Source organism: Schistocerca cancellata, chromosome 7 (genome assembly GCF_023864275.1).
Source record: "Schistocerca cancellata isolate TAMUIC-IGC-003103 chromosome 7, iqSchCanc2.1, whole genome shotgun sequence".
Taxonomy (NCBI): Eukaryota; Metazoa; Arthropoda; class Insecta; order Orthoptera; family Acrididae; genus Schistocerca; species Schistocerca cancellata.
In genome coordinates, this window is record NC_064632.1 from 287,829,364 (window position 1) to 287,973,542 (window position 144,179).

General features: G+C 42.5%; 1 protein-coding gene across 1 annotated transcript; it reads right to left on the reverse strand.

Moving 5' to 3' along the window:
* Window positions 1-2,304: 2,304 nt before the first annotated feature.
* On the reverse strand, window positions 2,305-97,698 carry LOC126092737 (uncharacterized). The gene is made up of 8 exons (XM_049908462.1): window positions 97,552-97,698; window positions 85,041-85,248; window positions 73,744-74,029; window positions 49,612-49,780; window positions 38,673-38,951; window positions 24,286-24,483; window positions 11,413-11,578; window positions 2,305-2,606 (listed from the first exon to the last, which is right to left on the reverse strand). The coding sequence occupies exons 1-8, from the start codon at window positions 97,696-97,698 to the stop codon at window positions 2,467-2,469; spliced, it is 1,593 nt and encodes a 530-aa protein (XP_049764419.1). The 3' UTR covers window positions 2,305-2,466.
* Window positions 97,699-144,179: the final 46,481 nt, after the last annotated feature.

The window sequence follows — 144,179 nt, forward strand, 5'->3', positions numbered from 1 at the left end:
ACACCAGAAAAATCCTCTGTTCTAAGGAATAAACCATGTTGTCTACAGCACACTTGCACGTTGTGAACAGCACACGCTTACAGCAGAAAGACGACGTGCAGAATGGCGCACCCACAGACTGCGTTGTCTTCTATATCTTTCACATCACTTGCAGCGCCATCTGTTGTTGAAAATTGTAACTACTGTAATTTCGAAAGTTTGTCCGCCTGAAAATGTACTGTTGTCCCAAGCATATTGCAACAAACGGTGTATTTCTATCGCTGCTCGTTTAGTTTTTATTGTCGTTTCAAATATACCGGTCATTTTTGAAAAACCCTGTATATGGCCTGGCACTTGAATGTTTTGAACATTTTGGTAACGCTTTCACGCCAGTTAAACGATACCATGAAGGGATGTGCTCCTCTTCGTCACGTATTTTTAGCATTTTGTATTAATACAACACAGACACCCTATACCCAAGAAAAGTTTGAAATTTGTAAGCTTTTTCCTTAATATTCTCCTTAAGAATCTCAATCGGTCGTCTGCTTTCCGCGTAGTTTCTTTTAAGCCGTCATTCTACTTCGGGTCACTCCGGACGGTTACTTCTACCTATTCTAAGGTACCGTTCCAGCGATTTGTCACAAAACAGTAACATACTTATTAAAAGATGGATCCAGTGTTTTTTGTGGTGAGCTAACTCATAAGGAGTAACTTCTGGTGCTCCGTTTACCACCGACTATTCTCTCCACAGTAATAGTAAAAAATACAAGTTTTACCGACTGCTGTGGATGAAGTACTGATTTTCCATTTATTTTGTTTCCATCTATCGTCTGCTAATAGTACGTTTAAGAGCAAAGCCAATTGATGACTGCTACCGAGATTCTCAATATCATCTTGTGAACATCATCCATCATATGGTCACATAATATAAGATTTAAGCCTTATGTGGCAAAATTCCAAGCGATTTCGTTGGACTATACAGGTTTTATCCTGCAAAGTCTTACGCAGGAAATCTCATGGTGCTCAGATCTGGTGATGAACGCCTACTCTGTCGTGACGTGTGTCGTTTTGATCACATTTCACCATGCTGTTCTGGCTTCCTGCAAACAATCGTAGACAGTTCCGTACACTCCTTCGCCGTCTTGTCAACATATTCAGACTCATATACCTCTCCTTGAACTCGACGCTCTAACACTGTAGTCCGAACAGCAGATCAGAAACACTCGTGCCCAAAAGAACAAAACCCTTTCTGCTCCTATCTATCGTGCACCTACCGTCCTTAAATCCTTTTCGATGACAGGAACCCAACATTGAAATGATCTCCTCTATCATATTACAGAGCTGAATCGCAATAATTCCAACTTAAAAAGGCAGCTTAAGATTGTCTCTTAAAGCAAAGTGTATGCTCTTATCTTTGAAATGTTGTGTTACAGAACAATCATGTAGACTAAAGTATACAACCGACATTCACTGAGTAAGTACAGCATCGAGTTTCTCAGAAAAAAAAGAGTTTTACATCACAATCTGACTAAAAGAAGCCTCACTAGACTGGATACATCAGAAAGCGCCTAAGGATATCTAACTGGGTAATGGAATGGGTATTGGACAGTTAATCTGTCACTTGTAGCTGACACCATTTACGTTAAGACGCTTATAGCGCAATCTTTTTGTAAAATTCTTGTAAATTTTTTTTGTTCTGTTACGTTATCCCCGAGACAATAATATGCTGTTCAATTTCGATGCACTCGTTCTCCTTCTACAGCGTTTTGAAACTGGAACTTGACGTCCTGTAGGTGCACAACAAGTACAATTTCGTTATTTGAATTCTTCCTGGTGCAATTGTAGTGGCCATCAGTGTATTGGTGACACACAGAAACACAGCATACATCCAATCTGTCATCCAAGGTGGGCTATACCTTTATACTCACATGCTCTCTCACCAATCCAAACAGTGTGTTGTGTTTGGACTGTTGACCACTTGTCACAAACCGTGTACGATAGCGTGAGATTCATCTTCTAACTGATGACAATAACTTAGCCACCTGCTCAGATTAAAATAGTGTGGTTAGAAGATGGATCTTAACTGAAGAGAAATGAAAAAAGATAAATCACAAGTAAGCTGCGACCAGTCTTGTGATAGTATACTGCCAGAATCCACATTGTCTAAAACACAACTTCTGCTTGGAATGTTCCTTGGCTGATACCCTAATTGCTATGAACAAAATGCATTACTAATCAATTAATATGCAATTTCTCTTTATGTCCAACGTCTTCAACTCGAATCTGTTCGAACGTGTTTTCTTATACAGTTTTGATACATTTCCGTTAACAAAGCCATTTTGAATTTATTTATGATGTAGCCTTATACCACCATACAAAGAAAGCTGTAAATTAAACAGGTAAACAGGTATGTAGCATAGTAATGTACTTTACTGTGTGGTGTGCAGTAAACACTAGCAGATGGCAGCTGATAAGCTGGACGAGTGGCTAGACCTCCTTTGTGATTCTCTTCTGAAGACTGCTTCTCAGCTGACCTCTGCTCACTTTGCCCGTAGGCACGCGAGGGATGGAATCCACTACGAACACGCCCCCACGTAGCAGCTTCTCCTCGCTGCCACACGCTTTCTCTGAAATTAAAAACACACCTGAGTCTCTACTTCACTGCGATGGATAATGCGGTTTAGCTTACTCCAGATAGATCCCAGTGCTCTCGTACAAAAAGCGTCCCTTCTTGCGTCAGTGATGAAGACCTGTAATATGTTGAGCTAAATATGCATAAGAGTAGATAGCAGTAGTGAAGTCAGTACAACTAAAATTCAAATTAGTAACCCACCCTGAGTGTTTTTTCTTCATTGGTCTGCTGATTGGTCTGATGCATGCCGTCATGAGTCACTCCCTTGTCCAAACCACATTACGTCAGAGCAACACTGACACCCAAATTCTTCAGTTACTTGTAGGATATTCTTCAATCTGTTTTCCTCTACTGTGTTACCATATTTTTCCGCTTCAGGTACTATGGAAGAAATTCTTTGACATCTTAACATATTTCTTATTACGAGGGTTATCCAGAAAGTAAGTTCCGATTGTTCGTAAAATGGAAACCACTGTGAAAATCCGGTAAAGCTTTCCACAGGTGTGTTGAGCAGTGTCTCTAGTATGCCCACCGATCGTGTCGCGTCGCTCTTTTCATCTTTGAGTGAACAGTGAGCACATAAAGATGCGTAGATAATAGCGTCTCCCGCCAAGTATGAGGGCATGCTTAGAGACTTCATCTGTGTCACGCAGCCCACATAACACAACTGTCGAGCAGTTGCTTCTTCATGTCAATTCTCGTCCGCACACTGCAGGGGCAATGAAGACGCTCCTGCAGCGCTTCCGATGAGAAGTGTTTCATCACCCACAATGCATTCCGTAATTGGCTCCCCCTGAGTCTCACCTCTACTCACAAGAACCGCTGGCTATGATGACAAAATTTTTCCACAGACAACGAGCTGCAGACCAGTGCAGATAACTGGCCGGAAGCTCTGACGGCTGCTTTCCATGACGAGGATACTGGAAAGTTATACAACAGTACGATAAAACTCGAAGTTGGAGCGGCGACTACGTAGACAAGTAAGTGTAGACAAGAAGGTGTACCTAACTGTTGCAAATAAAACGTTTCTGGTTTTCACTGTGGTTTCCCTTTTGCGACAGATCGGAACTTACTTTCTGGAGTGGCCGAGCGGTTCTAGGCGCTTTAGTCTGGAACCGGCAGGTTCGAATCCTGCCTCGGGCATGGATGTGTCTGATGGTCTTAGGATAGTTAGGTTTAAGTAGTTCTAAGTTCTAGGGGACTGATGACCTCAAAAGTCAAGTCCCATAGTGCTCAGAGCCATTTGAACCATTTTTTACTTTCTGGACAACCCTGGTATGTTGTTCCTCCTTCTTGTTAATGCTTTCCACATGTTGCCTTTCTCAGTGATTCTACGGATAATCCCACATTTCTTATTAACCCACTTAATTTTTAACATTAATACCACCATACTGCAAATGATTCGATTCTCTTCTTTCCCGGTTTTCTCACAGTTTGTGACCCACGTTCATAAAATACTGTGATCCAAAGGTACATTCTCAGAAATTCCTTCTTCAGATAATGGCTGACGTTTCATCAGTTTTAGTAGAGTCGTTTGGATCAGGAATACCATCTTTGCATGTGTACCATCCATCGTATGTTATTTTGCTTCTCAGTTAGATGATAGCTTTCAGTTTGTCTATTTCGTAGTCTCCAAGTTTGATGTTAATTTTCCCACTAATCTGTTCCTGCTGCTTCTCATTAGTGTCATCTTCCTGCCTTTTGCTTGCAATGTATTATGTATGTTCGTTAGACTATTCGTACTATTCAACAGATCCTGCAATTACTCCTTATTTTCCTGAGGACAGCAATGTCATCAGAAAAACATATAGTTCATATCATTTCACCATGAGTTTAACTCCCACTCAAGGATCTTTCTTTTATTTCCTTCCCTACTTCTTCGATCTATACACTGATAGACAGGAACATCCCTGTCTCACACCCTTTTCAATCCGAGCACGTCTTGCATCTATTTTCCTGAGAACTTCAGCATTTCGCCCCACACTACGTTGTCGAACGTTGGACCTTTTTTATAGTTCGACAACTGCTATGAAAGAATTTTAATTTTTCTAAAGTCTTTCTTCCAACATCAAGTGCCCGATGAGGACTGCCCCTCTGGTGCCTTTATCGTTTCTAAAGTCAAACTCATCGTCTAAGAAATCCTCTATTATCTTTCCCTTCTTCTGCTTATTATTTTTGTTAGCCACCTGGATACAATAACTGTTACCTGATTATGCAGTAGTTTCGGCTCTTATTTGCCGCTGTTACCTCACTACTGTGTGGTGATATTTTTCCGAAAGCCCTATTCTGTACCTTCAGACCTACTGACATTAAAACTAAGTTTAATATTCGTTTGTTTGTCACACCGCCCAATGATTTCACATATATGATTTCATATATATATAATTTAACACTATACATTCTATCAGCTAATCACAATGGCAACGTATGGTTCGTATTTTGGTTTCTATTTGCTAGAAATCAGAGCCTGAATCCTTCTGTAATGAGCTAGGTGTTGAACCAAGAAAGATTATAATATGTTAGTGCCATACATTGCGATTCTTTGGGAGTCAGATTTATCAAAATAATAATAATAATAATAATAATAAATGGAAATAAAATTAAACAAAATTTTGGGACTATTACGTGAAATGACTGAAGCCTTATTACCGTTATTAATAATATTTATTTATGTTACATTTTTACCAAACTCATTCTCTGTGTTAATTAGGTAATCCTTCATTTTGCAGAATGTACTGCTTAACAGTAACATTTTAACTGCGTTTTTAAATACTTTTCCTTCACTAATCTCTTTAAACTCTCTGGATAATTTATTTCAGTTTAGTTGTTGGGGTACAAAATGCTGTTCTGAATTTTATGTTTGTTCTTTCGTCGTAAATGTAAGTGCAGTCTAGATTTTTTTCCGTGGCTTTGGAGAACTGTTTGTGCAATAATTGTCAATGGTTTTTTCTTGAATTCGTCCTTGGCCTTGTTTTTACTGAAGATTGTTCTGATTTTTCTATATAATTAATCAGTCCTTCCCACTGCCATTTCTGTTTCTGTGTCCTTACATTTGTCCGACAGCCATTTCAACTTGGCTTTCATATATTTCTATTTGCATGGTGCAATACGAGGGCTATTCAGAGAGTAAGGTCCAATAGGTTGCCATATTGAAACGACAGTGAAAACCTGATAAAGCTTAGCACAGATGTGTCGGGCAGGACCCCAGTATTTCTATCCAGCCCGTCACGTTCCTCTTTTCAATCCTGAGCACACTGTGAGAACGTATAGGGGAGTAGGGCAATCCCGTCTCCCACCAAGTATGAATGCAAGCTGCAACGTTTCGGCTGATTTCATGTATGACATGCATTTCCTTCTTCTTTACAGTTCTCTGCCACACAGTGCAGAGGTAGTGAGGACGCCACTGCAGCGTTTTCGATGGGAAGTGTTCGATCATACAACATACAGCCCAGGGTTCGCTCCCTCTGATGTTTGTTTCTGCTCACGTGAGCCGCTGACTATGAAGCCAGATTTTGGCACAGACAACGAACTGCAGACCAGCGTAGAGAAGTGACTGAAGGTTATTACAACCCCACGACAAATGTCCAAGTCGGTGCGGTGACTATATAGTGAAGTAGGTGGAAGGTGTAGCAAACTTTTGGAAATGAAACGTTTTCGATTGTCATTGAGATTTCCATTTCGCGATAGATCGGATGTTACTTTACGAATAGTCCTTTTTTTGTTAAGTCCAACGTAAGATGAAGTGCGTAAGAGACAACGAGTGCGCAGACAAACATGTTGATATATACCGTATATTTCTATAAACTTCTTCTGGATTATACATCATGTTATGCTATAAATGGATCAACCAAGGGATTCAAACAGAGTTTAGTGCTACTACAAAAATGAACAAACCGTTTGTTCAACATTTTTCAGCATCATATGTTCTACAAAGCAAAAGAATTCTATGGAAGGGTACTCCAGTCACAAGAACCTACAAACATGCAGGTGTCACTTAGTTTCAGAAACAGTCGGCCATAAAATATTTCCCGTTACGAGCAGTCAGGCGTACTGACTGTGAAGGCTCGAGTCATAGTGCGATGGAGAAGTGCACAGAATTCATATTTTGGTATAAACGTCCAGGAGTGGTTCATAAAATCATGAAATTCTGCCTAAAACAATCAATATTAACTAACAACAGCCGTCGAGCATGGCAGACAGTGGCGCTGACACAAAATTTGCGAGATGCAATGTGAAAGGAACTGGAGATTTTACAAGGCAGCGCCAACATCAGCGTTTGCAACGATTTGAGTAGATGGAAGTCCTGTTTCCTGCTTGAGTTAGGCATATTAACTGCCGAATATTTCGCTGACGTGTATCAAAGACCGTTAACACACATGAAATAAGGCCACTGGCTGCTAATTTGATCTCGTGTAGGCCGGGTAGTTACTATGATTAAAGGCATTGCAGTGTGCATTACATTTATTCATTCAAATACATATTACATCAATACTTTGATCAGTTCCTAATAGACTGTTTGTTAATTTTCTCCACCAATTTTTCTAACGTTGCCTAAAGTTTATAGTTTCTAAAGGAGTTTGTTTTGAGAAAAGATGTTGCGTTCATTCATTACTTTTATGTATTTTGCCATACCACGTCCGATCTTGTGCGTACTTAATGTACGGAGACTGATCATCAAAGAAAGAGGATGACTCTTACTCGCAGCATCCGTGATAGTCTCCTATCTGTATTATAAATATTTGATAAAAAAGCTGGTTTTTATGCAAAAAGTCAATAAGCGGTAGCACTCTCCTGTCAATAGGTTGGTAGTAATGCTCCATTTTGTAGACGCTCTTCGCATTTTGCATACCAAATAGTAAGAATGACGTGACAGGTGTTGCGTCTCTTTGCTGATGGAGAGGATGCGTTTCTACTATCAGTAATGAGTCATGGCTACATCATTATGGTCCTGAAGGTAAACGAGCCAGTGCAGTGAGGAAATATCCAGATTCTCCAATACCAAACATGACGAAAGTTGTTCCGCATGCAAGGAAAGGGATGATGGTCACATTTTTTTACTATCATAGAATGTTACGCATTGTCTTGTGTACAGGATAACGGCCGCCAAAAATAGAGTAATAACCGCTTGGCTGGTGTTGTACATAATTTATTTGACGACTGGTTTTATAGCCTTTACTGTTAGACAAGGCACGTTCGGTCCCGGCAATTTTTAATTTGAATGTCATGCTGCACCATATGAAACAGGATGATGTAGCTTCTAGGTTACTAAAAAGATCATTAAATAGATTACTTTCAAGAACAGCCAAGCGGCTATTATTGAAGACGCCATAGAATGACTTACAAGCATACAGTTCTTCCTCACATTACTATTACAGTAGCATGCCACACTTCATTATTGGGTAAACTGTGGAAGCATATTGCAAGGGAATGACCAGAACTTTCTCGGACTGTGTGGCGGCTTCCTCATGAAAATGCGCGGCCTCGTGTCGCAAATGATTTTATACAATTATTGGCTCAGCATCCAGCGTTACCTGACCACCGCAATCGCCTTGTCGCCAGATATGGCAGCCTATAATTCTTTTCTTTGCATCACAAGAAGCAAAGTTCCCGGGTGCTCTATTTGGGAGGTCTGCAGCATTGCACAAGAAAAGTGGGATGATTCTCAAGGACCTGACAGGGAACGACCTGCACCTTGTGTTCGAGGGCTGGCAAAGACGCTTATAAAAAGCGCATTCAAGTAGGAGGGGAGAATCTGAAAAGATCGGGCAAACACTGAAATTGAGTCATAAACATCTGTTAAGAAAAAAGAACGATCAGAGCCTACGTTGGTCAACATTAATATTATTGAAAAATTGGATTAGTTCAAAATGGTTCACCGGCCGCGGTGGCCACGCGGTTCTAGGCGCTTCAGTCCGGAACCGCGCGACTCCTACGGTCGCAGGTTCGAATTCCGCCTCGGGCATGGATCTGTGTGATGTCCTTAGGTTAATTAGGTTTAGGTAGCTCTAAGTTCTAGGGGACTGATGACCTCAGCAGTTAGGTCCCATAGTGCTCACAAGGGAACCTCCCCATCGCACCCCCTCAGATTTAGTTATAAGTTGGCACAGTGGATAGGCCTTGAAAAACTGAACACAGATCAATCGAGAAAACAGGAAGTAGTTGTGTGGAACTCCTCGTTGGAGGGAAGACTTGAACCAAACAAGTCTCGTTCCGCAGCTGCTCACGCTAACCACTGGACCACGGCGCTCCTCAGTTAACAGTATCCTTGATGTTGCCTATCTTGCGCATAGACTACTCAGTTTGTATATTTTGCTTATTTTTTTCATAGTTCCACACAACTCCTTCCTGTTTTCTCGATTGATCTGTGTTCAGTTTTTCAAGGCCTATCCACTGTGCCAACTTATAACTAAGTCTTGGGGGGGGGGGGGGGGGGGGGTCCGATGGGGAGGTTCCCTTGTCAGAGCCATTTGAACCATTTTTTTCAACGTAATGCTGATAAAGACGTTGGTTACAAATAGTATCCGATGCAGCATTTTTGCGTGCGCTGCGTGTCGTTGAGTGGAATGCTACTACTTCTCCAGTTCCGTACATGGGAATATTAATTTACTTTCATCTGTTGTGTTACCCTGATACGTACACTTATTCAGTAAGATTGCCCACGCTAGACATAACGTTACTAGAATTGAGTACGCTTGTAGCTTTCCGTGTAGGATACGACGATTCACGACACGCGGCACTTCTCCACGTTGACATCAACGACGGACCCAATGTTACCCATATCACACTCAGCCCTTGAAACTACTATGGGAAACTACTTCAACAATAACATTATGTAGGCTTACAAGCTGTTAATTTCTTCAGTTAAAATTACCAGTTTCAGATTTCCGGGTCGATACATGAAACTATTCCATAAGCTTTCATTAACGCCTGCCAGTAATATTTTCGGAGATAAAACGACAACTGCATCTAAACTTTAGGGGTCCGGAATTTATAGAAGTGTATGGAAGACACGTGATGCCGATTAAGTGATTACTTCTGGATGGCATCATCGTTCTCAGTTAAAATTAACTCAATACCCGGTTCGCGCGGCTCCCCAAGACGGAGGTTCGAATCCTCCCTCGGGCATGGGTGTGTGTGTTGTCCTTAGCCTAAGTTAGTTTAAGTTAGATTAAGCAGAGTGTAAGCTTAGGGACCGATGACCTCAGCAGTTTGGTCTCATAAGACCTTACCGCAAATTTCCTAAATTTCTTTCATTAACACCATTCAACTGGCGCAAACTCTATAACCGTAAATTATCTAACACCGTCTTATTTTCGGTTAAAATTGTTTTGGTGTTTGCAAATTCCTGTGGCCTTTGTGTACATACACGCGTGGTAATGTGTTGACTTTGCAGAAATGCTCGTCTCACTGAATTCTGGTTCGTTATTCCCATCTCGGAAAACGTTCTGCGACGGCCGATTTTGTCAGTGTGTTGCAGGAAACAGTTCCTTTCGTGTTCGTCTTATTCCAACGATTCAATGTCTCTAAGCACTATGGGACTTAACATCTGAGGTCATCAGTCCCCTAGACTTAGGACTACTTGAACATAACTAACCTAAGGACATCACACACATCCATGCCCGAGGGAGGATTCGAACCTGCGACCGTAGCAGCCACGCGATTCCGGACTGAAGCGCCTAGAATCGCTCGGCCACAGCGTTCTTCTTGTAAGCGGTACCTTCGAAGATGTCTCCCTCAGTCGCTGGCTGTGTAGATTTAATTATCGACCACAACCATTCGGCTGAACGAAAGTGAAGAAACACTTCTGCCTTCCATACAGTGCGTATCCCATTCCCGTTCTGAGATGTCACTAAGTACTTCTTTCTCATTGTTGATGGTATTTCTTTTACCTGAAGACTCTGATAGAACGCTATCTATGCCACCACAGTCCGACAGTCTCTTTTACTTATTTGACATGAATAAATAAGTGTGGGGCAAAGTATAAAATGAAACTGATGTTATCTCCGCTTTAAATCACCTATAGGGTGTGTCAGAATTGATGTGACAAACATCTAGCGGTTGTAGAGCGTGTCTTGAGGAACAGGCTGAGGATAAGAAACCGTGACCAGAAACGTCATCCAAGAACGCTACACAGCGTCGAAGTTATACACGCTGGGGCCTGCCACTAGGCCATCCTTTCAGCAGCAAATGTGACTTTGTATAGTGACGAACGTCTCGCAATGTTATTCGTTATTCAGCGATCTGGACTGATTGCCATGATCACCAGTGGAGCTAGTTGCTGTGTATGAAGGCCTTGTCTCCTACAGGAGATGTGCTGTTGCTTCGTTGGATGACAGTTAAAACAATTGTGACTTCAGAGCATTCCAGAAGAAAAATTAACTGCAGATGGAAACCATGTCTGAAACAAACATCCACCAAGGTAACAGGGCCTGGTATACGTAGGAGACAAGGCTCTCTACGCAGGAGCTAGTTCCATCTTCTAAACTGACGAACGTGGCAATCTGTGGCGGTCACTATTAACAAACATCACAGCGAGATGTTCCATGTACAGCCCGTGAGCGTACGATGTCACGTTTACGGTCGAAGGGTGGCCTACTGGCAGCTGCCGGCGCCTGAACCATCGTCGGATGGCGTTACTGGACACGGCTTCCTATCCTTGGTTTGTTCCTCAGGACACCCCCTGCGACTCCTCGAAGTCTGTCACAACATTTCTGCGACATCCTGTGTAGTACTGTTTCTATGAAGTATTATTCTGCAGTATCGAGCGCGTATTTGTGCGTGATCCAGAGGTATGGCCTCACCTTGGACCAGTTGCTTCAGTTCGTCGGGTGTGACGGTGGCGCCCTGGGCCAGTACGACGAAAGCCGCTGGGTGCTCCTGGTCTTCGTCATGTGGCAGGCCCAGCACCACCGCCTCCGTCACCTGCGGGTGTCCCAGCAGCCACGCCTCCAGCTCTGACGGCGACACCTGACGGAGTAGTCACTCTTCTGTATATTACCGAAAACAGCGTACTCTATCTGAACTAAAGTATACGGGCACTCCTACCTTATGCAGACTTTAGTGATAAATCTCAATAGAGGCGAAGTCACCAGTATAAAGGGAGATGCAGAGTACAGTGTTGTTAGTACACTACTGGCCATTAAAACTGCTACACCACGAAGATGACGTCCTACAGACGCGAAATTTAAGCGACAGGGAGAAGATGCTGTGATATGCAAATGATTAGCTTTTCAGAGCAGTCACAAGGTTGACGCACATACAACGTGCTGACAAGAGGAAAGTTTCCAACCTATTTCGCATACACAAACAGCAGTTGACCGGCGTTGCCTGGTGAAACGTTATTGTGATGCCTCGTGTTAGGAGGAGAAATGCGTACCATTACGTTTCCGACTTTGATAAAGGAAGGATTGTAGCCTATAGCGATTGCGGTTTATCGTATCGCAACATTGCTGCTCGCGTTGGTCGAGATCCAATGACTGTTAGCAGAATATGGAGTCGGTGGGTTCAGGAGGGTAATACGGAACACCGTGCTGGATCCCAACGGCCTCGTATCACTAGGAGTGGAGATGACAGGCATCTTAGCCGCATGGCTGTAACGGATCGTGCAGCCACGTCTCGATCCCTGAGTCAACAGATGGGGACGTTTGCAAGACAACAACCATCTGCACGAACAGTTCGACGACGTTTGGAGCAGCATGGACTATCAGCTCGGAGACCATGGCTGCGATTACCCTTGACGCTGCATCACAGACCGGAGCGCCTGCGATGGTGTACTCAACGACGAACCTGGGTGCGAGAATGGCAAAACGTCATTTTTTCGGATGAATCCAGGTTCTGTTTACAGCATCATGATGGTCGCATCCGTGATTGGCGACATCGCGGTGAACGCACATTGGAAGCGTGTATTCGTCTTCGCCATACTGGCGTATTAACCGGAGTGGTGGTACGGGGTGTCATTGGTTACACGTTTCGGACACCTCTTGTTCGCACTGACGGCACTTTGAACAATGGACGTTACATTTCAGATGTGTTACGACCCGTGGCTCTACCCTTTATTCGATCCATGCGAAACCCTACATTTCAGCAGGATAATGCACGACCGCATGTTTCAGGTCCTGTACGGACCTTTCTGGATACAGAAAATGTTCGACTGCTGCCCTGGACAGCACATTCTCCAGATCTCTCACAAATCGAAAACGTCTCGTCAATGGTGGCCAAACAACTGGCTTGTCACAACACACCAGTCACTACTCTTGATAAACTGTGGTATCGTGTTGAAGCTGCATGGGCAGCAGTACCTGTGTACGCCATCCAATCTCTGTTTGACTCAATGCCCAGGCGTATCAAGGCCGTCATTACGGCCAGAGGTGGTTGTTCTGGGTACTGATTCCTTAGGATCTGTGTACCCGAGCTGCGTGAAAATGTAATCACATGTAAGTTCTTGTGAAACATATTTGTCCAATGAATCCCCTTTTATCATCTGCAGTTCTTCTTGGTGCAGCAATTTTAAGTAAAAGCAGCAGCAGTACTACAGCTACTGCCAGAATTAACCCTATTTGTTCACAGCCAGTATCATTTACACCTGTTACCGTTATAGACACCTATGCTATTTGTCATACGAAAATAGGTATTTCTTAAGTAACTCTGATGTAAAGAAAAGTAGTGTATGCGTGAAACGATGGTCCGCTTATGAGATTATGTGAAATAAATAAATAACAGCAGAACGCGATGGTCAGGAGAGCCCCGTGGTATCGAACATGGGGTAGTCGTTGTATGTCAGCTGATTGATAAAGTCATTAGAGATATTTCAAATGTTCTAAAGCTGCTCAAGCTGACTGTCGGTGATGTGACTGAGAACTAGAATCGCGAATTAACAGCCATTGCATTACCAAGGCCAGGCACAGTTGGGTAACTGGTTGAAAGACACCGCTGAGCTTTGCGGAAGGTGACTGTAAATAATCGCATATTATCAGCGGAGGAAAAGTGCTACCGGAGTTCAGACAGCACGATGGCTATGCGTAAGGAGATTAATAGAATAGGGTAAAATGGTCGACCAGCTTCTCGTAACCGCATATTTCTGTAGTATAACAGCGATGCCACTGGCCGGTAGATGACTGGAAACGAGCGAAATGGCGTAATGAATGACCTTATCTATATCTTGTTGTAATCCGATGGAAAGGATTGCGTTCGTCGAAGGCCTGGAGTCCGTAATGTCAGTGAAAAAGTAAAGATAAAATGTTGTTATAGGTGTCTTGTGTGGTTAGTGTGAGAGCCCCTTGTTGTGCTTAAAGCAACGCTAAAGGCGGAAGGATATGAACATGTTTAAGAGCATTTCTGAAGTGCGTTAAGTGGAGGGAAATTTCTGGTACGATTACTATTAGTATCAGTATGACAGCGCATCATGTGATAAAGCGGCATCCGTGAGGGAACTCTTTATGGACGGTAACATTCTTGAAATGGATTGGCGTGAACAGATTTACAACTTAAACGCAACAAAACACCTTTGGCATGAGTTGGAATATTAACTTCGCTTCACATCCCAGCGATCAAGAGTACTACCTTCACGTTGACGAAGACTTCTAGCAGTCTGAGTACCTTTGATTCGACACTGTAATCTAAACAATCGCTGTGGCACACAAGTCTTATCAGATGCAATCAGACTAGGACAGTTTCACTATCGGAATAACATATAAAGTGGCTCTAGAGATTCAAATATTCTTGCGCAATGCAAGAGACGACGACATGGAAACGTTAGCCACATGAAGATGGGCGTGATAGGTCGAAACCATTTCTGGCATAGACATAAATACTTTTAAAATAGTATTTACGGTGGTTGCGTTCTTGGTCACAAAGTTGTGAAAACTTTTTAGTATAGGGTATTAGAAATGTTTTGGGCGAAAGTATGGTGAATTTATTTTTATTAAAATGAAATGACCGGTTTATGAATGACAATATCGTGTATCAGTATTAGGGTAATAAAAGAGGGCCTCAAACTAGACCGAAATCAAGGTGGCAGACAAGAATGTAGAATTATAATTAAATCAATAGCATTAGCTGCTGACGGGCGTTGATGTACATCAACGGGGACAGTTGAAAATTGGTGCTCCGACCGGGACTCGAACCCGGGATCTCCTGCTTACATGGAAGATGCTCGATCCAACTTTTTTATCTCATTTTGTTGTATAATGTTCGTTGAATTTGTTCGGGGCGGACGTCCGATGACACCCATTTAGGTTCTCCGTTGATCTGTTCACTCAGTTTTTTGTTGTAGGGGTTAGTTAACCCTCTGACCGAACAGACTGAGCTACCGGGCCACCGATCCCCGTGAGACGCACATTCTCAACCTATAGTCCACACACTACATTCGTAGTGCCCCTGCCGTTATACCCACTACTCGCGGCAGACAATCCACCGAGTCCCGTAAGCGTTCAGGCAATTCGTGTGCATCCGCACTGAAGAAGGTCATCGGCCGGTTGGCCTTAACGATATGAAGATGGCGTCTCTTCTTTCATATAGAATTTGGAATTGTTTTTACTCGTAGCGATAGGTATCTTGGGCGTTGTTTCAGGATGTCGATCTTGTTGTGATGAATTTAGCTGCTCGCCACGCTCTGAAGTTAAATGTTGATTACATTCATTAGTTACAATGTAATCGCAGCTTGAAATTATATGAATTAGGTAAGGGGATTATGTGAACCAGCAGCTTGAATGTAAATAAAGTACATTGCAGTAGTTTTACATTCACAAAAAATCTGTTTCTGGCGCCAGTTATTCAGTTACAGTTTCTCTTTATAAGCGACACTTTCACCGAGGTGCAAAACGTATGGACGAAGGTAATTTTCGAATGATGTGCCCCTGGCAAGTAACGTAGCTCGGTTGAACGTAAATCACACAAATAAAGAACTGCTACAATACAGCCAGAAGGTGGCTGAAAGAAATAGACAATGACATAAACAGAAATTACTCCTTTATTCAATGACAATAATCACACTGAAGTCACCCCGATTTATGATGATCCCCTGGACGCTACAAAAGACGGTACCTGGTCCTTAAAAGGGTTTGCGATCACCACAGACGGCAGTACATGCTCTGCAATACGGTACAACGCCGGTCATACGGTTGGTAAGGATTTCTGATGGTAGGGTGATCCATTCCTCTACCAGCTCCGTTGACAAGTGTAGCACGGCCGTTGTTGCATATGGACGCGCTACAGTACGTCTCCCCAAAGCAACACACCTGCTCCATGGCAATTACGTTTACAGAACCGTCAGGCCACTCCATTCGCCGAAATCCTCTCATTCCTGGAGCTCCTGCATCAGCGCAGTTATACGCGGTCTCGCATTGTCATCAATAAAAAAAGACATACTCTGCGTTCAAGGATTTGAAGGTGAGTATGCCCATGCATCATTATACCTCCCCACAACATATTATATGGACTAGCAAGACTATCATGTTCTGCAACTCTCTGTGCGTTACCTCATATAGCGAGAGGTAGGAACGCATAATGCAGATAGGAACATTCTCGAACGTGATCGCTCCGGGATAGGTCTTATCATGTCAGGAGCCATAATGACCCAGTAGCGTACTGACTCCCACTTCTTCGACGAGAGTACGCTCACTCGGAAACGTTATTGTGGCACTGTACTCCTTGCCTCACGTATGCCTTTCCCTGATTGCGATCGATGTTGACTTCATGTTTATGGATAAGAGAGCACTATTCCATCAAGCTGCGCAGGTGGCGGAGCTCTTTGAATTGGAGTATTTCGGCGACTGCCCATTCCGCCGACTTAAATACCATCATCTGCGTTGGGCAGATACATTACAACACGTCCACATGCAGCAATGATCATCCAGCAGCTGTCAGTCACGCCGTGGGAGGAATTACTGGCAGCAGTGGAATCGTTCGGTAGTCAGCGTCAAATGACGGAGCTCTAAATTTGTCAACAGTGTTCCTCGGAAAGAATGTCACCTTCCCTCCAGGTATTCCCATTTGATTCCCGAAGCATCTCTGTAAGACTTACGTGGTGTTCGAGCCCACCAGTAATAGCTCTAGCAGCTAGCCTTTAACCTACTTCGACGTCTTCCTTTAATCCGACCTTGAACGGATCCCGAACACTCCTGCAGTGCTGCAGAATGGGTCGCACCAGCGTCTTACATGTGACCTCCTTTGCAGGTAAACCACACCTTCCTAAAACTCTGCCAATTAACCGAAGTAGACCATTCGCCTTCCCTACCTCAGTTCTCACATGATCGTTCCATTTCATATCGCTTTGCAACGTTACGTCCGTGTATTTAAAAAACTTGAGTGTGTCAAGCAGAACACTATTAAAACTGTACCCGAACATCATAGGTTTGTTCTTCCTACGCATCTGAATTAACTTACACTTTTCCATACCTAGAGCTACATGCCAATTATCATACCAATTAGAAATTTTATGTAAGTCGTCTTCTATTCTCCTACAGTTACTAAACTTTGACACCTTAGTGCAGCCCAGAGCATTATCAGCAAAGAAACCGCAAATTGCTGCCCACTCTTTTCACCAAATCCTTTATGTATATACAGAACAACAGCGGTCCTGTCACACCTCTCTGGGGCTCTCCTGACGATACCCTTGTCGCCGCTGAATATTCGCCGTCGAGGACAACGTACTGGGTTCTACTACTTAAAAAGTCTTCGAGCCACTCACATATCTGTGAACTTAATCCATATGCTCCTACCTTTGTTAACAGCCTGCAATGGGGTACCGTATAAAATGCTTTCCAGACATCTAGAAATATGGATTCAGCATGTTTTCCTTCATCCATAGCATTCAGTATATCACGTGAGAAGAGGGCAAACTGAGTTTCGCATAAACTGTGATTTCTAAAACCTTACTGTTCTATGGACATAAGGTTCTCAGCTCAAGCATGTTTGTTATATTCGAACTGAGGATATGTTCAAGGGTTCTGCAGCAAACCGAGTTAGGAATGTTGGTTTGTAATTTTGCAGGTCCGTTCTTTTACCCTTCTTTACCCTCTTTTCCTGTCGTTAGGAACTTTGTGCTGGGCGAGAGATTAACGATAAATGCATGCTAGGTATGCTGCCAATGCCGTCCCATATTCCTTGTAAAACCTTATGTGATTTTATCCGGACCTGATAATTTATTTCCCGTCAAATCTTTCAGTTGTTTCTCTACGCCAGGGATGCTTATTGCCATGTTGTCCATACGAGAGTCTGTCCCATGGTCAAATGACCGTATGTTTGTACGATTCTCCCGCGTGAATGATTTGCTGTACGTGAAATTTAAAACTTGGGCTTTCATTTTTCTGTCTTGAACTGCCACACAAGGGTAGTCAACAAGGGACTGAATGGAAACCTTAGAGCCTCTTAGTGATTTTACATACGACCATAATTTTCTCGGGGTCTCTGCCAGATCTTTTCCTAACGCATAGATCATTTCACAGACGCACGAAGATCTATTAACCTTTGCTTGTCGTTATTTGTACGTTCTCTTTTGAACCGTTAGCGTAATGGCCTCTGCATTCTCAGCATCTTCGAATTTCGTTATTAAACCACGATGGGTCTTTTCCATTCAAGACAGTTTTAGAAAATGTGTTCAGCAGTATACCGCACGACTATCTCTCTGCACTCACCGCAATGAATCGATAGACAGCCCAGTATATACTCTGTAGGTTCAAGTTGCCTCCAAATATTATTGCATGATCTGGTTATTTAAGTAATACTGCCCGTAGATCATCTTTAAATGATTCTAGAACTGTCACTACGGAATCTTTTGGCTGGTAAAAAATCCAACAATGAACATAGTTTCACCTACACCAGCTGTAACTGACCAGATAACTTCACTGTGACACTCACCTTCGACATCAATAGAGACAATATCATTGTCAACTGCAATGAACACCCCCATTCAACGGCCTCTAATATGTCTTTCCGATATACATTCCACGACTCGCTAAATGTCTCAGAGCTTTCTACTTCGGGGATCAGCCAGCTCTCGGTCCCAAGAATAATTTAAGCACGAGAACTTTCTTGGAAGGCAGTAAATTCAGAAATTATATTACTAATACTACGACAGTTTACTGATAAAATTTTGACAGTCGAACTATATTTACTCTCAACGTGATCTGACTTCCCTTGCTATGTATCGACTGGCGAGTGTTCTCAGTGCACCTCAACTACCCATGGCCTTAAAAACCCTGAATACCTGCTTCCTTCGTGTAGTGCATCCCTGACCTCTCAAGGGGCGTCCTACAAATTCCCATTCGAAATCCGCAACCAAGACTGTAACAGAGTCAACGAAACCGTTGATCATGACCTGCACTCGACTCAAAACCAAAGGACTCCAATCAACTCTGAGAACAATGCTGCAAACTGCGAGTTCTGTTTGCACCCCGCGCGCGAGGCCAGCAGTGTTCACCATCTTCGCCAACCGCCTATATGAACTGACAATGGCCTCAGAAACCATGCGACAGGCGTCATTGATGCTGACATGAGTCATATCTTCCAGACAACTGCACCCTGCGCGTTCGGTGGCCGCAGGTAAGGCCGTCTCCACATCTCGGACTATGCCCACTGGCTGAAGTGCAGAACACACATTGGTTTTCTTTCCATCCCTGAACACTGTCTGCCTAAGAGGCTCCATAACGCCCTAACGTTGGAGATCCGGATAACAAGTAAACACATCCCTCCAGTGTGCCTCCTCGAATCCAGCTAAAGTAGCGGCTATTTATCAATGCACAGGGTGAATGGGCTAGGCCAAGTGGCCAGTCACACTGGCCCTCCACTACGAGCGAGGCGATTGCGTGACCACCTCCCACTCACCCTGCTCTGAGGCCGGATTCACCGTGTCGGGTACACTAGGAGGTGCGTCGGAAGCCATGGGAACAACAAACGACACCTGAGGTATCCCATGCGACGTTCCAGATTCTCCGACACCGCCATACCCCGAGGCTGCAGCCTGAAGGTGACTGACTGGAGTCAAAAGCACGTCCAGATGTTCGCGAATTACAGCCGGCTCCTCCTGCATCCGTACACATCTTAACCTTCCTAGTGAGACTAACAGAAGAAGTAAACTATAAAGGCAGAAAGAATCCTAGTAATCCAACTTGTTCCTGCCTGATGTGTACCGATGGAGGCTGATACGGTAATGAGCTATGGAACTTGCTCTTCAGTGAGGAACTATTGCGCTACAGACTGAGTGAATTTATCCTTACAAAAACGCGAGATAGAAACTCTTAAACAGAAAAACATGCACGAAATTTAATAAATGTACTACGAGGAAAGCACAGAAGAAGATCAACACTTAACTTGCTGCTCTGTAGATATGAATCAGCTGAGAGTTGCTTCTGCAAAGAAAAACCAAACTAGCTACAAGTTTACGTTCTCACAATTAATTCTGAATGCACAACAAATATTTATGAGAAAAATAGCCTTTTATTATAAATTGAAACTGAGATACTTTGAATTATTTAACCTTGCATAGTACTGGTTGTTGTTATGAAAGCGATGTTTGTGTTTGTGTCACCAAAGGGGACGTTCATGTACTTAAACGTCCACCGGTAATATCCCATTAAATTACTAACCTTAAGCATGCAGCGTCTTCTGGGACACAGGAGTTGACGGTGAGATTTCGCAGCGTTTTTACTTAAATATACCATATGTGGAAACCTAGTCTCTATGCTCGATGGCGTGACCACCGAGGAAAAAAAAACGTAAGGCGTTTACCAAAAGCAAATGAACATTACAGTCAGGTACTGATGAAAGAAAATCCTAGCAGTTACTCAGGCTCCAAAAAAACGATCTACAAGGTACCCACCATGTGATTTGATCAGGTGCCAAAATTAAAGTCTTATTCACAATGGAAACTATTCACAAATAAGATCCCAAAGACCAATGGTATGTCATTGTGCTTATTGTAATGCACGCCATCATTTTATAATGACTCTGATGTGATAACTAAGGATCACTTGCATGGCTGAAGCCGATTTGAAATTACAAGATTGTACACGGAAGTGACATTTCATTGTGCTTATTATAACACAAGCAATTTTATGACCGTTCTACAGTGGTATGGGGGAGCAAAGGGCCCACGTACTTGGCTGAGGGACACAATAGTAAAGATGTGGTTCAGATGGAAAACTAGTTAAAATTACGAAGTTGTATATCATCATACTTATTATAATGCACAAAAATACGCTGAAGAGCCAAAGAAATTGGTACACATGCCTAATATTGTGTAACGGTCCCGCCAGAACACAGAAGTGCCACAACACGAGGTGGCATGGACTCGACTAACGTCTGAAGTAGAGCTGGAGAGAACAGACACCATGAATGCTGCTAGGCTGTCCATAAATCCGTAACACTACGAGAGGGTGGAGATGTCTTCCAAACAGCATTTTGCAAGGCATCCTCGATATTCTCAATAATGTTCATGTCTGGGGAGGTTTGTGGCCAACGGAAGACTTTAAACTCGGAAGAGTGTTCATGGAGACACTCTATAGCAACGCATTGTCCTGTTGGAATGTTCGAAGTCCGTCGAAAAGCAAAATGGACATGTATGTGTCACTTGTCAGAGTCGTATCTAGACTTATCGGGGGTCCCATATCACTCCGACTGCACACGCCCCACACCATTACAGAGCCTCCAGAATCTCGAAAAGTCCCCTGCAGACATGGAAGATCCATGGATTCATGAGGCTGTCTCCATACCCATACACATCCATCCGCTCGATTCGTTATGAAACGACACTCGTCTGACCAGGAATTATGTTTCCAGTCATCAGCAGCCTAGTGTCGGTGTTGACGTGCCCAGGTGAGGCATAAAGCTTTGTGTCGTGTAGACATAAAGGGTCACGAGTAGACCCTCGGCTCCCAAAGACCATATCGATGTTGTTTCGTTGATTGATTCGCACGCTGACAGTTGTTGATGGCCCAGCATTGAAGTCTGCAGCAATCTGCGGAGGGGTTGCACTTCAGTCACGTTTAACTATTGACTTCAGTCGTCGCTGTTCCCGTTCTTATAGGATCTTTTTCTGGCCGCAGCTATGTCTGAGGTTTGATGTTATAGCAGATCCCTGAAATTCATGGTACACTCGTGAAATAGTCGTATGAGAAAATCGCCACTGAGACGCTGTGTCCTATCGCTCGTGCACCGACTATAACATCACATTCAGACTCACTTAAATCTTGATATCCTGCCATTGTAGCAGCACTAACCGATCTAACAACTGCGCGAGACCCTTGTTATCTTACAAAGATGTTGCCGACCGCAGTGCTGTTTCTTGACTTTTTACATATCTTTATTTGAATGCGCGTGCCTGTACCAGTTTCTTTGGCGATTCACTGTACAGTAGGCCTGTTCTTTGCAGCGCCGTTACCAGTCTAGCTATAGAATTGTGTGGACTTGCAGCATAGAGAACGAACAGAGATTTCGATACAAAGATAGGCTACACATGGTAACAATTCGTGGTAGAAGACAGAGTTCTGGGTGGTCCTCTGGAGGGAGCACATCTCACTTCACTACCCTTCTTGATGGAGGCAAGACTACGCTTCGGTTCTCAAGACAGATCACTTGTCCATTAAATTTCGGGCATGCAGCCGCGGAAATAATATTTCCTCCACTGATATTTCGGCCGCATATCGTCCGGCTACCCTCAAAGTGAGTCCCAAGACTGACGACAAGATGCCAACCACGGCTTATATGCTCCACCACGGAGATACTGCGTATGCGGGTTACAGATGCTGGTCGGCGGCAAAGAAATACGCTTACATATGCGCCGCTTGTGGCGAAGGCATACTGACATTCGATTCGCTTATTGATGTATGATCGGCGGCGGTGACACCATGACGACTTCTCTGTAGTTTAATTACCCCAAGAGCCGGATTCCATGATGTGTCCCAATAAAACCACTACTTCTATTTATTAAATTATTAGCTAATGTAATGTCTATAGCTTCCTTGACGACAGATTCTCAAAAGGAAGAGGTGGATGTCGAAATCTTCACATCACTGTAATTCATGGAATGCCCTGTATCTATACAATGTTCGGCCACAGGTGACTTGTCTGGCTGTAATAAGCGTATGTACTCGTACATTCGATGCTCCACACATCTCTCATGGACGGTGCGTGTTGCTTGGCGTATGTACAACTTCTCACAATTTCCTCAAGGAATCAGATGCACACCCGTTTTACGAAACTGTAAATTGTCCTGCACAGAGTCGAGTAAAGCTGCAATCTACGTGGGGGGCCGGAAGTTCACCTTAACACAGTGTTTCCCAAGAATACAATCAGTCACTTGTCTTAGAGATGTCAGCTTCTTTATCGCAGCCTGTGGCACTTACGTCACCCACCGTGCTTCACAAGCGAGAGACCTGAGTATGGTGAGAGACTACATTGTTGGCGAGCAGGTGTAAGTATGCAAGTGCATTTCTCAGCTAGCTATTAGGGCTAGGGACATTTCAGAATCTTATACTTTGGCAAACATTTGCAGATGCATCAACCGGGAATGTTAGTTGCATTTGCATTTTTTTCTTTTTCATGGTGGACACTGCCTAACACGGAGTAATCAGCGTGGATTTAACTATTGATAAATCACTTGTAGAATCCAGCCTTATCCCATCCACTTGAATTATCCAGTCTTTGCCAAGGTATTCACGTGTAAGTTTATAGTGACTCATGTTAACTGTTGGTTTTCTGATTCTTTGCATTACATTTAATCGAACTGATCCAATAACAAATTTTTATTCGTATATATCAACAGAGGATATTGCAATAAATAGGGATAAATGTAGACAACTGTTTCACTTTGTAATTAGATGGAAACACTGTTTGTTATCTTGTGTGATTTACAGCATCCAGGTCTCCCGTTTGCTAGGGCCACCACTGTCTCATTAATTATCTGTTGCACGCCACTTTTCTCATTACATGATCGTGAGTCCGTAAGGAGCAATAGGACTATTGCCGAGATCAACTAATGGGTATCATTCTGACACCCACCGAGGCATGTCGAATGCAAAGCTGTAACTTCGTCTGTGTCAGGATGGGGAGCCGAATGTCCAGATGGATATTTTGGAGCACTGTAGAAATGAATCTGATAACACCATTAGCGGTGGACGGAAGGTGTAACCAATAACTGCCTTTGATGTTCCCTTCTGCCTTTACAGTATAATTAAATAGCGAGTGCAGACACGTCCATCATTTTCAATACATCAGTTGTCATATGTTTTGCTGCCAGTGTACTCTAGAGTTTTTTATTGCCACTACGTGTCATCGAAAAGTGATTCTGAGCACTGTCATGAACACTTGAACGAAAAGTATTTAGTTAGTTGTTATTCTGCCTGTACGTAACCGGAACGAAGGAATGCGTGTGCGTGCTAACGAATGCTGTAAAATACTGTGTTCGGCGTCAGAGAAGATGTGGTGCAATTGGTTTTATACATACGAAAAACGAAAAATGGTATCATGTTCAAACAATTTAGAGCTGAGAGAGAGAATACAATGGAACGTAACAAGGACCTCACGTAACTCGGAAGCCCACCGTTCTCTAATCACGAACACGCCCCTTAATCGGAGTATTGTAGCAGCAACGTTGTCACTCATTCTATGTTTAGCGTACTCACCAAAGAACTGAGAACAGTTTTATTTTCGAGGATACTGATGTAACCTCTAAAACTCACATGTACGCCGCGGTATTTGACGAGTTCCTTTATTCTGTCGACGACGTAAAAGTTGCCATCAGCGTCGTAGTGGCCCACGTCTCCAGTGTGGATCCAGCCCTCCTCGTCTGCGAAGTCTTTGACGACGGCCCACCCTTTGAAGCACAGCTCGCCATCGACTCCTGGACCGAGACATTTCCCGGTCCCTACGTCCACCACCTGCGAACAGAGCAGTCATATACAAACGTAAACGAAAATGGTTCAAATGGCTCTGAGCACTATGGGACTTAACTTCAGTGGTCATCAGTCCCCTAGAACTTAGAACTACTTAAACCTAACTAACCTAAGGACATCACACACATTCATGCCCGAGGCAGGATTCGAACCTGCGACCGTAGCAGTCGCGCGGTTCCAGACTGCAGCGCCTAGAACCGCTCGGCTACTTCGGCCGGCAAACGTAATCGACAAACGGAGATTCTCATACGTGCTGTGTAAGCGACAAGGCACTGCATTGGAACAACTACACTTAAAACAGTGGCATGTCCCGAGAAAAATGGCATGCCCTAACACCACTCGTATAATCTAACCGTTAGGGCCAAAAGATATGAAGGAGAAAAATGTAATTAATGCACTTGAAATATGTAGAAATAAAAATCACTCCCATGTACTCTGCTAAACGGAAAGACAGATAATGAGGACAAAAGAAAGGAAGCTTAGAGTTTAACGTCCCTTTGAGAGAGAGGTCATTAGAGTCGGAGGACAAACTCGAATTACGGAAAGACGAGAAAAGAAAACGGCCGTGCCTTCTCTAAAGAACGATCCCGGATGTCACCTTAAGGATTTGGAGAAATCGTGAATGGCCGAAAGCGGATCTGAAACCCCTTCCTTCCGAATGGGCATCCTGTGTGATAACCGCAGCAGATTTTAGGCCTAAAATGACAATATCGTTACATTTATACCTTTTTGTGTTTCGTTTTTATAGCACTACTGTCATTATATCATGTGGTTTTGTAAGCACAGATTCGCTATTTTACTCTCTAACTAGCAGTTTTTAAGTTACTGTACTACTTTTCCAAACAATTTGTTGAAGTGTTTGCTGATTGTGATTAGACTTTGCTAATTGGTGAGTGGGGAAGTGGGACGTCGGACAATTTATGTAAATGTATGTACTGACTTTTCGTAGACCCTGCGTTTTCGTGTTCTTACAGTGTGTTTGAGTGGAGCATCTTAATACACACTGTTTCATTGTTTGTGTGATATTTACTTGTTCCACCATGTTGTTCTAGGTGTTCTGGTTGGGAGATTTGAATATTGTGGTGGCGTTGGATTTGGGAGTGTGTAGTTTTGTTAGCTTGTTTCCCTCCCTCCTGCCCCCCTCTGTCACCTATTCTCTCTTGCTCTCTGCCCCTCTCTCCCCCTCTCCCCCCTCTGCCCCTCTCTCTCCCTCTCTCCCTCTCTCCCTCTCTCTCTCTCTCTCTCTCTCTCTCTCTCTCTCTCTGTGTGTGTGTGTGTGTGTGTGTGTGTGTGTGTGCGATTATTCTGTTAAACATTATGTGTCAGATTACGTTTTCTGTTTCATTGTGAACACTGAAGTATTGTTGCAAATGCGCAGCTGGAAAGTTCAAGGCTTTACTGTTCACTGTTCATGGGAGTAATTCACTTCTTGCAATAACACACGACTTACAACATGCTGTCTAAATTAACCACCATCATAGCTTCATCAATACTATCAATATGGAGAGACTATACATGGTAGTTGCATTAAGGCTAGTCTTGACATGATCGCCGCAACTGTGTATAGGGACGATGCACGCTGCCTACAATATGCTTACCATTTTCACCTCAGCAGGTTGCAAAGACTAATCAGTCCACCTATATTGAAAACGGGGCCTGGAGTATCAACCCTATGAGTGTACAGGGACAGTACATACCATCTACAGTAATAGCTACGATTCTCATATTCACCCCATCTGTACGTAACACCTTACATACCATCTGCATCAAAGGCTGAAGACCCTGGTGTGCTGCCACGCCACTGTCATCAATTACTGCCTTCCTTTTACCTTCATTCCACATCCTTCCTCAGGACCACTGAGATTCACCGTTCCTACCAGCGATTAGCTACAGCAGCTATTCTGCTTCGAATGGCGGCTCGGTCCCATCAGTTTTTAGTCTTCTGAGGATCTACTCGTGTCCTAACCCCGCACACCACCAACCAGAACTTTCTTCGATACATATCGCCAGCCTCTTTTATTACACACCCTCTTCAATGACTTACACATCTTAACCCTCACTTACAGTTGCCGACAGCCCATACCAGCACTATAGTCAAAGAACAGAGGCATCCACTCTCCTATCATTTATTTCACATATTTCTGTCGTTGGCTCATCATATTTTTACATTTGTTTCGTTTGAAACTCAAAGGTGGAAGAATGAAAACTTGGCCATTGTCGGGCCACTCTCAATTAGGGGAATGCAGAAGCTTAACCAGAATTTCGTCTTGAAAAGTTTCAAGATTGGCGGCCGATGAATGAATGTGTGACGCTGCAGCCCAGTTTCAAGGCACTGGTGGCAAGTGTGGTAAACAGGGGTCATGTCGACACCATGGCATAAGGTCTTTGTGAATTTAATTCCGTGTACTTAGCTGAACAATAACTTTCCCTCGCAGACAGGCGAGTGAACAATGTACACATATGTCACGATTTGAGAAACGGCGTGTAGTTTGGCTCAAAGGAGCCAGTCCGAATAATCGGGTGATCGCTCGACATTTGAATAGGAGCGATGCCACTAATCGACGAGTTTTGGCTGGACAGTGACCACGAGAATCTTTGAGAGGGTCGCAAGTCATCCTGGGCTTACATTTCTGCAAGAGCATGCCCTCCCACACACAGGGAGTGCTTCTACTACTTGCCCAACCCTACCTAGGACAGCAAGATCACCGTATCTCTCACCAGCAGCCAACATTTGGAGCACTATGGGCGTCTCGGGATTTGGACGGTTTAACGTGCCAGTTGGACAGAATTTTGCACGATATCCCTCAGGTAGAATTCGACAACCCTATCCATCAATGCCAAGCCGAATAACTGCTTGGATAAGGGTCATCGCTGGACTAAGGAGTTGCTCTATTAGTCAAGCTCGTTCTCTTGAATAAGTCATCCGAGTTTTCTGAAATTGTAGTCAGTTGTTTATCTGTGCATGTATATCACATCCATCGATTTCCGTCCCATTCGGATGATTCATTCGTGGTGCGTCGTTTAATCCATTTATGCCTAATAGTGTGAATTTAATAGCTGTCCACGCAAAAAAAAAATCATTTCCTGAGCATACAGTGCTCTAAGTCTGCAGTGCCATGCTGTGCATTACAGAGACAGAGTGTGTGGGTCGTCAAAAAATAGGTAACTGGAGCGGTCACCGCTCGACCCCTATATTACAAACCTCTACATCTACATCTACATCTACATGACTACTCTGTAATTCACATTTAAGTGCTTGGCAGAGGGTTCGTCGAACCACAATCATAATATCTCCCTACCATTCCACTCCCGAACAGCGCGCGGCAAAAACGAACACATAAACCTTTCTGTTCGAGCTCTGATTTCTCTTATTTTATTTTGATGATCATTCCTACCTATGTAGGTTGGGCTCAACAAAATATTTTCGCATTCGGAAGAGAAAGTTGGTGACTGAAATTTCGTAAATAGATCTCGCCGCGACGAAAAACGTCTTTGCTGTAATGACTTCCATCCCAATTCGCGTATCATATCTGCCACACTCTCTCCCCTACTACATGATAATACAAAACGAGCTGCCCTTTTTTGCACCCTTTCGATGTACTCCGTCACTCCCACCTGGTGAGGATCCCACACCGCGCAGCAATATTCTAACAGAGGACGAACGAGTGTAGTGTAAGCTGTCTCTTTAGTGGACTTTTTGCATCTTCTAAGTGTCCTGCCAATGAAACGCAAACTTTGTCTCGCCTTCCCCACAATATTATCTATGTGGTCTTTCCAACTGAAGTTGTTCGTAATTTTTACACCCAGGTACTTAGTTGAATTGACAGCCTTGATAATTGTACTATTTATCTAGTAATCGAATTCCAACGGATTTCTTTTGGAAGTCATGTGGATCACCTCACACTTTTCGTTATTTAGCGTCAACTGCCACCTACCACACCATACAGCAATCTTTTCTAAATCGCTTTGGAGCTGATACTGATCTTCGGATGACCTTACTAGACGGTAAATTACAGCATCATCTGCGAACAGCCTAAGAGAACTGCTCAGATTGTCACCCATGTCATTTATATAGATCAGGAACAGCAGAGGTCCCAGGACGCTTCCCTGGGGAACGCCTGATATCACTTCAGTTTTACTCGATGATTTGCCGTCTATTACTACGAACTGCGATCTTCCTGACAGGAAATCACGAATCCAGTCGCACAACTGAGACGATACGCCATAGGCCCGCAGCTTGATTAGAAGTCGCTTATGAGGAACGGTGTCAAAAGCTTTCCGAAAATCTAGAAATACGGAATCAGTTTGAGATCCCCTGTCGATAGCGGCCATTACTTCGTGCGAATAAAGAGCTAGCTGCGTTGCAGAAGAACGATGTTTTCTGAAACCATGCTGATTACGTATCAATAGATCGTTCCCTTCGAGGTGATTCATAATGTTTGAATACAATATACGCTCCAAAAACCTACTGCAAACCGACGCCAGTGATATAGGTCTGTAGTTAGATGGATTACTCCTACTACCCTTCTTAAGCACTGGTGCGACCTGCGCAATTTTCCAATCTGTAGGTACAGATCTATCGGTGAGCGAGCGGTTGTATATGAGTGCTAAGTAGGGAGCTATTGTATCAGCGTAATCTGAAAGAAACCTAATCGGTATACAATCTGGACATGAAGACTTGCCCGTATCAACCGATTTGAGTTGCTTCGCAACCCCTAAGGTATCTACTTGTAAGAAACTCATGCTAGCAGCTGTTCGTGTTTCAAATTCTGGAATATTCCATTCATCTTCCCTGGTGAAGGAATTTCGGAAAACTGCGTTCAATAACTCCGCTTTAGCGGCACAGTCGTCGGTAACAGTACCATCGGCACTGCGCAGCGAAGGTATTGACTGCGTCTTGCTGCTTGTGTACTTTACATACGACCAGAATTTCTTCGGATTTTCTACCAAATTTCGAGACAATGTTTCGTTGTGGAAGCTATTAAAGGCATCTCGCATTGAAGTCCGTGCCAAATTTCGCGCGTCTGTAAATTTTAGCCAATCTTCGGGATATCGTGTTCTTCTGAACTTTGCATGCCTTTTCCGTTGCCTCTGCAACAGAGTTCGGACCTGTTCTGTGTACCACGGGGGATCAGTTCCATCTCTTACCAATTTATGAGGTATGAATCTCTCAATTGCTGTTGCTACTATATCTTTGAATTTGAGCCACATCTCGTCTACATTTGCAAAGTCAGTTCGGAAGGAATGGAGATTGTCTCTTAGGAAGGCTTCTAGTGACACTTTATCCGCTTTTTTAAATAAAATTATTTAGCGCTTGTTTCTGGTGGATTTGGAAGAAACGGTATTGAGCCTAGCTACAACGACCTTGTGATCACTAATCCCTGTATCAGTCATGATGCCCTCTATCAGCTCTGGTTTGTTTGTGTCTAAGAGGTCAAGTGTGTTTTCGCAACCATTTACAATTCGCGTGGGTCATTCGAGTATAATGACTTTTCTGGAGACTAGAAATCTACTCTTTAGGAATCAGCATGGGTTTCGAAAAAGACGGTCATGTGAAACGCAGCTCGCGCTATTCGTCCACGAGACTCAGAGGGCCATAGACACGGGTTCACAGGTAGATGCCGTGTTTCTTGACTTCCGCAAGGCGTTCGATACAGTTCCCCACAGTCGTTTAATGAACAAAGTAAGAGCATATGGACTATCAGACCAATTGTGTGATTGGATTGAGGAGTTCCTAGATAACAGGGCGCAGCATGTCATTCTCAATGGAGAGAAGTCTTCCGAAGTAAGAGTGATTTCAGGTGTGCCGCAGGGGAGTGTCATAGGACCATTGCTATTCACAAAATACATAAATGACCTGGTGGATGACATCGGAAGTTCACTGAGGCTTTTTTCAGATGATGCTGTGGTGTATAGAGAGGTTGTAACAATGGAAAATTGTACTGAAATGTAGGAGGATCTGCAGCGAATTGACGCATGGTGCAGGGAATGGCAATTGAATCTCAATGTAGAAAAGTGCAATGTGCTGCGAATACGCAGAAAGATAGATCCCTTATCATTTAGCTACAAAATGGCAGGTCAGCAACTGGAAGCAGTTAATACCATAAATTATCTGGGAGTACGCATTAGGAGTGATTTAAAATGGAATGATCATATAATGTTGATCGTCGGTAAAGCAGATGCCAGACTGAGATTCATTGGAAGAATCCTAAGGAAATGCAATCCGAAAACAAAGGAAGTAGGTTACAGTACGCTTGTTCGCCCACTGCTTGAATACTGCTCAGCAGTGTGGGATCCGTACCAGATAGGGTTGATAGAAGATATAGAGAAGAGCCAACGGAGAGCAGCGCTTCGTTACAGGATCATTTAGTAATCGCAAAAGCGTTACGGAGATGATAGTTAAACTCCAGTGGAAGACACTGCAGGAGAGACGCTCAGTAGCTCGGTACGGGCTTTTGTCAAAGTTTCGAGAACATACCTTCACCGAAGAGTCAAGCAGTATATTGGTCCCTCCTACGTATTTCTCGCGAAGAGACCATGAGGATAAAATCAGAGAGATTAGAGCCCATACAGAGGCATACCGACAATCCTTCTTTCCACGAACAATACGAGACTGGAATAGAAGGGAGAACCGATAGACGTACTCAAGGTACCCTCCGCCACACACCGTCAGGTGGCTTGCGGAGTATGGATGTAGATGTAGATGTAGATGTAGAACTGCTGTAGTCACCCCGCTCTCAGGACAAAATGCATCTCTGCGAAGAGATTGTTTCCAATAGACACAAAGCGTGCATGACCGACTTTAATATGTTGTCGAGATATTTTCAGCGTGCTACAGATGGACGAAAAATGATGTGTCTTGCGATTCAGGACATTTGTACTTCCCACCGCTGGTGACTATATTTCTGGAGGTTTGTAGAAGCGCTCATCGTGAGAGGGCAGTTGATGTACTTGGGCATCGATGCAAACGACCCTCAGGCCGATCTCGGTCATAGAGGTGGAGTGAGCGACAGTTTGTTCACTGCCAGCAGGCGAGCAAGAGAAATACTGCAACGGTGAGCGTCGCGGAACCGGACAGCATAAATGCAGAGCCGCATCGGTCTACGCTGACGTGAAGCTGGCGCTATCTTTTGCTGGTGCCCAGAGGAAGAAAGCAGACCAAAGCCAGAGACGACAAACGGAGGAGCGTCACCTACTACAGAACAGTGCAGAGCACCAAGTATTATGCTTTTGTGGCACACATCTATTAGTGGGCAGCTGATATGAGGGCGTTCTGAAAAGTAATGCTTCCGATTTTTTTATTCTGTTTTCATTACGGGTTGTTACATGTCAACCTCCCAGCTTCGTTGATGCAAACTGCAAGCCTCTGCTACCAGAGGGCTCCAAATTGTCGTGGGTAACATAACTTAGCGTAATGTAACTATGTCTGTGCACGAAGAAACTGAAAGCACGAATTCCAAGAATTCGTCTACACAACAAGCATCCTCTCCATCAGCATGAAAATTACAGACCATACACGAGCGTTTCGACATTCACAACAATCCGATGCCTTGGGTTCACCGTCGGCAATCACCCTTCATACAGACCCGACTTGGCCCCGTACGTTTTGCATCTGTTTCCAGAACTTGAAGTACACATTCGAAGACTTCGTTTTAATAATGATGAAGCGGTGCAATCAGAGGTAAGGTTATGGCTCCGTCAGTAACGTCAAACATTCTGAAGTCATGGTTTCTACAAAGTTGTATCTCTTTGGGAAGTAGGTGTTTTTCGACTGAATAACGATATAGCGAAATAAATATATAGATATGAAGAATAAATACGCAGATTCATAATAAGATTTGTTTTGTTTAATAGTCATTAAGAGCTTTAACGTAAAATATTCGAAGGCATCACTATTTAGCACGTCCTCGTAGGTTTTGCCAGAGTAAATAACTGCATACCATGTACTAAACGTGGTGAAGTCTGTACGTGCATGTTATGTTGTTTTCCAACATGCTGAAACCGACTCGATTATTTGAACTGAAATTCCGTATTGCGTTATGGGACCATTCTATATATTTCATTGCATTCCATAATTGTACTCAAGCAGAGATTGTGATTTGATCATTTGATCATTATATACAGATCTAAGTTTTATTTGTATTGTGATGATTTTCCTAGTATTTGTATTGTCCTTTAGTAAACGCCCTTCGGCTATGCACTCTCACAAACACACACACACACACACACACACACACACACACACACACACACACGCGCGCGCGCGCGCGCGCGCGCACACACACACACACACACACACACACATACACACACACATCGTCGGTTAGCACCAGTTGAATAGTCCGTGTATGTTATTTCTTATATAGTGTACATATTTCTGTGACAACTGCTATTCTTAAACAGCATCGTTCTGTGTGCCTAATTTTAAAGTAACTGCAGGATGATTTTGTGATATTTGTTTCTCGATTCATGCCCACTTTTAATGTCGTTTGGTTAGAATAAGACTATTGTTTAGTAACATTTAGATCTCTTTATATTAAGTTCTTTTTTTATTAATTTTTCTTTACTCGTTTTATGTAAGAATTATTAACAGAGAGATCACTGTTTGTATCTGATCTTAACTGATGTAGGTATCTGCGTTATTGTTTGAGCTTCCATGTTGTAATGTATGAGGGTACGTCAAAAAGTAGTGCCTCCTACTCCTTTCTCCTTAAATAATCTTTGTTAATTGAAAAATCTGATTTTGGCGGTATTCCGCAAAACGTCTTCTCCAATACACTGCAGCGGTACACTGCAACAACAGATGCCAGTATTGCAGTCGCTAGCAAAATAGTCGACATCGCTGTTCGTATTAGACAGCTTTCTGTGATACAATTCTTGAATGGAAAAGGCGAAACGATTGTTCGCATTCATGGAACAATGAAATATGTAGACAGTGGTGCGGCAGTGGATATCAACACTGTTTGACGATAGCTTCGTCAGTGCAACGAAACTAAAGGGCAAACAACATTTTTTTTAAATTCATTATTCAAAAGAACAATGTGATATATAAGCATCCCACTACCTTACTCACTCTACATATACATATACATTACGCTTACTGCAGCTACATTATTTTACTACAGGTTGTGTATTTTGCTATGTTATTACTCCACTATCCCATGCTATTACTTATGCTGTCATTATTCATTCCACGTGTTACCCTCACTACTGAACTATCACCAGGATTAATAGGCTAGTGTCTGTTTTGTAAATTTATACTACATTGCACAAATGATTAAAGGTAGCTTGCACCACCTGCTGTGTTCCACGTATGCCAGAGTGATATATTAACCTATGGTGTCGGCCGTGCCCACCGAGCTAATCCCAGTGGGCATGCCCCTGGCACCGGGCTGCAGTTTTATACCAACAGTTTACCCTATCTTAAACTACATCTAATCCAAAATTTGTATTACTACGGTCGTACTTAATGCTTTGTTGTAATCGGTGATATATGCACCCGTCCCCTAAATCCGAGTCGTGGCAGATCCCAGCCGTGAGGCGGCTAGCCAAGTTCACGCCCTGGCGGAACAGCTCAGGTGCGTAGAGTCTTGATTTGTGTGTTATTCTAATTATGATTGAAGCTCTGAAACTACCTTAAGATGTTGTTTCATATTTCATTTGCAAGTTCATTAAGAGTTTGGAATGTGTCCTGTTGCCTGAACAGATGGTACCTAAGTTGTGATGCAACGTCTTCAAAACGGGGGCACTCGTACCACCTGCTGTGCAGTGCCCTATATGGTGACAGTAACACGATCGTGTCTGGTAAGAAAGTGCAGCTGACCTCTGGTTGGTTTGAAGTACCTCAGCTGCAGGCGCTCCCTGTCTCTCTTTCTTCTTTCTTTCCCCAGTACCATGCTGCCTGCTCTCAGATCTTGATATCAAGCGAACCAAGTCCCATTAACACTAACAGTCCCCCCTCCTTCACCACCACCACGCCAGACCTTAGCCACTGGGGGGATTGTGCCAGACGCCGATCATCCCGACCGAAAGCCGAACAACTACTACTCATCCTGTGCAACACACTGTGTGCTGTCAGTCTGTCTGCTAGCGGCTTCTCAAAAAGTTTCCCCAGCAAGTCCAGCAAACGGATGGGCCTCTACGATTTTACCTCCCTTGGATGTCTGAACCTTCCTTCATTATCACCACATTTGCCTTTTTCATGTAGAGGGGAATTACTTGAACCTAGTGAGAGGCGCCACCAACTGGAAGGGGGGGGGGGGGGGCACTACGTCCACTAAAAAACCATCTGAACTGGAACCTTGCCACTCTTTATGGTTTTGATTTGGGCAGAAACATCCTCTTCTGAGAAGCGATACACCACGCTGTTGTTCTCATACTATTGTCTGTCCTCCATCCTGATTCAGCGTTGGTCATTTCAATCATTCTCCTCGTTGTCATCAGGCAACAGGACTTGGAGGAGGACCTCGGCGGTCTCCCACCGAGATTCCGTCATCTAGTCCCAGTCCCTGCCGATGGACAACACCATTGGCGACCTTGTTTTCTCGTGTACCAACTTGTGCGGGACGCCCTGTGGGTTTGTAGCGAATGGATTCCTCTACCAGCTCCTCAGCCTCACTGCCCTTAACTCCTGCTTCCCAATATAGATGCAACCAACATTGTTTTTCCTCCCAGATGACACTTCGCTGGTAGTGCCTCCTTGGCCTCCTTACAGACTCACGCGTCTGCCATAGTTCAGCTGACCATGGTGATGGAGAGGCAGCTATAGCGCTCCTCCTGGTTGGAATGGCTGCCTTCACCACCCTGGTAACTGATCTCATCAGTTCCTCAGCATAGTCCTCTACATTTTCTTAGTAAAGGCAGTGTGATGACGATTATTCAGCAACGTATGTTCAAAGATTTGTCCAAATTGCGTAGCAAAATGTCAGCTGACCAGAATATGTAGACAAGAAAAACAATTGCCTCCGAACAGTTGCAGCGCTTTTGTTTGGAGGGACAGGAAGTTAAGGAAAATACTGCGACTGAAGACGAAATGTGTTTTCATTTTCTTGAGGCTGAACAATGAGACAATCAGTTGAAAGGCTTCACAAAAACTCACCAAATAAGGAGTAGTTCAAAACAATGCAATCGGCAGGGAAAATTAAGACTATGGTATTCTTATACGCAGAGGATGGGATAACGCTTGAATTTTTGGGGCAAGGATGCACAGTAAATTCTGTATAGCATGTCAGAACTCATGAACAGCTTAAAGTTCGTCTTCAGAGATGCAGCTGCTTTTTGCATGAAAGCGTACGAGGTGCATTCAACTTCTAAGGCCTCCGATTTTTTTTATAATTAACTACTCACCCGAAATCGATGAAACTGGCGTTACTTCTCGACGTAATCACCCTACAGACGTACACATTTTTCACAACGCTGACGCCATGATTCCATGGCAGCGGCGAAGGCTTCTTTAGGAGTCTGTTTTGACCACTGGAAAATCTCTGAGGCAATAGCAGCACGGCTGGTGAATGTGCGGCCATGGAGAGTGTCTTTCATTGTTGGAAAAAGCCAAAAGTCACTAGGAGCCAGGTCAGGTGAGCAGGGAGCATGAGGAATCACTTCAAAGTTGTTATGACGTAGAAAATGTTGCGTAACGTTAGCTCGATGTGCGGGTGCGTTGTCTTGGTGAAACGGCGCACGTGCAGCCCTACCCGGACGTTTTTGTTGCAGTGGAAAAGGAATTTGTTCTTCAAAACATTTTCGTAGGATGCACCTGTTACCGCAGTGCCCTTTGGAACGCAATGGGTAAGGATTACGCCCTCGCCGTCCCAGAACATGGACACCATCATTTTTTCAGCACTGGCGGTTACCCGAATTTTTTTTGGTGGCGGTGAATCTGTGTGCTTCCATTAAGCTGACTGGCGCTTTGTTTCTGGATTGAAAAATGGCATCCACGTCTCTTCCATTGTCACAACCGACGAAAAGAAAGTCCCATTCATGCTGTCGTTGCGCGTCAACATTGCTTGGCAACATGCCACACGGGCAGCCATGTGGTCGTCCGTCAGCATTCGTGGCACCCACCTGGATGACACTTTTCGAATTTTCAGGTCGTTATGCAGGACTGTGTGCACAGAACCCATAGAAATGCCAACTCTGGAGGCGATCTGTTCAACAGTCATTCGGCGATCCCCCAAAACAATTCTCTCCACTTTCTCGATCATGTCGTCAGACCGGCTTGTGCGAGCCCGAGGTTATTTCGGTTTGTTGTCACGCGACGTTCTGCCTTCATTAAACTGTCGCACCCACGAACGCACTTTCGACACATCCATAACTCCATCACCACATGTCTCCTTCAACTGTCGATGAATTTCAATTGGTTTCACACCACGCAAATTCAGAAAACGAATGATTGCACGTTGTTCAAGTACGGAAAACGTCGCCATTTTAAGTTTTTAAAACAGTTCTCATTCTCGCCGCTGTCGGTAAAATTCCGTCTTTCGTACGGTGCTGCCATCTCTGGGACGTATTGACAATGAACGCGGCCTCGTTTTAAAACAATGCGCATGTTTCTATCTGTTTCCAGTCCGGAGAAAAAAAATCGGAGGCCTTAGAACTTGAATGCACCTCGTAAGATCACACACCTGTCGTCAAGCCGCTAAAGAGTTTATGAAAACCGAATTGGAAGTCTTGCCTCATCCTCCATCCTGGCACCATCAGACTTCAATCAGTTCGGTCCACTGAAGGAAGCTCATCATGGAATTCACTTCGAAAATGAGCAGGCCATGAAAACTCTGTGTGTCAATGGCTTCGGAAACAGGACCGTGCCTTTTACCACACTGGATTACATGTCTTCGTTAAAAGACGGAGTGGAACTGCAGAAATGGACAGAGATTGTACTGAATAGTCAAAAATTCATTATCAGTGTTCTGGTCTCGCACTTTCATAGTTGCATTTGAAATTGGTGACACATAAAGAAAGGAGACAATACCTTTTGTACGACCTCCTATGGTGACAAATAAAAATTGCTAGCGGAGGAACCTGGCACAGCCCAGTCACTATTTATGGCTGTGCGTCAGCACCAATACTGTGCAGTGTCTGGGTGTGTGCTTAACGAATCTGAAATACATCCGTGATGTACAATGAAATAAATTTGTAGGTACATTCAGCAGCATGCGACATTTATTTAAACGTCGTGCATGTGACAGTAATTTTTCACACATCTTATTATTTATGATCACGTATATACTGAACGGTGGGCAGAATAATGATATAATTTTGCATTTACATTCAATGGTATAAGCAAATAATGCCAGTAAATTGGGTCCTGACTGCCATTCTTAGTAAAAAATGGTTCTAGTGGCTCTGAGCACTTTGGGACAACATCTTAGGTCATAAGTCCCCTAGAACTGAGAACTACTTAAACCTAACTAACCTAAGGACATCACACACACCCATGCCCGAGGCAGGATTCGAACCTGCGACCGTAGCAGTCCCGCGGTTCCGGACTGCAGCGCCAGAACCGCTCGGCCACCGCGGCCGGCGCCATTCTTTGTAGAAACGCAATAAATTATAACGTCATGCCAAGCGAGGTACTTTGACTGCTTCAACAGTAGAAAAGTGAACATTTCTCCTTTCATGATTTCATTTGAATTGTCAGCGACGAAGAACTTTGTACAGGTCTGAAATAATGTGTAAAGATCGTTGCAAGTCGGTAAGTGCTCTCAGTCTCAAACATTGGACATTCACACCTCACGCACTACAATCCTTTTTCACCCCACTCCCCATTTACTAGTTAGGTGGTTCTTCCCCCCCCCCCCACCCCCACCCCAACGATCACCTAAAAATTGTGTCTAGTTGTACCACGTTTGGTTGCAGTCGGTTCAGTGGTTTAGGAGGAGATGTGCAAGACAGGAACACCCGTTTTAGTAATACATATAAATGTAACAGTAAGAAGCATCGCTCGCACGGCACCAGCCCAAACCCCACTCCACCCAAATCCTCTGCTACAAATAAATTTAGTTATCCTGTAAGAAGCCACTGGACTCCTGAGGTCGCTTATACCGAATCGCTCAGAAAATAACCCGAACGAAGTCTGAGATTTTGTCGGTTGAGTTCGTGTCCACACTGTGTGTAAGAAGTAAGCGAAAGAAAGCAGACAGACGCAGCTAGTCACTGAGCATGGTGTGCCGTACCTTGGCCTGTACCCCTGGATCGAGGCGACCCACAGAGCCGGGTGGCGGAGGCGAGTGGCCGAGGAGGACGTTGCAGGCGGGGAAGGCCTCCGTCTGGCCGTACCACTGCTTCAGCGGCCGGCCCGTACGTCCCTCAATCCAACGTTGGGCCTTAGCGTTGAGAGCTGCGCCTCCCGTGATGCACACACGCACCTGAGATAGAGCCGACCGCAGCCGACCTTCTGGAGAATGGCGAACCAGCAGCACCCAGTGGTTGGGCGGCATAGCTACGCACGTGGGCTGCGAAAAGACACAATTACATACACACACATACACATCCGAGGTCACAGAATCGAACGAAAGCTACCAACACTGTACTCATAATCAAAAATAATGAAGGCTAGGTGCTCTGCAGCTTTCTGATACTTATTAAAGGACATCTCCTGTACACCATGAGCTGCAGTAGTAATGTTTTGTTTGCCAAAATCAGTTTTCATGCCTGTGACCCATCATCACTGTCATATGATACATAGGAACAAACGAATGTATGACCATCGATGTTGACAAAATGATAACTATACTTGTGGTATCACTAATATCAGTCATCTAATAGTAAGTACCTCAACAGCAATGACATACATGTCAGTTAAAATGACAGTTTCTGAAATCTGTCTTGTAACATAGCACACAGATTGTGTAGTGTATAACCGCTGACAAATCTTAGGCAGTAACAATATGATATTGTTTGACATAACTGTAATAAACAGTAAACATGGAACTGAGAGGTCAAAAGTCTGCATTACCTGCCTTTTGATGAATCTAACATCGCATTTATATATATCTGACATACATCGACAAATGTGAATTACACTTTTTTTGACAATAGGTAGGCCTATATCAAGAGATAATACATAAAAAGTACGAAACTGCCAAATAACAATTTTAGTAAGAGTTTATGACCTGGATCTAAAATTGTCTAATTTGACGTGATACGTTTGACTATTTTGGAATTTTATACTTTTTTTGTATCGTCTAAATTCATGTACCAACAGTCAACAAAAAAATGCATGTCACAGATATACGAGAGCTATTCGGAAAGTAAGGAACGATAGGTCGCGAAATGGAAACCACAGTGAAAATCAAAATTGTTTTATTTGCAACAGTTAGCTACAACTTCCAGCTACTTATCTCCATAGCCACCGATCCGACTTAGAAGTTTGTCGTAGTGTTGTACCATCATTCCAATACCCTCGTTATAGAAGCCAGCCGCCAGTGCTTCTCTCCGCCACACACCGTCAGATGGCTTGCGGAGTATGGATGTAGATGTAGATGTAGGCTGGCTTACAGCTCGTTGTCTGTGCCAAATTGTTGTCTTCATAGCCAGCGGTTCATGTGAGCAGAGACGAAACTCAGAGGAAGGCAATCACGGGCTGTATTGTGGGTAATCAAACATTTCCAATTGAAAATGACGCATGAGCATCTTCATAGCCCCTGCAGAATGCGGCTGAGGATTGTCTTGAAGCCGGCCGTGGTGGCCGAGCGGTTCTAGGCGCTACAGTCTGGAACCGCCCGACCGCTACGGTCGCAGGATCGATTCCTGCCTCGGACATGGATGTGTGTGATGTCCTTAGGTTAGTTAGGTTTAAGTAGTTCTAAGTTCTAGGGGACTGATGACCTCAGACGTTACGTCCCATAGTGCTCAGAGCACTATATATTAACAAGAATTATCACTCCCTAAGGTATGTCAGCAATAGCATACATGACAAACTGTATACTTTGTGAGACGTGTCGGCTCATATCGATTGCTGTCTGTAGATCAAATCCCTGTTTCGTTTTCCCTCTGGTCACCAGGCGGCCCTCTTGTGCCTGGTCTTCTGGCATGACACTTTGAAATGTTTTCGAGGTGATCGAGTGTGGAACGAACAGTCATCGAGTGCAAGGAGGAAGGAAGTCGGTTGGAGAAAATGTGTGTTGTCACGCGCCGGTGGTCGGTGTCTTGACTGAATAGGCCTGAGGGAACTGTTACATCGGAACGACTTCCATTATGAATAGCTGCTTCCGGTGCAGTGAATTGGCACCTCTTCCAAGTTGTCGAGCCGTGTTGTGTGATCAAGTGGGGCGGCATTAGTCAGCTCTGTTGTTACTGTCCTGCCCTACGTGATTCTACCGTGAGGCGTGAATTTGTGCTTTCCGAGAAGTTTGGATCCACCATCAGTGCGGTATGTATTTCTTTTACAAACTGTTTGGGCCTGCCTGTCTCGGGGTTCGCGAGGGCCCTGTGTAACTTACTGTGATCCTTTGGTGTGGAGATTGTGGTGATAATATTATAGTAGTTGGCTTGTCATGCAGCTAGTCCGGGTTCATTCCCGGCCGATTTGAAGATTTTATCAGCTCGTGGACTGGGTGTTGTATTGTTTTCATCATCATTTCATTCTCATCATCGCGCACGCAAGTTTAGGCAGCTATTTGTGAAAATGTGCTGTCGTAACAACTGACCTTTTGATGTGGCTAGGCATCTCCTGGTGAGTCAGCTACTATTTCTGCAGTCTACGCTTGCAGTTGGTTGGGCGCACTGGCGGCACGATATTATTGACCAGCATTTTGGATTCGCTGCTGCCCTAAACTTGTGTGAACCTGTTCTCCTGCGCCGGCCGAGGTGGCCGAGCGGCTCTAGGCGCTACAGTCTGGAACTGCGCGACCGCTACGGTCGCAGGTTCGAATCCTGCCTCGGGCATGGATGTGTGTGATGTTCTTAGGTTAGTTAGGTTTAAGTAGTTCTAAGTTCTAGGGGACTGATGACCTCAGAAGTTACGTCCCATAGTGCTCAGAGCCATTTTTTTGTCCTTCTGCACGGCGACTGTTGCTTAAGTTGTCTTTTCTTAATACGTTTGCGTGGGTCAAGATCTTTTCAGAGTACACGTATTTTGGCCTTTTGGTTTGGATACTTTTTTGTTCAGTGGCCTTTCTGAATCAAGCTATCCGTATTTAGCCAGGCCTTTTCCTGACACTTGTATTTCCTTAAATATGCCTGCTCTCGCAAAGGACTAATTTAAACATTGGTTTATAACTTAAAATCATTCTGTTAGCTTCTGATATTTAAAACCGTTCAAACATTTTTACAAAATTTGTGCTACTCGTTGTTAGAAGGTGGGGCACATGCTAGTGTTACCACACACCAAGGAGAGGACTGATATGACTTGGGGAGCTATACTGACTTAAACTGATTATCGTGTAAAAATACTTAATAAAGAAATTCCTCATTTTAGGAATGTGACGAAAGATCTGTAAATATGACACATTGGTAGAAGATATGAGAGATGTTGAACATGATCTGCTTCTGGAATAAACTTCAGATTATAATGGAACGGATAGACGGGTCGGAGAAAATGTTAATAGATTCAAAGCCGATGTCAATCATGCCATCAAATCAACGTTACATCTTAGTGGTATTTACGCATCTGTTGTCGCCGGAGAGGTAATAAAATTTGATTCCTGTATGTGAATACTCTATTGGGGAGGATAATTTAAGCCTGTCAACTACCAAGATTAAATTCCCTACACAGATCTCTCTCGGGGACACAGTCGACTGACAGTAATGAACTTGAATCTCTTCATAGAGTTACAGAGAGCAAAGTATGTCACTGCATACCGTGTATAACAGTGGCGACAACCATTCCAATATTAGCTATTTTACAGTGTAGAGGAAAAATTTCCATTTTAGAAATTCGGTTAAGTTTTGCTTTTAGTTTAAGGATTTTGGAAGTTATTGTAGTGATGATGATGTGTGTAGAAATGCGGAAAAAGTATGATAATGCTTGGTATCGAGTACTTCCGTATCAATATCTTTTTTTACTCCATACTTTTCAATAGATATTCTTACTAATACCAGTACTTTAAGCAGGTACCGCACTGAATAAATTAACAACTAAAAGGAGACATGCAAGTAGGTAGAACTATTCAGCCAGGCAGAACTAAGTGTGCACAGAAGCATATCACAGTTGACTAATAGGATCTCAAGTCTGTTGATCAGTTAAAGTGTGTGCAAGTGGCGCAGGGAGAGGCATAAGTCCTAAGACATGAAAGAATCGCGATGATAAGAATTAGGGACACGCTGTCAGGCGGAGATACTTGGAGAGCAGGAAAAAATAACGAATTTTGTGAGATATTCAGCAAGAGCAACGTTTCACAACATCAACAGATAAGAAGTCTCCAATGGGCACATCACGTAATTCGTAGGCCACAGATCTGATCCCTAAGCAAGCATTCACTGTCCACTTTGCGACAGAAAGATGCTTGGGTAGGACAAGAAACAGATGGAAGACGACGTATAGAAAGATGCGGAAGCTTTGAATGTAGTCAGTTACGGGGAAACAGCAACGGACAGAATGCGATGGTAACTGATTGTTGACATAGCCTGTAGGACCAGTGGCAGCTAGATAAGTAAGCGTGTACGTCATGATCCTAGTAATAGTTTATTACATTTTTGTTACTAAACTAAAATTTTGGTCACGTGAATCACTTCAAACAGTTTAAACAATTGAACACACGAGCACCAACATACCAACATTTAAGGAGTGTGTGCCCATAAGCAGAATGATATCAGTTGTCACATGGTTGAAAGAAATCGTACGGCAAAGCGCTTGCAGAGAAACAGAGTGCTAGCACGATCGAGCCCCGGTGGGACCAAAGATTTTTCAATCTGCGTTTTAACCTAGCTTTCACGTCACAACGATGTAAGGCGGCAACAGAAACGATACGTGGTTCGAGCTACATGTTTAGTTGTGGGTCCCCTTTCCCTGCTGGATGACTGGGTTATGTTACGGACACACAATTCGCCGAAGTGGCGTCCAATTGAAATACTTGTATCAGGTCCCTGAGGCACACGAATTATTATTATTACTGATAAAAGCACAACGAAATGACTTAAGTAAGCCCAACGATCATCCTGACGACAGTGTAGTAGACACTTTAAAGATGAGCTTAATAAGCATATAGAACGCAGTTTTGAAAAAACTGAAGATGATCATTTGGCAACAATAATGTGCTTGCTTCACCCAATATTGGAAAATATTTTCAGTATTCTAGAGCTTGCATTAGAGCAAAATCTGCAACAAGTCGTCTATCAGCAACAAATGTTGGTACTACCGCTGCACCATTAGCAGCGAAGCAGGCTGTGATCCCTTTTTCAAACGGTATACGACTTCCAGCGTCATCACAAGTAAACGAAGCAGCTCCCTCTTTCGAACCTACTCTGCCTGATAAAAATGACCCCATGAATAGGAGAAATCAGATTCCACAAAAAATATTTAGGTGTCCGTTTCTCCGGCGGCGCTGTTCAAGAGTGGAACGGTAGAGAAATAGAATCAGCCATATAAGCGTACTGCAGAGTGGTAGCGTAGATGTACATCTGTATTGCGCAAACCACCTTACGGTGTGTGGCGGTGGGTGCTTCTGTTACCACTTACTTTATCCCCATTTCCCATTCCATTCAAGAATTACCAGTGGGAAGAAAAACTGCAAATAAAGCAGGTGATGTAGTCAGACCACTGTCTAAGATCACAGAGTCGCGCTGACTTCTGTTGTCGAGCTTGTCCTGGGAAGATTTGGAGCTGTGTGCTTTATTTAGCCCTAACGCCCATACGCTATCTAACGTAACTACTTCCTCTTTTCCCTGAAAAGTGTTTCTCAATTCGTATTGCGTAACACATTAATAACTCGATCTTGATCGAACCATAATGTCGGAGAAACTAATTTGGTATTTGTGCATTATCTCCTACTTTCGAATTATTCCTGTTTCCAAGATGACTCTTGCTCTTGTGTTCCTTAAACCAGGTGTAAATGCCTCTTTTTGTACTTGTATGTATTCTAGATTGCGTTAACAAGGGCCTATGTGATCTCCGGATGAGATGTATTTAAATATTGTCTCGTATCAACTTACTTTGAACAGCACAACTTACATGAGCATTAGAGGTCGTGAGTATAGATAACCCACCAAGTGCAGTTGTTGCGTCTTCTATAACGGAAAAAGTCGAATAAACAGCCCTAAGATGGTCATGAAGAAAAACCCTCTTTTTTGGTGTCAGTATATTGATGATACTTTCCTTGTATGACCTCACTGGGAAAAGAATTCTCAGAATTTTTTGAATGATATTAATCCTGATATAAAGCTCACTAAGGAAAAAGAGAAAAAGATCCAATTTCAGTTTAGGACATGCAAGTACTTAGGAAACGTGACGGAGCTTTAGGGTCCAAACTCCATAGCAAATCCAGTCATGTGAATTCCTGTCATCATCCCAAACGTAAAACAGGAATGTTTAAAGTACTGGTGGGTTACGCTAAAAGATTCTAAAAGCCACAGTACTGAAAGCAAAAGTTCGATCATTTAAGATAAATAGGGCAAACAGCCTAAAAGATCTGGAGCATCTACTGACAAAGAACCAACGAAACGGACACTTTTTTCCTATTCCTAGGCACAGTCATAGATAGCATCGTAAAGATTCTAAGAATTCGTAATATTGACATTGTTTAAACTAACAAGAATTATGCGTAAATATTTCGCACTACGAATGACATACGCTCTCCACTTGCCACAGCAGTCTGTATAAAATCTCTTTCATATGCAGTCAACTGTACATAGGAACTACAAAAATAGCTAGTAACATTTGACTTAAGCAACACGAGGGCAATAGTTGTCTGGGACACCTCTGTTGAAGCAGGTACTGTAGTGGGACCAGGGAATCATCAAATTCGTTTCTTCGATACAGTTATTTTATCATGATCCAGTAGATACTACACAAGGATGAAGAGAGAGGCCATAGAAAATCGAAAGAACAAATACAACTTACAAAGAAAAAAATGATTGAAATTAACCGTTTGTGGGTCTAAGCGGTCAATAAGACAAAGAGTGCCAATACTGCCCCATTACGTGCCCCGTAAGACATGGTGGTGTAGCTCGGCAGTCTTAGGGTGCAATTATAGTATGACGGCTGACGCGACACAAGCCACGTGGCGTGGCAGCAGCTGTGCGCCTGTCCAGCATCTCCCCTTTTCCTAAGACTGAGCGCAACCGTTTCCTATTCCACATCTGCTCGAACTACAGCAGAAACAACGAGCGGCGCGCAGCTTAGCTGCACTGTGGTCGTACTGCTTCAGACATGCCATTGCAAAGAATTCCGTCCAGTTAAATTAAATACAAATTATAAAGTTCAATAGAAAAAAACTACTTTTCGATAAACAGCTCACGGCTGTAGCTAGTTACCAATGGCCACTGCCGTGCGGTTTATCACCACTGAGCCCGTCTGCCTGGGATCTGCACCTAGAGGCAGTGGTCTGTTGACGTCACGATGCGACGACAGCATGGATACACAAAAACAGTCCGGTTTACTGAGATTCTTAAGTCTGAAATTGCTCTTTGAGTCCTTATAGCCACAGATGATGTACCTGGATTGGGAGACGAAACGGCAAGCATCGAATTATGTCTTGGACCCCAGCCTAACGCAAATAAAATAAAATTCTACTTGGACACAGATACCGGTGGTGAAACCCTACCTTCTTGATCTCTTTGAAAAAGTGCTTTCTATACTAAAATCTTCTCTGCGCATCTACCTTTGTAAGAGTTTTTCACTCGTACAATTTTAATTTAATGTATTAATTATCTGATGAATGTATGTCATATTTACAATGTGACGTTTGGTTTACTTGTTTACTGAATCGAGAGCTGTGTCTACTATCTACATGTGATGTTCTCTGCTCTTTCCACAATTCAGTATCACCGAGGAGTGTTCTTGTTTTGACACAGACATGGAGAGCATTATCACCTCTAATTGACTATAGTCTTATTATAATGATTATTATTATTATTACATTTCAGATAAATTGCCAAATTGAAATATGACTAGAAAGACAAGGAAATCAAAGAATTTAACTCTGACAAAGGTTTCTGTCTTATAGAGCAAGAATTTCAACATTGTGTTGGTGTAATGAGCAATGAGCAATTCAATATATTTGTAATTTATTAATTAAGTCTTATGCCACACTTCCACGTGATATTTTTATTACTGACTATTTTCGGACATTTTCGTTCATTCTCAAATGATTACCTACAATTTAAGGACGATGATAAAAGAAAGTTTCCTAAACTGGATTCTCCTACCCCCACCCCCAAAAATTATGTGGTGTTACTGGTTCTTGGCTCTGCAGTCTCCTGAAATCTGTAGAAACCAAGTGTAAGTTGTAATTTAGACTTGTACCATTCTGTAGCGGAATGCACAGACAGCCGCTTTTCTTGTTACTTATCACTTGATTACGTCGGAAAGACTTTTTACATTGTCCTCTAATTTTTGGTATATCTCCTTGAAATTAACAGGTAAACCTTTCAACATTCATACGTTCTAGAATAGTTAATGTTTAAGTTACAGTTATCGTTTATATTTTTTGGTAAAAAATGATTAGTTAGCAAAATATGGGTAGTAGTTACGTAAACTGGACCCCTTTCAGTTTCTGAAACCGGGCTCCTAACATTTACATGATTAAAGTCTGTACTAATACGCACTCTAATCCTTTTGTAATTCTATTGCAGATCTGAAGAAGATTATGCCGAAGGTTCATGAATGTGGCGTCCTTCTAACATTACTAAAGCCATTGACAATGTTCAGGAAAAGCAAATGGGTTGCAATAACGCCGGTAAACAGCTTAATGTTCCAAAACAACACGTATGAGGGTTTTCAACTTGCACTAGGGTACATCTCAGAAGGCAGCAAAAGCTGAATTGGCAGACCTACAATTCTGGGTAAGGATCTAGAAAAAGTTGTTGTATCGCGTTGTTATGCTGTGGACTGGTCTTTCTTTTGGTTTACTCATACTTAATTGTGAGAAATGGCCGTACAGTTGTCAGAGAGAAGAAAAACGAAACACTCTTTGAAAGATGCAGTTGCTGGGGGAAAGTGGGTTAGTCTTTTACTTGTATGTCACAAAACAAAACACCCAGAAAGAAAGTCTATAGGAACATCCGTCAGCAGGGCTGTTGGATTCAGCAAAAGAAATACTGAGGAATGCGATTCCCTTCTGAAGGATATTATAATACGTCTACTTTCAAATTATGTTGTGTTTTGTCCAATTTAATACCTTTTACCAGTTTCGATTATTGTTATTTTTGCTTATTTTCAGAAGGGATCCGATTTTGGAACGCTCTGCGTGAAAGGTTTCTGAAAATGCTCTTTCATGTTATGGTTCAAATGGCTCTGAGCACAATGGGACTTAACATCTGTGGTCATCAGTCCCCTTGAACTTAGAACTACTTAAACCTAACTAACCTAAGGACATCACACACATCCATGCCCGAGGCAGGATTCGAACCTGCGACCGTAGCGGTCACGCGGTTCCGGATTGAAGCGCCTAGAACCGCAGAGCCACACCGGCCGGCCTTTCATGTTATTTCTTAATGTTTTTTTTAAGAGTAAAAGGTAAATTGTGTATAACTTCATACATTAAATATTACATTCCTTTAAAAACCAATGTTTTACTACTTTAAATGTTTTAAAATCATAAACCAAATAGGTGTCAATTTGTGGGCACTTTCTACTGCGCACAAAGCGTGAAATACAATACGTTTAGTTACATAAATAATTTTCAGACTTTTTTGTGCTTATGCTCTAGTAGTGCAATAAATATTTTATGACGTACCTGAATTTGTTATATCTGACTGTACAGAACAAATTTGTTTTAACATCAGATCAATACAATAAACATTATTTCGCTATACTACGATTGTCTCGGTACATTCAAATCTCGAGGCTGACGATATGAATTATGAAGACATAACAAACAGCTGATGACGTCTGTCAAATTTTAATGTATACAGAAATAAAAACAACGGTGGAATTTAGGATACACCAAGGTACTGACAATATGATTAAAAGCAGGTGTTGTATTGGCCTGGTGCAAAAAAAAAACTGTTATTTAAAGTAAAAAATTACAAATCGAAATATGTTATAAAAATATATTGTATTACTGTAAACCGTGCACACAAAATGATTGAAAATTATTTATGTAACTAAAAATTTTGTATTTTATGTTTTGTTAATGACATTGTATCTTCTAAAGTAGGTAATCGATTGAGAATGAAATAAAATTTTCGAAATTAGTCACTAATAAAAATATTATATGTCACTCTGACGGAAACCTAAATTAATAGAAGAGCGAGAGACAACTTAAAAGTCACTAAATAATAAGTGAGACCTGATACGTGACGCACTCATCGTGCAAGAGGTTTGCAAATTTTTATGCAAGTGTTTGTGATGAGCTATGATTTGGATGAATCCCTTATGGAATCAGCACGGACTATTAACTAGTTCGAAACTTAAGCCACAGTAGTTGTTTGTAGATGGCAACCAGGATTTTTCGTGATTGAACCAAACCATTATAACTAGTACATGCTCTTCATATAACAGAGGCCTCATCAACAGACTTGTCTGAACAGTGCCATGAACTGATCAAATTGCTCAAGTAAATGCAGGATTGCCCGTCTTGAGATCGTATCCTTTGGACCCGAGCCTGGTGCAGACTCCACAAGCACTGTATTTGACAAATTGCAGTACTACATGTGACGCGGACGCTCTGTAAATGATAACACAGTACGGGAGATGAACCAAGGTTCGATAATAGGTTCTGAACTGAGCTGTTTTGTTACACAACAAGTAGCTGTAGTCACTGAACCTGAAATTCTCTTGTTTGGCAGATGATGAGTAATGTCTAAGAGTTTTAATTATAATACCTATAGAAAGTCTTCCCATATGAGGATGGAAAAGACCAGCCTGAAACTTTATATGAGACTTGAAAAACCAACAAGGAAAGGCGGGTACTCAAGTGTAGTAGGTACCCATAAAAGATTCCTTGGTTCCCCGTTTTGTTCTGACTACACTCTGTCATGAACAGGTAATATTATTTGAACTACTGGACTAACCTTGTATCTCTCTATGTCTTCCAGAACAGCTTCAGGACTGAACTCCGACGTCACAATGCATTTCATCCCGGTGCCCACACACCACACTGTGAACGCTATTCCACTTATCCAGTAGAAGCCCGTCGTAAATAACACGACGTCCTCTCCTCCATAAGGGGCATCGCTGCGACTGAAACAATAACACCTAATTACGAAGTGAACTGGATTGCTAGATCAACACCTTTTCTATGAGCTACGATCTATGAGAAAAATATTTAAAAAAATCAACATTTCATTATTGTAAAAGACGCCATATTATGGGGCTGAGTCAGTTTCACTAATTGCTAGCATTAAAATCAAGATAGTGCAATAGAATTTGTCGACCTTGAAAAAGCTTTTGAGATGTAAAACTCGGCAAGATGTTCGAAATTCTGAATAAGGAATAAGGAATAAGTCGCTTGGAAAGACGAGTGATACACAGTACGTGCAAAGATAAAGAAGTATAGTAGGTGTTGAAGACCATGAACTAAGAGCTCAGTAAGACAGGACGTAATCTTTCGCCTCTACTATTCAATCTACACATCGAAAAAACTATCACGGGAATAAGAGTGGTTCAAGAGCGGATTTACGAGTCGGGATGAAAGGATATCAATGATAAGAGTCGCTGATGACGTTGCTAACTTCAGTCACAGTGAAGAAGAGTTAGAAGATATTTTGAACTGAATGAACAGTCTACTGCGTACAGAAAGTGCCTTAAGAGTAAATCGAAGAGAGACGAATGTATTGGGAGGTGGCAGAAATGAGAACAGCGATAAAATTGGTGATAACGAAGTTGATGACGTTAAGGGATTCTGCTACAATGGAAGCAAAATACGCATGACGGAGGAAGTAAGATGGACATGAATATCACACAAGCACAGGCAAAGAGGACATTCTTGGCCAAAAGAAGTCTACTGGCATCAAATGAAAGCCTTAATTTGAGGATGAAATGTCTGAGGATGTACGGCTGGAGTACAGAATTGTATGTTGCTGAATGATGGATAGCGAGACACCCAGACAGGAAGATAATCTAAGCGTTTGAGATATGGCGCTAAAGAAAAATACTGAAAATTAAGTAAAGTTGATAGGATAAATATTGAGGAGGCTCTCCACGGGGTCGGCGAAGAAATGAACTTACATAAAATAGTGACAGTAAGGAGAACCGTCTGACAGGGCATGTGGTAAAGGAACAAGAAATAACCTGCTTCATACTAGAGGGAACTGTGTAGGATTAAAACGGTGGGAGAAGACAGAGCAGATCAATCAAGTACTTGAGGACGTGGAGTGAGCGTGCTACTCTGCAATGAAGGAGATGGTGCAGATGGAGATTTCATGTCAAGTGGCATGAAACCATTGGAAAGACTGATGACTCAGAAAGAAAAGATACCTAAACATTTGGGGTGGTTCATAAAAGACTTGATTTCACTGTAAAAAAAACTAGAACCAGAAGACCCTTATTCCGCGCCAATAAGAAACATGAGACCAACTAGGAACACAACGCAGAGAAGGTACAACATTTTTTCCTGCCTGTTGGAATTTGTGATGCAGAGACTCCATGTGAAGATGAACTCTGGCACTACTGAAGAAAATATGTCAACTTTAAAGGAACAACACTAAAACTAAAAATACTGAAAAATATTAAACGTATTTTTCTAGTTGTTACTGCAAGTCACATAAAGTGAGTATAGTTTACAATAAACATTGAACACAATTACCTTGTCGAAACAAGAAACGTTCTGGAAGAGACATTCCACACGTTGTTTTAAAAGTGGAAATATCATTTCACATCAGGAAGTTCACTTCCACGATGCCCTTTGGATATGCATTCATTTCTGGGTACATATGATGGACAGACCATATTTCCAACCTCCAGTCAGTCTGCACTTTCTGATAAAGACTTATGTAACAGACCTTGGCCACATTAAACAGCTGTACTACTTTCCAGTTCTGTTATATACTCTTGGAGTCAGACACAGCCAACTTCACTTGAGTCTCACAAATCACATATGCTTGTACAACACATTACTTGCCATGTTATGAAAGCATGGTTCAAAAGAGAATGTAGTTAACATACCTAGGCAAAGTGAATCTGCACAGTTCAAGTAATATGGAGTCTTTAGTTCAATAATAATTTGTTTTACATTTATTTATATATTTAAATGTCAAGTTCCGTAGGACCAAATTGACGATCAAATCTCCAAGGTCATGGAACGTGTCAGCACATGAACTTACAACATTAAAAGTAATAACAGATAAAAATAAATGTTCCTGAACCTGAAAGAAAATCAGTCCATAAGTTTAAGCAAACGCTATCAGCAATACAGTGAGAATCACCTTAATTTTTCAAGGAACTCCTCAACAGAATAGAAGGAGTGACCCATGAGGAAACTCTTCAGTTTCGATTTGAAAGCGCGTGGATTTCTGCTAAGATTTTTGAATTCGAGTGGCAGCTTATTGAAAATGGATGCAGCAGTATACTGCACACCTATTTTGCACAAGAGTGAAGGAAGTCCGATCCAAATGGAGGTTTGATTTCTGCCGAGAATTAACCGAGTGAAAGCTGCTTGTTGTTGGAAATAAACTAATATTGGAAACAAGAAACGACAGTAAGGAATATACATATTGAGAGGCCATTGTCAAAATACCCAGACTCGTGAAAAGAGGTCGACAAGAGGTTCATGAACTCACACCACTTATTGACCTAACCGCCCAGTTCTAAGCCAAAAATATCCTTATAGAATGGGAAGAGTTAGCCCAAAACGTAATACCATACGACATAAGTGAATAGTGAAAATGACAGTATTAAGTCTTTGAACAAGATCCTGGACGTGGGCTTTCCATGACAGCTTACTATCTATCTGAACACCTAGGAATTTGAACTGTTCAGTTTCACTGATCATATGCCCGTTCTGTGAGATTAAAACATCAGGTTTTGTTGAATTGTGTGTTAGGAACTGTAAAAACTGAGTCTTACTGTGATTTAACGTTAGTTTATTTTCTACAAGCCATGACCTGAGGTCGTGTACTGCTCTACTTGAAACAGAGTCAATGTTGCACACCACATCCTTTACTACCAAGCTAGTGTCATCAGCATACAGAAATATTTTAGTTTTACCTGTAATACTAGAGGGCATATCATTTATATAAATAAGGAACAGGAGCGGCCCCAACACTGATCCCTGGGGCACCCCACACTTGACAGTGCCCCACTCAGATCCCACATCACAGCCGTTATCAACATTGTGAATAATGACCTTTTGCTGCCTGTTGCTAAAGTAAGAGGTGAACCAATTGTGAGCTACTCCCCTTATTCCGTAATGTTCCAACTTCTGGAGCAATATTGTGTGATCAACACAGTCAAATGCCTTTGTTAAATCAAAAAATACGCCAAGCGTTCGAAACTTTTTGTTTAGCCCATCCAGTACCTCATAGAGAAAAGAGAATATAGCATTTTCAGTTGTCAAACGACTTCTAAAGCCGAACCATAAATTTGATAGCAAATCGTGTGATATAAAATGATCAATTAACCTTACATACACAGCCTTTTCGATAACTTTTGCGAACACTGATGGCATAGAAATAGGTCTAAAATTATCTACATTATCCCTTTCTCCCTTTTTATAAAGCGGCTTTACTACTGAGTACTTTAATCGCTCAGGAAACTGACCATTCCTAAAGGAAAAGTTACAAATATGGCTAAATACAGGGCTAACATGTGCAGCACAGTACTTTAATAATCAACTAGACACTCCATCATAACCATGAGAGTCCTTAGTCTTCAGTGATATGTATGGCAAATGTAATATAAATGTAAACATTCCTTTACTTGGGCCTTCAGTATGGCAATGAAGACGGCTTTGGTGTGTATGCATTCTCATTCCCTGCAACAGGTCTGTCTAAAAACGTATTTGAGTTGTATTGCTGTTGCAGCCCTCCACATTTTATTGAATTCATTAGTTGAAAACTGACAAGACCGACAATGTTTTTAATATAATTTTCAATGACAGATGTCATAGAATAAATGTTTCATACCTTCTCTCACAAAAGTTTATTAAATGTATTATACATTTATAAATAATATATATGTATCTATATCCAGTATCTCCTCATGTACGTCTGGATCGAGTTCATTCGCATTTGGCACACAAAGGCAAATTTCGTGAGCATCAACACTGATGTCTATAATCTTCTAGCTCCAGAAGGAGAGGAGATGAGGGCAAAATGCGATTTTCTATGTTCCTGCTACGTAGGTAGCACTGTACAACATGCATGTTGCGTTGGAATCTACCAACTTATAGATTTGCTTTGCAGAGTTGTCTACACTTCTGTGGCAAGAAAGTGTTTTCCAGCCCCTGACCAATAGGTCACACTGCAAGCCAGAGGTGTTGTGTTTTAGTAGTATTGAAAAAGAATCATAGCATCTGGGATATGGTGCTGCAGAGGAATGCTGAAAATTCGGTGGACTGATAAGGCTCTCTGCAGAATCGACAAGGAAATGCATACATGGAAAACACTGACAAGTCAAAGAAACATTACAATTGCACATAGACCTACATCATGTCATCAGGGAATAACTTCCATGATATTAGAGGGAGCTGTATATAGTAAAAACTGTAAAGGAAAACAGTGGTTCAACTACATCAAGCAAATAATGGAGGACATTGGTTGCAAGTGCTACTATGAGACGAAACGTTTGGCATAGGAGAGGAAATCATGGTGAGCTGCATCAAAATATTCAAGAGACTGATGAATCAAAATAAAAAAGGAAAAGTTTTTGGCCTGCCTTATCGACGTACATTACTGGGCGGTCTACACATGAGGGGCAAGAAATTATTTCTACCACTGACAAGTAGGATTGTTTGCATGACAGACTCGTTTTGGAATTAGTGTCAGGCTGCTTTATCAACTTCTTTGATGAGCCTACATGTCATATCTCCTGTCATGTTGGCTACACAGCGTGAGGGATGTGTTTTAGTAGTATATGGCCACCTTATCAACATGCATTGCAGGATAGCCTACACATCAGGAACAAAGTATGGTTTTACATCTTCTGATATGTATTCTTCCTTGCACAACAGGTGTCTTTTTGGAGTAGTGTCAGGCTGCTTTATCAAATTTCCTTTCTTATGAATAAAAAAACTGGTCTTAACCCCTCTTAGAAAGCCATTGGTTATAGGTCTGTTGCCAGAGTATTGTTTATTCTCTTCATTAACCTGTTTTGAAAGAACTATATATATATATATATATATATATATATATATGTGTGTGTGTGTGTGTGTGTGTGTGTGTGTGTGTGTGTGTGTGTGTGTGTGTGTGTGTGTGTGAATGAGCATGGTGTCGGGAAGATTGAGATGGATGGTGGAAGTGATGAACAGAGAGATGGAGTAGGAGGGAATACATAAGCAGTCAAAAGGATGTACATAGAGAGAGAGAGAGAGAGAGAGAGACGGCAAATTGAGATGGAAACATTAACAGGGCAGGAGGACATTGACAAAGGAGCTGGACAGAGATTTAGGGGTAGGAGAAGAACAAGCAAAGAAGGAGGGGAAAGGAGATGAACAAGCAAGGGTGAATGTGGATTAGGAGAGAAGAGAGGAGAAAGTAGACCAATAGGTGGGAGGGGATGGTCAGAGAGATATGGAGAAGGAAGAGATGGTCAGAAAGATGGGTGAAGAGGTTTTGGCATAGACAGACGGAGCACAAGAGTGACAGATTCTGGTGAGGAGTAGAGGGACAGGGAGGGGAGGGGAAATGGTCACTGAATAGCGCAGGAGGAGATGGACACAGGTCAGGCAGAGACGAGGAGAGAGGAGAAGGAGAAATCTTGCCTAGAGGAGGAGGCTGAAATATGGAGAGAGTTGGGAAGGTTGTTATGGGCAAACAGGGGTTGAGGAGGAGACGACAAAAGGGGGGGAGGAGATGCACCAAGAGAGGGCAGAGAAGTTATGTGTACATTATATGCAACATACACATATTTTTCATACAAACAGGAGACAGGAATGAATATCAGCACTGTGGGGTTCATAATACATAGCTCCAATAGGAATGAAGATACAGAAAAACATTTTTCAATACCTGCCATAAAGGGTGTTATGCACTACATGCTTGTGGTAGCAATTTCGAAATGTTTTACTGGCCTGTTTCGCAGGGATTGCACATGTGGATAAGTACGTCTGGTTAGCCAGAGGAGGGGATGTTGGTAGGTGAAGATGGATACGGGGAGGCAGGCAAGACGAGATGGACGAAATGGACAGAGAGAGAGAGGGATAAGAATAGATAGATGGAACAGTGGTTGCTGAGATGGAAAATAAAGAGGGTCTGGAAGGAGATGGAAACAGACAGAGGGGAGAAGGACGAGAAGAGAGGGAGGAGGAGTAGATGGTCAGAAAGAGAAAGGAACAGATGAGGGCAAAGGGTGGGAGGAGGAGACGGAGAGGAAGAGAGTGAGAGAAAGTGATAGAGCGGAAGTGGGTGGGGGGGATGTGAGGGACTAGTAAACAGGGTGAAGGAGGTGGACAGATAGAGGGCGTTGGATGCATGTTCCCATGCAATACTGGCATGCTGTGCAGTGGGTACATGTGTGGATGGGCATTGCTGAGCATAGAAATCGGGTATAGATCGATACTGAGAGAGAGTGGGGAAAAAGAGGCAGACATAGATAGAGGGAGGAGAAAAGGGACAGACTAAGAGGGAAAGGAGGTATTGGACTTATAGATGGGTAGGAAGTGGAAGTGATAGATGGAGAGAGATATGGAGCACGAGATTGACAGAAAGAACAGGGAGGAGGTGATGCACAGAGAGGGAGAGAGGAGGAGGAGATGGACAAACGAGAGTGTGAGGAGATGGAAAGAGGTGTCTTGAGGACGCTGATAGAAGGCAGTGTGAGATGTACAGAGAGAGCAGAAGAGAAAATAGTCAGCGAAATGGAGAAGGAGACAGAGACAGAGAGATGGAGAGGGGATTGAAGAGGCGAACTGAAATGAGGTGAATAGAGATAGGGGAGGAAGAAGTAGATGCAGAGCGTCACAAGGAAGAGATATATGCAATATATGTGTCAAACAAGTATGTGTGTGAAACTGCAGGGAAAGGCTACTTAAATATAAATCGTAACTGGATTAAAGGAAGAGAAACCTCTACTTATCATGAAGCAACAACAGAGATTGTGACAAGGTTAAATCATATTATAATATGTACTGTGCCGTTTTAAGCAAAATTCTCTTTGTATCAAGCGAAAAAATTAATTTCCTCAGAATCAAGACTACAGTAAATAAAATGAGGCAGAAAAATGAATCAATTAAATGTTTTAATTTTTTTAAAAGTAAATAAATAATTGAAGAAAGTTTCTGTCAGTAACAGATAACATTACATACCTTATTTTTTTGAGAAAAGTATTACATATAGTTTGATAGAATTCAAACATGTAATAATATCAACATTTTCAAAAATAAATTTACAATAATTTTAATGGTATTTTTATAGATAGTCTGATTATTGCAACAATTTTTCTAGAAACTTGAGGTAGATTACGTACACCTGACTTTGCAACCACCTAATACTGAGAGATATACTCAGTACCAAACATGTAGGACTTAAAAGATGACAATTGAGTGATAAGGCTATGTCTATCTTCACACATGGCACCACAATACTGGAATCAATAAACTTGAAATGACTAACGTTTAGTATGTTTTGTAAGGTCGCTAAGATTTTTATGTGATTATGGTATTCTCGTGCCAAGGTTAAAACACTGTGGAAGTGTAAATACATCAAGTTCATGATTTTAACTTACTTACATAATAGAAAGCCAAGTGTACCATTTCGTTATCCAACTGAAGAAATCAGTTTTGGCTTACCATTGACTTTTGTTTTGAGTTCTCCATTTCTTATATAGGGTGAGTCACCTAACATTACCGCTGGATATATTTCGTAAACCACATCAAATACTGACGAATCGATTCCACAGACCGAACGTGAGGAGAGGGGCTCGTGCAATTGGTTAATACAAACCATAAAAAAATGCACGGAAGTAAGCTTTTTAACACAAACCTACGTTTTTTAAAATGGAACCCCGTTAGTTTTGTTAGCACATCTGAACATATAAACAAATACGTAATCAGTGCCGTTGGTTTCATTGTAAAGTGTTAATTACATCCGGAGATATTGTAACCTAATGTTGACGCTTGAGTACCACTCCTCCGCTGTGTGTATCGGAGAGCACCGATTTACGTAGGGATCCAAAGGGAACGGTGGTGGACCTTAGGTACACAAGAGGCTGGAACAGCACATTACGTCCAGATGCTAACATCTTTTTATTGGTCTTTTTCACTGACGAACATGTTCATTACCTTGAGGGGTGAGGTACACGTACACAAGTGGTTTCCGTTTTCAATTACGGAGTGGAATAGAGTGTGTCCCGACATGTCAGGCCAATAGATGTTCAATGTGATGGCCATCATTTGCTGCACACAATTGCAATCTCTGGCGTAATGAATCTCGTACACGCCGCAGTACATCTGGTGTAATGTCGCCGCAGGCTGCCACAATACGTTGTTTCATATCCTCGGGGGTTGTAGGCACATCACGGTACACATTCTCCTTTAAAATACCCCACAGAAAGAAGTCCAGAGGTGTAAGATCAGGAGAACGGGCTGGCCAATTTATGCGTCCTCCACGTCCTATGAAACGGCCGTCGAACATCCTGTCAAGGGTCAGCCTAGTGTTAATTGCGGAATGTGCAGGTGCACCATCATGCTGATACCACATATGTCGACGCGTTTCCAGCAACGTTGGCACATCATGCTCTAGAAACGCGACGTATGTTGCAGCTGTTTGGGCACTTGCAATGAAGTGAGGACAAATGAGGGGGTCGCCAATGATTCCGCACCATACATTTACAGTCCACGGTCGCTGTCGCTCTACCTGTCTGAGCCAAGGATTGTCCACGGACCAGTAATGCATGTTCCGTAGATTCACTGCCCGGTGGTTTGTGAAACCCGCTTCATCGGTAAACAGGTAGAACTGCAACGCATTCTCTTTCAATGCCCACTGACAGAATTGCACTCGATGATTAAAGTAATCACCATCTAATTGCTGATGTAGCGACACATGAAACGGGTGAAAGCGGTGACGATGCAGTATGCGTATGACACTACTTTGACTCAGTCCACCGGCTCTCGCAATGTCCCGTGTACCCATGTGTGGGTTCATGGCAACAGCAGCTAACACACCAACCGCACCCGCTTCTCCTGTGACGGGCCTGTTACGGACCCGTTCGCGTGCTACGACCATACCTGTTGCATACAGTTGGCGGTAGATGTTTTGAAATGTGCGGCACGTTGGATGCTCTCTGTCCGGGTACCGTTCTGCATACACCCTGCAGGCTTCAGCTGCATTTCGTCGACACTCGCCCTAGATAAGTATCATCTCCGCCTTTTCAGAGTTCGAATACACCATGGTCATAGTTCCTACAACACTACACTATCACAAACGACTGGTAACACGGTGTACTACAGTTGGTCTGCGTGCGGAGACGAATGCAGAATAACAATAGCAGCAAGCGCTACATGCGGACACTGCGACAGCTTGACCAAACCACAACAGTGCACTACGGCCACACTCGTAAACACGGTCGTCATCGTAAACATGTCCCTGCAGATGCTGCTCGCCGACCGTGGCCCGTGTTTGTTACAACATGCAACTGAACGTCGGAGGTTTCAAGCGTCAAGTTTAGGTCACAATATCTTCGGATGTAATTAACATTTTACAATGCAACAAACGGGACTGATTACGTATTTGTTTATATGTTCAGATGTGCTAACAAAACTAACGTGGTTCCATTTAAAAAAACGTAGGTTTGTGTTAAAAAACATACTTCCGTGCATTTTTTATGGTTTGTATTAAACAATTACACTATCCCCTCTACTCACGTTCGGTCTGTGGAATCGGTTCGTCAATATTTGATGTGGTTTACGAAATATATCCAGCGGTAACGTTAGGTGACTCACCCTATATATATATATATATATATAGATATATATATATATATATATATATATATATATATATATTTTCTATATATTTCAATCATCTCTACCAGTAAACATGCATACTACAAACGTTGTTCAGCGAAGATGCGTGGTTGTACTAGGCAAAGCACTTTCACATCGGCAGTCCCAAGGAATTAAGCTTTGTACATCATATACTCCATTTTCTGAAGGGAGGATTTTTTGTAGCTGCTGGAATTCTAAGCGTCAAACTGAATTTCACTTAGTATTCTTTGCTAATCCCATATTTGATGCTTGCAGATAACCAAGATTTGTATATATATATATATATATATATATATATATATATATATTCTAGTATGAATCGTCAGATAACTAAGATTTGTATAATCCTGTCATTATATATATATATATATATATATATATATATATATATATATATATATATATATATATATATATTTTCTAGTATGAATTGTCAGATAAAACTTTTTGTCCTTTCATCATATGACAGGATTATACAAATCTTGGTTATCTGCAAGCATCAAATATGGGATTAGCAAAGAATACTAAGTGAAATTCAGTTTGACGCTTAGAATTCCAGCAGCTACAAAAAATCCTCCCTTCAGAAAATGAAGTATATGATGTACAAAGCTTAATTCCTTGGGACTGCCGATGTGAAAGTGCTTTGCCTAGTATAACCAGGCATCTTCGCTGAACAACGTTTGTAGTATGCATGTTTACTGGTAGAGATGATTGAAATATATAGAAACTAGTTGACTCTGCCGATTTCAATTCACAAACACTATGTGGAATAATTGTTGTCGGTGTAAGCTTAGAGGGACAGTGTTTTCACAGTGCAGAACCGTGTTAAAAGTGTTATATCTGGAGTTATAGAACATTCCTCTGTAATTCCGTTGTCTACGTCTTTATACACTAAAGAGCGAAATAAACTGGTACACCTGTCTAAATTCGTGTAGCGCCCCAGCGAGCTCCCAGAAGTGCCGCAGCACGCCGTGGCATGGACTCGACTAATGTCTAAAGTAGTGCTGGAGGCAACTGACACCATGAATCCTGCAGGGCTATCCGTAAGTCCGTAAGAGAAGGGGGGAGTGGAGATCTCTCCTGAACAGCACGTTGCAAGGCTTCCTACAGATGCTCTATAATTTTCATGTCTGGGGATTCTGGTGGAAAACGGTAGTGTTTAAACTCAGAAGAGTGTTCCTGGAGCCATTCTGTAGCAATTCAGGACGTGTGGGGTGTCGCATTGTCCGGCTGGAATTAACCAAATCCATCGGAATACTCTCTGACCATGAATGGATGCAGGTGATCAGATAGGATGCCTACGTACGTGTCACCTATCAGATTCGTATCTATACGTATCAGGGGTTCCATATCACTCCAACTTCACACGCCCCACACCATTACAGAGCCTCCATCAGCTTGAACAGTCTCCTGCTGACATGAAGGCTCTATGGATTCATGAGGTTACCTCCATTCCCGTACACGTCCATCAGCTCGATTCTATTTGAAACGAGACTCGTCAGACCAGGCAAATGTTTCCAGTCACCATCAGTCCAATGTTGACGGGCAAAGGCGAGGCATAAAGCTTTGTGTCGTGCAGTCGTCAAGGGTACACGAGTGAGCCTTCGGCTCCGAAAGCCTATATAGATAATGTTTCTTTGAATGTTTCGCACACTAACACCTTCTGATGGCCCAGCATTGAAATCTGTAGCAGTTTGCGTATGGGTTGCACTTTTGTCACGTTAAACGATTTTCTTCAGTCGTCATTTGTCCTGTTCTTGCAGGATACTTTTCTGGCTGCAGCGATGTCGGAGATCTGATGTTTTACCAGGTGCCTGATAATCACGGTAAATTCGTGAAATGGTCGTACGGGAAATTCCCACTGCATCGCTACCTCGGGGACGTTGTGTCTCATCGATCGTGCAGCGACTATAATTACACGTTCAAACGTACTTAAATTGTGATAACCTGTCATTGTAGCAGCAGTAACTCATCTAACTACTGCGCCAGGCAACTGTTGTCTCATACAGGGGTAGGCGTTGCCGACCGCAGCACCGTGTTCTGCCTGTTTACGTACGTCTGTATTTAAATGCGCATGTGTATACCAGTTTCTTTGGCGCTTCAGTGTAAAGTGTATATTTGTACAAAAATACACTTTCTAAATATTATTACAGTCAGTTGTTTTGCTAAAAACACCAAACAGTGACTGCCAATCCATTCTGTGAAAACCACACATTACTAGCATTATCTGTTTCAAGGTAGATGATCCACCCTCTATATACAAATTCGTCCAATTATTTGTCGTTGTGGGAACTTTTCAAAATACGATACCCCGTAACGACTCGCTCCTGGATCAGACAGCAATAACATTCTAACGTACCCTACTTATCTTTGTTAATGTCATTTGACACTTTTCCGTTTACAAATATGTTCATTTGCGAAAATTTCACTTTCCATGTATTATTATGATTTGTTTATTTCCTGACAATACAAGCCCCTGGCTACCAATCCAGAACCGCACGTCAATAGTACTTTCTATATCTGCAATGTTCACGGTGCAAGTTATATATATATATATATATATATATATATATATATATATATAATACCACTGTCATTACAAGTAGTGGGGTACAAAGAAGGAGCCTCCTAGAAGATTGTGAGCCTTAAGACTGAAGACGGACACAATAAGGCGTACCCTGGAAACAGTGAAAGATTTCATCGGCTAATCCTTCTAACACCAGATCAAGTTAAAGTCCAAAACTAAATTAACATCATGATGCAACGGCCTTTATCAAGACCACCCCTTGTGACGATCTCAATAAATGTTGAGGGATTCTCTAGTCATAAGTGTGTTTTATTAGCAGACATGTGGTATAAGCATAAATGCAAGGTATTGTTGGTGCAGGAAACACACCGGGGAGCCACCAGCCACAGACCGAAAATAGCAGGAATGGATTTGGCCATTGAAAGACCTCACGACAAGTTTAGGAGTGCGATTTTCATCAGACCCGGTCTCAACGTATCATCAGCCGCAATGACAGAAGTAAATGACATTGAAGTACTTACCATTCGCGCCCAGAAGTTCACTGTGACGTCTGTGCACAAACCACCAGATGTGGACTTTGTTTTCCATGAACCAAACAATTTTACATATAACCATATTAATTTTGTCATGGGCGATTTCTACTGACATGGTGAAGCAGGGGGATATAATGAGACTGATGAGAATGGTGTACAGCTTGAATCCTGGGCTGACACTAGCGACCTACAACTCATTCATGACGCAAAACAGCCAGCATCGTTCAACAGCAGAAGATGGAGAAGGGGATATAATCCAGACAACATCTTTGTGAGTTGGAAGTTGGCAGCACAGTGCGTGAAGCTTGTTGAAGAATCTATCCCAAGTACACAACACAGACCCGTCATCTGTGTTGTGAGTGCCGAAGACGGTTTAATTTCAAAAAGGCAGACTGGCAGAAATTTAAAGTGCAATTGGACGAAGAGATTGAGAAAATCCCTCCTCGACCAGATGAGTATGGTAGATTTATCGATCTTGTGAAAGGGATCTCAAGGAAAAACATCCCAAGGGGTTGCCGTACCCAGTACATCCAGGGTCTGACCGGCAGCAGCAAGGACTTACTTGACAGGTACCAAAAGCTGTTCACTCAGGACTCCTTGTCCGCAGCTCGTGGTCGTGCAGTAGCGTTCTCGCTTCCCACGCCCGGGTTCCCGGGTTCGATTCCCGGCGCAGTCAGGGATTTTCTCTGCCTCGTGATGACTGGGTGTTGTGTAATGTCCTTAGGTTAGTTAGGTTTAAGTAGTTCTAAGTTCTAGGGGCTGATGACCATAGATGTTAAGTCCCATAGTGCTCAGAGCCATTTGAACCATTTCAGGACCCCTTCATCGAAGATACGATGGAGGCTGAGGAGGAACTAATGCAGGCTATTGCTGAGGATAAGAGATCACGGTGGTGCAAACTAGTCGAGAATCTTGACATGAAACAAAACAGCAGACGTGCATGGATATTACTGAAAAACTTAAGTGGGGACCTAACTGACCACCAGCAGAAGAACAACGGGATAACAGCAAATCAGATTGCTAGCCAACTTCTGAAGAATGGGAAAACCAAAGGAAAAAGACAAAGGAAAAGAGTTATACCCCAAGAACAAAAAGATTACGGACTCCTCAATGCTTCATTCATAGCAATCGAACTGGAAGACGCCATTCAGAGTATGAAACTGAATAAGTCCGCTGGAACTGATGACCTTAGAACGGAGCAGAGAAAACAGTTTGGGCCCAAAGCTCGAAACTGGTTACTACAAATGATGAACACCTTTATTAAAGAGCTGAATATTCCAAAACTATGGCGGCAGGCGAAAGTGGTGGCTTTACTAAAACCTGGCAAGGAGATAAAGGACCCCAAAAGTTACAGACCAGTGTCACTTCTATGCCATCTCTACAAGATACTGGAGTGGATGATTCTCAACCGGGTGGCAGAAACTATAGTTGGAAAGCTCATAAAGGAACAAGCCGGTTTCGGACCAGGAAGATCTTGTTGTGGGCAAATACTTAATCTGACGCAACATATATAATATGGGTTTGAAAAAAATAATAATAACTGGAGCAGCTTTCATAGATCTTACTGCTGCATACGACACAGTAAACCACAGAGAGCTATTGCGCAATTTATATCACCTTACAGGGGACTGTAGGTTGACGATGGTTATTGGTAGCTTTTGCAGAATCGAAGATTTTATGTCTTCCTAAATGGTAAGAACAGTAGATGGCGACTGCAGAAGAATGGTTTCCCACAAGGTAGTGTACTTTCTCCCATCCTTTATAATGGGTACACTAATGGCCAACCTATACCTCCAGATGCAAGACTGTTCGTATATGCTGATGACACAGCTGTGGTGGTCCAGGGGTCCAATTTTTATGCAACATCTGGAAATCTCTCTAGAGCTCTTGAAGAACTGGCTCAATACTACGACGCCAATCACTTCAAGCCAAACCCTGACAAAACCCAAGTATGTGCTTTCCATCTGCGCAATAGAGATGCTGGAGTTGAGCTCGACGTTACATGGCAAGGTAAGAAGCTAAAGCACTGTCCAACACCCAAATACCTAGGGGTTGTACTTGACAGAACGCTTTCCTTCAAGCAGCATTGCCAAAACACCAAGGCTAGAGTCTGCTCCAGGAATAACATCAGCCGCAGCCTGACAAACTATGAATGGGGAGCTCAACCATCAGTGCTGAGAACATCAGCACTTGCTCTGTGTGTTTCTGCAGCAGACTATGCAGCGCCAGTATGGGAAGCATCTGCACATGCTAAACAGGTTGATGTAAGTGTAAATGAGACAATTCGAATTGTTACAGGCTGTCTCAGACCGACACCAACGGGTAATTTGTACCTACTTGCTGGAATTGTCCCTTCCAAGATCAGGTGGCAGTAGATGCTGAAAGAACAAACAAAGAAACAGATTCTCGACATCCACTGAATGGGCACGTCACTTAGGCTCGGAGGCTTAAGTCTAGAAATAGCTTTATTGCAAGAACCAAGATCCTTGACGGTTCACAGGAAGATAATAAGTCCGTGAATGGGAGAATGAAAAAAACCGCACTGCAGATAATACGAAAAGAGCAACTGGCACCTGGAAACAAACTTCCTTATACAGTGTGGAGAACATTAAATAGGCTGAGGGCTGGTGTATCCAGATGCAAAACTAATCTGTGCAAGTGGGGAGTGCTGACTAATGATGACGACGTTCTTTGCGGATGCGGAGAGGTACAAGACGAGGCACATCTGCTCATGTGCCGGCTACTGCTGGAGCCCTGCAGTTTTAGTTACCTGCTACAAGCCAACGACAAAGCCGTAGCGGTGGCTAACTATTGGCAATATAAAATTTGATCTGGACACGGAAAAGTAAAGTAATTACAAGTATCCAGAATGAGATTTTCACTCTGCAGCGGAGTGGGCGCTGATATGAAACTTCCTGGCAGATTAAAACTGTGTGCCCGACCGAGACTCGAACTCGGGAATTTGCCTTTCGCGGGCAAGTGCTCTACCATCTGAGCTACGGAAGCACGACTCACGCCCGGTACTCACAGCTTTACTTCTGCCAGTATCCGTCTCCTACCTTCCAAACTTTACAGAAGCTCTCCTGGCAGAAGTAAAGCTGTGAGGACGCGGCGTGAGTCGTGCTTGGGTGGCTCAGATGGTAGAGCACTTGCCCGCGAAAGGCAAAGGTCCCGAGTTCGAGTCTCGGTCGGGCACACAGTTTTAATCTGCCAGGAAGTTTCATAATTACAAGTAGTTCTCGTCTCTCAAGAAATTGTGAGAGACGTTAATAAAACCAAAAACAACCTTTAGAACGATATCATGGCGTTACCATTAGCACAAAAATGTATTGGGGATCTTGCTGTACATGTATTAAACAAGTACTTCCAAATAATTTATCTCAAAGGGAGGCCGTAGAAGGAGAATAAAATGTTGGTTTCAGATAATACTGCCACACAAGTTGTTAGATGGCTGGCAAGTAATTTCCAAATGACATGTTTGTTATTTTATATTTTCAGAACTGTAGTAAGCGACGTTGCCTGCCACATTATATTCTTTAACCCTTTTTCGTTCAATAAGATTTCCAGGCAGAGAATCGGAAGGATATGTGTTGAGCTCTTGGACCGCCTGCACAGGGAACCATAATTATTCAGTCGCAGTGTCACAGCATACGAGAGTTTCGAATATGATCCGTAATCAATTTTTATAGCATGCCACTGAAAGACTCTGGATAACCGGTGGCAAACGTTCGGCAAGGCACTGCAATACAACAATGAGAATTACAAGAAATGTATTTTCTGTGGTTCCACGATTCCCTTGTTCTTTGGATATTCGTCCCTGTCACTCCCTCACATTCCCCCAGCATACAAACCGCTTGAAATGATGCCTCTTCGATACTTTGAATGATATCCAGAAGCGGTTAACCAACGAACTGAAATATTCGTATTTCACCATTACATGAGTCATTATAGTTTATTTACAGTAGCTTTTCATTTAGATTCTCATGAAACAAAAGAAAAGAAATCGATCATCTTAAATCAACAGTTCGTCGTCAAGGAAACTTAATATCATTAGTTGTTGGCAAAATGAGGCTGTCACGGAAATATCGTACGATGTACGAAATATGAAATCTCACTCGCATGCTGATTAGTGAAGCCATATATGATAACTATTTTTCAAACTTTGTTTCAGTGACTCTCAAACAGTAAGCAAATATGTGCTGAAATTAATGAGCTTGCGCTTTCGAAATTTTATTGAAATATATGTTTGAGGAAGTAACTAATAAAGTGAAAATATGCAAATATTTTAGTCTTGCATGTTATTCTAGTACAGATGCAGCTTCGACGGCTAAATTTTCATTACTTGTGTGTTAATTAACAAATTATGAGATATTAGAAGACTTCTTGGTGGTATAACTACGACAGATTACACAAAGGATTGTGCAATTGATGATTTTGTAGGAATAGATGATTTAATTACAACCGGTTTAATATGAGTGTGCGGAGGTACATGTCCGTCAACGATGGGCTTCATCAATTATTTGATAGCACTGATTAAGAGGGAATGGCATTTAACAAACTATTTTCCATTCATTGCTTACTCCATCAAGAAAGTTTGACATGCCAGATTTCTAATAACTGTTTGAAAGATGTTATGAAAGTCGCCATAAGGGGTATAAAATTCATTCGTGCATGTGAACTTAATCACGATAGATTTTACAGAACTGCTGAAGGAATTGTGGTCTTGGTACAGCGATACCCTACATACTGCTGTCAGATGCCTAAGAAAAGGAAAAGTGATGGAATGGCTTGTCAATTTCAGATCTGAAATTATTTTAATCTTACAATACAGCAATAAAAACTATGTTGAACTTAATAATGATAAATGGCGGGCACTTACAGATTTCTGATCAATATTACACAAAAATTCAACAAACGTAATTTGGCATTCCAAGGACGAAACAAGATAATCGAACACATGACAAACAAAATACTTGCTTATGAAGTCAAATTCGAACTGTATGTTAATGAACTTTAGGAAAAATACTCGCTAACTTTCCAACTGCTGCTGTTCTGCAGTCTGTGTCAACTGTCACCGAAGGATTTACCAAGATATGGCGCTGAAAGAATATTTGAAAGAAAAAAGCATAATGGCAATAGGAAGAAATATTCGAGGCTGTTTCAATCTCGCACCCCTAGCTTGTTGAAGATAATGATCTCAAATTATTCTGCCAAGATGGGTTTTATAGAACTTATTTTATAAATGAAATAAACGGACAATAACACGACAAACAGCTTAAAGCCCAATCTATAGAATATCTTTAAAAGCAAGAGTAAATTGGATTTCGGAGATGAGTGCCTAGCAACAATAAAAATTTAAGAGCCTGTACACATTTTATTTTAACACTGTTTCCTTCATTCTACCACTTTGAAGATTCGTTTACGAAGATTAAAATACCTTACTTGAAAATACATGTCTTAATCGGTTGTCCAGACATTTAAAATACCCATTGAGGATTGCATGCAGTCCAAATGACGAATATTTAGACGAAATAGTCAAAAAGTAAAATACACTTATAATAACAAATATTTTTATTTTTATACTTAAATTTGTTTTGCAGTTAGAATGAAGAAAAATTCAGTTGCAAGAACTGCGGCTTTTTTTCCCACCAGTCAAGCTTTTAGTTTATTGAAAATTCGTCATTTTATTTTAACTTTATGTTAATCTCTACACTATCCTACTTGGTGGCAGTCATTTTGTGTAATTTTGTCATTTCCAATTCTCGAACTTTTTTCATGCTACAACAACAATCATTGCAGTCAACGCCAACATTTGATTCCGGTGAAAACATCATATTTAATTGTGAAAACGATGAGTGGCAATTTAAAATTCTTATTGCCTATGTTGGAGGATTTTAATATCACGAACATGGTTAATCATTGTCATTAACTGCTCAACAATTTCACTCGACGAAGGAGACAGGCTCAGCCAGTAGTTTCTAATGGTAAGTACTTACTCTTTAGCGGTTTCAAAGACAGCTTTCCATTTGTAGCTGTTGTTAACCTTTAATAGCTCCTGAAGGAGGATAGGACCGATGACCATGCAGTTTGGTCCCTTTAAAAAGATTTAAAAAATCATAAGTTATGTATATCCGAAACCGGTGAAGAAAACATTCTTACTATTCGCAACTGTTGGCTGTATCTGTTTCTGTCGTCGAATGGAATATATATTTGAGGAGTTATAGTAAGAGTGCGAAAAATTGTCTGGTTACCTCAGGAGCGAGGCAGGGTGCAGGGGCAGATGGATTTGTCATTGTTCGATAAGGGGACTTGATAGGCGGTATGTTTTCTCGTTTGTCTTCACGTGGTCAGCATGTGAGCCTCGTACCGATCAAATGCTATGAATTTTTTAAAAAAAAACGGTAGTAACATAGATTCGTGTATGCGAATTATAGAGATTCATGTGCAGTACGTATTCCCAGCATGGAATATGAAACTAAATAGAGGCTATTGTAAGCCAACGCAATGAGTACAATAAAAATAACATTTACAGAATTTTAGATAGTGTCTCATATTGCCTAATCGACTTGGATATAAGTTGAGTTACTGTTATTACTCAAATAATTAATCCCTCAGAGACACACACAACACGACACTTCCTGAGGCAATAACAATTGTGGGGTCGCTGAGGATGGCCCTGATGTGAAAGAGAACAGTCGACACGACGCGTTACGAGTGGTTCTGACTGTCAATGCTCAGTTCTCGCTTGCCGGAGGTGTATTTATCACGAAATTACTATAGCTAGTCTATAAAGGGCTCATAACATACTAATTTGTGTAACTTGCCAACTTTCTCTCTATAGCACTTATCTAGAAGGAAAAGGGTTGTGTGCATTTAGTCTAAAGTCTTCTAGTGACACTGGAAAATCATTTATGATGACGACAACATTTATTTCCACTTTCATAGGCGCTTGACGTTTGCGGGTTGAGGAAAGCCAGTGCGTTCCACTGCCTTCATTTCTGTTCAGTAAGACTGGCTTTGAAGATGCACTGTAGGAGCTGCTGATTATTTAGCTACACAGTCTTCTGCCAGAGAACTGACAGCATATTCCTCGGAGACTCATCAAAAATGCTGTCAAAACAATGCCTCGATTGGGATTAATATTGACCGTTCGAACTGAACACACTTTGAAATTACTGGTTGTATTAACTTCGGCTGTTTCCGTCCTAGATTCGTACCAGAAGAAAACATTATGGATGCACACGAAGAGGCGTATCTAGAGCAGAAACACCATCAAGCTCACGAATGAAACAAATTCTGTTTCACATCAAGTGGATTCGCAATTGCAAATAATGAATACCATCAGCCGTAGGATGGCCGTGAATCGTGCACAGATATTCAAATACTAAGGCGACCGCTCGCGATAAGCGGAAAATCCGGGTTCATTTCCCGATCCGGCACAAATTTTAACTTTCTTCATTCCGTTCTACAGGTGATGGTAGTTCTTATTGGGAGTTGTGCATTCATTTGATGTGTTTGGCAACAGCTGTGGTCGCGGCAGTGCCTGTTCCTTTGGACATGCATGCATCTCTGAAGGAATTTGGCATCAAAACCAGAATAACACAAGCACTGCAATATGGTAAATTCTGTTTCTGCGATCACTCGAATGCAGTGTGTTCTAACACCCACATATAATCTTTTTGTGTAATAGGACAAGGCATTGGCATCCAGCTTTCACCCGAATTACGAAAAACGTCGCAGAAAATTAAGTGAAGCCATTTGATAAGTATGGAAGAAAATCTGTTGACTAATGTAAGTCTACTGCTTATTCCAGCAAACAAGAATGTCAATTTCCTCATACAGCAGTATTATAAAATTTGCTTCGAGTTATGTTGGAACACGGGAGGCAATACTAACCCTACGACTTATCATAGAAAATAGATTAAGGAAAGGCGAACCTACGTTTCTAGCATTTGTAGACTTAGAAAAACCTTTTGACAATGTTGACTGGAATACCCTCTTTCAAATTGTGAAGGTGGCAGGGTTAAATACAGGGAGCGAAAGGCTATTTGCAATTTGTACAGAACCCAGATGGCAGTTACAAGAGTCGAGGGGCATGAAAGGGAAGCAGTGGTTTGGAAGGGAGTGAGGGTTGTAGCCTATCCCCGGTGTTATTCAATCTGTATATTGAGCAACCAGTAAAGGAAACAAAAGAAAAAATCGGAGTAGGAATTAAAATCCATGGAGAAGAAATAATAACTTTGAGGTTCGCCGATGACATTGTAATTCTGTCAGAGACAGCGAAGGACGTGGAAGAGCAGCTGAACGGAATAGACAATGTCTTGAAGGTAAGATATAAAATCAGCATCAACGAAAGCAAAACGAGGGTAATGGAATGTAGTCTAATTAAATCAGTGGTGACGCTGAATGATTTAGATTAGGAAATGAGACGCTTAAAGTAGTAAGTAAGTTTTGCTATTTGGGGAGCAAAATGACTGATGATGATCGAAGTAGAGATGATGTAAAATGTAGAGTGGCGATGGTAAGGAAAGCATTTCTGAAGAAGAGAAATTTGTTAACATCGAGTATATATTTAGGTGTCAGGAAGCCGTTTCTGAAAGCATTTGTATGGAGTGTAGCCATGTGTGGAAGTAAAACGTGGTCGATAAATAGTTTAGACAAGAAGAGAACAGAAGCTTTCGAAACGTAACGCTACAGAAGAATGCTGAAGATTAGATGAGTAGATCACATAACTTATGGGGAGGTATTGAAGAGAATTGGAGAGAAGAGAAATTTGTGGCACAACTGGACTAGAAGAAGGGATCTGTTGGTAGGACATATTCTGAGGCATGAAGGGATCACCAATTTAGTACTGGAGGGCAGCGTGAAGGGTAAAAATCGTAGAGGGAGACCAAGAGATGAATACACTGAACAGATTCAGAAGGATGTAGGTTGCAGTAGGTACTAGGAGATGAAGAAGCTTGCTGAGGATAGAGTAGAATGTAGAGTTGCATCAAACCAGTTTCTGAAGACCACAACACCGAACAACAACAACAACAACAAGTAACATCGATTTAGAGACTACACTCTCCATTCTCAGGGTAGCAAACGGGTATAGTCACCAGATAAAAACAAGAGTATCATAAGTACCACAATCGTCGCCTAGAACAGGAATGCACCATTATTAAGTCAGCCAAAGTATCAGATTCAACGTCCAACACAGTAATTTGCAACAGCGGGAAAATGACTCATCTATCTGTTCAAATAGTTCAAGTGGTTCTGAGCACTATGAGACTTAACATCTGAGGTCATCAGTCCCGTAGAACTTAGAACTACTTAAACCTAACTAACCTAAGGACATCACACACATTCATGCCTGAGGTAGGATTCGAACTTGCGACCGGAGCGGTCGTGCAGTTCCAGACTGTAGCGCCTAGAACCGCTCGGCGACACCGGCTGGCAATCTATCTGTCACAAAGGTATGGGTAAGTGAAATAACTGTAACGAATTGGTACAGCAAAATTTAGTGACGATCACAAGAGAACACAGTCTGTATCTGGTGGTGCTTTAATTGATATGTATATCAGAAATGGATCTTACTTGCAAACAGCCATCACAGGGTACGAGAAAAGATACAACAAATCCGTTCAGCAGTATGGAGAGTAAATGTCATAGCCCCGCTGCACAGCTGTTGCCTCAAATTCTAAGCGATATCCAAACAAAATCAACATCGAAACTTTGAATGAATATGGGAGACGTCAACGATGACAGTTTCAGTTATCGTTTTCAATGCTTGCAGTTGTGTATTACACCCAACAGACTAATTTGATGGAAAATCTAGGTTTTTGTTTGTATCTTCTTGTTTAAAGCTATGTTTTACCGACAGTCTTAGACGCGTTTGGTATTTCTTACTATTATAACATCATATTTAATTAAAAGCTTATTACATAACATGTGGTATATTCCTTGTGAATGTAAATTTCGTATGTCATTGTTTGCTGTGCAGTTCCACGAGTTAGATGCAGCGACCATCGGAAAGGGTGTTCGTCCTCTGCAGTCACCGGCCGTTTTCCTTAAGGTTGTGTTTACGTTAGATAACGATGACGACGAGAGAAGGGAGAGGATGAAACTCTGTGAAGGCTCATAGCCAGCACTTCCCGAATAGCACCTGAGAGGTCACCTTCCTCAAAGTCCCCGTACGGCGGACGCACTACCATCAACACACAGTGTCACATACTTTCACTTCATAACACTCTGCTGAGAGATTTGGGACTTAACCCAGAACACTGGCGAATCGACTGGTGAACACTAACTTTTTCCTATCGTTGGTGGTGTGGTACACCAATCAATGGCTACAATATGAATGAAGAAACAATCTGGGTTACAAAACCGCTGTGTTCAGAATTAAATATTGATATCGATTTTAAATTCATGAGAAAGCGCACCTAAAACACGGCTTACCTCCTTGTCGAGCTCCACCATACATGCGTGCGTTAGCGACCTCGTCTACAGAGGCGAGTTGTCTTTCCCAGTCCTCTAATCGTCGAGATCCGTGTAGCAGGTACTTCCTCTCGTCGTCTCATTACCAGATATGCGGCGACATCCTTATCCATCCTTACCAGATACGCGGCGACATCCTCATCTATCCTTACGAGATATGCGGCGACATCCTCATCCACTAAAACGGAATCAAGCCTACATAGATGCACCTCACAGTCTAAATACTTTGGAGGCGCAAATGGAATGCTATAGTTTTGTAACCAAGATTGTTTTTGCTCTTTCATACTGGTGATCAGCAACTTAACGCCACTACCAACCCCTTCCCTTTGCCGGCCAGATACTAACAGCGAACCGGCTTATCTCCGAGTTGAGCTCCCCCATACATCCGTGCGTTAGTGACCTCGAATACAGAGGTGAGTAGTCTTTCCTAATCCTTTAGTTGTCGAGATCCACACAGCATTCATAACACAACATGTCTAGTTTACTGGCACGACTACCAACAATCAAAACTGCCCAATCGCCTTACTTGAGAATGTGGATTAATAGAGCAATATTGCGACGAGGTATCCGGATGACCTTGGGGTGTCCCGTGGTCCCAGACGTGAGGAGTGCGACCGCGGGGCTCGTGCTGTCTCCCTGCAGCCCCTGGGCACTCCTCAGCAGCAGCTGTCGGGCATCAGGCACGGCCTTGGCAGTCCCCAGCACCAGGAGTGGGCAACCAGTCGGCCTGGCGGCTGAAGCGGACTGGGTAGTCGGTGGTTCGCACATCACTGCTGTGGGGTTCAGCTCCTGTAGCACTCGGCGCAGGCTCTCTACCACAAAAAGGAAACTGTTACACCGCAGATTTCCACGATAATGTCAAGAAGCATGAGGAATCTACTAGATTGAGTAAAAAAATTGTCCTTAAATTAGAAAAAGTTTTATGTTTAGCTATCTATACAAAGGTGAAATATGACCACAACTAATCTTTGGCAGTAGCATGCATAGTACCACAAAGATTTTGATGTTAGCTACCTTAGGAAAATGGCTTTCATTAGAATGCATGGACCAGAAGGGGGAAAAGGACGAATATTTGCGTTTATCTTCCATCGGCGATGAGGTCTTTAAGGCAATATAGCTCGAGAATGGCAAGGAGCACATTATACCATTCTGGGCCCAAAGAAGCCTAAGCATCACTGTGATACTTGAAAGGGCTATTAGACAGTTCTTGAATTTCAGTAGAGATGAATATTAATAATTTTCTTTGTTTCTTTGATCTTTGGTTGAATGTAGTAGTGTGCGTGATGACATTATTTAAGAGCCCATCCAAGGAATCACCGCAATCGACCTTAGGTAGAAAAGTGCCTTAGATGAGCATCAGACGACATCGGATTTTTGAAATAGTAGAGTACGAAACTGGCATACACGACCATTTCAGAAGGAACACGAGGTACAATAGTTGGTTCAGTAGATGTATGGGTGACACAGGAAGTTGGAAAGTTGGATGTCATTGCACTGGTAACTTGCACTACAAAGCGCAATTTCGTTTCAATGGACTTACAGTAGCGAACTGACAAGGAGAAAACGACAAAATTGTTGAAAAACAGGACATTAGTCATGGCTCTACCCACTACATCATTCAAAATATGCTGCGATGTCACAGATCTTCTCCAAGCTGGATAACACATCATGTTACCCCTTAAATAAAAGGACATCATTTGGAGAGTCATTAGGATGTCTGTGAAAACAAGTCCAACGTAATAAGACTAAAGACGATGACTTGAAAAATTGTGACAGGGGATATGTTCTGGTATGCAGTACTTTCAGTCGAAGATCAAAGAAATGTTAATAGCATTTATTACTACTGAGATTCAAGATAAATCTTACAGCTTAGTCTCATTTGGGCCTGGAATAGTACATTCTGATGTATATGGAGAGACCGGAAAACGTGCGGGTTGTAGTGTTCTGGCATTCCGTTATATTATAAGATTGTGGGACAACACACAGTCGTATTAAGTTAGCGACCTTTCTTTTCAGTATCTAACAGGTCCTCCTAATTCAAGTGAGCTAGCACAATATAACAAAGGTGTACTTGGAATCTTGAAAAGGTTTGGAGTCTTGTGAAAGAGAAAGCAGTGGTCCATAAGTCGTTATGCAATCAGCGTGAATATTTTACTTACGTTTGGAAGCCAGTAGTCGAACTTTGGCACGCTAACTTTGATCACATACGACACAGCTTCAGAGCAAGACCTGATCACTTTCAAAGGCTAACTTCAATTAGAGAATACCCATAAGCATGGAAAATATCTTTAGTTGTAGCTGTTTAGCTATATATTCCACCTTTACTTAACATTCGTTTAGTGTTCGTTCTTGTTTATCGCTATCGTTGTATTCCATAAAACTCCTATTTTCAGTTATTTCTATAGTTTTATAATGAATCAGTCTTTAGTGTTACCTCTACGAACGCACTCGCTTTCTGGAGTTTAAATTTTTGATAAGCAACGGCTATGTGAATCTCAAAAAACGACAAAAGTATCCAAAAGCGCAGTTTTATTTTTGCATAGGAAAGTAAATAAAAATGTTTGATTTCACCTTATTGGTAACCTCATGATTGATAGCTGACACATTCAGTGTTTTTAGCCATATAAGTGTTAGTGAAGTGAACTCAGCCACTGCATAGTGTAATTTGCTAATAACTATTCTCATTATTAAATAATAACACCCAGTATTTAATGGTCCATTTCTAAGAAAATAGCAGTGCACTATGGGCGAAATTTTCTGATATAAATTATATTAATTTATTTCTAGTACTTACGCGTCAAGCTGTCAGTATATACAAACATCAAAAACCCTTTTGCACCACCCCTGTTTCTAGAACTCCCGAAGACAGACGTTGACTTTGGATATTGTTTCACAGAAACAGTCCCTTTGACTGTTCAGAGATGTTACTAAACCCGCCGAAAGATATAAACAACCACGCATGAGCAGCGCCTATTAGACGGAGGTTATCCTACAGCCGATCAGTTCCAGTCATTCCTACAGGAAGGTGGTACACGACTAATGTTGTCTGTAGTTCAACCATGCCTAGACGGTCAGTACTGCGGTTAGATCTCGTCCGCATTGTTACTTTGTGCCAGGAAGGGCTCTCTGCAAGGGAAGTGTCCAGGCGTGAACGAAAGGGCTGTTGTTCGGACTTGGAGGAAACACAGAGAAACAGGAACTGTCATCAAATACCTCGGTCAAGCCGCCCAAGGGATACTACTGCAGTGGATGACCGCTAACTACGGATTATGGCGTGGAAGAACCCTGACAGCAACGCCACCACGTTGAATAACGCTATTCGTGCAGCCACTGGACGTTGTGTTATGGCTTTAACTGTGCGCATTAGGCTGCATGATGCGCAGCTTCACTCCCGACGTCCATGGCGTGGTCCATCTTTGCAACCACGACACCATGCAGCGCCGTACAGATGGGCCCAACAACATGCCGAATGGACCGTTCCGGATTGGCATCACGTTCTCTTCACCTATGAGTTTCGTATATGCTTAAAACCAGACAATCGTCGGAGAAGTGTTTGGAAGTAACCCGGTCGGGCTGAACGCATTAGATACACTGTGCAGCGAGTGCAGCAAGGTTTCCTGATGTTTCGGAGTGGCATTATGTTGACCCGACGTACACCGCTGGTGGTCATGGGAGACGTCGTAACGGCTGTACAATAAGTGAATGCCATCCCCGACCGATAGTGCAACCATATCGGCAGCATATTGGCGAGGCTTTCTGCTTCATGGACGAAAATTCGCGCCCCCATGGTGCACATATTGTGAATGGCTTCCTTCAGGATAATGATATTTCCCGAATAGAGTGGTCATCATGTTCTCCAGACATGAACCCTATTGAACATGCTTGGGATGTATTGAAAAGGGCCGTTTATGGACGACGTGACCCACCAACCACTCTGAGGGATCTACGCCAAATCGCCGTGGAGGAATGGGACAATCGGCACCAATAGAGCCTTGATGAACTTGTGGATAGAATGCCACGACAGATACAGGCATGCATCAGTTTAAGAGGACGTGCTACTGGGTATTAGAGGTACCGGAGTGTGCAGCAATCTGGACCACCACCTGTGAAGGTCTCGCTGTTTGGTGGTACAACATGCAATGTATGGTTTTCATGAGCAATAAAAAGGGCGGAAATGATGTTTATGTTGATCTCTATAGCAATTTTCTGTGCAGGTTCCGGAACTCTCCGAACCGGGGTGATGCAAAACTTTGTTTGATTTGTGTACAATTTCAGGAGCTCTGGAGCTGGAAATCTTATTGAGCCCCAACTGAGCAGAGGCCATTCAGCACTCCGCCATTAGAGTGAGTGGCAGACCTTTCCTAAGGACAAACTGCGCAAGGGAAAGAAGGAAAGCAGGTAGAAGTTGGGAATGATTGATTGCATGTGAGTTGAACTCTGCGAAAGAGGCGCCATCTCTTTTGTGTTTCAAATGACTGAAAACCATTGTATAGTGTGTTTAAAGTGGGAAGTCTGTTGGCGCTGTAAGAATAAAATGGGAAGGTGCACGTTTCGCAGTGCCTCCCGTATGCAGGAAGCCCGTATTCTCGGAAACGTTAGGAGCAAAGCAGTGCAATGATATGAAAGTGGTGCAGTGAGATGAGAGGCCAACCCGGATCGGTTTTTGTTTTAGAAGGGAGAATATTTCACTACTAGAAAGCGCCTTATTGCTCAGTATTCAGAACAGTCGCTGCCATTGGTGCTCACAAGCATACAATAGGCCCACACGCATCCTACAGCCTTCTATTTCCTGCACAGGTCTTGAATAGTGTTGCTCGTGGGAATTTTCCTACCAGGAGGGACAACTTGCCTCTATAGCCGGCGTCGCTAACGCACGCATGTGTGATTGACCTCGGAGATAACCAGTGAACCAGCACACGCAAAAATTCAGAGTAAAAAGTTTCTTGCTGGCAATACTCTGTGGAAGTTATTCCCATCCACGTCATGTCAGGGGACTTTCAGCTGAGAGAAGGACTTCATCTCTGAGCTCTAAAGGAGAGGAGCTTTAAGTGTGGATCAGATGACATGGAATGTTCAGGCATCACAGCTGCCACTTGCAGGAAATAGCAAGTACGACGAGCAACTGCGACGTTCGCGTACAATATGATAGGAGCTGCAAGGAGTTTTCAGACTGACATTAAAGCTCTCATGTTTCACAATGAAGGACGTTTGTTATCTAAAACTAAGTGTGTGCCCAATAAAGACAGTGGGTGCATGCCAGATTGTTTCTGTAGTTCTTTCTTTCCTCAACGATAAATATCCGGCAACTGCTGAGCGATTTGATTTGGCCCCCAAATGTTATTTTGACTTTAACGTATTTACGTCATCTTATTACCCCAACCATTACCAATCTCATTTTGTTGGTATTGGTATTAGTTGTGGTTTAGTAGTATTAATAAAAGTAGTTGCTTTCATAGTGGAGAGAGAATATCGAGACTGCTATTGTTAGTTCTACAAATAGTTCTACTGGTGTAACTGAACTTAGGTAACGTAGACGTTTACATTCTTTCAGCAACTGTAAAATTTTACTATGAGTGAAACTGGGGGCTCTGTCGTACGTCTGTGAGTAGTTGGTTAAGGTATGGGAGATTTGTTCAAAGTATTTTCGTTAGGGGAGGAAGATTGCAGTGGGGAAGGCAGTGAGCATTCTAGGGAGATCCGCTACTGGGAATACATAATCTGTAGTAGAAATAAGTTGAAAGAGGAGCAGGAATGTAAGATCTGTGACCTTCAGGTGCAGTTACAATACGAAAAAGAAGAACTAGATAGGTTGACGAGGGTGAAGGGTGCTGGGGAATGGGAACTAGCGGGTGGTAAGAATGCAGTTAGGAGGAGGCTATATTCAGATAGTTGTACTTTGCGTATATAAAATAGATTTGACCAACTGTCAGAGTTCAGTGGAGAGGCGCCTCTTGTAGCTGTAGGTGTAGGAAACCCGCAGCAGTCCTCAGCAGTTACGAGGTCTACGTCAGTTGCGAAGTCTAACAGAAAGAAGAAGGTTCTCCTGCTAGGTAGTTCACATGGTAGAGGTGTGGGCCAGCAGTTGCAGGAAGTGTTGGGGCGTGAGTACCAGATCACCAGCGTTGTGAAGCCTAGTGTAGGGCTGGTTCAGGTGACTGCCAGCTTAGGGGAGTTATGTACGAATTTTACGACAGAGGATCAGGTAGTGATAGTGGGTGGAGCAGGGATTAGCCTTGATATGGACGGGCAATATGATGTAGGTGGTGACCTGGTAAAGATAGCTACTCAAACAGGGGGCACTAGCGTGCATTTCGTGGAATTGTTTCAGCGTCATGATCGGCCTCATCTTAATGCGGCTCTTAGGCTCGTTAACATGGGGCTCAAGAGGGCACTGTTGGCAGAGGGCATGGGTCACATTTCAGTAGTGCCAGCTGAGTCTATTAGTAGATCGGGTTTCACTAGGCATGGCCTGCAACTCAATAGGTATGGGAAGGAGAGGCTGGTAAAGCTTATAGGTGACAGTGTAGCAGGTGGTGGTTGGATCACTCTTGGAAAAACTCCTGTAGTAGTTAGTGTTAGAGCTGCACCTTTCATAGATTGAAGTCACTGAAACTAAGGGATCACCTTCAGAGGACGAAGTGTTTCCAAGTAGAGAACTAATTAGCATATTTCATTAAAGTGTAAAAACATAAGAGATTAGGTTAGTGAACTAGATATAGATGTTGCTTCTGAAATTATTGCTATTCCGGAGTATCACTTAAACAATTTGACAATTCAGTGGCTTCCTTTACCAGGATACAGATTAGCTGGCTGTTCTTCAAGGAGTTCCTTGCTGGAGGTGGAAGTGGGTGGGTGACCATGTTCATAAAAATCTCTATTCCATTTGAGGCCACAGACTAATCACGGCACTGCACAGAACAGGTATTTGAATGTTATGCAGGGTCAGATGAATTTAGTGAAACTAAACTTCTAATTTCTGTTCTTTATAGGTCCCCTAACTCTGACTTCAGAGCATTTCTGCCCACGTTTGATAAGGTTCATGATTCACTTTATAGGAAGTATCAGAAATTAGTTATATGTGATGACTTCAATATTAATTTTGTGTGTGATGGTGCTACAAAAAGGATGTTGGTAGATCTCCTAAATTCACATGATCTCATGGAGACTGTGGTTTTTTTTCAGCTAAGGTGCAGGGGAACAGTAGCATAGATATAGGCAATACTTTTATTTATCCTTCATCACTACATGGGCATTCTGTTAGTAAAGGGGGTTAAGGGCCTTTCAGACCATGATGCACAAATTGTAACACTAAAAGGCTTTCGTACTCACAGAAATGTCACATATAATTACAACTATGTAGGAAAGTTAATCCAATGGAAATAGAGAGTGTTTTAAACCTCGTCAAAGAACAAAGATGGCAGGATGTTTATAGTGCTGATAAAATAGATGACATATATGACGCTTTCCTCAACATATGCTCTTTGAGAGTTGCATTCTATAAGCACATTCTAAACGGGGTACTAGCAGCAAAAGGCAGCTTGGGTGAATGACATGTGGGATAAGGATATCTTGTAGAAAAAAGTGGGAATTATATCAAAACGTTAGAAGTAGTAACAACCAAGCCAGAGTAGCCCATTACAAACAGTACTGTAAGGCGCTTAAAAGTGTTATAAGGAAGGCAAAGAGTATGTGGTATGCGAATAGAATAGCTAATTCACAGGATAAAATTAATACCATACGGTGAGTTCTGAAGCAAGTGTCTGGTCAGCAGCACAAGGTTGACAATATAAAGCCAGTTTGTAAAAAAAATGTTTCCTGTACTGAAAAATCAGATACGTGTAGAGTATTTAAAAATAATTTGCTGAGCATTGCTGGTAAATTAAACAAAAATTTAACCTCTACAGGGAATCATATAACTGTCTTGGCAAATGCCTTTCCGAGATTGATGTCTGAAATATTGCTCTTTGATACAGACAAGGGAGAGACCGAGTCAATAATTAAATCACTGAAGACTAATAAATATCATGGATATGATGGAGTTCCTAGCAGAATATTAAAGTATAGCGCTGTGCATGTTAGCCCTGTATTCAGCCATAATGGTCAGTTTCCTGAACGATTAAAGTACTCAATATTAAAGCCGCTTTGTAAAAAGGGAGAAAGGGATAAAGTAGACAAATTTAAACCTATTTCTATGCCATTAGTGTTTGTGAAAGTTACTGAATAGGTTGTCTGTGTAAGGATAATTAATCGTATTGTATCACACAATTTACAATATGCTATCAAATATACAGATCGCCTTTAGAAGTCATTTAACGACTGTAAATGCTATATTCTCTTTTCTGAGTAAGGTACTGGATGGGTTAAGCAAATGGTTTAGAACACTAGGCATTTTTTTTTCATTTAACTCAGGTGTTTGATTGTGTTGATCAGAATATTTTAGGTGTTTGATTGTGTTCATCACTAAAATTTAGCTCCATACGTTGGACGATTGAGGAATATAGGGAGTAGCTCACAGTTGGTTCACCTCTTACTTTAGCAACAGACAGTAAAAGGTCAATATTCACAGTGTTGGGAATGGCTGTTATGTGGAGTCTGAGTAGGGTAGAGTCAAAGATGCGATGGCTCAGGGATCAGTGTTAGGGCCACTCGTGTTTCTTACTTATATAAATGATATGCCCTCTTATATTATGGGTAACTCTAAAATACACTATTGGCCATTAAAATTTGTTCACTACGAAGATCACGTGCTACAGACGCGAAATTTAACCGGCAGGAGGAAGATGCTGTGATATGCAAATGATTAGCTCTTCAGAGCATTCACACAAGGTTGGCACCGGTGGCGGCACCTACAATGTGCTGACATGAGGAAAGTTTCCAACCGATCTCTCGTACACAAACAGCAGTTCACCGGCGTTACCTCGTGAAACGTTGCTGTAATGCCTCGTGTAAGGTGAAGACATGCGTACCATCACGTTTCCGACTTTGAAAAAGGTCGGATTGTAGCATATCGCGATTGCAGTTTATCGTATCGTGACATTGCTGGTCGCGTTGGTCGAGATCCAATGACTGTTAGCAGAATATGGAATCGGTGGGTTCAGGAGGGTAATACGGAACGCCGTGCTGGATCCCAATGGCTTCGTATCACTAGCAGTCGAAATGACATGTATCTTATCCGTATGGCTGAAACAGATCGTGCAGCTACGTCTCGGTCCCTGAGTCAATAGATGGGGACGTTCGCAAGACAACAACCATCTGCACGAAGAGCTCGAGGACATTTGCAGCAGCATGGACTATCAGCTCGGAGACCATGGCTGCGGTTACCCTTGACGCTGCATCACAGACAGGAGCGCCTGCGATGGCGTACTCAACGACGAACCGGGGTGCACGAATGGCAAAACGTCATTTTTTCGGATGAATCTAGGTACTGTTTACAGCATCATGATAGTCGCGTCCGTGTTTGGCGACATCGCGGTGAACGCACATTGGAAGTGTGTATTCGTTATCGCCATACTGGCGTATCACCCGGCGTGATGGTATGGGGTGCCATTGTTTACACGTCTCGATCACTTCTTGTTCCGAATTATGGTGCTTTCAACCGTGGACGTTACATTTCAGATATGTTACGACCCGTGGCTCTACCCTTCATTCGATCCCTGCGAAACGCTACATTTCAGCAGGATAATGCAAAACCGCATGTTGCAGGTCCTGTACGGGCCTTTGTGGATACAGAAAATGTTCGATTGCTGCCCTGGCCAGCACGTTCTCCACATTTCTCACTAATTGAAAACGTCTGATCAATGGAGGCCGAGCAACTCGCTCGCCCCAACACGCCGGTCACTCTCTTTGTGAACTGTGGTATCGCGTTGAAGCTGCATGGGCAGCTGTACCTGTACGCGCCATCCAAGCTCTGTTTGACTCAAGGTCCAGGCCTATCAAGGCCGTTATTACGGCCAGAGGTGGTTGCTCTGGGTACTGATTTCTCTGGATGTATGCACCCAAATTGCGTGAAAATGTAATCATATGTCAGTTCTGGTATAATATATTTGTCCAATGAGTACCCGTTTATCATCTGCATTTCTTCTTGGTGTAGCAATTTTAATGGCATGTAGTTTATATCTGAAACTCCCTGGCAGATTAACACTGTGTGCTGGACCGAGACTCGAACTCGGGATCTTTGCCTTTGGTGGGCCAGTGCTCTACCAACTGAGCTACCCAAGCGTGACTCATGCCCCGTCCTCACAGTTTTACTCCTGCCAGAACCTCGTCTCCCAGCTTCCAAACCTTACAGATGCTCTCCTGCGAACCTTGCATAACTAGCACTCCTGAAAGAAAGGATATTGCGGAGACATGGCTCAGCCACTGCCTGGGGGATGTTTCCAGAAAGAGATTTTCACTCTACAGCGGAGTGTGCACTGATATGAAATTTCTTGGCAGATTAAAACTGTGTGCCAGACCGTGACTGGAACTCGGGACCTTTGCCTTTCGCGGCCAACTACCAACTGAGCCACCCAAGCACGACTCACGCCGCGTCCTCACAGCTTTACTTCTGCCAGGAGAACTTCTGTGAAGTGTGGAAGGTGGGGGACGAGATACTGGCAGAAGTAAAGCTGTGAGGACGGACCCTGAGTCGTGCTTGGGTAGCTCAGTTGGTAGAGCACTTGCCTGCGAAAGGCAAAAGTCTCGAGTTCGGGTCTCGGTCCGGTACACAGTTTTAATCTGCTAGGAAGTTTCATATCAGCTCACACTCCGCTGCAGAGTGAAAATCTCATTCTAGTAGTGTATTTCTGTTTGTTGATGACACTAATGTGGTATTGAAGGATGTTTTGTGCAACATTGCCTCTGTTTCAAACAGTGCAGTTCGTGACATAAGTTCATGAATTGTAGAAAATAAACTAACGATAAAGAACAGTAAGAATCTGTTATTACAATTTCTAACACACAGTCCAACAAAACCCGGGTCCTTAATTTAACAGAATGGGCGTATGATTAGACAAACCAAACAGTTCAAATTACTAGGTGTTCACACAGATAGTAAACTGCCATGAAAAGCCCTCATTCAGGATGTTCTTCAAAGTCTTAATTCTTCCATTCTTAGTATTCGAACGGTGTCTGAGTGATCGTTCGACACCAAAATTAGTCTACTTCGCTTATTTTCTTTCGCTTATGTCGTATGGTATCATATTTTGGGGTAATTCTTCCCATTCTGAAAGAATATTTTTGGTTGAGAAACGGGCGATTCGGGCGATAAGTGGTTTAAGTTTGCAAACCTCTTGTCAATCCCTGTTCACTAGTATAGTTATTTTGACACTGGCCTCGCAATATATGCATTCCTTTCCGCATATCTTGGTGACAACATCAGCTTAATCCCAAGAATAAGCAGCTTTCACTTAGAAAATGCAGCATAATTCTTCTCAGACCGCAGTTGCCACGTAACGAATTCAGTAGGCATCATATCAGCTCTCTTTACAAGCCGCACAATGCTGTTTGGCTGAAACGGCGCTCGAATACATTCCATTGTGGTCGAGGAGAGCTCCGCGCCGTTCCGAAGTGTGCCACTTGAACTTGTGAGTCGCCAGATACGTAAAGAACTGTTCCAGGTGGTCTTCCTGAAATAGTGCCCTGGCCATCAGGGGGGCTGGCGGCACTTGGGAATGCTTGTGCTAGCACTCCGAAGAAGGCCTGTTTTAAACTCTAACTAAACAAAGAATAAATGAAAAGGGATATGTTCCTATTCCTGTATGTGTGGCACACTTACATCGCGCGTAATAGACTGTTGTGTGGGACCGAGTTGGCTAAGAGAAGCAGTTGAGGCGACGCGCTCACCGAGAGGGATGTCCGCGTTGACGACTGCGCAGACGGCTCCCGAGCACAGTGTGGCCACCATGGCGGGCAGGAAGAGCGCCGACCGCCTGGAGCAGATGGCGACGGTGTGGCCCTCCCGCAGGCCGGGGGCAGCCTTCCGCAGTGCCGAAAGCTCCGCCGCCGCCTGTCGCAGCACCCAGTCTGCCCGCGACTCCTGGCCCACCACCACCTGCACCACAACACGCCCGCAAAAACGTTACAACACGCGAAAAGGATGGCAAGGAATTAGCAAAGGAATCTAGCAGTGCTGTCCAGTGAGGGGGATTTGTCGTAGACTGTGTTTAAGTGTGTTCCTCCCACTTGTTATATAATACGTCGTCGAACGTATTATAAAGTTACAGTCTCTCCTCCGAGTTTCCTATCAACATGTGCAGACAAACCTCAGAATCTCTTTTACGGAATTTATACTGTTTTCAGTACTGGATAAAATTATTCATGAACAGTAATTGCGTGTATACAATCTAAGTAAAAGGGAAATAATGATTTATCCTCATGGAACACAGATCTGTATGTGTGATGTAAATGTAAATCTAATCATCATAATTCCAGAAAAATTCCATGATTTCTTGTGATTTATTCCACAGAAATAGCTCAAAAACTGAGTTAGTCAGTAACACACTGGACCTTCTCTGTCTCTTATGCAACGGACTCATTCATGAGCAAGGTTTTTGTATATAATTTATTACGGCATAGTCAGACAAATACACTTATTCCCACCCATGAGAAGCTGATACTGACAGCTAGTTCGTCAATGACGCTGTATTACATATCATGATAAAACATTCAATTGAAAGTAATCACTCTCCAAGAGACACGGATCCTAGGCAGGATCATGGGTGTCATGGCCCTTTTTCAGGAAATGTTTATCTAAAAGCGTTTCAGATTTTGTATGTGTTAGTAACCAAATATATCAGCCAAGGCAGAAAAGGCATTTCCCCTTATCCATTATGGATGACGAACTGCAGCTGTGATTTCAATCGGCGATTTACTGAGGAAAAAATACCTAATGAGTTGCTTATTTCGATTTTTTTCATACGATTTATTTTCTGTACCATCAACTAGTTTTCGAGCCACTGGAGGCTCTGTCATTTGATCCAGAGCCACGACCAAAGGGTCCTGCTGCATGTGATGCACATGATGTTCTTGCAACACACACCTCAGATGATGAGCTTGCAGTGTCTTTAAAAACTAGTTAATAACAAAAAAACCAAAAGAAAACGAAGTGGTGAAGTATTTATACCCTAATATACAGGTGTTCGGAAACTTCCGTTACAAACGTCGAGGACTTGTAGAAGGTGGTGGGAGAATAATATTTTGAATAGGAACCCGTGTCCGGAAACATCACTCGACGACGATACAGAGCCTCAAATTTATAGGCGCCTGCGCCTATAAATATATGTATGTACAGGATGACTCGGTGATGATGTTACAAACCTTCTAGGGTTAAGTGTCCCTCTACGGGAAATGAACGAGTCGAAAGTTATAAGCGAAAACCGTTGTGATACCTCTCACAGTAGTACACATGTACTGGTGCTGTTTCTGCTAAGATTGTAGGGTAGTCAACTTTTAGAAGTGATAACATCGACATAAATAAGGAAAAGCTATGAGCAGTTGTTCAACGTATTTCACAACAGCGAAGACGAACAAGTGCTCATAGCTTTTAAGGTATGCATTTTAGAGCCCATATTTACTAGGCATTTTTTTCTGTCTTGGTCCATGCTACCACCTGTGGAATTTTCATACCCTAAATTCTTAGCAACAACAGAATTGGTGCATGTATTTCAACTGTCAGAGGCAGCAGAATGATTTTGCTTGTAACTTTCGATTCATTTGTTTTAAAACCAGGAATCCTTTCCTCACATTCATACATTTATCCGTCTCCATCATTCTAGAAAGTTTGTAACATCGTCAAGGAATCACTCTGCATATACATACATTTACAGGCCCTGGCGCCCATAACTTGTCACTCTGAAGCATTGTTGAATAACGTTACCGGAAGCTGATTCTTATTCAGTCTTATTCAAAATATTATGCGCTCACGCCTCTACAAGTCCTAGAGATTTATAATAGGAATTTCCGAACAACCTGTATAGCTGAAGAAAGAAAAATGAAAACAAAACAATAAAAATCGGAGCGTAGGACTTAGGTGGAGTGTGGTTCCTACTGGGGTTTCTGCGGATTTGGAGTTCAGTTTCACAATAACGTTATTTAACACCAATAGAATCAAAAATTACGCTTCCAGTAAACAAGAAGAACTTTAAACAGGGCTCCACGCAATCAATACAACCAAATTTCTTGCATTAAACCGAAAAATTTATAATACAGTCTTTGCCCTAACTCACATAACAGGGCAACAACATTAACAATTTACATTGCTTGATTCTTGGCAAAAATCGGTTAAGGTATCTGGGCCACCTTCAGTAGTAAACTATGAGATAGCAAACAACTGTTAACTGGGATCGTAACACACAACACACTTTGGCATACTATTACAACTGTTACCAAATAGCTATCAACACAAGCTACACACAATTGTCTAACAAACTACTTACACATATGCATAATAATTCTTATGTAATGCGACGGACATGACAGACAGAAAATAAGAAACAAGATCAGTTTAGGGCAGAATGTCTCAACACCTGAGTTCGATCATAGTGTATTTTAAGAAAAATGCCTTAGGATTCACTCAGTGGTGCTCACTGGTCATAGTTACCAAATTTGTGCTGGTCTCGCTTACCTCCCGCTCAACTATACTCTGTCTGCCATCCGTATGGACCCAAAGCATGTCATACGACACCTATGGACCTCTGTGAAGTAATTCTTTCCAGCACACACACTGCTCGTATATCGCTCAGTGCACTGTATCACTCATGAAACTACCTGTGTGCACACGTCAGCTGCAAAAGCAATTGGGTAGCGCTTTCTCCATTTGACATGCAGGCGCCCCTTCTCCGCCTCGACTGAAGTCGCTGTCTACCCGACCGGAGCAAGACTCCATCCCCTACTCCAGGCTGCGGTGTTCACCCAGCATTGACGCCCCATGCAGACTTTAGTGACGTCAAGCTGACAGTGTGGCAGTGCACCAGCTTTCTCAGGCCATCCACGACAGTTCCGCGCAGAACTGGGATTGTTCGTCACCGTCCAGCAACTGGCTCATACATATTCAGATTCAGTTCGCCATTGGAAATATCTAGGCCGCCTCGCAAATTCGAACCCTGTAAACATGTCGCAGGATTGTCCACCACTGCCACCACGACGACGGCGCTAGGCTCAGAAGATATTGCTGCTTCTACTTGCTGCAGCAGCCTGATCTCTCCGCCGACCGTCCTTGCCACTAATTCAGCCACTGTCCGCTCACAGAAATCAGTTGTCCTCATCCCCCCCCCTCCATCTGCCTTCTCGTAGCCACAGCGTGGTACGCCGTATAATATGACTCTCTGGGGGCGGGAGAAAAAAATCGTGTAACTTGTCACTTAGAAGAAACTAACTTCCCAGAATATTGGTGGAAACCACTGGAAAATGAAGCATTCCCCACAACTTACACGCTCGCACAGCCATACTCTGCAGGCGTGTGCTCACTGTCCTAGAGCAAAGCAAAATTTTAATACTAATATTAATCAGGAAAACCCTACCATTGTCTAATTTCTGATAGTTCGTTGCGTTTGGTTGTTATTCTGGCCTTCAGTCCGAAGACTGATTTCACGCAGCTCCGCACGCTACTCAATCCTGTGCCAACCTCACCATCTGCGAATTACTGTTGCAGACTCAATTTTAAACGCCTCTCTTGGTCTCCTTCTGCAATGTAACGCCTCCACACTTTCCTTCAGTGTTAAAATAAAGATTCTTTCATGCTTCAGCATTTGTCTCATCAACCGAAGTCTTATTTTCGTCAAGGTGTGCCACAAGTTTCTTATAACCTTGATTCTATTCAGTTCCTCCTCATTAAATACGCGATCTACCCATCTTATCTTCAGCATTCTTCTGTAGCAACCCATTTCAAAAGCTTTTATTCTCTTCCTGTCTGTTTATAATCCAAGTTACACTTCCATACAAGGCTAGACTCCAAACAAATACCTTCAGAGAGGAGTTGATAATATTTAAATTTATATTCTCGTTAAGAAATTTCGCCGGCCGGAGTGGCCGAGCGGTTAAGGGCGCTACAGTCTGGAACCGCACGACCGCTACGGTCGCAGGTTCGAATCCTGCCTCGGGCATGGATGTGTGTGATATCCTTAGGTTAGTTAGGTTTAAGTAGTTCTAAGTTCTAGGGAACTTATGACCACCGCGGTTGAGTCCCATAGTGCTCAGAGCCATTTGAACCATTGTTTAAGAAATTTCTCTTCTTTCGATACATATTCTTGCCATTGCCAGTCTACCTTTTATATAATCTACAATTCGGTAATCATCAGTTATTTTTCTACTCAAATACCTAATGTCATCAACTAATTTTAGCGTCTCAATTCCTTTTACATTTCCCTCAGCATAACGTAATTTCATTCGACTTCATTCCATTACCTTTCCTTAACTTTTTTCATTTCCTGTCTTACACCCTCCTCTCAAGACACTGCTCATTTCGTTCAACTGCCGGCCGCGGTGGCCTAGCTGTTCTACGCACTTGTCTGGAACCGCGTGACTGCTGCGGTCGCAGGATCGAATCCTGCCTCGGGCATGGATGTGTGTCATGTCCTTAGGTTAGTTAGGTTTAAGTAGTTCTAAGTTCTAGGAGACTGATGACCTCAGAGGTTATGTCCCATAGTGCTCAGAGCCATTTGAACCATTTCCGTTCAACTACTGTTTCAAATTTGTCGCTGTCTCTCCGAGAATTATAGTGTTATTGGGAAACCTTAAAGATTACTTCCTCCAACTTTTCCTTTGTTTCCTTTACTGCTTGCTCGTTGTACAGTTGAAATGTGATAAGCTAGAACCCTGTCTGGCTCCATTCTCAACCATGCTTCCTTTCACGCTGTCTAACACTTATGACTGCCGTCTGGTTCCTGTAAAAGGTGCAACTAATCCTACCGCTACCTTCTACAGAGCTCCCTTCAGATTTTCAAAGAATTACTCCACTCAACATTGTCAAAAGCTGCTGTAAGTCTAGAAATGTCTTAAATTTACGTTTTCCTTTCCTTAGCCTATTTTCTAAGAGAAGCCGTAGTGTTGCCTCGAGTGTTTGGACATTTCTCCGGAATCCAAACTGATCTTCCCCGAGCTCAGCTTTTACCTATTTTTCAGTCCTTGTTTCGACATAATGGTCTACTCCTGCAGTATAAGTAAGAAATTTTGTAAACGAGAAGAGTTTGTCAAAAAATTTTGGCCTCCACTGGACACAGATACTGTCGCTACACTTGACTCTCTCGAAACGTAACTGTTACAGAGAGAGGTAAGCTGTTCAACTGCGAACCTTCCCAAATATTCTAATCATTTTACCTTCCTCATTCTACTCTGTGCTACTGATATTAGCAGCATTATGGCTCGCCGTCACTTAATTGCTATCCTTAATTAGTCAAGATTACCTCTGATCGTGACAAGTTCTTAGGTTTGTTCAGATCGCCCCGGTTCTGTCGTCTCCGATATTGTTTGCTCCTACAGAACTTGCACTTTTTGACTCAATGAGGTCTCTTCTGCACACTTTGTGACAGTGAGCTATTAGCTTCCTCTGCCTTCAGCAGTCTAGATTCCAGCTGTATCAGCCAGGCCGCGACGCTTTCCTGAGTTTTAGAAAGCGATTATCCTTCTGCCCATTGATTTCAACTCGGAAAAACATTTCAATCTAGTTCTCTCATTTTTGTTCCAAAATTGCTTGTGTGTTCTTGGTTACTTCGCTGACTGCTTCGGCTTTCTTATCGCCTACCCGTTGTTCTATCCTCTCTGATTCTTCTTTCCTATCTCTGTCCTGGGCTCTTCTATCTCTCTCCTGTGCTTCTTTCAATATTTGTTTAAACTGGGGAAGACCGTCCACCATCAATCCTCAAGTTGAACTCCTCTACGCTAAATTTGACTCCGTTTCGCTAACAATGCCACTTTCACTCTGCTTGGTTTTGGCGCGTTTTCCCGGGTTTCAGGTAATGCAACAGCTGCTAACGCCCCTCTCTCAAGAAGTATCAACATGACATCTATCTAAACTGTTAAATTCTAGTGATATCTCTAGATTCTCTAGAGTGCACTCTATCCGTTTTAAACAGCGCAGTTTATGAAATCCATTAATTATGTGAACATTGCCAAACACAAATCAGATATAAATTAACAGCCTTTACAAATAAACAAATCATGACACACAAGAAAGACAAAACCTCAACGCAACTCGTAAGAGTGAAATCCCACAAAATACAAACACATAAGGAAAATAAAATACATTTTCTGTTTACGATGCTGCGGCTTCTGAACAGTGCGCAAGTGAGACAAAACTGGGCCGATAAATGATCGCTGCAACTGACTTCTCATCCTAAAATGTGACTCACTGTGCCGTTCTGATTGCAAAACATGAAACGATTGCAGAAGGAAGATCCTGGACAAGGGTCACCAAAAACAACAGCTTTCTAGTAGTGACTGTCCTGGATCAGGGTCGACATGACCAATAATTGTCTGCCTGCATTTACATCTACATCTGCATCTACATTTATACTCCGCAAGCCACCCAACGGTGTGTGGCGGGGGGCACTTTACGTGCCACTGTCATTACCTCCCTTTTCTGTTCCAGTCGCGTATGGTTCGCGGGAAGAACGACTGTCTGAAAGCCTCTGTGCCCGCTCGAATCTCTCTAATTTTACATACGTGATCTCCGCTGGAGGTATAAGTAGGGGGAAGCAATATATTCGATACCTCATCCAGAATCGCACCCTCTTGAAACCTGGCGAGCAAGCTACACCGCGATGCAGAGCGCCTCTCTTGCAGAGTCTGCCACTTGAGTTTGCTAAAAATCTCCGTAACGCTATCACGGTTACCAAAAAACCCTGTGACGAAACGCGCCGCTCTTCTTTGGATCTTCTCTATCTCCTCCGTCAACCCGGTCTGGTACGGATCCCACACTGATGAGCAATACTCAAGTATAGGTCGAACGAGTGTTTTGTAAGCCACCTCCTTTGTTGATGGACTACATTTTCTAAGGACTCTCCCAATGAATCCCAACCTGGCGGCCGCCTTACCAACAATTAATTTTATATGATCATTCCACTTCAAATCGTTCCGCACGCATACTCCCAGATAATTTACAGAAGTAACTGCTACCAGTGTTTCTTCCGCTATCATATAATCATACAATAAAGGATCCTTCTTTCTATGTATTCGCAATACATTACATTTGTCTATGTTAAGGGTCAGTTGCCACTCCCTGCACCAAGTGTCTATCCGCTGCAGATCTTCCAGCATTTCGCTACAAATTTCTAATGCTGCAACTTCTCTGTATACTACAGCATCATCCGCGAAAAGCCGCATGGAACTTCCGACAGTATCTACTAGGTCATTTATACATATTGTGAAAAGCAATGGTCCCATAACACTCCCCTGTGGCACGCCAGAGGTTACTTTAGCATCTGTAGACGTCTCTCCATTGATAACAACATGCTGCGTTCTGTTTGCTAAAAACTCTTCAATCCAGCCACACAGCTGGTCTGATATTCCGTAGGCTCTTACTTTGTTTATCAGGCGACAGTGTGGAACTGTATCGAACTTGGTCCTCTCAATGACCTGCCTTTATGACTTCTAAGGTGTATTCAGTGCACAATGCTCTCAAATCATTATTGAGAGTCACATATCCATATACATCCATTTTCTATAACCAAAACAGTGGGTGGCACCTGCCTTGCAGTGGCAAACCTTCACAGTGAGGAAAACGTATCATGAATGTAGGGGCTATAATTGTCACTAACGTGTTGATTCAGCTCTGTCCCGTATCCAAGGTGTTATTCGGGTTGGCATTGATTGAAGACATGCTGGATGTCCTCCTGACGGATATCGTGCCAGATTCTGTCCCGTTGGCGAATAAACCGTAAAAATCCAGAGTATTTGGAGGGGCTTGCCCATAATACTCCAAACGCTCTCAGCCTGGAACAGATCTAGTGACCTTGCAGGCTAAGGCAGCGTTTGGCAAAAATGAAGACCAGCAGTAGACACTGTTGCCGTGTGTGGGTGGGCTACATGCTGCTAAGATGTGAGCCCGGGATGGCTTGCGGTTTAGGCAACAAAACGGGGAGTAGAATAACGTCCTCGTACCGCTGTGCTGTAAGGTTGTCGACCAAAGTGGTCCTGCTATGAAAAAAAAATGACATCTCTGGTTATTACTCCTGGTTGTTAGCCCGTGTGATGGTAAAGAACATTTTCCAATAACACACTATTTTGTAGTTTACGGCCACCACAGCTTAGATTATGAGTTACTGTAAATATTTTTCTAAAAATTCTCCGAAGAATCTTAAAAATGGTTTAAAAATTATTTTTAAAATAAATGAAAACTCTTCAATGCAACGTCATTACTGTCTTACCATAGTTTTAGTGGTGACCTACACGAACTACGGTTTTACTCACGTGACGGAGGTGTTGGTTGTGTTAACTGCTCTCCTCTTTTAATGGGAACTGCATTTTAGCACCAGACAATTCCTTAAATCCTTTGTCCCTTATAAGGCAACTTATTTTGCTTACTTCTGCGGATTCCACTATCTTGGAATATTCTTAAACTACCGACGGAAGCCAGCATCTTCACTGCCGAAGATCTTGCATTTGAAGGGGCCCTTCAATATGCGTCAAATCAGTACGACGACATCCTTGTTGTCACGGATCGGTGGAGTACACTGAAAAACCAACAATTGGCCCGCAATACTAACCGCCATGTGTTCAATGCTACTAAGTTAATCTATAAGCGTGAAAATCAACATAAACGTGTTCAATTACTATGGATCAAGCGACACTCTGGTACTTATGTCAGGAGATGGCGGACCACAAGGCCAAACAAGGTGTTATTGACGGCCAACCTTATTACATGAGCCTTCACTCACAAATTTTGTTCCTGAAGTAAAGAAGAAGATCCATTACACAGACATGGGAGGTCTTAAGAATGTCAAAAGCAAGACACTACGCCGCAGTACAGCCGAGTATTCCGGGAAGAACCTTGTTCTCCCACATCAAGCTATCTAGACCTTATACCACTACTATAACGCACATCCGGTTGCGTTATGGTTGTTCACATCTTTATGGGATGAAATTTCAGCCATCTCCACACTGCGAAGGTCAGAGAACAGAGATTGCAGACCACAATCATGCGATACTAGAGTGTACACACTATGACAAAGGCGCAAATTCCCTAAGGCTTTGATCAAAGCAGGATTTCGTCAGTCGACATCTGCGACGAACCTGATTCGACAGCTGACAACACTGAATACCTCAGCGTGGCCCAGTTTCGGTTCTAAGCGCTACAGTCTGGAACCGCACGACCGCTCCGGTGGCAGGTTCGAATCCTGCCTCGGGAATGGATGTGTGAGATGTCTCTAGGTTAGTTAGGTTTAAGTAGTTCTAAGTGCTAGTGGACTGATGACCTCAGAAGTTAAGTCCCATAGTACTCAGAGCCATTTGAACAATTTGAGCCCAGTTTCGGTAAGAAGCTGATATTCAATTATCCAGCGTAAGAAGTTTTGATATACGGACTGTGCTGTGTGTGTGTGAGCTTATAGAGTGTATCATGACGTTTACCTGGAATTAATGTAATTTGTAATGTCTACACCGTATATGTTATATTTTATACCAAAACCGTGGTTACTCACTGCTCTGGCTGAATGGTTAATGTCGATAGTCAATAAATTATACTAACAAAAAAGCAGCAGTGCGATATTTTTGGAGCATAAATTTTGACGCTTCCAGACAACGTTCGCCTTACGATGTATAATTCCGAGTTTAGCCTTTCGATGATTATCCATTTAAGAGGTTACGCAACTAATCGGTTTACAAAATGGTTCAAATGGCTCTGAGCACTATGGGACTCAACTTCTGAGGTCATTAGTCCACTAGAACTTAGAACTAGTTAAACCTAACTAACCTAAGGACATCACACACATCCATGCGCCCGAGGCAGGATTCGAACCTGCGGTCGTAGCGGTCTCGCGGTTCCAGACTGCAGCGCCTAGAACCGCACGGCCACTTCGGCCGGCAATCGGTTCGCAACTTCTATGTCGGGACATCTTATATTCTCTCTAGCCCTTTAAAGTGAACAGTTAGTGTCACCTGAAGCTGCACATATAACAGTGTGCAATGGTTACTGTGCCTAGTAAAGGAACCTCTAAACATCTAATCAGAAGCTGATAAATTTTCATTCGCTTCAAAGAAAAATTTTGAATAATTTCTCCTAATTTTTTGATGAATTTTTGGAAATTTCTTTACAGTATCAATGTCTTTTCTTTAACCGTGTTATAAAGCAGCAAATTATTTAGAAAATTAAGATCTCTAAACCCCTTACACGATACTTAATCTTTTTTCTGCGAAGTTGTGATTACTTTATCTATAAAAAAGTGACATTACGATGTTACCTTTTTCCTTTTTTGTCAGCTTCGTGATACAAATGTAAGTGCATTCGTTGCTCCGTTTTCCCAGAGGCAGTTGGGCTACTCTATTTTCATCTTTCCTTTATTTTGCAAAATGACAAACTCCCGTTTTCCTGTTTTAATTATATAACGCAAATCTTTTGTGGCCGTTTAAATTAGGTTGTAAGTTACTTGTTTAGAGACACAACGTTCGAGCGTCATCAGCGCTCTATCGTTGGTTAGGTTATGGAACTAGCATCTAAATTCGAAACCCAGACAGCACATCACAACATGGTATCACTTACATGAACATCAGCTATGCATGCAGTTATTCGTGACCAAGCACGTTCTTGACCAACAATGACCATTTTGGCCTGAAATTAATTTTGATTGAAGCTAGTAAAGCTAATGAACTTGGTTTTATTCAAACTGGAATATAATGAGTATTCAAAGCAACTTCAACTGAAAATGAGGGTAACAGCACCTGTTTTGGCGCCTTTGAAGGGGGCCCATTACTTTCTGACCTTATGATACACTAGGGCACGGTACTTATTAAGCTGATACGAAAAGAACCACTTCAGGCAACGTAAAAGCAAGATAACAGAAGTTAGAGCTCGTGCGGAAGCATGTAGATAGTCGCTTTTCCCTCCATCCATTTGGGAGTGGAACAGCAAAGCAAATTTTGGTACTAAGAAGTACAACTGTCATGACACATTATTGTGTCAATTTTATTAAATATTTCTTGTAATAGCTGTAAATAAACAAATTAAAGTCTGAGCGCATGCACTAAGATCACGATACTCGTGTGAACTGCCAGACAAACATTGTCAACTGCAAGAAAGAAGCTCTCTGCAATGTGGAGATCTGTGAGACGTTGTTGGAACGAGAAGAAGTGTAACAGAGACTGTAACTTTTGTGACGGTGTGAACAGACGTGGAGAATTACGCGAAAATATTCCTTTACTTTTTTAAAGGTATATGCCTATTTAGGCCCTGGGGCGAATAAAAATCAGCTTATATGCGTTTAAATGTTAGTAAAGGATACAAGAAGATTAAATAAATAAAAGTTTGTGAAAAGGTGAGCTATTTTTCATTCGAAACGAACTTCACTGGAATGTGTGATTGTTGACATGTACTCGCACAGACAGTCAGTCGTCTCTCTTGATCAATGAGTGCCGCTTCGAACCGGCGCACGGAACGATTACGTCGTAACAGGCCTCCTTTCATCGAAACTGTTTTCATTTTGTCAGTAATTTTCCCCCAATCTGTCGTCAGCACTAAAGAATCATCGGAGTGTATTACTGCACTTACCCCGTAGTCAGGTCTGCCTATAGTGAAGCCGTGTGTACGTACATATACATAGAACTTTTAGTGAACGACGGAGTCTAGCAGCATCAACGGCGGGGAGCAGAAGAGAGCTGAAACGTTCCAGTACAGTTCTCTTTCAGATTACAGTGACTGTGAAGATTGAATTAATGTAGAAATACTTCGAACATTTGCTAGGTAAGCTCTGTCCCGATGAAGGATACTTCGGCATTGAAGAAGCTTTTTAGTATTACTCAATCCATACAAGAAAACTGTTTAAAACTTTATTAATTTATGAACAGTAAGTAAATGTACAACTATTAAACTACCCCCCCCCCCCCCCGCCACCACCACCACCAGAATACCAAACGATGGATTGCAGAGTATATCTCTGCATGTAGATGTACCTATAGATGTAGATCCACCTGGAGTGTTTAAAATGGCTCATGGAGTCCTATGAGAACCGACTACTTTCCGAGAACGAGTTCGGTACCTCACCCATTGCGAAGGCTCCAGTATATTTTAATGTCCACAGCCATGATCCTTACGTTTTGATAGAAACGTTGGATGCTTCTGAAGCTTTTGTATTGTAGTTAAAAGTTCCCTGTACTCGCGCACTGTAAATGCTGCATATGCATGTGCTCGTGTAGTCGCCCGTGCACCGACCTGCAGAAGGCTGTCTCCGTAGGCGGCCAGCTTCTGGACGAGGGAGGGCGCCAGGGGCAGCTCCGCCGCCGCCTCCTCCTCCTCCGTCAGCGGCGGACCTCTCAGCAGGTGCAGGCTGTCCTGCGAGCCGCTCCCCACCGTGGCCATGCTGCACTACTAGCGATAGCGAGGCTCTCCGGTCGCTGCAGCTGTGTTCTTATCTCGTGGACTTCACACTTATTTGGATAACGCAGCAGCGTCCCACTAGCGGGAGCCGCGCATCCGTTAATTGCAGTACAGTAGTTAATACCTTGAAAGTACTGTGCAGCTAAGAAGGCATCGGTGGGGAAAGATGTTACTAGTATATCACGTGAAGCGTCATTCCGCCAGCCCCACGGTACTGATCTTTGCCGGTTTGTTGGTTATTTCCACTTTAGCGCACGTGCGATCGTTCTTGTGCAACGTAGCTAGCTCTTTACTCGCACGAAGTAATGGCCGCTATCGACAGGGGATCTCAAGTTGATTCCGTATTTCTAGAATTCCCGAAAGCTTTTGACACCGTTCCTCACAAGCGACTTCTAATCGAGCTGCGGGCCTATGGGGTATAGTCTCAGTTGTGCGACTGGATTCGTGATTTACTGTCAGGAAGGTCGCAGTTCGTAGTAATAGACGGCAAATCATCGAGTAAAACTGAAGTGATATCATGAGTTCCCCAGGGAAGCGTCCTGGGACCTCTGCTGTTCCTGATCTATATAAATGACCTGGGTGACAATCTGAGCAGTTCTCTTAGGTTGTTCGCAGATGATGCTGTAATTTACTGTCTAGTAAGGTCATCCGAAGACCAGTATCAGTTGCCAAGCGATTTAGAAAAGATTGCTGTATGGTGTGGCAGGTGGCAGTTGACGCTAAATAACGAAAAGTGTGAGGTGATCCACATGAGTTCCAAAACAAATCCGTTGGAATTCGATTACTCGATAAATAGTACAATTCTCAAGGCTGTCAATTCAACTAAGTACCTGGGTGTAAAAATTACGAATAACTTCAGTTGGAAATACCGCATAGATAATATTGTGGGGAAGGCGAGGCAAAGGTTGCGTTTCATTGGCAGGACACTTAGAAGATGCAACAAGTCCACTAAAGAGACTACACTCGTTCGTCCTCTGTTAGAATATTGCTGCGCGGTGTGGGATCGTTACCAGATGGGATTGATGGAGGACATCGAAAGGGTGCAAAAGAGGGCAGCTCGTTTTGTATTATCACGTAGTAGGAGAGGGAGTGTGGCTGATATGATACGCGAATTGGAATGGAAGTCATTACAGCAAAGACGTTTTTCGTCGCGGCGAGATCTATTTACGAAATTTCAGTCACCAACTTTCTCTTCCGAATGCGAAAATATTTTGTTGAGCCCAACCTACATAGGTAGGAATAATCATAGAAATAAAATAAGAGAAATCATGGCTCTAACAGAAAGGTTTAGGTGTTCGTTTTTCCCGGGAGTGGAATGGTTGAGAGATAGTATGATTGTGGTTCGACGAACCCTCTGCCAAGCACTTAAATGTGAATTGCAGAGTAGTCATGTAGATGTAGATGTAGATGCGTTGACAGCTATGTTATTCTTGTAGTACTGAGTGGTTATATTTAAACTTTCGCTAGTTGAGCCAGTGCTGAATGAAACTACACTGTAAGTCAAAAAACCGACACACCACGAAGCAATGACTCGAATGGCACGGAGATCGGTAGATATGACGTACATGTACGGGCAAACAAATGACTACAATTTCAGAAAAAAATGGATGAGTTATTCCAGAGAAAGAGCTTAAAAAGTCGAACAAGTCAATAACGCGGTGACCCATACCTGGCCATTATACAAACAGTTATTCGGATTGGCATTGATTAATAGAGTTATAGGATGTCCTCCTGTGGGATATTGTACTAAATTTAGTCCCATTTGCGCATTATATCGTCAAAATGCCGAGTTAGTTGGAGAGCACTGCCCGTAATGCTCCAAACGTTGTCGATTGGGGAGAGATCCGGCGAGCTTGCTGCCCAAGGCAGGGTTTGGCAAGTATGCAGTCAGTTGAAACTCTCGCCATCTGTGAGCGAGCGTTATACTGCTGAAATATAAGACCGGAATGGGCTTCCGTGAAGGGCAGCAGAAAGGGGAGTAGAATATCGTCGACGTACCACTGTCCTGTAAGCATGCAGTGAATAACAACTACAGGGGTGCTCCTATGAAGCGGAATGGCACCCCAGAACATCACGTGTGCTTGTCGGGCTGTTACACCACCGCTGTCCGACCCATCTCTAAACATGTCGTCGCTGGTTCAAATAGTTCAAATGGCTCTGAGCACTATGGGACTTAACATCTGTGGTCATCAGTCCCCTAGAACTTAGAACTACTTAAACCTAACTAACCTAAGGACATCACACACATCCATGCCCGAGGCAGGATTCGAACCTGCGACTGTAGCGGTCACGCGGTTCCAGACTGAAGCGCCTAGAACCGCACGGCCACACAGGCCGGCTCGTCGCTGGTCATCGTGGCTCAGTTCGAAGCGGGACTCATCAAAAAGACAATACTACTCCTGTCACTGATGTTCCAGGACGAGGAGGTGACCGAAGACGCCCCGTACAGCGGTGGGATACTACCTCACTGTTTCCCGCCATACAGCCCGACAACCAGGAGTCTGGGGTGCCACTTCTATTCCTATCAGGACCCCTTTGGTTGTCATCCTCGGCACTCTTAGAAAATAGCGGAATGTCGATGATACTATCGCCCTGTTTCGTTGCCCTTCGTGGAAAGGCATACAAGACTTACATTTCAGCAAGATAATGCTTGCCTATTCACGGAGATTGTATCGTTTTCGTGCTTTTCAAACCTCACCTTGGCCAGCAAGTTTGCCAGACCTCTCCCCAATTGAGAATGCTTGGGGCGTTAAGGGAAAGGTTCTCTGTCTCGGGATTTTTAACGATGTAACGCGATAACAGGACAGAATTTGACACTATATCTCTCAGGAGCACATAGAATTACGCCATCAGTCAAAACCAACTGCTTGCGTAAGAGCCAGAGGTTTGCGAACTTTGACTTGCTCAATTTGAAGCTCTCTACCTTGAATAAGTCATCCAGTTGTTCTGAAACTGTAATCACTTGTATGCCTATACATAAACATCACGGTTGCTGATTTCCGAATCACTCGGAGAATTCCGTTGTGGTGCGTCATCTACTAAGGACAAGCAGATTACCTTAGTCTACCTTTCTCGTACATATTTGGAAAAAAATTTCACATACAGTGGAATGCTTGCTGCAGTTTGTATTTGAGCACATCAGCACTTTAATCAATGTTCAACGCATTCTTGTCTACTAGCACCAGTCACTCTCACAAAAAAATGGCACTGAGCACTATGGGACTTAACATCTCAGGTCATCACTCCCCTAGAACTTACAACTACTTAAACCTAACTATCCTAAGAACATCACACACATCCATGCTGAGGCAGGATTAGGATCTGCGACCGTAACAGTCACGTGGTTCCGGACCGAAGCGCCTAGAACCGCTAGGCCACCGCGGCCGGCTTACTCTCACAGCTAGATAAAGTTTTGTTATTTCATTATATACTACAACTGTTAACACTTAGTGCAACGTAGTACATTAGTATTAGTAGATTAGTAACCACTTCGTGATTTTCTTCTGAAATTCAGGTGCTGTAACCTTATTCCCACAGTTTGTAAAGGGTATATCAGTTTAGGGCAGACACATTTCCCAAACGAAGAAACACTGCTAATGGCCATGTTCTCGTTCTTCTGAAAACGCTGTAATAGTTCCACAACTGATCATAAGTGTCTTAATCTCACTTTATATGATTTTAATAAATTACAATATCTGGTTTTTTCTTGCAAATTCTATAACTTTATGGATCTTTCCTTCTTTATGCATCAAGGTTGTAAATACATTAGGTTGCAGAATGAGATTTTCACTCTGCAGCGGAGTGTGCGCTGATATGAAACTTCCTGGCAGATTAAAACTGTGTGCCCGACCGAGACTCGAACTCGGGACCTTAGCCTTTCGCGGGCAAGTGCTCTACCATCTGAGCTACCGCAGCACGACTCACGCCCGGTACCCACAGCTTTACTTCTGCCAGTACCTCGTCTCCTACCTTCCAAACTTTACAGAAGCTCTTCTGCGAACCTAGCTGAGCTAGCACTCCTGAAAGAAAGGATATTGCGGAGACATGGCTTAGCCACAGCCTGGGGGATGTTTCCAGAATGAGATTTTCACTCTACAGCGGAGTGTGAACTGATATGAAATTTCCTGGCAGATTAAAACTGTGTGCCAGACAGTGACTGGAACTCGGGACCTTTGCCTTTCGCGGGCAAGTGCTCTACCAACCGAGCCACCCAAGCACGACTCACGCCGCGTCCTCACAGCTTTACTTCTGCCAGGAGAGCTTCTGTGAAGTTTGGAAGGTGGGGGACGAGATACTGGCAGAAGTAAAGCTGTGGGTACCGGGCGTGAGTCGTGCTTCGGTAGCTCAGATGGTAGAGCACTTGCCCGCGAAAGGCAAAGGTCCCGAGTTCGAGTTTCGGTCGGGCACACAGTTTTAATCTGCCAGGAAGTTTCTCATTAGATTGCAATTTAGCAGTAACCTATGACGCCGCTATTACAAGTTTTATAAAACTGCACATGCTTCAAGATGCTGAGCTTTGTTTCTTGAACAAAAATTGTGTGGAAATATCTGGTTTGATACAGCCGAAATATTCCGTCAAGTGTCAAATGTTCTTCCAGTACAATTCTAGCAAATGACACGCTGGTACACCAGTTGTCAGTAGTATCATTTTTGCCACTAATGGCTAGAGGGAAGCAAGTTGTTGCATTATTTCTCAAGGGCTGTTTGATGTGTTGAAAGAACCACCCAGCTGTATGCCTACATATGTTTCAAAGTTCATATCAGAAAATTTTGTTGTGTCTACCAAAGCAATAATCGTTACACTGTATTTCTTGAGTTCATTGGCGGATATTTCTGGAAGGAACATGGTCTTAGAAACAAACGACCTACTCGTAAATTTACATTTAGTCAGCGGGAGTATACAACCTAAAAAATTTATCTTGCAATGGTGCAATACGATCACCCACAGCTGCTCTAGCACCGAACAGGGCAGCGTAGTGGATAGCACACTGGAGCCGCATTTGGCAGGACGACGGTTCAAACCCCCGTCGGGGCATCGTGATTTAGCTTTTGCGTGATTTCCTTAAACCGCAAATGCCGAGATGGTTTCTTTGAAAGGGCACGACCGTTTTACTTCTTCACTCTCCCCTAATCCGAGCTTGCGCTTCGTCTCTAATGACCTCGCTGTCGATGGGCCCTCGTTGTCGACAGGACGTTAAACAGTAACCTCCTCCACCTCGTCTCCAGCGCTTTTATGGTCCTGGGAAACTTCGTAAGTTCCTGCGTATAACAAGAGACACAAAATAGCATTCATCTTCACAAGGTCTGTATCTTGTATGTAATAAGATCTATCTAACTGCCCAGGAACGCTCATGATACGTGTGAAGCGTTCATACGAAAGTCGTCCATCAGTTTGTCATGAAAGTAACGAAAAAATCACGTTTGGAGTCACTGCAGCTGTAGCGAGTGCTAAGGTGCCAGGGTTATCAGAGGTGGTGTTATGCTTTTTGGTTCTTCTCCAGTGACTCAGGTTTATCTGCCATTAACACTACCTAACAAAAAACTGAAGAACCCAGAAGACATAGTCGGATGACATTGTAATTCGTACGCATACACACCATCGGCGAGTAGGTAAATTATTAAAATTAAGTCCCATAAGATTTCACACACATTTGAACATTTTGAATTATTAAAGCTGCAGATCTCTGGGGCAGGTATAACGGCCGCTAGAATACATTAGTGTTGTTCGTGTGTAGTGTTGGTCCCATGGCAGATAGGGTAATAAGCGGTGTGAATAGCGTCAGATGTTGAGTGATCACTGTTCAGCACATGGAGGTGTTTTGTACGCGCGTAAGCGTTATCGGCATCTGACATAGGCTGAAAGGCCCCCCATTGTGGTTACCATTAGTTCGGCTGGTCTAATCGTGCAGCTTCCATATTTGTAGGAAATTCACTTATTTTAGTGGCTGGTGGACTGCACGGGAACTTGATGGGAGTCATACTCGTCGTGGAGGTTCCAGTCAACCACGTCCTAGCCAACACGAGGGAGGATAATCATATTGTGCACCAAGCATATGTTATCCCATTCGCATCTGCGACTGACATCCAAGAAAACGAAATGGAACCCAACTGCATCGTACTGTGTAATCCAGAACCCTTACTCGGAAGCAAGCAGCAGCTGTATTGGAGTATTACTGTCCCAAGCGTAGAATGACGTTGGAATGGTACAGTGACGTTGAAGCATGGACTTCTAATGGGTGGCGTTGTACTGTGCTCGGTGATGAATTGGGGTTCGGCTCTACCTCGAATGACAATTGTATGGGAGACGTCCAATTCTTCCCAAGTTTTTATTAGGACCGGGATGTTAACCCGGCCTTATGGTGATGGGAGCCATTAGGTATTATTTCAGGTCCACATATTTATTATTGGGGGATCTCTGACGGCATACAATTACGTCTCAGATACACTATGTCCTTCTTGCGTTACCTCTCAAGCGACAGAATCGTTGTGCTATTTCACAACAGGACCATGCTCGTCCAGGCGTGGCGCGAGTCCTTATGAACTTACTGCGTGATATTAAGGATCTTCCAGCGCTAGTAAGATTTCTTAATCTGTCACCAGTAGAATACCTGTAGGACCAGCAAGGAAGCTAGTATCATTATGTAGGATCTCAAACACCAGTTACATCAGCAGTGGTCCACCTTGCCTCAGGGAGAATGCAATGGCTTTAAAACAAACTTCCCAACCGAATCAGTGCACCCATCAAGATGCATACTGATAAGAAGGTTCACACTGTCAAATTCTTTGTAATTTTGACTGAAATAACACCGCGCAGATTTTCAGTTAGTGAAGTTAAATTTCGTTTCCTCCTCCCTTTCTGAGCTTTTCACTTTCTTTGTCAGGCAACGTAGTTTGCCCTTGTTCACACGTACTGCGTTCTTTAGTAACAAATGAACTGAAAGATACGTCACTTGAAGAGACAACCATCTCTCATTCACCATGATCCTCACTTACTTCAGTACTATTCTTTTCATCTTCTGAAGTTTCCTGGGGCAGAGAATGAACACCATCACTTCGTGGCAGTTCTGACAGAATTTCCTTCCATCAAAATGCCACGTATGTACTAGTATCACAAAACATTAGCCCGGATGTCTCACAGATGAACACAAATTTAGTGAAAACCAATCCCACAGCTACATCACAGCTCGAACTTCCGATCATTTCCTTAACGGGATTCACCATGACGAGCCACACATTATTTGTCGTATCCGTACTGTGATATACGAAATTCTGTTAGTAATGTAGTGCAAAAGAATTGATCTTCGATGTTGACACCGTTGCAGGTTAGAACAGAAGCTCACAGAGGATCTCTTTAATAATGACACCTCTTTCCAGCTGAGCCCTGCCCGGAACTGGCACTCGGTCTTGTGAAAACGCAGTGGAAGCAAAATCAAGACCCCAGGGGACAGGTGTATGAAGATGCAGTTAGAGTAAACAGCTCAGTACATCTAACAAAGGACGCACATTAAATGGTATCTCAGACAAGACCCAATACCTGAAGACATTCTACTAAGTCTCGAGCGCAATGTGAACACCACCGCAATGTGAACACCTCTGGTCAGAATATATCGCTATAGCCTCTCCCGGTGGGTACGGACCTCGAACGGAACGCCTGACACGGCACGTTGTGGTAACAGAATGTCCTAGATCACAGAAGAGCTTAAATTACGGCAATAGAAAGACAAAATATCTAGCACGACTTGGACGTCATTCAAAACTTCATACAGCAAGGCAAAAAACGGGTAACAACCACAAAGTACTCACACTGCTTTCGAAACAGCCACGGCTGCTGATTGTTTGCGCATACTACGCACAGAGCGCCTGACGAGGAGCGGGCAGCAGACGGAGGGCACAACACGACATAGTCAAATACCGAACTTGTTCCACAACGGAATCAGTATCATACAGCACCTGAAGAAGACTGCTATTCACGCAGTAGAAACGTCGTGCAAGAAAGGCGCTAATAACCGGCAGTAACCAGATTGTTCTGCATGACAACGCCTTTCCGGAAAAGCCTAAAGAATTTAAAAATTCTTGTTATCGGCCACACGTCCCGATGACCTGAATTCCTTAGGAATACAACTAACTACGTCATATTGATTGCAGGCTTTTATTCACTGGATGAAACTATCTGTATCCTTATTAAATAACTTAACGTCAGTGAAGTTTGGCTTTGCAAAGTCATTGCCTAATTGGTACATGTGGAGTTTGCAGAGGTCCAGAACACACACACCGATATGGAATGGCTTCATGAAATCGACTGAAACCTTAGCCATTTACACTGCGTCTAGCCCCTCATCAAAGAATATTGTCTGCTTAACATTTGGCAGCGTGATGGAATCTCTTATGTCATAACGCTTATCCCAGTGGTAAACTGAATGTATTTCCCGACTGTTCCTAACGTTCTCTAAGTTTTTGCTGAAAACTGAATTGTTTATTATGCCATTTCAAAATTCCAAGTCACGACAGCCCTCTGTTCATTATAAACATCACTGTACTCCTTCAACCATGAACACTGTTCAAATGAAATGCCATAGGTGATTCTAATAAGTTTCATCCCCAACGTGAGACACTGCAGGATTTTTCTTTAGTGTAAAATGCACTCTACGTATTCCTCAAAGTTGTCACCAGCTTGGAGACGGAAACATTTTGTACACTAAGCGTTCTAGACGAGGCAAATCATCTTGTGTATCATGCAAAGTGGTGGGATATTCCAGGTCTACCTCGATTACACACCCCACAAGAGCGTCAGCAGCCACACAAACGATCCTTTTCTCCAGTCTGAAGATTTTATATATGGACAGCTACCATAACCCCTCATACAGCAGATATTGTTACATGACATGCCTATAAAGATTCTTTACATCTGAGTAAAGGATGTAACTCAAATCGTCGGATGGTCTTTGCTTCTCGTCACTCAGTCGCTGGTGAATCACCTTGTCATACCTGTGGAAACATTGGTAGAGATCCCTGCGAATCAAGCTATCGAAAAAGGTGACGTATGAACATTAGTCAACAGTTTGTGTTTAAATGTATTTTTTTTACCACCATATGCCGCGGAAACCTGAATACAGTGGAACAGAAGGTAGTATCAGAGTATATATGCCCCGGCATACAGCCGGAAATTTCTCAACAATGTATGCTTCAAGTGCACATTTGTCTCCATGTACGATTTAGCATATCCCTCTAAATTAGAAGTCTTGAAATTTTGACAAATGTTCACCACATGCTTACACTACGCATACGTTATGGCAATGTTTGCGAGTTTATTGGCGAATGCAGTTACAACAGGCAATCCAGGTACTCATTTGAAAAGCCTTCTTCGTCACAAGTTCAATATTTACAACGTCAAGGTAAGTGGCTTTGGTGATATGGATCTGCTTGCCTGCCAAGACCAGGAATTAAGTGCCGAAATACAAAATTGATAAGTAGTAGCCAGGCATTTGAATTTGTGTATGTATTCTAAAATCGTAGGAGGAAGTGACAACAAAATGACTATTTACGTTGTTCTGTATATTGTATGAGTCTAGCGACATACCATCAGACTTTCGGAAAAATGTCATCGACACGATTCCGAAGACTGCAAGAGTTGACAACTGCGAGAATCCTTCTATCGTTGATCAGCTGAAGTATTTCATCTGTTATCCATGGTTTCTTTATAGTTGCCTTCTTTGTACTTACGGTTTTCCCTCCAGCTTCTGTGATTGCCCTTTTTTGAGATGTTCATTCCTCTTCAGCTGAACTGCCTACTGTGCTATACACTATCCCAGTATCTATAACCTCAGTGAACTTCAAACATCTGTCTTGATTTTTAGTACTGCCATATCTCACTTCTTTGCCGGCTGATTCTTTCTGACTAGTGTCCTGAACTGCAGCCTGCTTTTCATCATTGTTAACTTTTCATCTGAGTCTTCGTCTCTTCCTGGGTATGACTCACAAACAAATAACTGATTTCAAAATCTCTGCCTAACCATGAAGTAATTAAACTCAGATCTTCGCATATTTCTTAGCGTTTTGTGACCATATCTCCTCCTCATATAGATTCTGAACAGAGTATTCGCTATTACTGACGGATATTTATCGCGGAATTCAATTAGTCATTCTTCTCTCTCCTCCCTAGAATCGTGCCGATTTTCTCCAGTAATCCTCTATTCTACTCCTTCCCTTACAACCGTATTCCGTTCCCCCATGATTGTCAGATTTTCATCTTCCTTACCGTACTTCGTTATGCGTTCAGTGTCCTTACATACTTTCTCTATCTCTTCATCCTCTGCTTGCGATGTCTGCTTGTACAATTGGACTATTGTTGTCAGTATTGGTTTGCTCTCGATTTTGATGAGAACAATCCTATCACTGATATTCTCGTCTGACTATAAATACTGGTATTATTTCTATTTCATTTAAGTGACCCCAACTACATGAAGATTGAGCGTTAGCATTTCCCATTTCAGATTATTTAGCTACCCTAACACGTACAGACATCTTCCACGCCTATCTGTAGAAGGTTACGCTTTAGCTGATTATTCAGTCTTTCAACCTTTCCCACGGCAGTCCTCTGCCGAATATCCGAATCTTTTGCCAATGGAGAGATCATCATGACACTTTTTTCAAAGTACACGCGGCTTGTCATGTGTATACATATTATGTGGCTTCCATTCATTCGTTTTTGTTGCCTTCTGTAATCTCATGCCGTTGATTATTGCTGATTCTTCCACCTTTTAGGGGCAGTTTCCCATCCAAAGGACAAGAAAGTGCCCTGAACCTCTGTCAGTTCAACTGCCGTCTTTGACAAGACCATTGCCAGAACGAGGGTGACTTCTTAAGCTAAAAGTTTCCGTCCGCCATTACTGGTGGCTTTTGATCGAAATCTAAGCAGTGACGGTGTACGAACCCGGGACTGAGGTCATTTTTATTTCTATAAATGCTACCCATGCCGCTTAGATTCATACGTGGATTTCCTAGCTAGGATTTACCGCACTCAACAACACATTATTTGATTCCACACAAAATTCTCTCATACCCATTCGACAGTGGGACCTCTAGATACACTGACACACTAAAACAGGATATCCTTTTCCTCCCAGCCCCAGGTACCCGTTCTTCATTCTCAAATGACTCAAGTTCCGTGCCGCACAAGAAGTTACTAAATTATAACAACAATGAACAACAAGACAATAGGAAACATTAGAATTTGATTTAGAGACCATTTCTGTCATGTAGCAACAAAAATAACAACACAGCAATATGATTATCTCAATGAAATGACCACAATGTTGGATGTGCAAAACGTGACCAATCCGACAAAACCTTCTAAAAAAAAAAAAAAAAAAGGAGTCACCTACTGTTCCACCAGATGGGCATCTAAAAAATAATAAACAATCAACATTTAGTTAGCATGTTATGGTATCAAAATAGAGAGATGCAGTGGATCTGTCTGCTACAGCATTTCTTACCATTCAAGAACACTTACCTAGACATTTCCTCTCAAAGTTGCAAGCGATAAAAGACAAGTCAAACATGATATTACAGAGTTACTTTTACTCAAGGGGGAAAAGTCTGCGTTATAAAGATGCTACATGAGTCTGAGATACATACGTATTTAGGTATCATGCAAATTCCTCTCTCGGTGGACACGTATTATTTACTGTTTCATTAAATACCATTAATTACTCGAAATTCAACAAAGAAAAACAATTTTCACGGAACAATTTCCAGTAACTTGAAGTTTACTCAAATAGTACACTGCAATAAGTTTCTGAAGCTGTCTTCAAGATAGAATGAGAATCACCCAACAAAAAATGTAAGGTGCTGTTTAAGAAAGACTTTCTGCTGTTAATGTCTTCGAAACGAACGAAGCTACAAGACAAAACGGCCACGCTGGTTCCGAAAGACCTCACTTTCTGTAACTTTTCAATCCATTAAAAATAGGAAAACACAAGAAAACAATTTATCCTCACCTCATGAAACAATGTCCTTAAAAATCTTTCAGAATGCTCCTCGTTAACAAGGATGCATGCATCAACCTGCCATCGCATTGAATCCGTGATGAGATGATGCACAAAGGTGGCCTTGAGTTTGTTTGTATGGGGGATGAGGGTCTAGGCCTGGGGATAGGGAGTATGTTTAATATTCTGGAAGACGAATGGTGACTTGTGAGTACCCACAAAGAAGTCCTGTCATCTCAACATTACATTCGTTCATTTGACCCAAGAAGTACTGGTGGTGAAACCAAGAATTTCAGCTTACTGTACTTTATAATCAAACTAACCACGAGGGTAATTCGAACATTTCATGTAAGATAATGTTTCGTGCAATGCTGGTAAGTTTTCTTTCTGTGTGTTTCCCATGATTAATACAATTATGAAGAGTAGAAAATACCCTCTAACATGGAAATAAAGCGTTTATGGACCTATGTCCATATAACATACTTCATTCCTCTATGCTTGTGCAGTGTCGCCTGAAAATTTGGTCGTACCTTTTTGTTACTCTCCGTAATCTGAGGTGACAAAAGTAATGGTATACCTACTAATACCGTGTCTGACCTCGTTTTGACCGGCATACTACAGCAACTCATCGTGGCACAGACTCAAGAAGTCGTTGGAAGTCCTCTAAATAAATATTAAGCCCTGAAGAAACATTGACACTTGATATCCATACAGCCGTCCGCAATTGCGAAAGTGTTGTCGGTTCAGGATTTTGTGTACGAACTTGACCTCTTGATTATATCCCGCAAATGCGTCATGAGATTAATGTAGGCAAGATGGCTGGCCAGATCATTCTCTTAAACCGTCCAGAATGTTCTTCAATAGGGAACAGTTGTGACCCGGTGATATGGCGCATTGTCATCCACAAAGATTCCATTGTTATTTGGGAACAAGAAGTCTCTAAATGGCTGCAGATGGTCTCCAAGTAACCGAACATAGCAATTTACTGTCAATGTTCTCTTCAGTTTGATCATAGGACGCAGTCCATACCATGTAAACACAGTCCACACCATCATGGAACCACCACCAGCTTGTACAGTGCCTTATTGGCAAGTTGGATCCGTTCGTCGTATGTCCCACACTGATTTCTGCGGTAATTTCATGCAGTGTTTCTTGTACGTTAGTACTGACAACTCTACGCAAATGACGCCGTTCTCGGTCGTTAAGTAAAGACCGTCGGCAATTGAATTGTCCGTGGTGATTGGTAATGCCTGAAATTTGGTACTCTCAGCTCTGGATCGCGAAATGTTAAATTCCGTAATGATTTCCGAATTGGGATGTCCCACACTTGTGGTTACAACTACTGTTCCACGTTAAAAATCTCTTAATTCCAATCGTGCTGCCATAATCACCCTGAGTAGAGATGACACATCCGCCAATGCACTGCCCTGTGTACGCGATACTACCGCCATATGCGTTAAGTGCTTCTATCCCAAGACTTTTGTCATGTACCGGGTGATCAAAAAGTCAGTTTAAATTTGAAAACTGAATAAATCACGGAATAATGTATATAGAGAGGTACAAATTGACACAAATGCTTGGAATGACATGGGGTTTTATTAGAACCGAAAAAAGAAACACAAACGGTTAAAAAATGCCCGACAGATGGCGCTTCATCTGATGAGAATAGCAATAATTAGCATAACAAAGTAAGACAAAGCAAAGATGATGTTCTTTACAGGAAATGCTCAATAAGTCCACCATCATTTCGCAACAACAACTGTAGTCGAGGAATAGTGTGGTGAAAGCTTGTCCGGAGTTATGGTGAGGCATTGGCGTCGGATGTTGTCTTTCAGCATACCTAGAGATGTCGGTCCAGCACGATACACTTGTGACTTCAGGTAACCCCAAAGCCAATAATCGCACGACTGAGGTCTGGGGACCTGGGAGGCCAAGCATGACGAAAGTGGCGGCTGAGCATACGATCATCACCAAACGACTCGCGCAAAGATCTTTCACGCGTCTAGCAATATGGGGTGTTTTTTTTTGTTCTCATAAACCCCCTTGTCATTCCAAGCATGTGTGTCAATTTTTACCTCTCTATGTACATTATTCCGTAGTTTATTAAGTTTTCAAATTTATGCTGACTTTTTGATCACCCGGTATATTTCGTGTATTGACTCAAGTCTCTTACTGTCTAGTATTTTGTACAGGCTGCTGAAGTTAGAGAACACCTGCTGATATTTAGGCAGATGGAGTAGTGCCACTCGGCGCTTTGTGTAGCAACTGCGGCATACACAAGTGTCTCCCACGCCTCGGCGCCGCTCCTCGAATGAAGCCGTCGCGAGTTGCGCGCCCCGCAGACAGCCGCCCTAAGCACATTAGCGAACGGTAGTGCTCGCGCCGCCGTGTGTGTCAGCCCGGGGCCTCGATACGGCGCGCCCTCGCCGCTTGTTAGCCTGCGGCAGGTGTGGAGTGCCGCGGCGCCTCTGTCAGGTGTGTGGTCGCCCTTTCGCCCTCAGGGCAGAGAACAGCCCTAGGGATGCGCGTCTGCACTGCCTGAGCATTACGTCCTGCAAGTCCGCGCCGTAAATTCTGCCAGGCTCCCAGCAGTGGCACAAACGGCACAAATCTACTGTGCTGTTCGAATCTCTCTCCAAGAGGGGAGTTCAAGTTCTGGGCTTCCTCTATGAGACACAGCTATTGTTTGTACCCTAAGGTTGCAGTACCGGTGCGGCTGTACATCTTACCTCTCCGACAGTTTCTGTTATAACTGGAACGCAAGTTTAGTCACGAAAGCAACATTCCCGCAGTACCAAGGTGGGTGAGTCAAGCAGCGAACTGCTTCCTCGATAAATCTGGATGACGTAGTGAGCGTGGGTGGGGATACAATATGACCATTCCAAAAAAAATGTAAAAAACTTAAATTGTTGTTGAATTGAATTATATTAACAACACACTTTATAAAGAGTCAGTGATGTCTAAGTAGCGTCCAGAACTCGAAAATATCTTTTCTTCCCCTGTTACTAACATCAACGCACCTTCAATAACATGTACTATCGTCTTCATGACCAAAACAAAAACTAAAATAAGAAAATAAAAGATACAAGTTTCGTTTATCGTTTTTTCAATTTTTTCTCTCAACATTCTGATGTGCAAATAAGGCCCCGATCATAGAAATACTGAATATGAAATTCATTGGTTAAAGCGACTTTTTCCGGCCGGGGTGACCGAGCGGTTCTAAGCGCTTCAGTCTGGAACCACGCGACGGCTACGGTCGCAGGTTCGAAACCTGCCTCGGGCATGGATGTGTGTGATGTCCTTAGGGTCGTGAGGTTTGAGTAGTTTTAAGTTCTAGGGGACTGATGACCTCAGATGTTAAGTCCCATAGTGCTGAGAGCTCTAAAATGGCTCTGAGCACTATGGGACTCAACATCTTAGGTCATAAGTCCCCTAGAACTTAGAACTACTTAAACCTAACTAACCTAAGGACATCACACACACCCATGCCCGAGACAGGATTCGAACATGCGACCGTAGCAGTCCCGCGGTTCCGGACTGCAGCGCCAGAACCGCTAGACCACCGCGGCCGGCTGCTGAGAGCCATTTGAAACATTTTGAAAGAGACTTTTACTTCTGAGATTTCCATTTTTGGGTTAAGTTTAACTTAAAAATTTAAAACATGTGTGTAATCTGGTGGAAAAATTGATTAATAAAAGACATGTTTTTAATTTTTTTACAACACTTTCAAAAGGTGGACGTGAAGTACCCAGGGTATTGCGAGGGTTAATCATGGTTATTTTGGAGAACAGGAAGAGCTAGACTCTGACTTGAATATTGAAATATAGTCTTCACAAAGATTTCTATTTATATCAGTTAAAAAACATCTTTTCCCTCTAAACTGGGAGTATGTTAATCTTCATGCTTCTCAAGTTGACAAAGAACCGCAGTTAAAGAATAATACAACATTAATATCATGTCACATACAGAAAGGCACTAAGGGATAGCGGCGCGTCAGGAAGACAATCCAGAGCAAATAGAAGCATCAGTGGATCATTACATTGTTTTGACTGGACAGTGGGAGTAACCTTCAGAATTATGGCTGCAGAGAGTGGACCATTGTTACATCTTCCCTCAGTGCCAATTAACAACGTAAATAATTTACCTCGTGTAACCAAGAACATGATTCCTCTAACGAGGCTCTCCGTTTACGTTCATCTGTGATCGCATGTCGTTAATCCATTGCACACTGTGCCGAGTGCTAGCTGTATTGATGTCTCATTGGAGGTTAGTATCGATACAGAAAGGTTTAACAGTGGGATTAAAGTTCATTGTGAAAGCATATCAATGATAAGATTCGTGAATGACATTGCCATCCTCATTGAAAGTGAAGAAGAATAATAGAATTTGTTCAATGGAACGAACAGTCTAACGACGCAGTATATGGACTGAGAGTAAGTCGGGGAAAGAGGAAAGTAAAGAAAAGTCGCAGAAATGGGAAAAGCGACAAACTTTACATCATAACTTACGGCCACGAAATATATGAAGTTAAGGAATTGCGTTAGCTAGTCAGCAAAGTAACCCATAACGGACAAGCAAGGAGGGCATAAAAAGTAGACTAGCGCCTGCAGAGAGGTAATTTCTGGCCAATAGAAGTCTGCTAGCACCAGATATAGGTCTTACTTTGAGAAAGAAGTTTCTGAGACCAAACGTCTGGAGCACAGAAAGGGTATGGCAGTGAGACACGGACTGTGGGGAAACCAGAACGGAAGATAATCGTAGCATTTGAGATTTGATGCTACAGAAGGATGTTGGAAATTAAGTAGACTGCTAAGGTAAGGTAAAGGAGGTTCCACACAGAATCGACAAGAAAAGGAATATGTGGGATATAATGGAAGGAAAAAGAAGGGGGCATAAGCCATGTGTTAAGACATCAGGCAAAAACTGCCATGCTGCTGGCGGGAGCTGTAGAGGGCAAAAACTGTAGTGGAAAACAGATATTGGAATACATCCGGCAAATAGTTGAGTCCGTAGGTCGCTACCGCTCTGAGATGAAAGGAATTTGTGGTGGGCTGCCTCAAACCAATCGGAAGACTGATGACTTAAGGGGGGCAGGACGTCAAACGGGCCGACTTGGAGCAGGAGAGGCACCACAGGACGTTTTAGTTTCCACTGTCTATACTTTTACAAATAAATTCATAAAACGTTGTCGGCAAGACCAGGAATGATACAGAATTCACACTCATAGCAGTGGAAGTTCGAAAACATAAAGAAATAATTTTTTTACATGTGAAATTTCATACTTTTTTTCACTTACTAATGGCTGCATTTGTTGCTATAGGTACACTTTTCTTCATAAGTAAGAGACATCCTTCGATGAATTTTGCACAGCATACAACCCATACTTAAAGGTGTATGAAACTCTAGAATTTTCAAAATATATTCAAAACTGTGGCAAAAATTGAGGTAATTAACTATAAAATTTGTATTTTTTCTAAACATGAAGTTTAAAATATAACAGCTCTTTCGTTTCTTCATAAATTAAATAAATTCTAGAGTTTCATACACCTGTAAGTATGGTATGTATGCTCTGGAACATTCATCGAAGAATCTCTTTAACTTATGAAGAAAAGTGTACCTGTAGCAAGAAATGCTGCCATTAGTAAGTGAAAAAGATGATTAAATTTGACACGTAAAAAAATTTATTTTGTTATGTTTTCGAACTTCCACTGCAATGAGTGTGAATCCTGAATCCTTCCTGGTGACGCTGACAAAGTTTTATGAATTTATTTGTAAAAGTATAGACACTGGTTATTAAAATATTCTGTGATGCCTCTCCTGATCCAAGTCGGCCCGTTTGATGTCCTAACCCCCGTGAAAAAAAAAAGTAAATATTGCGGGGCAGGCTTGAATGTTTACGATTAATGGACGACTGCGAATGGTCACTACAGTAGTATAGCAGGCCGAGAAAGGGATTTTAAGTAAGGCTGACCGAGAGAGGGCAATTGTAAATGGACCAGAGGTACGCTGTCAGTGTAAACAGTTGAAGTGTCGCGTGACCGTGTGTGCAAGACCGTGCCAGTGTATGTTCATCCGTTCGTCTGCGCAGTGTCTACGGTGGCAGCTGAATTTGGAAGTGTCCGATGTTTTGTGGCTCTCAGATTTGAATTAACCCTTTCAGACCCTCTGGCTACAATTGTGCACACGAAATTATACTGTGTCGTTGCTGCAACAGAAGCATTTTTTCCCAACGGAAATTTAAGGTACACGTTTCGGAGTGTTCAGCCTTTTCATCATGCGCAGGTGCGGCCAACTATTCGGCATCACAGTGAAAATATAAGAAGTCAATACAACAGCGCGCAGCAGGTTTGGACTACCACAATACACGGATGTGGTTGGTTCGCTGTATTCCACAGTATAATTGAATATTCTTATTTTCATTTTGCTTGGTAATTATTGATTGATCGCTTTTCTCCTCATTACAATAGACAACATTTTGTATTCACTTTATAAAAGGAAGCCAAGAGTAAAAAGTATGTTTCGCAAATGGGTACAGAATTTTGTATAAATCTAGCATCTAAAATCATTAATACACTCCTGGAAATTGAAATAAGAACACCGTGAATTCATTGTCCCAGGAAGGGGAAACTTTATTGACACATTCCTGGGGTCAGATACATCACATGATCACACTGACAGAACCACAGGCACATAGACACAGGCAACAGAGCATGCACAATGTCGGCACTAGTACAGTGTATATCCACCTTTCGCAGCAATGCAGGCTGCTATTCTCCCATGGAGATGATCGTAGAGATGCTGGATGTAGTCCTGTGGAACGGCTTCCCATGCCATTTCCACCTGGCGCCTCAGTTCGACCAGCGTTCGTGCTGGACGTACAGACCGCGTGAGACGACGCTTCATCCAGTCCCAAACATGCTCAATGGGGCACAGATCCGGAGATCTTGCTGGCCAGGGTAGTTGACTTACACCTTCTAGAGCACGTTGGGTGGCACGGGATACATGCGGACGTGCATTGTCCTGTTGGAACAGCAAGTTCCCGTGCCGGTCTAGGAATGGTAGAACGATGGGTTCGATGACGGTTTGGATGTACCGTGCACTATTCAGTGTACCCTCGACGATCACCAGTGGTGTACGGCCAGTGTAGGAGATCGCTCCCCACACCATGATGTCGGGTGTTGGCCCTGTGTGCCTCGGTCATATGCAGTCCTGATTGTGGCGCTCACCTGCATGGCGCCAAACACGCATACGACCATCATTGGCACCAAGGCAGAAGCGACTCTCATCGCTGAAGACGACACGTCTTCATTCGTCCCTCCATTCACGCCTGTCGCGACACCACTGGAGGCGGGCTGCACGATGTTGGCGCGTGAGCGGAAGACGGCCTAACGGTGTGCGGGACCGTAGCCCAGCTTCATGGAGACGGTTGCGAATGGTCCTCGCCGATACCCCAGGAGCAACAGTGTCCCTAATTTGCTGGGAAGTGGCGGTGCGGTCCCCTACGGCACTGCGTAGGATCCTACGGTCTTGGCGTGCATCCGTGCGTCGCTGCGGTCCGGTCCCAGGTCGACGGGCACGTGCACCTTCCGCCGACCACTGGCGACAACATCGATGTACTGTGGAGACCTCACGCTCCACGTGTTGAGCAATTCGGCGGTACGTCCACCCGCCTCCCGCATGCCCACTATACGCCCTCGCTCAAAGTCCGTCAACTGCACACACGGTTCACGTCCACGCTGTCGCGGCATGCTACCAGTGTTAAAGACTGCGATGGAGCTCCGTATGCCACGGCAAACTGGCTGACACTGACGGCGGCGGTGCACAAATGCTGCGCAGTTAGCGCCATTCGACGGCCAACACCGCGGTTCCTGGTGTGTCCGCTGTGCCGTGCGTGTGATCATTGCTTGTACAACCCTCTCGCAGTGTCCGGAGCAAGTATGGTGGGTCTGACACACTGGTGTCAATGTGTTCTTTTTTCCATTTCCAGGAGTGTATTATGCTCTCAGAGCATTGCCACAGAGCATTCCTCCACAAAAAAAGGTCTGAAAGGGTTAAGACCTGCCGAGAAGACGCACAGTGGAGTCGCTGACGAGTGCACTTTCTGGTGAATGACAGATCTATGGATTTAGTCGCTCTCTAATGATTCAGCATTCTGTTCACCAGGTGTCATTATTGTGTAAACTGAATACCGAAGATGTTAGCCCTGAGTAGCTTTCCAAGATTTGTTAAATTGTTTCGCTGCTGTAATATGCTTGTCCAAGAAGGAACATTAAGAACGGAAGACCAAAAACTACATGCTCGCAGTAAAAAGGATATTAGGCATGGACTGTAGACTTTATTCCCTGTTGTTCGATCTATACACCGAAGAGGCAATGATGGAAATAAAAGAAAGATTCTAGAGTGAAATTAAACTTAAGTTGAGAGGATATCAATGATGGATTGAGAATACATAAAAAAAGACGAAAGTAATGAGAAGCAGCAGAAATGGAAGCAATGATAAACATAACATCAAAATTTGAAATCACGAAGTAGGCCAAGTTAAGGAATTGTGGAACCTACGCAGCAAAGTAACCCGTGATTGACGGAACAAGGAGGACATGAGAAGCATAGCAGCTCTGGAAAAAAGGGCATTCCTGGCCAGGTAAAGTCTACTAGTATCAAATTGTGATAATGTACGTCTGTAGCACAGCATTGTATGGTAGTGAGGCACGGACTATGGGAAAACCGGAAGAGGAGAGGATCGAAGCATTTGAGATGAGATACTACAGGGGAATGTTGAAAATTTGGTAAACTGGTAAGGTATCAATGAGAAGGATATCTGCAGAATTGACGAGAGAAGCGATACGTCGAAAACACTAACAAGAAAAGGGGCAGGATGTTACCACATCCGTTAAGATATCTGGCAATAACTTTCATGGTACCAGAGGCAGCCGTAGAGGATAAAAATTGTGGAAGAAGTCCAAGGTTGGAGTACAACCAGCATATAATTGAGGACGTAGGTTTCAATTGTTCCTCTTGAGATGAGGAAAAGGTTTCCACAGAAGAGAAATTAGAGGCGAGCGGTATGTAAAGTGCAAATGTGTGTCTGACGATTATACCGTTATGTACAATCGATTTCCATTCATTCTGTGTTGCTTCTTTCGTGTTTGTAATTCGTATCATAATGTTAAGTCATTCAGGACGTTAAGTTTCTGAGCCAACAAATGCTTGATTTGCACAATTTGTGGTTAGACCACTGACCTTACCATTTTCTGTGGGTATCTTAAACGAGACTGCTGGTCATCTGCAACCACTGCAGGTGGAAGACCAGTCCTACAACAGAGTGCATGAATTAAAATACCTAGGGGAATTTTTCACTGAGAACTCACGTGAAGCAGAGGTCAGTGCCAGAATACAAGCAGGAAACCGATCTTAACCAAGCCTAGCGTAACTGCTTCGTTCCAAATATCTCTCCAGACAGTTCAAGATTCGACTGTACAAAACCCTGATCCAACCTGTTGTTCTATATGACTGTGAGACATGGAGTATCCGGAAACAGGGCTACCATAAGCTCCTTGTTTTTGAGAGGAAAGTGCTTCGGAACATCTTCAGCCCGGTTCTGGATGCAGACACAGGGGAATGGAGGAACAGATACAACCAAGAGCTTGAGGTACTACACCAGCAGTCCAACATAGCAGGAACTGTCATAGCCAAACGAATGCAGTGGTCCAGCCAGGTGGCCCGGATGGAAGATCACAGATGACCTTGGAAGCGCCTGGATTTCACATATACAGGAAAGAGACCCCAAGAGAGACCCAAGAAGCGTTGGAGGGATGGCCTCCATGAAGATTTAAACCAAGCATCAATAGAAGTGGACGGATGACGGATAGCAGCAATGGACCGAATTCAGTGGAAGAGAAAACTTGTAGGAGCTTGCGGTCCACTGGGCCTGATCACATAGATGAAGACGAAGATCTTAATCGAGTGGTGTCGTTGACTGTACGTTTGCGACTATATACCTGTTGCGGCTGCCGCTACCTCGAAGAAAGTATGTTTTCGTACCATTTACTGTTATTTAATATTTTATTGTTAGTGTGTTTAGGGTAGTTCTTATGTAGGTTTTAAGGTAAATTACTAGCTGATTTACGTGACTTAACTGTGTGACAATCATGGGCTGTGTTCTCATATGCAGGTGGGATATTATTATTGTTATAAAATGTGTTTGATATCGACGTTATTACTTGCTTTCATTGGCTAAGGTTTCCGAAAATCTGACCTGTTCACGTACTACTGTGCCCTCTTCATTTCAAACGTTTTGGACTATGAATAATATTTAAGTTTTCTTGACCTTATGGTTGGGTGGAATTATGTATTGAAATATTACTGACTGCGTCATTAGCAGTTATCTATTACTTTATGGCCGTAGTTGCCTGAGACGGCAGTCGTGTGTGTGAGTTGCGTTTCCGTAAGTGTGTGTGTGCGTATGTTTATCTATTGTTGACAAAGGCCATTGGCCGATAGCTTTATGTGTGAAAATCTTTTCGTTGTGCCTATCTGCGACTTAACATCTCCGCTATATGGTCAGTAGCAACTTTCCTTCTCATAATATTGTTACATTGCATCCACGAGTTTCCATTGCTTAATTGTTTTAATTTTTACATTTTGATTAATCCTGTATTCTTTTGGGTCAAGTTCAGTTATAAGTTATACTTTAATAAAGGTTGCTAAATTATAGTTTGGGATTTAATGTGCAGAGCACCCTACCACTGACCTCACCCGACGGCCAGAAGATCGTATCTGACGATGCCGTACGGAACGTACTGCTCGTCTGTTGTTTGGAAACGCTGGTGCCTGTACTGGCACTGCACACTCTCGTCATATCTGCCCTAAATCATCTCCTGTCCTGCTTTACAAGCCGGTCATTGTGGCCGAGCGGTTCTAGGCGCTTCAGTCCAGAACCGCGCCGCTGCTACGGTCGCAGGTTCGAATCCTGCCTCGGGTATGGATGTGTGTGATGTCCTTAGGCTAGTTAGGTTAAAGTAGTTGTAAGTCTAGGGGACTGATGACCTCAGATGTTACGTCCCACAGTGCTCAGAGCCATTTGAAGCTTCTGAACCTGTTTTAAAGGGCAGCCAGGCTTCTCAACGCCACGTTTTGTGATGAGGCGTGGACCTCGCAATGTCTCCTACTAGCGGGTTTCTTCAACTACTTTCCGTACATGCTCACTACGGTAGTACACTAACAGTCGACCAGCTTCAACTTCCTGAGATGCTCTTTCACAGGCGTCAGGCAACAGTAATCCACCGTTTATCAAAGCTTGTTACGTCAGTGGAATTCCCCATTTGCTACCTATATCGGCGCTACAATTACTCTTCGTGTGTCTCTGCTACCCTCATACGTTGCGCCAAGGGTAGCAAGATTTGATTCTGGTAACAAGGTTGTCACAACTCTTTCTCACTGATTTATTTACTTATGCTTCATTTGATGTTGTAATACGTTTTTATGACTAATACTGATTTGTTTCTGGTAAACAATTTAGGGTTTAATGATCATTTAAATTAAATTTATGATTGGAAATCATCGTTTACCTGTCTGTAAGTGGATGTGATATAGGTGGCAGGTTTTGTGCGACATTGTCGATGATGCAAACCCAGAAACAACCAATTTCACTATGAAAGCGAAGTTTTTAAATGCTTGATTTTTAAATTTGAGAAGATCTGTAATTTTTAAAAATACCCTTGTAAGCATGATGCTTAGACGATTGTTAATCTCCTTAAATTCTCAACAGAAGGTTTAATTTTTCTTGTGAACTTTATTTTCACAACATTTTCACAAAATCCTCTGTTTATATGAGCTCAAGAGAGAGGTATTTATGATTTAAATAATTAAAAACTGCACCAGTTACTTACTTTTGCATGCTTAGTGGAACGCGTTCAGCTAATTTATTCTCATTTTGAAGGGTATTTCTTAACACGAATATTTTTGTAATGTTTCCATGTCTGATCTTTTGCCCCTCTTGCATTGTAGATGACTTGTTAAGGGTATACTCCAATCATAAATTGGAGTGATTTCATAAGTTAACGATAGAAACAGTACTTTTTCTTGTGTATGTAGAGGTATCATGCCTCCTCCACATGTATGCCTCTTATATAACAGCTCTAACAGTGTACAAACTGTTGGTGGAACCGTAGTGTCTTAATGTCCTTGTAGGCTGTTCCTGTTACTAAAACAGCGTCGGTGTTAATTTGGATGCGTGTGACATCTTGTGTAATGGAGGAGGCACAATACCAAGTCTCACCTTGTCGCAATTCTCTGTTTGAGAATTTTCATGAGAATTGGGACAAGGTGAGCCTTGGTATTGTGCCTCCTCCATTACACAGGCTATATCCATATATATATATATATATATATATACACTCCTGGAAATTGAAATAAGAACACCGGGAATTCATTGTCCCAGGAAGGGGAAACTTTATTGACACATTCCTGGGGTCAGATACATCACATGATCACACTGACAGAACCACAGGCACATAGACACAGGCAACAGAGCATGCACAATGTCGGCACTAGTACAGTGTATATCCACCTTTCGCAGCAATGCAGGCTGCTATTCTCCCATGGAGACGATCGTAGAGATGCTGAATGTAGTCCTGTGGAACGGCTTGCCATGCCATTTCCACCTGGCGCCTCAGTTCGACCAGCGTTCGTGCTGGACGTGCAGACCGCGTGAGACGACGCTTCATCCAGTCCCAAACATGCTCAATGGGGGACAGATCCGGAGATCTTGCTGGCCAGGGTAGTTGACTTACACCTTCTAGAGCACGTTGGGTGGCACGGGATACATGCGGACGTGCATTGTCCTGTTGGAACAGCAAGTTCCCTTGCCGGTCTAGGAATGGTAGAACGATGGGTTCGATGACGGTTTGGATGTACCGTGCACTATTCAGTGTCCCCTCGACGATCACCAGTGGTGTACGGTCAGTGTAGGAGATCGCTCCCCACACCATGATGCCGGGTGTTGGCCCTGTGTGCCTCGGTCGTATGCAGTCCTGATTGTGGCGCTCACCTGCACGGCGCCAAACACGCATACGACCATCATTGGCACCAAGGCAGAAGCGACTCTCATCGCTGAAGACGACACGTCTCCATTCTTCCCTCCATTCACGCCTGTCGCGACACCACTGGAGACGGGCTGCACGATGTTGGGGCGTGAGCGGAAGACGGCCTAACGGTGTGCGGGACCGTAGCCCAGTTTCATGGAGACGGTTGCGAATGGTCCTCGCCGATACCCCAGGAGCAACAGTGTCCCTAATTTGCTCGGAAGTGGCGGTGCGGTCCCCTACGGCACTGCGTAGGATCCTACGGTCTTGGCGTGCATCCGTGCGTCGCTGCGGTCCGGTCCCAGGTCGACGGGCACGTACACCTTCCGCCGACCACTGGCGACAACATCGATGTACTGTGGAGACCACACGCCCCACGTGTTGAGCAATTCGGCGGTACGTCCACCCGGCCTCCCGCATGCCCACTATACGCCCTCGCTCAAAGTCCGTCAACTGCACATACGGTTCACGTCCACGCTGTCGCGGCATGCTACCAGTGTTAAAGACTGAGATGGAGCTCCGTATGCCACGGCAAACTGGCTGACACTGACGGCGGCGGTGCACAAATGCTGCGCAGCTAGCGCCATTCGACGGCCAACACCGCGGTTCCTGGTGTGTCCGCTGTGCCGTGCGTGTGATCATTGCTTGTACAGCCCTCTCGCAGTGTCCGGAGCAAGTATGGTGGGTCTGACACACCGGTGTCAATGTGTTCTTTTTTCCATTTCCAGGAGTATATATATATATATATATATATATATATATATATATATATATATATATATATATATATATATATGTGTGTGTGTGTGTGTGTGTGTGTGTGTGTGTGAGAGAGAGAGAGAGAGAGAGAGAGATCAAAAGTATCAAGAAACCTGGCTGAAAATGACTTACAAGATCGTGGCGCCGTCCATAGGCAATACTGGAATCCAGTATGGTGTTGGCCCACCCTTACCCTTGATGACAGCTTCCACTCTCGCAGGCATACATTCAATCAGGTGCTGGATACTTTCTTGGGGAATAGCAGACGATTCTTCACGTAGTGTTGCATCAAGGAGAAGTATCGATGTCGGTCGATGAGGCCTGACATGAAGTCGGGATTCCAAAACATCCCAAAGGTGTTCTATAGGTTTCAGGTCTGGATTCTGTGCAGGCCACTCCATTACATTGATATTTTTGTCGTGTAACGATTCCGTCAACGGCCGTGCATTATAAACAGGTGCTCGATCGTGTTGAAGGATGCAATCGCCATCCCCGAATTGCTCTTCAACAGTGGGAAGCAAGAAGGTGCTCAGAACATCAGTGTGGACCCGTGCTGTGTTAGATACACGCAAAACAACAACGAGTACAAGCCCCTCCACGCAAAACACAACCACACCATAATACCATCACCTCAGAATTTTAGTGTTGGCACTATATACGCTGGCAGATGACGTTCACCGGGCATTCGCCATATCAACACCTTGCCATTGGATCACACATTGTGTACTGTGATTCGTCACTCCACACAACGTTTATCCACTGTTCAATCGTCCATTTTTTACGCTCCTTACACCAAGTGAGGCGTCGTTTGGCATTTACCGGCGTGATGTGTGGCATGAGTGCAGCCGATCGACCATGGAATCCCAGTTTTCTCTACTCATGCCTGTCATAGTACTTGGATCCTGATGCAGTTTGGAATTCCTGTGAGATGGTCTAGATAGATGTCTGCCTATTACATATTATAACCCTCTTCAACTGTCGGCAGTTTCTGCCAGTCAACGGACGAGGTCGGCCTCTAAGGTTTTGTGGTGTTCAGTCTCCCTTCACGTTTCCACTTCCCTAACACATGGGAAACAGTGGACCTAGGGATGTTTAGGAGTTTGTAAATCTCGCGTACAGACGTATGACGCAAGTGATACCCAGTCACCTGACTACGTTCGGAGTCCGTGAGTTCCGCTGAGCGTCTCATTCTGCTCTCTCACGATGTCTAATAACTACTGAAGTCACTGGTATGGGGTACCTGGCAGTATGTGTCAGCACAATGCACCTAATATGAAAAATATATGTTTTTGGGGATTTTTGTTGTTGTTGTGGTCTTCAGTCCTGAGACTGGTTTGATGCTGCTCTCCATGCTACTCTATCCTGTGCATGCATCTTCATCTCCCAGTACTTACTGCAACCTACATCCTTCGGAATCAGCTTAGTGTATTCATCTCTTGGTCTCTCTCTACGATTTTTACCCTCCACGCTGCCCTCCAATGCTACGTTTGTGATCCCCTGATGCCTCAGAACATGTCCTACCAACCGGTCCCTTCTTCATGTCAAATTTTGCCAGAAAATCTTCTCCTCCCCAGTTCTGTTCAATATCTCCTCATTAGTTATGTGATCTACCCATCTAATCTTCAGCATTCTTCTATAGCATCACATTTCGAAAGCTTCTATTCTCTTCTTGTCCAAACTATTTATCGTCCATGTTTCACTTCCATACATGGATATACTCCATACAAATACTTTCTGAAATGACTTCCTGACACTTAAATCTATACTCGATGTTAACAAATTTCCCTTCATCAGAAACGCAATCCTTGCTATTGCCAGTCTAAATTTTATATCTCCTCTACTTCGACCATCATCAGTTATTTTGATCCCCAAATCGCAAAACACCTATACTACTTTCAGTGTCTCATTTCATAATCTAATTCCCTCAGCATCACCCGACTTAATTCGACTATATTCCATTATCCTCGTTTTGCTTTTCTTGCTGTTCTTCTTATAACCTCCTTTCAACGCACTGTCCATTCTGTTTAACTGCTCTCCCAAGTCCTTTGCTATCTCTGACAGAATTACAATGTCATCGGTGAAACTTAAAGTTTTTATTTCTTCTCCATGGGTTTTAGTACCTACTCCGAATTGTTTATTTGTTTCCTTTGCTAGCTCAATATACAGGTTGAATAACATCGGGGAGAGGCTAATAACCTCTCTCACTCCCTTCCCAATCACTGCTTCCCTTTCGCGCCCCTCGTCTCTTATAACTGCCGTCTGGTTTCTGTACAAATTGTAAATAGCCTTTCGCTCCCTGTATTTTACCCCTGTTACCTTTAGAATTTCAAAGAGAGTATTCCGGTCAACATTGTCAAAAGCTTTCACTAAGTCTACAAATGCTAGAAACGTAGGTTTGCCTTTCCTTAATCTTTCTTCTAAGATAAGTCGTAAGGTCAGTATTGCCTCACGTGTTCCAACATTTCGACGGAATCCAAATTGATCCCCCTGAGGTCGGCATCTACCAGTTTTTCCATTCCTCTGTAAAGAATTCTCGTTATTATTTTGCAGCTGTGACGTATTAAACTGATAGTTCAGTAATTTTCACACGTGTCTACACCACCTTTCTTTGGGATTGGAGTCCGAGGGTATTTCGGATGTCTCATACATCTTGCTCACCAGATGGTAGAGTTTTGTCAGGACTGGCTCCCCCAAGGCCGTCAGTAGTTCTAATGGAATGTTGGCTACTCCCGGGGCCTTGTTTCGACTCAGGTCTTTCAGCGCTCTGTCAAACTCTTCACGCAGTATCATATCTCCCATTTCATCTTCATCTACATCTTCTTCCATTTCCATATTATTGTCCTCAAGTACATCGCCCTTGTATAGACCCTCTGTGTACTACTTCCACCTTTCTGCTTTCTGTTCTTTATTTAGAACTGGGTTTCCATCTGAGCTCTTGATGTTCATACAAGTGGCTCTCTTTTCTCCAAAGGTCTCTTTAATTTTCCTGTAGGCAGTATCTATCTAGCCCCTAGTGAGATAAGCCTCTACATCCTTACATTTGTCCTCTAGCCATCCCTGCTTAGCCATTTTGCACTTCATGTCGATTTCATTTTTGAGATGTTTGTATTCCTTTTTGCCTGCTTCATTTACTGCATTTTTATATTTTCTCCTTTCATCAATTAAATTCAATTTCTCTTCTGTTACCCAACGATTTTTAGTAGCCCTCGTCTTTTTACCTACTTGATCCTTTGCGGCCTTCACCATTTCATCCCCCAGAGCTACCCATTATTCTTCTACTGTATTTCTTTCCCCCATTCCTGTCAATTGTTCCCTTATGCTCTCCCTGAAACTCTCTACAACCTCTGGTTCTTTCAGTTTATCAAGGTCCCATCTCCTAAAATTCCCACCTTTTTGCAGTTTCTTCAGTTTTAATCTACAGATCATAACCAATAGATTGAAGTCAGAGTCCACATCTACTCCTGGAAATGTCCTTAAATTTAAAACCTGGTTCCTAAATCTCTGTCTTACCATGATATAATTTATCTGATACCTTTTAGTATCTCCAGGATTCTTCCATGTATAGAACCTTCTTTTATGATTCTTGAACCAAGTGTTAGCTATGATTAAATTATGCTCTGTGCAAAATTCTACCAGACAGCTTCCTCTTTTATTTCTTAGCCCCAATCCATATTCACCTACTATGTTTCCTTCTCTCCCTTTTCCTACTCTAGAATTCCAGTCACCCATGACTATCAAATTTTCTTCTCCCTTCACTAAATGAATAGTTTCTTTTGTCTCATTATACATTTCATCAAATTCTTCATCATGTGCAGAGCTACTTAGCATATAAACTTGTACTGCTGCAGTAGGAGTGGGCTTCGTGTCTACCTTGGCCACAATAATGCGTTCACTATGCTGCTTGTAGTAGCCTACCCACACTCCTATTCTTTTAGTCATTATTGAACCTACTCCTGCATTACCCCAATTTGATTTTGTATTTATAACCCTGTATTCACCTGACCAAAAGTGTTGTTCCTCCCGCCACCGAACTTCACTAATTCCCACTATATCTAACTTTAACTTATCCATTTCCATTTTTAAATTTTCCAACCTACCTGCCCGATTAAGGGATCTGACATTACACGCTCCGATTCATAGAACGCCAGTTTTCCTTCTCCTGATGACGATGTCCTCTTGAGTAGTCCCCTCCCGGATATCCGATTGGGGGACCATTTTACCTCCGGAATATTTTACCCAAGAGGACGCCATCAACATTTAACTACACAGTAAAGCTGCATGCCCTCGGGAAAAATTACGGCTGTAGTTTCCCCTTGCTTTCAGCCGTTCGCAGTACCAGCACAGCAAGGCCGTTTTGGTTAGTGTTACAAGGCCAGATCAGTCAATGATCCAGACTGTTGCCCCTGCAACTACTAAAAAGGCTGCTGCCCCTCTTCAGGAACCACACGTTTGTCTGGCGTCTCAACAGATACCCCTCCGTTGTGGTTGCACCTACGGTACGGTTATCTGTATCGTTGAGGCACGCAAGTCTCCCCATGGTTCATGTGGGGGGAGGTGGGGATGTTCGTATAATTTTGATCACATAGTATATACATGAAAATTACTACCGTTATTATATGCAGGAGAAACATTTGCCAAAGGTAACTGATTTACTATCTAGTTTGTCACTGAGAATTTCTTCTCCTTTCTATTAGTGGTGAACAAAAATTTGAAACTCCTCCATTAAATCTACATGTGTCGTGGTGGAGTAACTTAAGATATTCTATGTTTCCTAATGGGCGTCCAGTGTCATTCATGTGTGTTGCTATTTGTGATATTCTAAATTGGCTATATGTGTAACACTTGATATGTTCGACGTATCTAACTTGAAAATTATTGCTAGTTGGCAGATGTAGTATCTGGAGGAACCGTAGCAGAATCTTTTGATCACTAAAACAAACAGTGTAGGTGATTATCTGTGTGTGTGCGACTTGCTGTGTAATGCAGAAACACGGTACTTGTCTGTATACTAACAAAAACAGAATTTCTAACATAAGCATATAAAATCACTCCAAGACTCACTGTGTCCTAATTTTCGATTGCAGTATATCCTTAAAAAGATATCTGCAATCCAAGAGATGCAGAATATCACACGAGGAAACATCACAAAACATATTAATGTTAACAATTGCACTTGAAAATGAGAATAAATCTAGAAACGCGTTCTGCTAAGGATGTAAAAATAAGCAGCTAGTACAATTTCCATTATTTACACGATCAATGACACGAGTGCAAGCTTCCTTAAACATCGAAAATGATGAATGAAATTAAGTTACATGAAAGCTGTTTGCTTTGATACACCATGGCGTGAACCAGAATGAATTGTTACGTTATATTTTCACAAGTAGTGATTTAATAAATGTATAAAATTTCTTACTACAAATTTAACTCACTCAATCGGCCATGTTCTTACATCCTACTAGCCAGTACCGCCCGCAACGCGTCACGTAGACAGTTGTCACAGTGCTTTGACTCCTCAACGTATATTTGTAGCGTGCTGCTTAGAATGCAATAACCACGCGAATACAGAAGGGTGAGTTCCGTTCCTCAAGTCATGCCCAGCTCTGCACAATACAGGTCACTGATCAACATTGCATTTATTACTGGATTAATACCATAAACACAAACTGACCAGCGTTCCAGGTTTGTTACATTAGTAAATGCCCTTTTCAAGTAATTTCTGAAGAAACTGCCGAGAAAATTCGTAGTAAACTGATGTTACTTTGACATAGGCTAACACCAAGGGCCCACGGTACCATTTTCCGTCCCTTCTGGGTCTTTCCATGACAACGGCGTTTAAAGGGTCAGTGCTATAATTGTGTTAACTCGTATGGGTCGTTTACTTACGAGCTTTTTCAGTTTCTGGTTATGTCAAGACTCTTTCATACCATTTGAAGATTTGGAAAAAACGTTCAGCAACGTAAAATGGTTGCAAGATACTAGAAATTTTGAGAAAAATGTGGGCAGCTATAGGGAAAGACAAATAATGCAATTGTACAAGAACCAAGAGAGAACAATAAGACTGGAAGACCAAGAAATAACTGTTCCTATTGAAAAAAGTCTAAGACAGGAATGTAGTCTTTCGCCGCTATACTTCAATCTGTACATGGAAGAACCAATGATGAAAATAACAGAAAGTTTCGAGAGTGGAATTCAAATTCAACATAAAAGGATATCAACGATAATATTCGCTGATGTCATTTCTATATTCAGTGGAAGTAAAGAAGAATTACAGGATCAGTTGAATGGAATCAACAGTCTAATGAGTAAAGAATATGATTTGAGAGTAAATCGAAGATCAAGAAAGTAATGGAGAAGTGGCATGAATGAAAAGTGGCAGAAAAGAGTTCCAAAGAACTGGGAGGTAACAGCCAGATATCCACTGTCAGTGCCTCATTACATCACCTTGTAGCATTGATAGTGGATATCTGGCCGTTATCTTCCAGCTGTTTGGGACTCTTCATCACTTTTGACGACTTGGTTACGAATAGCAAGAACTTAATCGCTGAGGTACAGAACCATTAACGCTAGTTTTCGGGCTGTCACCTCCCGGTTCTATAGGACTCTTAATCAAGTTTGACACCTCGGTTACGATTTGTTGAAATTTACCTCGGTAAACTCACTTATGGTGCAATATTTTATGAGTTAGAATTTATGCCCCTACCACTCCATGAAACGGAAATGTGGCCCTGTGCTACACACTCCAATCGGTGTACGTCTTCCCTTGGAATTTTTATTTATTCATTGATTATTACCTTCAGTAGCAATTTATACTTATACCAGTTTTTAATGTTCCCAAATTGTCCGAGGGTGCCTAGAGTAGGCGAAAAGCGTCACGTGTGAAGATTAAATAAACCTATCTTGTGCAACCAAGACTGTTTTTTTCTGTTCTTTTGTAAGAAGACAGTCTTTTCGGGCGAAACGTGATAATAGTGGTGAACATCACAACTGCCACTGTATGCCTAATATCTGAAAGCGGCGTAAGAAGAAACTTTTAACCGTATACAATTTCCTACATCCGTTCGTGGGATATACGAGCAGCTTTTACCTGAATTTTGTGACTGTGATTTAATAAGATGAACACCACTCAGTACTACGTAGCAATGAGATAAGTGCGTGATCGTTGGGGAGTGCGATAATTTAAACGAAAGGCATCATGCTGACATTCAGCGTGAACCAGACGATACGTTCATGTCAGGTATATGTCATGTGGTTAAATATTTACGTCGTACCTGTGTACCCGCTGGCAGCGTGTTGTGAAAGTTAGGTCCCGTTTTTGTAAGCAACAGTGGACCAATTAGTGCTCAGTTTTTCCATCCCAGTAGGCTTCTCGGATGTTTGCATACTTTCCAAATTCGAAGAAATTTCTGGTATTACAATATGAGGCCAACCAAAGTTCACTACTCACGTAATCGAATGGTTAGCTTCACTCCCTTGTGTGCGAAAGGACCACGCTTCGATTCCTGCTACTTCCTCGGATTGTCTCAGGTAAGTGGTCTAGAACGGTGTCCATTCAGCCTCGTGGTGAAAAATGAGGAGGTACTTGAATGAGGAAGTTGGGGAACCACGAGCGATCATCTACTGAGATAACGACTGGTGGCTCTAAATGGCTCTGAGCACTATGGGACTTAACGTCTGAGGTCATCGGTCCCCTAGACTTAGAACTACTTAAAACTAACTAACATGAGGACATCACACAAATCGATGCCCGAGGCAGGATTCGAACCTGGGACAATAGCAGCTGCGTGGTTCCGGACTGAAGCGCCTAGAACCGCTCGGCCACAGCGGCCGGCTGTACTGGTGGCATAGGTGACATACTGCTCTCATGTCCTACGACCATACATGACTCTTCATACTGTCTTGCAGGTAAACGTTTGTCAGTGGGAACAGGCCTAATCCATGAGTGGCGTTAGCTGACCAAAGAAATGCAATATGCTGGTGTCACATTAAGAAGCAATATACAAAGGGGTCCAAAGAAATGCATCCACTGTTTAAATGTACATTACTGGCAAACAAATTGACGGAGTTGTCTCATCTTTGGTAGTGTAATCGTTTGTAGTTCCGGCAATCGCCACACAAGCGTTGCATTGCGTTGTTTTGTTTTGTCAGATGACGGTCGGCGGATAGTCAGCGATTCTTTCTTAGATGCACCTAGTTACTCGAGTAAACATGGCTAGCGCGAAGCTTGCATTCGATGAAAGGAAGTCAGTTTTGAAGTGGTATTTTAAGTACGAAAACATTAATGAGGTTCAACGGCAGTGGTGAAATGAGTATCAAACAGAGCCAACGAAACGTTTAACGATTCGTCGCATTCGATACAAATCTGAAGCCGAATGCTGTGTTAAAGATGTACACAAACAACGATTTGGACGACCTGTAACAGTAACAAGTCCAGCTAACTCCCGTCGTGTGTTACAACAATTCACTCGCTCACCACAAAAGTCTGCGAGACAGTGTGCCCGTGAAATTGGAGAGAGTCGCTCAAATATTCAGCGAATTTTGAAGACAGCAAAGTAGAAGTGCTACAACCCACGATTGCTATACGCAATGAACGAGTACGACCCAGATAGTAGAATGGAGTACTGCGAGTGGTTTACTAACATGATGCGCAACGATAAAGAGTTTGCACAAATGATTGTGTGGTCTGATGAGGCACAGTTCAAACTCAATGGTACAGTAAATCGCCACAACTGCATCTACTGGGCCGCAGAAAATGCGAACGTCCATGTAGACAAAGCCGTGAATTACCCAGGTGCAAATGAGTGGGGTGGGTTATCTTACAGGGCCATTCTTCTTTGACGGCACAGCTACCGGTGAGGTGTACCTTCAGAAGCTTCAGCCACCCATTTTACCTTCCATCCGAGATATGTATGGAGACGGAAGAGTTTACTTTCAAAAAGATGGTTCCCCATCCCACTACCAAAATCGTGTTAGGGCGTATCTCGACGAAAATCTACCAGGAAGATGGATAGGCCGCAGAGGTGCTGTGGAGTACCCACCACGTTCCCCAGACCTAACTCCTCTGGACTGTTACCTGTAGGTAACACTAAAGGACGTCGTTTATCGACAAAAGCCACGCCCATTGGATGAACTTCGGGAATCTATCGTAAATTCACGTGCAAATGTCCAACTGAACACATTGCAGTCAATAGTTCGTGCTGCATTTCGGCGGCATCGTTTGTAATGGTGACCATTTCGAACACCTACAGTAATATCTTTAAGTTGGACTTTAAGCTACACTTCCACCAAAAATGAGACAACTTTGTCAATTAGTTTGCAAAGTTATGTACTTTTAAACAATGGATACATTTTTTGGACCCCTCTGTATTGTGTACTGATGTGAGGGAAGTCATGCAGCGATGTGCACATGAAATGGCGGCAGTATTATCGCGTACACGAGATATAAAAGAGCAGTGCACTGTAAATCTTTCATTTGTACTTAGGTGATTCATGTGAAAACACTTCAGACTTGATTATGGCCGTAAGACGGGAATTAACAAACTCTGAACGTAAAATGGTGGTTGGAACTACACGCATGAGCAATTCCATTTCTGAAATCGCTAAGTAATTCATATTCTGAGATTCACAGTGTCAAGAGTGTGCCGAGAACACCGTATTTCAGGCATTACCTATCAACATGGACAACGCAATGAACGACTTACCTCCACTTAACGAGCAGAGCAGTTGCGTTTGCATAACGTTGTCAGCGCAAACAGACGAGCAAAACAGCGTGAAATAAGCAGAGAAATCAATGTGGAACGTAAGACGAACGCATCTGTTAGAACACTGCGGCGAAATATGGCTTCAGTGGGGAATGGCAGCAGACTACGGACGCGAATGCTTTTGCTAACAGTTGCTCTCCGTCTCTAATATCCTCGTTGTCGACGGGACGTGAACACTAATCTCCTGCATCCCCCTCCTTTGCTAACAGCATGACATCGCATGCAGCGACTCTCTGGTTCGTAACCATATCGGCAGGAACTGGAAAACCGTGGCCTTAACACACGAGTCCAGGTTTCAGTTGGTAAGAGCTCACAGTAGGGCCAGAGTACACATACGATGTCGAAATTGCACTGTGCAGGGTGGTGGTTCCGTAACGGTGTGGACTGTGTTAACATGGACTAGACTGGGTCGTGAGGTCCAACTGAACCACTCATTGTGTTCGGTATGTTGGAGACCCAAACGACGATGTAATTTTTATCGATGATAGTGCGCCATAACTCCGGGACACAATTGTCAGGGCACTTGCCCGCGAAAGGCAAAGGTCCCGAGTTCGAGTCTCGGTCCGGCACACAGTTTTAATCTGCCAGGAAGTTTCATATCAGCGCACACTCCGCTGCAGAGTGAAAATCTCATTCTGGAAACATCCCCCAGGCTGTGGCTAAGCCATGTCTCCGCAATTTCCTTTCTTTCAGGAGTGCTAGTTCTGCAAAGTTCGCAGGAGAGCTTCTGTAAAGTTTCGAAGGTAGGAGACGAGGTACTGGCAGAAGTAAAGCTGTGAGGACGGGGCGTGAGTCGTGCTTGGGTAGCTCAGTTGGTAGAGCACGTGCCCGCGAAACTCAAAGGTCCCGAGTTCGAGTCTCGGTCCGGCACACAGTTTTAATCTGCCAGGAAGATTCATTATTTATATAATTTTATTGTTGGAAGGTTACGCTGAATGTGAACGAAATAAATAATTGTATTGTTTTTACTGTTGGGAGGTCACGGAATTTTATTTTTGTGGGGAGGTTACACTTGTCGACAACTGGCCAGGATCGTATTTTCTTTGTGAATTTCTGAGAAGTGGTCATATATCTGCTCTTATTTACACTATTGTTAAATGTAGTTTGCATCTGGCGCAACGCATTTACTGCTTTGTAACTCTTTCTTTCAAAGATCATCGGCAATTTATTGCTCTTAGTTATCACTGTGTTTGTTCCATTTTCGCTTTGTCTTTGTTTGATTTTGTGCTTATCGTTGACTTGTGAAAATGCCGTGAAAAACTGCTAACAGAACATCGCGATCCGTAATGAGTGAAAAAGCCGACTTGCATAATTTGACACTCAGTGTCTTAATGATAATCCTCCAGTTACAATCAGTGCGTACCGACCACCAGTAATGATTCTAATCTAAATGATGAGCAAACAAATTCGACTGTGTCCACTGTAAATTTAACGACAATTGATGACGCGGCACTTTCCTTTACAATGAACGCTGCACAGTTTAACACACCTGATTTGCAAAATTTACGCAATGAACAGATAAATGTTTCTAACGAAGGTGAACAATATACGCAAAACACGTCAAATTTTTTTGATTCCGTTTTAGTGACCAACAGTGCACATCCGATTGGCAAAATTTTTTGTGAATCAGACAATGACCAAATGGTTACACAAAACGTGACACAAGCAGATACACCATCACACAGCACAGAGAATACCGCAGCTAATCTTGCCATGGATCGAGTTATGGAATTATTGCTACAACTTAATGAAAATCTCAAACAACATATTAATGAAAATAATGAAAATCTCAAGCAAGAACTTAATGAAAATCTCAAACAGTTGAATGAAAACCAAGACAACAATTTCCAACAACTTAATGAAAATCTCAAACAGTCGAATGAAAAACACGACAACAATTTCAAACAAATTAATGAAAATCTCAAACAGTCGAATGAAAAACACGACAACAATTTCAAACAGCTTAATGAAAGTTTCAAACAGTCGAATGAAAACCACGACAGGTCATTCAAACAAATTAATGAAAAATTTGTCACCTCTATTGAACAGCTTACTGAACAGATTACAGCCGTTGCCGAGCAATGTAATGAAACTAAAAAACAATTACGTGAGGAAATTAAGGCCTGCGCCAGGAATAATAGTGAGGAGATACGCAATACACATGCTGCCACAACTAAATTACTTAGAGATGAAATTAGTGCAGTCGCTAAACAATGTTCTGAAAACGTAAGACAGTTACGTGACGAGTTTAAATTAATGTCATCAGAACTTTCACGCACACTGGATGCGAAAGTAAACACGAAATTTGACCAACAGAACAGCCAAATTGACGAACGTTTTAATGGCCACCTACAGAACAGTGAAACGCGTTACCGTAAATTTATACAGGAACAGAATAAAGTAAAGAAACAAGTCATGGAAACAATTACTGTACAGAGAAAGGAAGATAAGCCTACGTTATTTACGAAAGCAAAAACATACGTAGACAACAACATTGCTACAGTATCAGACGAAATCAATACTATCAAACAGCTGAACACTGAAGAGCATGGTGGAATATCCGATCTAAAAACAAAAACAGATACTAATATTCAGACTTTGAAAAATAAATATACAGTAGACTCTCAGACAATGACCAACAGACTTGAACAATTAGAATAAATACAGGATCCCGATGCCATTAAAGCAGACGTTAAGTAATTAAACAAAACCACACGTAAAATGCAGAAACAAATTCATGCTTGTGTCACTAAAAACGACGATCAGGTGAAAGCACTGACTGAAAAATTTGATGAATTGGCCAGTCGTATTGACGTTATCGAAAAAAATAATGACACCAAATCAGACGATACGTCATCAGTTTCGTTTAAACAAACACCCGCATTCCAAAACATACAGCAGACAATCAGTGAGATAGGTTAGTCCAATAATACATTACGTAGAAAATTGTCATCTTTACGGCAAGAAGTGACAGAGATGAAAAATGTCTCAGCCTCTAACACGACACATCATACCCCACTCTCCGAACATTTCTCACACTCACACAGCCAGTATAATTTAGGTAATTTACAGAGAGTGCGTGACTTAGATTCCGAACAGTCACAGACAAACAGATAGTCATACAATCCTGAACCTGTTCAGACATTCAGAGACTATAATTTTGATTATAATCACTTTCTATCTGTGAGAAAATTTAAGGTATTTAAGAATGACAGAACAAAGATACACCCTTTGGACTGTATACAACAATTTGCTTTCGCATTTTCACCAGCTTGTCCTGTAACTCAGAAACTAAAATTTATTTGCAGCGTGTAAGTGACCTCAGGGGATTCATTACACTTCGATGAATATGTGCCGTAGCGTGCACAGGGCCCCAATCTGTAGTAGTGCTATTTCTTCTTTAGTTTTCTGCACTGCTGCCTACTCTTTTACTATCTTTTATATCTATCAAAACAGCTCTTCAACTATGGATCTACCTAGGATTAAGGATGATTAAAGAAAACCTGATATGACAAGTTTTACCTGAGAGTGACAGTTTTCATTAAACACTCCTGAAATGACAAGAGCTACCAGCGTAATAAAACCAGCCGGTTAGCACACCTAACCAACAATGTAATGTGCAAGGCCAACCAAGCTTTAATGTTTCGCCGCCTACACGTACAGCGTCGGCTCCGCCAAGTAGTGACGCATCGCAACAAGGAAATCAGTACGTACAGAAAACACATCATTTCAATTCCTATCGCAACGCGCCATATAGTAATGACTATCATGACAGACATAAAAGTAATGAGCACAGTTTTCAGCTTACATTTAATAACAGTAGGTTTTATCAGCAGCAGAGTCATCCGCAACAACAGATTATCATGAATGAACCAGACAGTCGATATCATCCCGAACCTAATATGTCAGGACGAAATAACAGAACAGTACAGATAGTTGAAATGCCACAGCATTCTCCTGCAAGTAACAGCACGTCAGAAAGAATTTGACTAGTTACAGTACAGATTGAATCTTCCAGCAACGTAACCAATACTTTTGACACACAGAATCTTGCTCACGAAAATGTTATTACTTTTGACGACATCCCAGACACACTTTTGCATGAAAAACCAGTTATTCAAAAAACCATTTCCCACCCTGTTATTGAAGTAAAGACTGGATCATCCGCATTTTCAGCAGTAATTGATTCTGGATCACCTATGTCAGTATTAATAAAGAACAATTCAACGAATGTAACAAAGAGAACACTTATCCTACGTTACCATTAGGCAAAACTAAAGTAAAAGGAGCAGTATCGAGTAAAGGAGTAGATGTAAAATTACAGACTCACTTATCATTTTGTATTGCAGGTCATACGTTCCACTCAAATTTTTGGATCCTCCCTTATTGACAACAGACGTTATTTTAGGTACGAATTTTTTGGTACAACACGACGCAATTATTGACTTCCAAATTCGTATTTAATGTTAAAGGATGAAAATGTACAACTGGTATTAGAATTTCAGCACGCTTTATCTGCAGATGAACAGGCAATTAATCGGACAGAGGTCATTTCTACACCACGTAACATAGACTATCATTCCTCATTGTTCACAGATACGTATGTTCGTAACTACAATACACCAGACGATGCCGACTAAGGCGTTACGCAATCGTTCAATGAATTCGAAAGTAAAGTTCTATGTACTGACTTTGCAGTAAATCGTAAGAAATTTTGGTCTCATTTCAAAGCGGTAGGTGGATCAAAACAAAATGTCCAGCCACTCTGTGACCAAAATGGTACTGAAACAGAGGATGACAGACTAAAGGCCGAAATACTAAATGTCTCTTTCTCTTTAAATTCACAGTTAATTATTGAAAGGTTATAAGTGAACCACAATTTTTTATTGAGAGATTAGTCACATTTTATTATTGATAGGTTACGCAATTTATTTTTTGGGAGGTTACACTAAATGTTAATATTATTTATCTGTTGGGAGTTTACATAGTGTATGTTGTTACAGGTTTGATACAGTATATCCGTACTACGTAGTATGGTGCATTGAACTGACAGTAAAAACAGCGGATCAAACCCCCTAAGAGCATTCATGATTTCGATTTTCCCTGGTTTCCCCAAAATCGTTTAAGATTCCTTCCCAATCTCTCCGTAGAACAAGATTTTCCTGCATCTCTAAACTAGTTTTTCGTCGATAGGATGTTAAATCACAATTTTCCTGTTCTCTTATCACCGGAGCCGTTTCCGAGATGTTATGCTACTACTTTTGATGTGTCGGGACTTCATGTAATTATTGGAACAATCCTTTTAACAACATGCCTAGTTCGACATTCAATAAATCAATTTTCACCAGATGCAGTACATTGGTTCCTCGTTAATGCTAAATTTTGTGTTTCAACAGTTCCCTGCCGTGCCAGCTAAGCATGCAGTTGGGAAAGTGGGAAAGGGGGGGGGGGGGGGTGGTTGACAGGGCAAGAGGTTTCCAATGCGACATAGTGATCCAGATTGTGACAGCCGTCTCGTATTCAGCGATGTCAATACACGTTGAATAGGTGGGCGCATTAGGGCACATATGAATGATAGACTGCAAATGCTTCTCAGCGTGCAGAATCGCATGTCTTTTGTACAACTAAAGGTCTATTCAGAACGCGACGCCGCCTGCTAACTCATCGTGTCCCACGTCACGAAGGCTGAGATTTATCACAGTATTAAACTGAAATGACATTTCCGTAGGCAGAGGCCTTCACAGTGCGACATATTGATGTACGGTTTTAGGGTTCAATGGCTAATGCTTCGATTTAGTGGGTAATGGGCCGATATGAAATCAGCTAGAGTTTCACGTCCTACTGCGGAATGGATGGTGGCTTTCAAAATAGCAGGCTTTAGTAGGCTCCTTGCCGATCAGAAATAAGAGCTCGTACGATAGTATGACTTGACGTGAAACACATATTTATTGTAAATATGCTGTTGAAAATGAAAGTAAGCAGTAAACAGACTTTTCAAGTACCAACTGTAGCTAAAGATAACACTGACCATATTTTATAAAACAATAAAGAAAGTGACCAGACTGTGACATCCGGATGGGTTCGAATCAACAAATAGCGGTGACCGGATTCGTAAGGTACAGAGCTAAAGCAGATTCAGACGTACAGACGAACAGACTAATCATGACTGCAGCTTACGAGAATTTATTAAAGAATAGTGATGTACACTAATTAAAGTGAAGAAGTAATGCAAATGTGGGTTATACAGTAATTCATAGGACAATTATTTAACATGGGGTCTTACGCAAACAGCATATTAGTTGTAGGTACAAGCACAGCCAAAGAAAATAAGATCTCAGCTGGAACTATGCAGCTTTTAAAGAGAAGGCTAAAGTTTGAAGCAACCAGAAAGAAAGACTTAACTGAATACTCAGAACTAAAAAAAGGTATGTCACCTGTCACCAGCAGGATCCACCTTGAGCAAACAATTTTATTTCTTTTATTCCTTTACCGACACATATTCCGCTGATCTTACAGCATTATCAGTAGGCTTTTATTTTCTCTCTATTAACCAGCAGCAAGAACGCTCTTTACTACGTGTACATATATAATTTCCAGTTTTTGAGGATGTATTAACAAATTTGAAAACATACGTGTTTATTTTATATACACCCCGTTTCTTCGTGCAGTGTTTTCTTTTAGGTTTTGCGTTACAGTTGTTTCCCCTTCACAGTTTACCACCAGTAACAATAAAAATTCTCGTTTACAGCAACAGCCCCCCAAAGAATAATAACGGACAAAAATTTACGAACATTGATAGCCGTAGTCGAAAAAAAAGAAACAATAAACAAATACACACATCTCTGCTACTGATGTCTATTCCATGCCCTAACACAAATATCAGACGAGACTAATCTATAAACACACACACACACACACACACACACACACACACACACACACACACACATACATACACACACAGAGTGACAGAGTGTCAGATACTCCTCACAAAGATTCAAAACATTCGTCCAGAAAACATTCAATTGTTGAACTGTCCGCCATCTTGTTTACGTAGTCTTGTAAAGAAATTTTAAAAACTGCAGTTTTCCTAGTTAAGATAATGGGGAAACACGAAAAATTGAGAGAAACATATTGCATGCACAGACACAAATACGCATGCATACAAACGTAGAATTAATTCATATCAGATCTAACCATGGTGTCACCAATCCTAAATTTTCGATGTAAATAACTATCTACAGTAAGTTCCATATGGTTACAGATGACAAACTGTAAAAGGAAAACAAATTCAATGCAAAACATTAAAAAACCGCAGCATCTGGTAACGTACGTACGGTAATTATTAAAAAAAATGCCGTTTCCCAGTTTGTGAATACTTTCCTAAAAACTCGATTGTATATATGTACAGTTAGGAAAGATCATTTTTCCTGCTGTCTAACAGAAACTAAACAAAAAGCACACTGATGATGTTGGAATATCTGGGTAGATGTTGGAACATCTGGGCAGATAAAGAAAGAACTGGGTTGTTTCGCAGGCAGATCCCATTTAATCACAAATTTGTTTGCTAGCAAATACGTTAACAAAAGCGTCAGCCTCAAGATGTATAGTGAAAATTATGTTAAATTAACACCACGTTCCATCAGTTAATATAACTAGTGACACTTAATTAAAAGCACAGATAAAATAGCAAAAGACCTTATGAGTTAAATATTTTAAATCGTTGTCGCATTCCTAGTAAGAGGATCGAAATAGAGCGCACAAAATATACAGTAATACAAACAGCGTTGTATCAATCACGTTGCAAATCACCTCCTCAATAAAAATAGGAAAACAGAAGCATTCTTTAAGTTACAATGAATGTTAGTTGATTTCCTATCGGTTTGGAATGAAAAAATAATGAAGCATCCTTTGATTTCCTCTAACGCTCGAATTACAGAACAATGAAACACATTATTTCGATGTGTAATTTGAATACCACGTGAAGCGATAAATGGCTCGAAGTACCGGATTCTCATTTGTGACCATACAAGGAGAATTAAGGAGTGTGTTATACAGTACTTGAGTCACGTTCATGAAAACATTGGTTTTCGTCGTCCAGTATGAAAACGTGTGGTAAATGTCACTCGATTTTATCGATTTAGTATGTATACAGTGAAAGTTCATTAGTCTCCACTCGTATTTATTGAATCTGCAACACAGTGTATCATAATCAGCACATATTGTTAACAGTCTTAGTTTATGACTATGCTGAAATGTTTATTGAGGTTTTGCATCTCACGTAATTTTTGTAAGCACCATCCCGTGTTTTATAAGACGTACATGTCCTAACCCAAACAAACTTCAGTAGGTTGAGGCTATTCCTACATTTGGAGAGCGATACTATTTGACTCTTTTCACTTCATTTCGTATAACTTGAGACAAGAACGTAAAAGCACTGCACACGAGTTTTGAAGTGTTTCCAGGGGTCTCATCAGTCATAACAAAGAGAGCTCTACGTTAACGTAGCTGTCACGTGGGATAATTACTTACTCTTGATGTTGTTTGGGAATGAGTAATTATTGTTATCAGACGTCTTTGAAGTAAACAGAATGTGAGAAATGAATTGCATTTGCACAAATATTTCATCGTGTGTGATGGGGTCAACTTATTGAGATATCCGGTGTTTCAGCAGGACTTTGTAACAGATGGGTTCGGGAAAACTTGGTTGTCGATTGTTATCATACCCTAATTCCATTGTTAAATGATAGACTGATAGTTAATTGCTTTAGTTTCATGTGTAAGCCTCGTACCGTTGCCTTTGGTGTAGTCTTATTACTGGCTCCTCTCTTGGAAAATTACGCAACGTTGTCCTGATTGACGCTACTTAGTTGTAATTCGTCTAAATTTGGAGGTGGAAGTAAATATTAACTAATCCCCAGAATTTTTTCTAAGAGTAGGAGTGTTAAGTAATGTGTAAATCACAGTGCCAAACGCCCGTCACGAAGCACTTGTGTTGTTGTATTAAATTCGACACGAACTGTGTCATCTGAAGCTAATGATATTCGTTGAAATTCGTTCATACAAGTCTCAAGACAGTCAGTTCAGGGAAACTTAAAATCGTTCCAACGAAATTATCTTTCATTTCTCAATCTCAGTTTTACGTTTTGATGTGTTTAATATTGCGAGAATTTGAAATCGTTTGGTAAATAGCTGCATACAGAGGATGAGAAAATTATACCGTAAGTCCAGTAAGGTGTTTGTCAGCTGTAGCGTGGAATTTCGTGCTGATGGTTTCGACCTGCTGTTGCGTAGATCTATTTGTGGAATGTGTGAATCACTCGTCATTGAAATTAGTCGATTTATCTGAATGTGAATGACATTGAATTTAAGGGAAAAACCTTAACTTCTTCAACAGTGTTTACTATTTTACGTACACGAGGAACCACTGACACACGTGAGTACGTGAATGTTAGCGAAACGCAGAGGCCCCAATTGTCCCACGCTGTAATAGAGAGAAAAGGCCAAGGCGTGCGAAAGTAGTCCTGTCAGCAAGGTTGGTGTTGCAGACAGTTTGCCTGTTATTGAGTCCCGCTATCTGATAATGAGCTCCACTTGCAAATGAAGGCAACTTTCCGAGGTTTCTCCAGATAAAAACGTTAAATTTTTGAAATCAGGTATTTCAGAATTCATATTTGGCTGCAAAGTGTTTACGTAATCGCGATTGGTGTCTCAGATCACCAAATCATTAAAAATGCCAATGATGCTAGATTGACAATACAGTTTTCTTTACGTGTTCTCGTCACAGAGAGTGGACAATGACAGATCAGTACACAACGCAAGTTACTGATGTACACTTACATCTGTACGCCGCAAGCCTCTGGGCGTTGTATGACGCAGGATGCAGTTGAATCTCTTAAAGTATTTTATTACATCGACATTTGTGAGGCGTCTCTTTGGCAATGTGAGTGTACTAATAGATACTGTTACACTACCAAAAAGCTACGATTAAATCATTTTGTATTTTGCTATGAGATTCGACGTGAATGGCAACAGTCATCAATTTACTTTGCAGAATCAGCCTGATGTGCTAGCTTCTACCTCAACGGAACTAGTTCCACATTGCTGAATGCTATCTTTGAATATGAGATTTATAGAACGCTTCGTATGACTGAGTGACTGAATTGATAAATGAATAAATGAATGAATGAGTGATACCCAATTTACATATTCCTCCCTACAAAGCGTCCCCTCAACAAACGCCATAGTTGTAGGGTCGTTATAATCTATAGTTTCGCAAACTATGATAACTTGATTAATGGTACGTAGTTGGCTGTTACGCTTCAGCTGTTGCTGCTATTGTAGCAACCTGCCATCGCGTATGCGCAGGTATGGGACAGACTTAACAGCTAAACAAATTACAAGGGTAGTGAACGTGAGGTATGAATTATGGATTGCGAATGTAGTATAGTTTCACAATGATGTTGTAAAACCTGGGAGGTTGACGGAATGTGGCGTTGGCTGATGCTGTGGATAACACGGAGATTTTTCCAATTCCAGCTCTAGACTTGAGTACATCCTAGCCGTGGCCAAGAAAGGTACTGCAGCACATAAGACCTGACCAGTACTGAACAACTAGTGCCGTACTTTTCTCTTTTTGGAAGTAAAAGTTACGCTAGGCAGAGGGATAATGGAGGATACCATCAATATGATTTTCCTATGAATCTTATTCTAATTCCTAATATCTTCATAGCTTCTCGCGCATCAATTTAAACTTAAAATGTCATCGTTTATGCCATTCTCTTTCGCTTTCCATGTATAAGGAAGATGTATAGCGTTTGTGGTGCACAGTACATTGAAAGATTAAGGAACTGCGGCCTTGGGAATGTGGAACGTAA

What these genes read in the sequence shown, in the direction of transcription:
- LOC126092737 (XM_049908462.1), bottom strand. Translation starts at nt 97,698, where the DNA reads ATGGCCACGGTGGGGAGCGGCTCGCAGGACAGCCTGCACCTGCTGAGA. An exon ending in CAACGCGGACATCCCTCTCG is followed by an intron (nt 74,030 to 85,040) that starts GTGAGCGCGTCG and finishes TTTTTGTGGTAG; the next exon opens with AGAGCCTGCGCCGAGTGCTA. An exon ending in AAGACATAGAGAGATACAAG is followed by an intron (nt 38,952 to 49,611) that starts GTTAGTCCAGTA and finishes GTCTTTTCGCAG; the next exon opens with CCCACGTGCGTAGCTATGCC.